This window comes from Rhea pennata, chromosome Z, assembly GCF_028389875.1.
Source record: "Rhea pennata isolate bPtePen1 chromosome Z, bPtePen1.pri, whole genome shotgun sequence".
In the NCBI taxonomy this organism is placed as follows: Eukaryota; Metazoa; Chordata; class Aves; order Rheiformes; family Rheidae; genus Rhea; species Rhea pennata.
In genome coordinates this window covers 69,801,798-69,926,305 of record NC_084702.1, presented here as the reverse complement: position 1 = coordinate 69,926,305, position 124,508 = coordinate 69,801,798, and the positions used below count along the sequence as shown (strand labels likewise).

General features: G+C 39.4%; 2 protein-coding genes and 1 non-coding gene across 4 annotated transcripts; 1 reads left to right on the top strand and 2 right to left on the bottom strand.

Annotated features, from left to right (window-relative positions):
• Positions 1-2,875: 2,875 nt before the first annotated feature.
• Positions 2,876-42,591, bottom strand: ZFR (zinc finger RNA binding protein). 2 transcript variants are annotated; one of them, XM_062599660.1, is made up of 20 exons: positions 42,507-42,591; positions 42,110-42,194; positions 28,611-28,893; positions 27,614-27,758; positions 26,624-26,842; positions 25,085-25,332; positions 23,339-23,530; positions 21,256-21,544; positions 20,134-20,327; positions 19,540-19,659; positions 18,326-18,471; positions 17,777-17,939; positions 15,860-16,065; positions 15,384-15,534; positions 13,794-13,935; positions 8,715-8,812; positions 7,800-7,895; positions 4,000-4,111; positions 3,797-3,894; positions 2,876-3,145 (listed from the first exon to the last, which is right to left on the bottom strand). In XM_062599660.1, the coding sequence occupies exons 1-20, from the start codon at positions 42,541-42,543 to the stop codon at positions 2,966-2,968; spliced, it is 3,204 nt and encodes a 1,067-aa protein (XP_062455644.1). In that variant the 5' UTR covers positions 42,544-42,591; the 3' UTR covers positions 2,876-2,965. The 2 variants fall into 2 exon arrangements, with proteins under 2 accessions (XP_062455644.1, XP_062455645.1); XM_062599661.1 differs by lacking the exons at positions 2,876-3,145; positions 3,797-3,894; positions 4,000-4,111; positions 8,715-8,812 and having other exon boundaries at positions 7,814-7,895.
• On the bottom strand, positions 31,307-31,443 carry LOC134154023 (small nucleolar RNA SNORA66). Its single transcript, XR_009961307.1, has one exon. It is a non-coding gene; the product is annotated as a small nucleolar RNA SNORA66 (small nucleolar RNA).
• A 6,756-nt stretch (positions 42,592-49,347) lies between the features above and the next one.
• On the top strand, positions 49,348-64,315 carry SUB1 (SUB1 regulator of transcription). The gene is made up of 5 exons (XM_062600206.1): positions 49,348-49,421; positions 51,306-51,378; positions 52,989-53,108; positions 58,341-58,449; positions 60,802-64,315. The coding sequence occupies exons 2-5, from the start codon at positions 51,307-51,309 to the stop codon at positions 60,879-60,881; spliced, it is 381 nt and encodes a 126-aa protein (XP_062456190.1). The 5' UTR covers positions 49,348-49,421; position 51,306; the 3' UTR covers positions 60,882-64,315.
• Positions 64,316-124,508: the final 60,193 nt, after the last annotated feature.

Sequence of the window (124,508 nt, the reverse complement as noted above, 5' to 3'; positions counted from 1 at the left end):
GAAATATTTAAGGTTGATTCGAACTCTCACGAAGTTGCTAGGTACAATAATTTTAAGCACTAGTAAAACTACTTCTTAGATGTGAAATAGGTCTAAAAACAGAACAAAACTCAAATGCACCCATCATGTTTGATAGCTACTATATGATTAACAATTCATGTATAATACACACCGTTCTATAACCAGGTACTGAGACTTTCATTTCTGGCAATGCCTCTAGGCTGGGACCTATGTGAAACCATACTGCTCATTAAGATCGCAGTGTGGATGTGTTTATATGTACAGATAGGACACATTTAAGAACTAGGCAGACAAGTCAAAGTTTGAAAAAGCTTCAAAGCAGCACAGCTCCCACTCTCAAGGGTTGTTCCTTCAAGGGGAGCATTGAGGGGAAAATTATTGCTCTGTACATTTCTCTTTTGTAGATTATGACTATGGTGTCTAGTATTTTGTGATCTACCACGTACGATGTTGCTAAATAAAAAAGGTAAATAACTGCTTTTATGTGAAATGCTAGCACTATCAAAACAGATAATATTAAAATGATTGTTTGCTTGAAATCTAGCCTTAGTTTTGCCCTCCTAAGCACATATTGCAATATTTAAAGTTAAAGCTAGTTCTGTACTTATTTTTTTTTCCATTCTTAACTTTACAGAAGTCAGAAGTTACCTAGTTAAAATAATCCATAAAAATGGGCAGGAAAAACAAAAGAAACTGCAAATTCACTCTCCACGACACAGCGCAACAACCATGGTCACAGCTTCATATTTAATGTGGAATCACTTTAAGTATACAATATTTCAAAAGATCCAGAAATTGGTTAAGAGATAGAAGCCAGTAGAACAAAAATACAGGAAATCCAAAATACATCTTTGACCTTTTTAATCCTAAAGTTTAGGGTTACATGTCTGAATAGACAAGTATGCTTTATGAGGAAAGGAACTTTGGTCTGGAGTTGAACTAGCCACATGAATAGCACCTGTAGCTTTCAAAATAAATAGTAATGGCTAACTATACATGATGACAGCAAGACATTTTCGTCTTTAAAAAAAAAAAGAAAAAAAGATTATGAGCAAATGCATGCATGGAAGCTAAGCATCAAGGCTGGACAACAGAAACTAGTGTAATCTTTTTTAAAGTAATTTCAAAGCATATGCTAATTACTGTACTTCTGACACTGAAGTTTTCTTAAACTTTTCTACAATGGGAAAGCTTTCCATTTCTTTACCAACCACTAATACCCATTCCTTTTAAAAAATGCATTCTGATGCTCAGAGAATACTGAATTAAGATATTTAAGATTTCCTCTATTTTCTAAAATATTGTATTTCTATTCCACAGGCCCTTGCTGTTAGCCATGAGTGTTGCAAAACAAAAATATCACCCAATAGTTATTTGTTAAACTGGTCAAAGACAAATTCGACCTCAAACTGGAACAAAAGATGTTTTTTAATAAATCGTATCAGAAAAAACAATTTTATGATGTCTGATACTCTCCTACAGCCATTGTTAAAGTAGTTATAGGAATGTTAGTCTATGTTAATCTGTGTGTTTTTATGGGTTTGCAACAACGCATAGTACACATCAAACAATGAGTGAACCGTCAGTTTCCAGGGTATAATGAATTTTAGTTGTTTAATAAATTTTAGTTTTTGAGTATTCCACTGTAGTGCTGTGACAACAAATCACATCTGTGTACCAGAGCATACATCAACAGTATGATGTAACTTTACTTACACCACTGCTATATTTAGCTTTTTGAAAGAGACATAAGCATACACTATGGCCACATGAAATAATTTTCTGGGTTTTTTCTTTGATAACCTTCACTTTGTCAGTAATACTTCACTTTTAAAATTTGTATTATTGAAAAAAAATCACAGAAATTTTATACAGGAATAGCTATAAGGAATAGCCTCACAGGCACTGATATGACAAACATTTATTTTAAGGGCTGAGAGGCATTAATATCACATCGACAAAGTTGACTGAAAAGAATAACCAACTTTGTCTAAATGGGAAATGCCCACTTCTGCTTGTATCTCGAGAAAAGAAATTCAGAAAGTTATTTTTTTGGCCTTGCTATGTCACAAAGTCAACCATACAAAGAACTACGCATTTAACCTAAAATGATAGTTTTAAAAGCCCTTCTATTAAAAACAAAAACATCATGCAAACTTTGATCAATTATGCAGCTGCTTTAAAACTGTTGCAAGACCATACTGTATATATTAGCTTTTATACTGCTAATGCATAACTAACAGCAAACTTGATTAGATTAACACAAATTTGTCTTAATTACACCGTTATATCACACTAAGGAGACAAATGCCACAAGATTGGCAAAACATTTAATTCTGAGCACTCAAATGGCAGGATAATTATATGTTGTAACCCCTTCACATTTAGAAAAAACATAATCCTGCAGTCTCACTTTACAAAAAAAAAAAAGTTCTGTAAAATATTAGTTGGGAGGGGAACAGTTTATACCACCTAACACAAAGTAACTTATACAGCTAGTGTCAAAGGCAAACAAAAATCCTTCTAAATAAAATGTCAAAATACATAGAGCAACAGAAGCACAAATGCTGCATTAAATACAGTCAAGATAAGACAACGCACTTGTTAATAATAATAAAAAAAAGGACAAAAGAAGAAGAAAAGTTACTAGGGTTAGCAACACATTTAAAGAAAAATGCAATGAGGGAAAAAACCTCAAACGTTCTTTTTTCCAATGACAACAGAATTTCCATTTGTAGTCTTTCCATCCATAATTTGTCTGATATAGCACATCCTTTAAAATGTTTCGAACCTTAAAGAAGAGGTAGGTTGTTCTCTTCCAAACCTAATTTCCCTAGGTGTTTTTGGATGTTTTAAACAGACATTATTATGAATGAAATAAAAGCAAGGCAACAAATGGACTTTTATCACCTTCAGTCTTAGCACTGACAACAAATATTTTTTTTTAGAAGTTATCATAATCTTTTTTGTCTTTTTTCCCCTCTGCTTCAAATCCATCAACCCCATCACTGTCCCGCCTCCTTTTACGATTATTATGGATGTTGAAACGTTGATTCATCTGTGGTAATGGATCCATTCCTAAAACCTTGTGTATCTGACGGAATGCAAGGAGTCTCAGTGCAAACTGGAAAAAACACAGAGAAAAAAAATTTCTATTAGAAATACAAATGTTAATTCTGAGAACTTTGTTAGGTATAAGATGGTATCATCTTTACCTGTCTTTTTTATCGACCCTCTACCTGCCCCCAAACTCAACATGTTAAACTGTGGATGTCATACAGTCAGTGCTTCAGTACAAAACTCCAGCATCTTAGCTTAAAAATGATGTATGTGAGTTTTAGCTGCTGGGCTCGCACTGAAGCACCCAAGGGTTGTCATTGTCACATTCCACTGACTACTACCTGTAACTAACCCTTAGCAAAAGGATCAAAAAAACAGTTAGGAGTGATAACATCTTAAATGTAACGTAATTAACATAATTCTAAATCTAATAATGTACTATTGTACATTAAGCATCTTTATGGGTCAGTCTAGATGGGAGTGCAGGGATCACTGCTCCAACTTTGGCAGGAGAATATGTTAATTTTAATGCAAAACAGAGTATTACTCTGCATCCTCTTCTGCGACATCTTGCTTGTCTAACTTAAGACAGACCACATGAAAGACTGGACTATATTCTTCTGAAAAAGGGGAAAAATCATGTTCACCACACAGTCCCATTTTTATTAAAAAAAAACTGCTGTCAATTTTAGTTACTTCATGAAATTTTTCTTACTTGTGCACTTGAAGTAATATCCTCTCGTTGTTGATCTGTCATTACAGCAAGTGTATCATAAGGATCTTTCTCACATGGGTCCAGAAGGCCAGGACCACCTACAATAGTTAGGGTAGTTAGTATCTCTTCCTTATTTTAATTAAGATTACATATTTTACATTAGTTAAGGCTCAATATATACGCACTGAACAATGGCAACTTGCCTTTAAGGATGATTCCTGAAGATATACACTCAAAAACTCTTCTCAGTGCATCCCCAGGACTCTGTGGTCCAGTAGCGCTGCTGATTGCTTTTTCCACTAGCAACTCCATAGCCTAGACCAATAAGAAGAAAATCCATCTATTTTAGAAGCCTGACTAAAACAAGTTTTGTATTAAACAACAGTAGCAGATGCTTCTTTTGATAAACATTAAACATCATAGAACAGTTAGAGTTAAAATGGAAAAAAAATTTTAGAAAGGTGAATACAGAGAAATTTAGTGCACAAATTAACAAGGAGTACTGTTACTGATATGCCTCTTTTCTACAAAACGTGAACATGCTTTGACAACTTGTGACGAAATCTATACAGCAGTAGCCCATACATGCAGGTTGACAGTGTGACAGCATTGTGAGATAGCATGAAACATGGTGGGTCATCTGAATCTGTCAGCCACATGAACAAACCGCAGCACATAGCATATCCAATGAAACTAACAAAATGCTACACGGAAGAATATTTTTTATAAATATATAAAAATTTCAAAGCATGGAAAATTTAGTGATCTCTTATTCTTCGAGCTAAATAAATTAATAGTGCTTCAGTTCAGCAAAACAAGTTCACTGCAAGTTTTTCCCAAACACAGGCTAATGCTACCAATACTTGGATGTTAAAACACATGTAGAAAACCTTGCCAATAAACAGATTCTCTAAAACTTACATATCATTTCATATTAATCAAAATGTTTCAATGATTAGTTTACTTTGAATATTCAATTTTCCGTATTTCCATTATTTTTATTAAATATTTGCTATTTTTTTCAAAAAACTATAAATGATATTTGCAATAGTAAAGAATAGTTTTCCTTAGCTTTTCCAGTATTAAAGTCATGTTTTAGTATCATCTCCTTGTTAAGTTTCATTTTCAAGCAGTTTCCCTGTTTCCCCTTCCTTTTCCCCCCCAAACATTACATTTCTTCAAATGTTGCTTTTTACTTTCATTTTCTAAGAGCATATGCCCATTCTGATGCATGCAAGTAATTGTAAGCAGTGTTAATTATGAGTCTTCATTAAGGATGCCCATTTAAATGGACCTCAAATGGAAAGAAAAACAAATGTTAATTTTCAGGGGTGGCATTTCCACACTCCCACTTTCATACTCAGGAACAAATGTTCAAGTTTCACAAAAGTAATTTAGTTATTTTCAAGCATTAAGCTGAATAAAGCATGAAAAAAGCATGGAAATACATCTCCTGTTTTTGTGTTTACTCAAATCTAATGTGTTGTATTAGGATCCAAAAGAAATAAAGTCCACAGTTTACTCCAAGGAAGACGTGAATTACAATGTGCATGAAAGACTGCATTTCAAGTTTGAAAATAATAACCTTGAATAATAGTTCCTTATTAAATACTTGACAAAATTTCTCTAAATTACATTTTTAAGTGTGTAAGGAAGCTGGTACTGTGTAGTTTTTGAGATACACAGCTAGGCCTGATACGCTGCTTCATGAGTCTCTTCCCTTCTGAGCTTGCCTTAGAGTAGGTAGTGTGAGGAATAGGAAAGGAGTGTCTTTTCTTATCCCTTTTTCTTCATTCAAATGGCTATCTGGTAAATCTCACTTCTTGAAAAATTATGCCTTATATAGCATGCATTTGAGCATGTATATTCTTATTTTCCAGAGGGCGTTCAACTCAGCAAGTAGGGTAGGGAGTTAGAAAATACTTGGTCTGACGTGTGGCAACCTAGGCTCTCGGAGTCTTGCTCTATTTGTTTTAGAGCCTAAAACGCAGAAAAGTCATCAGGATACTACAGAAAGGATGCTCTAAGGAATCAGGCAAACAAAACTGGCAAAATCTATATTGCTGCCTTTGACAGCATCTCTCAATACAACATCAAGAAATTACAGTGCTCATTAAGTTATTAAGATTTCTCGTAATCTTCTGATCTGTCTATTACAATATACTTGCAGTTAGTAATCAGACTTGCGGAACACTCGCAAGTACAACTGAAGTTAGTGGTAGTAGTAAAAACTCCATATATAAAAGGCAACACATTGTGAACGAATGAGTCAGTTGCTAGTGAGTATCCTCGAGTTTTACTCCTGTTCTACTCACTATTTGCCTTCAGTCTAGTCAGTCTCAGATTTGCAACTAGAAAATCACCTATTTTTCTCTCAGAAAACAACAGATCTGTCATGTCAATAGAGTATATCCATATTAGATTAATGAGTGGAATGGAAAAGAAGATTCGTATGTATACACACTATGTATGAATAAAAAGTGATTCTGTATTTCTTAGAGGCTTTGGGTGATATACAGTCTATTACGTACTAACAATAACTGCAGAGAAGTCCAAAAAGCCCAACAACGTTCTTCTCCTTGACCTTCCATATACAAACTTTACATAAAGCTTTATTGTTGTTTTTTACATGTAAGATCTGATGAAAATCAAGTTGTAAAGTAATAACTCTCACCACCACCTTCTGCAGTAAGATCAACTTGATGCTAAGCAATAAAGGAACATCAAGGATGAGCCTACCCTAATTCACCTGACCTATTCAGAGAAAGTACAGGAGTAAATTAAATAGACTGTGTCCTTCTTTGTGCTGCAGCCAGGCACTTTACTAGGACATTTATTTCTCTCTTGGGCTTGTAGCCATCCTCTAGCACCTGAAAGGCTGTAGTATGTTGCAGCAATTTTAAGAATGGTTTTCTAAAAGTGTGCTGGGTTTTTCCCTTTGGAAATTCACAACCATGAAATGAAGAGGGCACGTAAGTGCTTCTCCCTTCTGTTTAGTACACTGCATCTTTCAGGAAACTGGTATTGTATGTTATGCATGTTAACTATTTAGAAACCAGAAGTGTAACTGCTCTACATTTTTTCCAGAGGCAATCAATAGTGTTATCAGAAGCAATTTAATAAAATTCTCCACAAGCCTAATACACTTGTAAAACTTATTTCTCATTCAAACACCAACGACAAAGTATCTTAGCAATGTTAGTACTCTTCCTACCAAATCTAAGAAGTCTAAATTGGGAAGAAGCATGGTGCAATAGGATTGGGTTTGTGAAACAGAACAGTCAGTGCTGAGGACCTTACCCCCCATAGTGTGGTATTTCAGAGTTATTTCAGACCCTCTTTGCCTGGTTCCATGGACAGAATATTTACTTATCATCAGCAGCACAAAATGTGCTCCTGCAGAATATTTTTTAGTATAGTCAATGCAAAAAGAATGCTTTCAGAAAGCTCAGCTACAAGAATTACAAAAGGTAAATTGGAACAACTTGAATATCAGTTTCCAAGTGATGCAAATTAAAATACTTACGTGGAGACTAATACAGATTAGTATTGTGGTATTTCATCTTGCAGAAAGAACATCTCAATGACTGCAAGAATTACAGAGGCTTATTCTTTAAAGTAGCCTCTACGTCATCACAGAACTATCTAGGTATATTTCACACTTTAAAAAAAAAAAAGTTTCAGTAGAGTCCAAACAATTCAGAGGAGGTGGTTAGAAATAATTACATCCCTCTATGTAAAGGAAAAAGTGTTAAACTATAGAATAAGGATGCTGTCCACAAAGAATTCAAAATGAAAATTCCTTAAAAAAAAAAAAAAAGCAGCTTCAAATGACAAAACTTAGGAAAATTAAATGAAATTGTTAAAAGGAATCTAGATCACTTGTTGTATAAAGCCTATATTTTTTGAAAGAGTCTTCACTTGCAAACTGTAGCAACACTTTCCAACACTCTACTTGTAGTACTGTGTTTCAAAAAGGTGCATTCAAAAGAATATTACTCACCCAGCTTGGAAAATCAGACCAAGTTGGAACTCGTTGACAGAGGTCACGAAGAATACGTATGATAATCACGCAGGACTGCAGACCATTAGCTCTAGCCTTGAGAGCAATACAAAATCAAATTAATTAATCCCAGCACCTACAGCAAATAGGACTTGTTGAAAGACTAAAACACCACTGTTCAATGGAAGCTCAGATGCAAGATGGAAACAAATCATTCTACAACTTTATTCCATGAGCTGCCATTTACAGCAGTATTTTATACAGGGTTAGTAATTTAAGGTGGTAGAAGTCAAAGTGCACAGGTTATACAAGAATAACATTTCTTGATCCCCTGTACACTTTGACCTATGTTCACTTGTAACAATAAATACAGTATTTTTCTATATTAGAAATAAAAAGGATAAAGTAAAGGTCTAAAAAGTAGGTATAGAGACTGAAAGGTCAAGGAAATCTGTTTGGTTTCTTTATTGTGCCTTTGCCAGAATGCAAAGTCACTAAACCAAACAGTTGCTTCTCACCTTTCATTCCCTACACTTATTGCACTTAAAGAAATAGGAAAAAAAGTCTTAAATCTAAACACAAAGCTTTAAACACATATTCCATTACTTAAAGCAAAGTTACTCTGCAGCCTTATGGAATATATAACAAATATACAACATATGATCACCCCAAGCGATTCAAGCTTTCAACATCGCCTTCTCAATGACTGGAAAAAAAAATCATGTCAAATCAGCAATAACTGCATAGAGCAGTTCCTCCATACTCAACTTGCTACAATTAAATTTAGGGACCAGAAAAATATTAAGTATTATTAGCATGAACAACGCTGAGTGTTTTCACACAGTTAAACATTATATCGCAACTGAACTAATCTCTCATAAGGCTACAAGAAGAAAGTAAAATGATGTTCCGAACCTGGAACCACTTAGCGTGGCGTAGAGCAGCCAGAGCGTCAAGGCATTTTTGCCTGTCCAAGACGTCCGGTGGGTCTTTCACCATACCCGAGGTTACATCTAAAATGGATTGAATTGGCAAAATGCAGTGAGGAATGGGTGTTTGACCAGGTGAGCAAGACACTTCCTTAAAGTAGCTTCAGTGTCACACATGCCATTTAAAGCTTAAACCCTTGACCAACAAATGTAAGTGTTCTATAATATCCATTTAATTAAGATTAGGGCATCAACCCTGTATGAAGGTTAAGAGCATAATATACTTTAGCTCTCAGAATATTATCAAATGCATTGCAGATTATGCAACACTTAGTACTTCTTTATTTAAGCTAACACTGGAAAAATACATTTCCCCTAAAATTAAATACTGAAGGAAGGATGGTTGGACACAGTGCACCAGCACAGAGAACACAAGACAGAAGGAACACAAAAATCCACTTTAACCAAGTAGAAACATTCAAACTTAGTTTGTTGTGAATTTGAATGGTCACATGTTATTTAGGACCTAGTCCTAGAAAGATAACTAAGCATAAACAAATCTTAAAAGCGCTCAATGTTTAGTAATAGTGTTATTTCTGTAGTAATTTAATCTTAGAATGGAAATGATTTTGCTTTAAAACCTGACTAAAGGAATGTGAAATGCTCTTCATATTAAGAGTTCTATCACCTTATAGTGCTATATCTTTTAATTTGTGTAAATAAATTCCTCAACCCATGATGTGTGGTCCAACATTACTTAGGATGCAAAGACAGTTGTGAAAAGGGACTATTTTACTTCAGCATGAAAAAGAAAAGCAAAGAATAGTTTAAAAATAAAGCAGAATGTCTGAAAAAAAGAACATATACTAGATCTTGTACATTTAAATCTTCAAAAAAGGACTAAAGAAAGATACCAAGCTGACTGTTATGTTAAACTAAATGGAAGAGACCAAAAGCCCTTTTTGAAGTGGATTAATCAATGAAACAGGAACAACTGAACAACCTGAAACAGTATCTTCAGGTACTTAAAAATGTATTATAGGGATATTAATGATGAACTTCAAAAATTCTTTGATTTGTTTATGGTAAATGGCTGCTGTGACTAGGAACACAACGTATATCAGCAGTATAACTGGTGATGCATCAGACGAAGACAAGCAGAAAACCTCACGCAGTGACATTCACTTCACTGGAGTGGACTAATAAAGATAGTTTACTTCAGTTAAAATGCAAATTTAGATAAGTCAGAGAATCAGGTTTTATAGGAATATATTAAGACTCATGAAACATACCAACAAGGAGCAGCTTTTAAGGATGCTGCAGAGAAAAAGCTTGGAAATCACCTATTTATGAACAAATACAAAATAAAAATATTGAAGTAGGCTACTTTAGTATACCAAGAGTTAAAAAGCTATAACAAAGATGGTGCTGTTGGTGCTGTAATCTTGCAATGTAATGATTAATCTGAAGCACTCCATTCAGATTGGTGCTCTTTTTATTTTTTTTTCTTTTTAGTAATGATATTTTTATTGCTTGGCATAGGGTTAAAAAAGAGGAATATTTCAAAATATGAACCAAGCTGATAAGAATACATAAATAATTTCTTCTCATATAGATACTCAAATAATGGACTATCTGTTAAAGTGGAATGAAGAAAAACTGTACTAACAAAGCATTTACAGACAAAATGAAGACATTTAAAGTGGTATTTCATTCAAAAAAAACCCCAAACCTATACAAGAGCAGTGCCAGGCAAGATAGCTGATGAAACAAGTACAACGTGAATGTAAGAAACAAGGAATATATTTATAGAAAACCCACAGTAGGAATATAGTGGCAAAGTAAGATTGAGAAATTTAAAACAAAAAACATGAGTTTGTTGGACCTAGTAGCCTGATCAATTATTTATGTTCTTCTAAAAACTAATATGCAAATAGGTGACACTGTGCAATCTTTTAAGCACAATAATTTGCTACGTAGTTTGAGACTTCCATTATTTGACTTCTAGCTCTTCAAAACTTCAATTTGGAAAATAATTTTACTACAAAATAATTACATTTTAAGTGCACAGAAGACAAGCCTACTCAATGCTGGAAATGCAGATCTGAAATGTGCTATTAGTATTTGAAATTATATGAAAAACCTTGAAACTTAAAAATACTGTGAAAGTAGAAAGTTGCCAAGGCACCTTTTGCACTGAGAATAAATTGACTAAAAATTTATTACGGAAACTCTTCTAAAATTTAATCTGTGGATTTTTGCATCAGTTTCACATTTCAGGATTAACCCCTTAAAGACTATTTAACTAAAGCCAAACTCCTAACCTACTATCCCTCTTAAGTTAAAAGCTTAATTAATTTATAAAACTCAAGTGCAAATTCTTACCCTATATAACTTAATTTATTGCTAGCCTAAAAATAAGGGGTTAATCTTCAGTTAGACATGCTGTGTCCACACTACTTCTTCATTAAAAGTTAACAGGTATATCAATTTTGTTAAGTTTTATTATGTGAAATACATATTACCCAGTCAACTATTTCAAAACTAGTGTGAACACTGCTTAATTCTAGGAGAGAGACAAAGACGGAAAGAAAATAAACACAAAGTAACAGGAGATGCTAGGACTATGCATCCAAACCCCCTCCTTTGTAAAGCATGGCAGGTGTGACATTGAGCTTTAGAAAACCTTGGTCAAAAATCCTTCCGATGTCTTGGCAGCAACCCCTAACAGGAATCAAGTCCCTCTGCTAGAAGGCTTTGGACCGGGGCTGTTAGCTAAGGATAAAAAAAGACACACGCGCACACACATATATGTGTTTATAAATATACACATTGTGCTTGCTGAAGGAAGGATTCCACAGCAGGGGTTAGAACACTTTGAATATATCAGATTTGGGAAACTGTCAAACGCACAATACTGTAAGGAACAGTAGCTATGCGGTTAACAATTTTATTTTACATGGTATTTTTTAGCCTTTTATCACGTAATGGTATTATTATACATCAAACATGATTCTACTCCACGTGCAAGTCTCAGTCTCATCTTTGCTTAAACTGGTTCTTCCGGTAAAGCCTTCCTTATCACCTGAACTAGCTCCCCAAGCGAGCTAAAAAACTCCCAATCTTTAAACCATTGTAAGACACAGAGCATTAGAATCTGCAGTAAGAAAAAAACCCCACAAACCCATACTGTTACTCTGCAGCAAATAAGCAGCAACCTTCATAATAAAGTCTTATTTGCTGCAATAATTTGCAGTTCAGCCATCTATTTTCCTCTAGTTTCAAAAGTAAACTTTTATGCGCATCCATTTTTTACTGCTCAGTGTCTTGAAGAGAAATCTGATTTGATTTTGCTTGCCCGAAGGCAGTACTGCATTCAGCAGTGAATAAACTCAGAATGTATCATTTTAACTCAAGTGTGGGTCAGACAAAAATACAATTTGTTTCCTTCAGGAGGCTTATATTAAGGGATTGACTGTAGGCATTTAAAATTTATTTTTACTCCATGCTATAGAATTTCAGGCCAGGAACAATTTCATTGAAATTGAGCACTGCAACAGGAATCAATACTGCACTTTTGCTCAGTACATACAGAAATAAACATGATTCTTACAGGTAACTTCATTTAATGGTATATCTAATTTAATAAACAAAGCTATCAAGTTAAAGTGTTCCTTATGACTTTATGCAATATGCTAAGTCTGATTCAGCACAGACAAATCAAGGTCACGTTACACTCGTTTTTGTCAAAAAATAAGTAGAATTGGTTGGGTATGACAGTATATGCACAAAGCATTTATAGCTAGCAATGATACATGCAGCTTAAAAATCACGTACAGAGCATTCTTGAAGACTTTTGAAAAGTCATCCGAACTAGAAAACACATCTTGAAATTTTTTGATTACATAGGATGACTTTGGTAACACTGCGTGCTTATGATGCACTAGTCACAGCTATAGAATGTTTACTAATGCAATATAAAACCTCAAGTATTTTAGAGGACATGTAATGATGAGATGAAATAAATAAATAAAAAAAATCTGTGGCTTATATAAATATGTATATACACAAGCACATGTATACATATACACACACAATTTTTTTAACCTGCATATAAGAAGTGTTAAGATAGCCTCAGATTTCCTATTTGTAGGTTCATAGTCAAACAGCAGAACCCTGTTTGCCACGATCTTTCAACTACAAAAATACAGGATTAAAAGGAAACAAAAAGTTAATTTTATCTGACCCATAAACAAAAAGAACCAATGTACTGCAGACATTAATCATGCTTGTTGGCTTAAAAGCTTTTGGAGTTTTGAAAGTGTTACAGAACAGACCCTAAAGCAACACTGCTGGCACCAGAGAAATTGCGTACTTCAGGAATGTAAATCGATTTGTAAGCTCCACCTTCTGCTTCAGTTCAATGACAAAGTCATTTCTCATCGTACTATTCTGGGTTTGCCAGTTGGATAAAATACTGATTGTAATACCAGGAGCCTAAATATACTCAAAAAGCACTCTAGACTGAAGAGCAACCTCAGAGAGCTGGAAAAAATCACATCGTCTTTTAAAGTTAGAAGGACTGGTACCATCAAAAGTATTATACATGCACATTTTAAGTGGCACTGCCATTTGGAATGTGCAAGTGATAGTAATACTGATCCAGTGTAAACCCCAAAACCTGTGATTTAGTTTTCTAAAAACACAGTCTTTCTCTTAGGGCAAGGCTGCTCTAGAAAGCCAGCTTATAGCCACTTGCTGTAAAATATTTAGTTTTCCACATAATTTATAAGAGGGGGAAAAAATAGTCAAGTTTGTACCTTTTCCAGAAAGCTGAGGTTGGACATAAATGCAGAATTAAAAAAATATATACATATAAATGCATCACATAAGCATTTATTTGAATCAACTGTTCTCTGTTGAGACTGGCTGCTGAAAAACAAGGTTTCCATCAAATAAGTTGTGCCAGCATGTTGCCTTCCAGGACTTAATGCCATCTTAAGCAGAATAGATAAACGTATGAAAACAGGTAAAAAAGAAGCAACATCTTTAACAACTTCCCAACCTCCATCCCTCATGTTCTCCTCCCGAATGACTGGAGACGTCAGTGTGATAGTAACTTGCATTTTGGGTTCCACACATGAATTTAGAACTATTGCTGCTTCTGGTACTGCACACTTGATATCGTATTTCTCAGGACTTATTACCTAAATATTGAGAAACAAGTTTTTATTAGCGTTTGGTCAAGAACAGTATGGAAAAGAAAACTGTTTTCAATCTAGTCTTTCTAACAGAGAAATCGAAATGCAATATAAGTATATGAAGGAGACACTTCTGTATTCTAAGAAAAACTGTTTAAGTAATTAAAATATATATGAACTTGCATAGTTTCCAAATCATTAATGAAAATACATACTGAAAATACTTCATCAAGCATGCAAAAGGAAAAAAAATTACCCAGAAAGGAAATTCATATACAAACTAAATTAAATAACTAGAATCTTGACAGTGTTAAAATAAATACATAAAAGTACATTTAAAAAGCACTGGGCTGCAGTGATTCTTCTCTTTCCAACTCTCAATTACAGAGCATTGCTAAGTACATTCTATCCTTGATTACCACAACATGTTCCAACAAGAACAAAGGGCAAATTAAATATCAGAGTTTAGCGCAAGCATAACAAGGTCGTTATTCTGAGCTGCTTCTTACAACTAGATTTAATAGTTCCAAATACCCTTAAGAGAAAGCTGTAGGCTCCTCTGTCATCTCCTCAAACAGAGGAGGTGTCCTCCACAACTAGAGGGAGGAGCGACTTCTCCATTAAGCAAGACCAAGAAGTGCACTTTTGAAATTTTCTTCTGCTTTGGTACTTTGAACAAGAGTGAAACTAACATTATTTTCTAACTAATCTGTGTCTGCTAATATTTCTATCATGACTCTGATTTTGCCAAGCATTTTACCAGACTGTAACAAGACAGTGATGGTATGGCAAAACTTAATACAATGGTAGACAGCCTTTGTACAGTAGAGAGTGATGGAAAAAATAACTTTATTCTGTACTTTCATTTCTTGTGAAAACCTAACAAATGGTTTACATGAATTCAACTGAATCATCTAAGATTGCACATACGTTTTCCTTCTTTTCTTTTTTAAGATGTCATATCAAAAAAAGATTACAAGTCTTGCTTTGTTAACTTCATTGTGGAACTACAAACCACTGACACATACAAATTGGAAACAAGATTTAAGTAGAGACTGGCATTAACAGAATAGTGACTTTCAGTCAGTAAGTCTCCTGATACTGCTGCAATAATATACAAATTACCTTAGTCTCTGGTCATAACTATCTGGACCAAAAAAAGTACTGTCTGTGCTAATTTCTATTTCCAGATTAAAAAAAATCTATTGAATAGCAACTGATACTAAACCACTAGCATAAACACCTCCAAACTTGTGGACTTGATCTCTCTTACACACAACATACAAAGAGCAAAAAGCATCGCATGGTCACGAAATTTGGACAGAAGCACTAAGAAAATGAAAACAAAGCTTAAACTATGAAACAGAGTCAGCCATGCAAATGTGTTTGACTTCAGGACAGATTTTTATATATCTTTATAAAAAAACTGAATCCAAAATCTAAACTCTACTTACTGCAAGTTGTTTGGGAAGACTTTCTGCAATACGACTGAGCAATGTCTTTGAAGGCTTCTCAGCACATAACAAAACAAGATTGACATTTCGGTCTCCACGGAGCAGCAAACCTTTAGCCAAAACGCCTACCCGTAAAACTCCCTTCAAAGCTCTGTGAAGTGGATTACAGTTAGAAATTGCATTTAAAATAATATAAAAATTTTAAAAATAATTCTGAAGATAGAGAAGTGACATAAAACAGAGTATTCCACATACTCTTGAGGCCACGATGACATATGCCATATCAAGACTTAAAGGGAACAGAATCCCTGAAAGCACTGAGGATGATACAAGGAAAAATACAAGATGCCTTCAGAAACAAAAGATGGAAATTCTTTAAAATATATATATATATTTATATATATAAAAAAAAAATATATATAAATATATATATTATATATACACACACATATATACACATATACACACACACACACCTGTCTTTACTGCCATCTTTTTTATCATCTCCCTCTTTGCTCTTGTTTTTTTCATGGTCAGTCATGTTGTCAGAAACAAGTTTCAAAGCACGCTCAGTAATAGAAACAATTTTTTGGACTGCTTGAAGTTCCTCCTCTGTTGGATATATTGCTGCATGCTTGGTCATCACATAGCGGTCATCAGAGGAATCTGGGCGGCGTAGAGGCTAAATGGAGAAAAAGTGCATTTCTGAAATCCGTATTTACTTGGAAGATCGTAGAAGATACGTGACCCAAAACTCAACATTGTGGTTAAACAACAGATATTGAAAAAAACCAGATCATTTATACGTAACACAACACAAACTGAAGTGTCCTTAATAATTTAACACTAGTCACAAGCAATCACGTCTGAAGAATCATGAAGTGTGTCAAAAAGGATGAAGTCCCAGGATCAAAAGTGTGTTGCTCCCTGCTTCCCCCCAGCATAAATATCTATTATCTTTCTGTTTACTGGGAAATAGCTTATTCAATGATGCAAAATAAAGTATCCATACCCGCTTTCATAGAATCACAGAACAATTCAGGTAGAAAGGGACCTCAGGAGGTCTCTTTTCCAACCTTCCGTGTAAAGCAGGTCTGTGAGACCAGACCAAGTTGCTCAGGGCTTTATCTAGTCAGGTCTTGAAAAGCCTCCAAAGATGAAGGCTACACAACCTCTCTGCTGCAACCAGTATTCAATGTTTCTGTTGTTATGGTGAAAAAAGGCTTCCTTGTATTCAGTCTGAACCTCTTGCTTCAGTTTAAGCCAGCAATATCTCACCTTCTCGCCATTTAACACTATAAAAGAGTCCAACTCCAACTTTGTATCCCACTGGTTTCTGGTACGCTACTAGGATCCCTTGAAGACATCTCTTCTGAAGGCTGAACAAGCTCGGTTCCCTCAGCTTCTCTTTACATGGTATCTGCTCTTGACGATCCTGGTGGCCTGGTTTAAACCACTCCAATTTAAACAATGTCATTCTTGTATTGGGGAGCCCAAAACTGGATGCAGTATTTTAGAGCGGTACTCTAAGTACTATTACCTCCCTCCATCTACTGTTAATAGAGCCCAAGATGTTGTTAGCCTTCTTTGCTGTCATGGCACATCGCTGGCTCACATTGTCTGTCTTATTGTCCAGGAAGGTCCACAAGTTCTTTTCACATCTAGAGCTGCTCCCTAGCCTGTCAGTTCTCAGCCTGTATTGGTGCAGGGGGTTATTCCATCTCAGGTGCAGCAATTTGCATTCATCCTTGCTGAATTCTGTAAGGTTCCTGTTGGCCCATTCTTCTGGCCTTGCCTAGGTCCCTCTGGATAGCAGCCCTGCCACTGAGTGTATTGACTGCTCCCCCCAGTTTAGTGTTGACTGCAAGCTTGGTAAGCCTTCACTCCACTGCCTCTGTCAGCTCACTGAGAAGATGCCAAACATCTCTAAACAGCTCCTAGGACAGACACCTGTTGTAGTCCCCTTGTTACTGACCTCCAGGTAAAGTATGACCCACTATCCTGAGACTAATCACCCAGCCATTTTTACCCATCCAGTTGTCCACACTTAATGCACACGCAGTTAACTAAAAAGACCTAGTAGACAATTACACAGAACAACTTGTATTTCAGAAGAATCAATATTTGTTTTCAACACATCCTTTACTCCCCATCATATAAGCAGGCTTACAATGGAATACCAGCCCATCCATACAGTTTTACTAGCATATAACATTTTCATTTTTCCAAATAGTTTATTAAAGAATGCTTTAAGAAGCTAAAGAACAGCTTAAGCAGCACTGAATAAGTTATACTTCTTAACTATGCCTCCTGATAAATAAGCTTTTTTTTTTTCTTTTAGTTTTTTTTTTTTATTATTATTTTATTTTTAGTTTTCAAGTTAACAAACTCACAGCTGGCCCTTGGGGCTGAGGAGGCATTCCTGGTCTAACACCCAGCAGGCCTAGAGGTCCTGGAGGGCCATGAGGATATCCTCCATCTGGTATTCTGCGTCGGTCATCCCAGTGATGCTGCTCTTCCTCCATTCTCCTCCAGTACATGTCCTCCTCATATCGTCTGAAGAGTTAGAACAAAAGAGTTCTCTTTACACAACAGCTAAATATTTCCAATCATTCTAAATGCATTTTTGATGTTCTTCACCAACTCATTTCTAGCAGTCACTACCAAATAACAGCAAACTCCACAAGATAAGTCAAATGAATGGTTATTTTGAAAGCAAGACTATATTCATAGTAAAATAATTCTGGTAAGTCCACATTCCTCAGAGGGACTGAATACTAGCAAAGAAAAAAAAAAAGAGGAGTTGTAACAACTGGATTTAAAACAAGACAGTACAGAGTTCCTGCAACAGGCATTCAAAAGAACCAATCACAGAAGCAGAGTTGATTTAGGTAACCTGACTGCAGCTTTGTCTCATTTATTGATAAAACAGTATACATTACCTCATTTCCATCCTCCAGCGTTCTTCCTCTTCTCGCCTTCTCCAGTATTCTTCTTTCTGCATCTGTTTCCTCATTTTTTCTTCTTGAATTTTTCTTGCTCGAATACTGGGCTTTACTTCTACTTGTAAGTCTGGGTTTACTTTTTTCTAGTTCAGAAATATGAATGAATGAAATGTTTGCTTTCCTCTTCACATCATCTCACTGTTATAGAAGTTTTCTGACACACTTAAACACAACTAGTTTACAATAAAATTGAGGAGTGAAATGCAGTTTTAAAACTGCACTGAATGAGTAGCTGAAGAAAAAAAAATCCGTATCAATTATTTTAGAGTTAAGAAATAACAAATACAAAATATTTACAAATAGCATAAATGCCCTCTTCACCTATATCAGAACAAAGTAATTTAAAATAAAATGTTACACAAAATGTTAAGTAGTTTGCTGTTAATTCTATATTAGAAAGCCTACTCTATAGCCTGAACAAACATTTTAACTGCAAGGTACTTCCTGATGCCCTGTTCCTCAAGGGTCGCTTGTACATGGGCAAAAATATGAGTTACCGAATACATTTATTTGGCAATTTTCTCTCTTCTTTCATTCTTTTCACCATTATGCAAGCCTCCTGCATCTCCTGTGACCAGAGAAGATTCTTCCTATATAATCCTACAATGATCAAAATGCACACTGTATGTTGGTACAGCTGTCTCTCCAATTATGACTGATAAAACCAGCAACATGTGATTTTCAAATGTCTCCATAAAGGGCCCATGTGGTGTCTCCCCAAAACATTTGGCACCATTTCATACTATTCGTAATTCAGGTAAATGACACAGAAGAACTTACTATTATTTGCATATGCTGTTATTTAAGATGTTGCAAAGGTTGCCTAAGAACAATGTTCAAAATGTTCAATCAAAAAAATAAACCACAGTTTCCACAGACAGTATTACCTCTTTAAAGACTATACTCCTAAAAAACAAATCCAAAACAAAAAAACTAGAAAAAAAAATCCCCCAAAACAACAAAAAACACCCCCAAAATAGCAACGAAAAAAAAAAGGAAGTCAACCAGCAGGTAAATATATCTCTACCTTTTTTACATACTGTTCAGTCAGACTACCTTCTTTTGACCAATCTTTAAATACAATACAAGAGTATAATTAGTCAGCTGACATCTGGCAGTTTTCAGATACAAGCATTAGCATTTCTACTAACTTTATACTGCAGTCTGTGCCGCCTCCCTTTTAAATGCATCTCCTTGGCATTAGGATCATTAAAACTGCATTCACAAAGTTTGCAGTGAAAGCGGATCACCTTTCCTTCATCATTCCGTACCTGGAAAATAAAGGTGTAACAAATTCTTTTTTTAGTTTTCTTTTTAAAACTAAAGCTGACATACAAATAACTCTGAATAAAGTCTACTCATCTAAAAACATGCTAAAAACTTAATGCAGCAATTAGAAGAAGGCAGCTTTAAATTAGAACTTTCAATGCTGTCGGAGACCCATAGTGCTAGGTAATGGAGTTCGTCCTTTCCAAAGGACATACTGAATTACACCTAATGCAACCTGCAAATGATGAAAAGTTTACATCAGATTCTGATCCTTCAGACTTCATCCACATATCTCAAACTACCAAAAAAAGAAATCCAACTGAACTCAGAAGAAACACATTGAATATTAAGGAAAAAAAAAAAGTGCACACATGCACCAGTCTTTGAAGGGTCAACATCTTATTTCATATCCCTGATAAATAGAATTTCACTAAGTTTGTTAAAAATGTTAAAAATAGACATTTTCATATTAATACCTCCTCCACATAGTCATGGCCCACCGGCTGGACATCACTTTGCAAGGCAGCAAGAGTCGTGGGAGTCACTGGTTCAGATGCTGCGTCTGGTTTTACTTCCTGTGTTTGTACTGCAGCAACAGGAGTTGTTTTAACAGTTTCAGCTGATTTCATTTCTTCCAGTTTACTTCCTGTTGTCTGAAGCTTATTACCACCTACAAATCAAAGAGTTTAAATCGTTAATTTTCATTAAATGATGATATGACTGTACATAATGTGCATGCTGAAGACTAAGTGCAAGGATCAGTGATTTGGCTAAAGTGTTACTGTTCTTCTAAAACGAGGTACAATTTAAAAGTACTCAAATATATTTAAACTTCTCTTTTTTTAAAAAAAAGTTTTACTACATTCAAATTATTTAAACAGTTAATACTAGTTCTTGATTTTAGCAAGAAAAACTTTACTGCTTTATGCAATTTTGATTTTTACCATTCATTTTTGTGCTTTTTCAAAAGAGAACTGAAAGGGAACAACTCAGAAGAGATATTTTAAATAATCTTTGTTTCATTATAGTTTTTTTTGGAAGTGGATCCCAAAAGTACTTCAAAACCATGTAATGTTTGTATTAACAAAGGTACTATGTCCCCAATACTGTAAACGCATAGGTTTTTCCTTCAAGAGCATAACAGCTTATTTTGGAACAGCTGCTTCCCATCCCTAGATGTCTGTCATGCTCATTTCAAAAGTCATTTTCACAGTTGCAAGGATGTTCCAGCTGCCCAGTTAGCAACTGGCAATGTACTGCAGACTGCTTTAACAATCCAGGCTGTAAATTGAAATTAGAACCAAGTGGATTGTAAACTGCAGTACTGCAGCAGTTGCTACATAACAAAGAGATTCTCTTATGAAGGAGGGAGAAGCCTGCAGGAGAGGCTAGGTGGGGGGGGGAACAGGACAGAGAAAAACAGTTATGAAGCAAAGCTTGTATATACATTCTTATTTTCAGCTATTAGTAATTCTCTTAAACATAAGAGTTACTTCATGCATAAAGTTAGCTAAACACATTCGTATTTGCTGCACTAAGATCTTAAAAAGTTATAGAATAGGTTAGGTTTCAAAATAAAGACTGACTTCTGTACTTGCCAACAAAGTTTATTTTCGGTGTAGATATTTTCTTTACAGGTACATTAGCAGCAGCTGAAGACGTTTTGTTGTTGGACGCCGTGGTAAGTGGTGTGTTTGCTGTGGGAGTAAGAATTTTCACTGCAGAAGATGCAACAGAGGAGTTCACAGTACTGCTGGTAGTTGCTATATTTGAAGCAGAGGCAGTTGGTTTGGAAGCAGATGTGGATGTTGAGGAAGTAGCCTGGGTAACCACATTTGGTTCAGTTGAAGGAATGGGTTTGCCAAGTTTTGTGTGCAGTTTAACTACCTGTAAGAACAAAGAAAAATTCATAATAAGATCTCCCCAGGACAACCACAAAAAATTACCTTGTTATAAGTTATAGAAATGGTAACACAGAAATCAGATAGTTGTTTCTTTACAAAGAGAGATCAGACAGGGAAAAAGTGGACATGTAATACTTAGTCATCTGTAATATGTAAATAGTTAGATAATCTTTGACACCTATTTCAGATTACTTATTCTCATTACAAATTCAGATATTTATGCCAAAAGCTATGCAGATGAGAACAGAAAACCAATGAACTGATAAGTCAGCAAAACCCAAAGAAGGATTCTGCTCAAACCTGTTCCAATTGTTGCCTGGTTGCTTTCTTCTTTCCCTCTAAAAAGTAGTATGTGAAAGTACTTTGTTCCAAATATTGTTTGTAAACAGGAGTGATGTAATTAAAATTCAACAACACACTCTCATTTGAAAATTACATTTCAAGAATATTGACACTGAAAGAATTTGTAGGTTAGCTAGCAAAACTGAAAGGAGATTCCTCAAAGGGTGTTTTTTTTCTTTTTTTTAATAGCACATGAAGGAAGAGGCAAGAGGTGTATTTCAGAGCTTTTTAATACCCCATAAAAAGCACAAAAAATAAAAAGAAGCATACACGCTTATTCTTAAAAATAATAAGCAGAAGCCTTTTCAGAGCCTGCTTAGGATAGAAAAACATTTCATTTTTCTGACAGCTGACTGTCACCTAAAACACATATAGGCCCTTAAGAACAAAATATGCAAAATGAAATTAAAGATTGGGATAGGTAGGAAAGTAGCAGAAACAAAACAAAACAACCTCCCCCCCCCAAAAAAAATCCACCCAGATCTGCTAAATATGCGCTTACTGCAACACACATACGCAGTCATAATATGTACACAACTGTGTACATATTCTTAGATTTTTCTTTTTTTTAAGTTGTGTTTCCCACTGGACTACAGACTTATTAATGTCAGATAATACTCTGAATTTAAGTTTAAGCAAATCTTCAAAAGAACTCTCTTTCAGTAAAATCCACAAGATTCTTCCAAATGTACCAAATTAATAGAGTCCTTTGTGATTTCATTTTTATGCAGATGACAACCTAAGTCAGCAGGTATTAGCAACTATCTGTAGGGAAGAGAAAGCTATATTCCCATGTACTGGGATAATAAAGTACTATTGAAATTTACAAACAATGGTTTAGTAACACTCAAACGGATTTACTGGGCACTACCCAAAAAATTAATGGTTCAACTTATTTCTGGAAGAAAGAACACCAGATATGGTGCATAATTCAGTCTCTCCTGCCATGAAAGCAAGACGTGGCCAAAGTTCATTTGGTAATGCAATTGCAGAACATATCGTGTAATTGTTCTGTCCCTTGGCACTGACTCAGCCTAAAATGGTCCAAAGCACTCAACAGCTTCACAATACTGGACAAATAAGACAAACACCAAGAAAGCACTTGATAAGAGTTAAGGGGAACAACTATGCTACTGCACAGCCTTACCGGCTCTTGCCCTCATCTTATTTTACACTTACCTGCTACAACTTCCATATTTGCCTCAGTAAAGCCTCTTCTTACTGACAGTGCCCTGAATATTTTCCCCCTTTTTCCCAACAAGGCCCTCCTAATATTGAGTTTAAAGGTGAGTTTCAAACAAAAAGCAAAAGTAAACACTTCCAAACAAAATAATTTGAATTATATTGTTTCACTGAATTTTCTCTGCTCTGCAAAGAAAAAAAGAATACATATATATGACTGACTTGTATAACAAGAACAAAGAAAAGCACTTACTTTCTGATGCTTGGCTCCACGGATATGGGCAGCATAAGCATCTGCTCCTGTACAAGACACATCACAAAGCTCACAGCGCAACTGATTTTGAGTTCCACGAGCAGAAGCACTGCTGTTATTGGTATTCTGGGAAGCTTTTAATGCTGCTTCTTTCTTTTTGTGTTTCTGGCCTTCCAAGTGTTCTTTGTAAGTCTGTTTAAAATATGACAACACACATACACAGTAAGCCTTTGTACTGCTTGTCTATCAGCCATGTGAGTATATGTAATATAGCATATTGGATAAAAACACGCTTTGCATGAGAAATACTTCCTATACTGAACCTTTATTCTATATGTCATGCTCTTAAGTCATAAGCAGACCACTTGCTAGAGCAAAATAATTTCTTCTCCTGTATCAGAATTCCACTTACAAGTAATACAATATGGGATTTTCTCCTCTGTTTTGCCATTTCCTCAATCAAGTACTGGTCAACAAATACTACCATCAAAAAACTAATACAATCAGAAAACTGCATCTCAACTGCTATTTTCTGCATTGTGTTGAATTATTCTTGATTTTGATTTTTATCCAAACTGCAAGGCCAGAGTGATTAAGTATATCACCAAAAAAGAAAAAAAAAAATCAATTCAAAACCAGGTAGTGCATATATAAAGGTATGTTGAAATAGAGTTGAAATAGAAACGTAGTTGAGATTTGTCCCTGTACCAACAATGGCAATATAAAGAACAGAAAGAGTGGAAAGTAATGACAGTATTACCTAAAGAGAAATTTGGCCGAAGAATCATTCAAAAACACTAGGCATGAACTGATACCCACTTTTTACACACTTGTATCCACTGCAAAATTAAACTGAGATGGTGGAATACAGGGAAGAATAAAGCAAATAAATTTTCAGGGTTACCATTCACAAAATGTGTATCATAGAATCATAGACTCAGTAATGTTGGAAGGGACCTCTGGAGATCATCCAGTCCAAACCCCCTGCTCAGCAGGGTCACCGAGAGCATGGTAGACAGGGTTGCATCCAGGTGGGCCTTGAAGATCTCCAGAGAAGGAGACTCCACAACCTCTCTGGGCAACCTGGTCCAGGGCTCCATCACTCTCACAGGGAAGAAATTCCCCCTCACGTTCAGGCGGAATTTCCTGTGCTTCAGTTTCTGCCCATTGCCTCTTGCCCTGTCACATGGGACAACTGAAAAGAGTTTGTCCCTGTCCCCTTGACACCCTCCCTTCAGGTACTTGTACACACTGATAAGATCCCCGCTCAGTCTTCTCTTCCCCAGGCTGAAGAGGCCCAGCTCTCACAGCCGTTCCTCACAGGGCAGGTGCTCCAGCCCTCTGATCATCTTCACAGCCCTGCGCTGGACTCTCTCCAGTAGCTCCATGTCTCTCTTGTACTGGGGAGCCCAGAACTGGACACAGTACTCCAGATGTAGCTTTGAAAAATATCTCCTGATAGTAAGGAAGGTTACTATAATGAAACAGCAAATCAAATGCTAGAGCTAGAATATTTCTGGAGTCCAAAGCACAGCTGAAGCTGTTCTGTATGAGCTAAGTGGATGCATCTTGTCTTCTAATAGTAATTATTTCTATAATAGCACATATTTTCATTAACTATTTCTTTACTAAAAGTACAGAATCAGTTCTTTAAAAATTAATGAATAGTCTTAAAGGTGTTTTTGTTTTAGCAGAAGAAGAAATGATGATTAACATATATAGCAGAATATTACATAATACAAGTACCTGTGGTCCAGCACAGCTGATCTTACAAACATCACAGTAGTGGATCTGGGGCGGTTTGGGAGGTTGTTTTGGTTTCAGTTGCTTATTTTGGAATGGTGCCTTTTTAGTAAAGGTGGTCCCTGTCCAAGCAGCTGTTGCAGCAGCAGCAGCAGCTGCTGCTGCTGCTTGTTTCTGTTGCTGCTGCTGCTGCTGGTAATAGGACGATGCAGCTGAATATACGGCAGCTTCATAGCCAGAATAAGAGGTACCTCAAAGATCAAAATAAAATAGATGTTACATCACTATACATAACGTATCAATTACATAACAGACTAATGTCAAGCATGCTGCATAACAGAGTTGGGGGAGGGGCAGGATATAAACAATTTATCATGATCTTTTTACGCAGTCTGAATTTTTCTGTATGTTTCACAGTCCATAAACATATAGCATACCATTTGTATCTGGAATATACTTGATCTCAGACATATCTTTACAGGCATACAGTTACGCTGCTAGATATACCAAAGCTTCCCAACAAAATATGTGAAATTTCCTAGTATATCTGGTAAGGCCTAGTATGATGTTAACTAATTTTTAATAAAATATTTATCAAAGGCCATTTGAAGTAAACAAGCTTTTAGTTGTGCAAGTTTCAAACTGAAAAGGAAGACAGAGAAACCTCATGATGCAGGAAAAAGGGAAATAACCTTATATAAAAGAACTGATAGTGCTATTACATCCCACTCCACTGATTTAAATTGTTTTAGTGCAAAGAAGCTGCTTGCTCAGTACAACCTCGGTAGCACACCTTGCCTATGCACTCCTTGATTTCTATTATCAAAGTTGAATAAATCAAGGAAACTGGGCTTTCATACCTTTGAGCCAGTTTTCCCATAAACTTTCTACATCTACTGGTTCAACTATTTTAATCCTCTGATCAGGTTCTGTTTCAAGGAAGTCTTAAAATCCCTTTTTAAATAGAAAACAAAACAAGACAAAAAGTTCAAGGTAGCTGTAATATGCCAGTTGATAATCATCTGGCCATAAAGCTAACAAAAATATTTCATGTTTACTCAGGTTTTTAATTTCTGATAGTTGAAGGACTTTCTTGACACCCATTCTACTCCCATTTTGGGTCAAAGTAACCAAACTTGTTAGATTTATTGGAGCTAGTGGATTGCTCCTCTCTATCTTTGCAATTGCTGTTTGATGGCAGCGTGCTCCCTTCCAATTTCACCAGGTTATATTTGTCTCTCTTCAATTTTTCTACCTTCCATCTCTTCTCCAGATCCTCCCTGGAAATCGTGAAGCACTGTCCACGTCACAATGCCAATACTTTGTATATTCTCATGTGTGACAAAATAGGCACATAAAAAAATTGTAAACCTCTTCCACAGATATATCAAAATAGTCCACTAATATAATGATTTAAATAGCTGAATATTTCTCAATAGACTATTGATGGAACTGAACACAAACTACTACAATGCTGAAGATTTAAATCCTCTCCTATACCAACTGCAAAGATCCCAGCAACATAATATAAAAAATTCTTACCAGAGTAAGTAACCGCTGTTGTACTGTATGTTGCACTTTGAGTATAGGATGGAACAACAGTAGCTGCAGCTGCTACTGGCTGCACAGTAGAGGATACTGGATATATAGAAAATGTAGTTGTAGCTGGACTTGGAGTTGCAGGTTTTATAGCTGTCACTTGTCGTGTTTGCTGGGCTTGAGTATACTGAGTCGCCCCTTGGCTATATCCTGCTTTTGGAGCTAATTAAGATAGAAAATAAAAGTGTACAAACATACATATGTTTTAGTTGAATGAAGTGTGAATCATATTAAGTGGTACTTAATGACATGCCGGGAAATAAACACACAACAAATGAGGATTTTTCTTTTTAAAGTCGTGGTTATGTGTCCCGTAGCCATATATCATACTAACTTTTAATCACAGCACAGTTCGCACTAACAAGCCTCAGATTCACCCCCAGCCCTTTTTAAATTATCCAGTCACTTTCTCAGACGACTTGATCACTCAATGGCTTTAGTAAAGTACACTGTATATTTAAGTTTTTCTATTAAAACATCAATGTAAAAAACATATATAAAAATAAAATAAAGAAATATCTATGATTTACGCTCTGTAGCGCCCATGATACTGATAATTAAGAAACTACATACCTTAAATAATCACTGAGTTACCAAGAAAAAAAAAATCTAACCAAAATATTATCTGAACTGTCCACAGACTATTTCAACCTAGTTCAGCAAATTTTTCAGGCAAATTAACAAAGTCAAGTTGGCCTGGAAATACGTTCTGAGTGTATTTTACAATATTCCAAAACTCAGAGATAGGTACTTATGCAAATGTCTCACTAGTGTTCCAAGTCCAAGGTTTTCTACGTGTTGTCAAGGATTACATGACAAAATTGAGGAAAAAAAAATCTGGATAATGTGAAATATATAAAGACATGTTTGTAAAAGTATAAAAAAGCAGTATTCAGATTGCAGCATGACAGCAGTTTGAAGCATGTCACCCACCTGTTTGGTAGTACGATTCAGCTACTGAAGGCTGAGGCTGGGCGGCAGCAGCCACGGCTGCAGCAGTTGCTGTTGGCTGTTGATAGTACTGCTTGCTGTCATAAGCTACAGCTGGGGCAGTAGATCGAACATAAGAATAGGAATCCTAAAAATTCAAACAAAGATGTTTCACACTACGCTTATGTCATCCACCTCTTACACTGGCTCCACAACTGTGCAGAGGCAAGGAAACTCGGTTTAGCCTCTCAGTCCCATGGAAAGCTACTTGCTCTTTTTTTTTGGTTGGTTAGTTTTCCATTACATCATTACACAGAACTGACCCACCCAAACGCTGACAATAAATGCTGAATGCTAGATCCAAACAAAAGGGAAGTGTCAGCAAAGCTCACAGTGAGAATGAAAGAGAGGAACAGTTCCCTTTTGCAGAAGCCTGCAGTCGCACAAGGTCAGCCAGTGAGCTCACAAGTATGGGCAGTCACTGAAAAGGACAGCTCCTCTCCTAGTGTGAACTTCTACCCTCTTTTCTTTGATACTGTAATTCCTGTGACAGCCACTGCTCTGAAGAAGGAACTATTTCCATCTCTCACCAACAATTTTTATTCGAATAGGTTTTTCAGCTGAATCAGTTCTGTAACTCAGTTCACGGCATGCCACTTGTACACTTGGGCTAGCACAGAAGAGAAAGTACTACCGTTTCCAGCAGCAATTCACAAAACCACTGGGAGGTAAACTGCAGTTCCTTGCTTATTGTGTGAATGTCTAAATCTTAGATTCTGCAGTACTACTGCTAATAATCCTCTATATGGGCCATATAATGCTGCAGCCACTTCAAATCCTCTATAAATTTACGGTACTGAGTAACCTAAATTGTTCTCAGACTAATTCATGGAATAAAAAGAATATAAATATCAAACTACGTGACCCAACAAGCCTCCTTTTAACAAGATATAATTTAAAAATCATATGACACAAGTAATCCATTTAAAAACACACTTACCTGGTAATTCTGTGTAGTGACAGGAGGTGGTGGTGGTGGAGCTTCTTGTTGCCTCTGTGTATAACCATAATCTGTAGCTGTGTGCGCTGTAGGGTAGCCTCCATAGGCAGCAGCTGTTGCAGCAGCTGCAACAGCTACTGGAGCAGGCCTAGCTACTGCAACTGTAGCTGCTGCTGGAGCATAGGCTGCAGTAACTGTGTGTGCAGCGACTGGTGCCTGGTGGACAGTGTAGCTAGCAACTGTAGTTGGATGGGAATAGGCTACACCCGAAGCTGGCTGCTGGCTATATTGGAAAAGGACAGTAAGTAAATAATTAGATTGATTCAACATAGTAAGCTAATGCTTAAACATTTTGAAACCCCCAATTTAATTAACACTTATCAGTTCTATGAATATATCTGGAACAGATATCTATTTATGTATACACTTTATTGGCTTTTATTACCTCTCTACCACCCCCATTAAAAATGTTTTATCATTTTGAGGTGTCTGTGTATAAAGATATATCAAGGTTAGGAGAAGGTTCTCTTAAGTGATTTTTCTTTTCTTTCTTTCTTTCTTTCTTTCTTTCTTTTTTTTTTTTTTTTTTAAGTAATGGAACAAAAGTCTTTCACTTAAAATAACACAAAAGTCATGATGGGCAAGTTTTTAAGTGGTTCCATAATTCTTTAATAAAACTGACTTAACCTGTCAAATTAAGAAAAGCACTACCTTCTGTGAAAGCTCATTACTGACCTGCTGCACTTGCACGATGTTTTTGAATAAACCATTAAGGTAATGAGATTTTAGACTTCCACGAAAATTAGCTCACAACTCTTAGACTTAAGGCAGAGACACTTTAAAAAGATCTGGTAACAGGCTTTTCCTAGACTAGCATAAACTGGCCTCATTTACATATAAGCTCACTGCCCCAAAACATAAAGCATCAGAAAAAAACAGCCAGCCAGATCACGTAAGACTGCTACCACAGCCCTGGCAATCTTTCAGACACAAATTAAGGCTAACTTGATTCTGTAAAATTTGCAGGTATGACAGTAATATATGGATATTTACTAAGAATGAGTAAATATTAACACTGGAAGTAGAAAATGATGGCCTCCAAAGTTTTAATTATTCAAACAGAAAATAATATTTTTCTATTTTGATCTATAACCAGGCATTAGGCTCAAAAGCTGGGAAGAGTTCCTTTTTTTCCCCTGTTCACTGTTTTTGTTTAAAAATCAAAACAAAAAAATCACCACCACCCCTCCTATTTCATGGAAAAAAACCCACAGAAGAATGAAATTTCACTTGAAGCAAATATATTTGGGGCAGAATGGAACTGTAATACGTTTATCCTCAAAACCAAAAGGGATAAGAATTCAAAACATTTTTGCTAAAGACAACAATATTCTCTGACATAACCACCAGAAACAACAGTAACTTCTTAGTGCAGATAGTATGCTCATGAAAGATGTTTCTATGACTCTTCTACCATTATGTCTAGTATTTTCTGATTTTGTCATTGTAATTATAGGGAAAAAAATCAATTAACTTAATATATTAAAAAGCCATTCTAAGAGCAGAAATACACAGAAAAAAATTTATTACTATTGGATTTACATGCCTGTATTCCATCTTCCCTCCCATCTTAAGCCCTTGACATGTGATTTCTTAAGAGATCACTTGCATTCCATTCAAATTTAATTCAGATTCTTTGCACAGACTAACAGGACTCACGACGGTATTTTATTTTATTTTCAGCTTCTTAGCATAACAATGGAAAGAAAAGACCTAAAAAAACTTTGGTAGCTCCCAGGCTGCTTGAGACACTTTCTCCTACTTGACATACACAGGTTATTTCTCCATTTTGTCAATTTAAGGTAAAAAAAAAAAAATTAGACTCTACCAGAAAATTCAGGAAGAGTATTTTATGATGGTAAAAGTGGTCGATAACCCATTAGACTGTAATATCTACATACCTAACAGTATAAAAGCATAAAATATTCTCACAGTATCACAGACATCTACTAAAAAATATACTAAAGCAAGAGAGTGGGCAGCCTTCTAACTCAGATCACAGCCGAACTGATCTGATCATCCAGTACTATTAAAAAGGAAAAGTTCACTCATACTCCTCCCTCCTCCCATATACCAAGCCTGCCTATGCCATCCTTATCTGCCTCTCATGCTAATTCCAGTGCTTGTCAGGCTATTCTGTGCACTGATTTAACCCATTAATGTGGCAAAAAACTGTGAGGTTTTTTTTTTTTTTTGGGGGGTGGGGGGGAGAGAGGTGCTTCATTTTCTAACATGGTAAAAATGTTAGACACACTGGAGTTAAATTGGATCACAATGTTTCATGAGTGCCTGAATCAACATGAGGTACATGTGTATCTGACAGCAGAGAAAAAAAAAGGAGAGAAAAGGAGAGAAAGAAAGAATAGGGACATTGCCAGAAGGCATTAATTTGGCTCTTCAAGTTTCATGAAACCATGATAAAATGAGTATTACAAAATGTACTGCAGTGCTCACACACTGTGTGGTAGCAATATCAGTCAGTACATCAAAGCAAACGCTTGTTTTCAGAATGTGTGATTAAATATACAACAGTTTTCAGTACTTAGTATTGTAATAAGATTGTGATCATTATAACCAGGACTATAACAAGATTCTCTTACAGTTTCATTTCTTCTGAGCTATTTTGCATCAAACTTCCTTATCATGGTATAGAATTAACAGCCCCAGTCATTTGATTTCTAAGGCTAACATAATTCTATTACCATGTTTACTTTAGCAAACCTGTTCCCCTTGCTACTGCAACATCATGCAGAGCTAGTGATCGAGTTTGCAAGATTACATGAAAAATATTCTGAAGCTGACTGCTTCTTACTTTTTAGAATTGCTCATTATGTCACAGAAATACACAAAACAGTATTTTCTACATTTATGAGGTTCTTTCTTCTCCCCATGATCTCACTGGAAAACTTCCATCACTAAGACAACTAGACACTTCCATATAATTACTTTATATCAATACATTTTTGCACTAACTTTATTATTTAAGTTTTAAGTTATTATTATTTATTACTTAAGTTTTTAATCCTTGTTCTAGGTTTAGTGCCTCATTACATTTGCTGATACCAACTTATCTACACTCAGACTATTTTGTCAGGCTCCTTATTCCTCTTTCTTGTAGTCCATCTTTCTACCCATTCTAGTACTATCTACTCTTTTTTCGTGAACATGGATGGGAAGAATTATATGCACCTTTTCAGATGAAGTTTCAGGTGTGCTACCTGCCCCCCATAGACACTGCTTTCTCTCCAGTCTTGCTTCCTTAGAGCAGTCTTATTGCAAAGTCACCTCTGTTCTGACAATACTTCCTTTGCATCAAACATCTTGATAAAGGACTAAGGAAAATATTAAGAAAGACTCAAGACCAATCACTAGGTAATTCCATTGGTTAATTTTTCCCATCTTATAAACGCTCTTCTAACTATTAACCACCTCTAGCCAGCTCTGCAATTCTTCCACTGATCTGTACCTTAATTTTTTCCATACTGCACCACAAAGTATTTCAATTTAGTCCAGAAAAACAAAACTACAAAAGACTTAGGCACATGATCAAGTTATCAAAGCAACAATGAACTACAGTATGTCAGCTGAGCTATGTTAACAATCCATGTGCGTGTTCTTCATTACAACAAAGAAAGTAATTCAGTTTAGCTTAATCCCCCAACACAGCGGGCAAAAGTTAAACCAAATTACTCTGAATGTTCTATAGGCTAACAACATGCAAAGGATGATTACCGCAGCACAGTGGGCACAGATGAACTCATTGACCTGATAAAACTGATCACTTCTATTTGTAGGACAATTCTTCTTTTCCCCAAAAGAAATTCTCATATTCTTATTAGCAATCTTGGAGTTCAAGGAATTCCAGTTCTCTTCATGTGAAAGGCTGCTCAGTCCAACTGGCTTCACTAACTAGGCAGAGCTTAAAAATCACAGAGTAAGTTAGGTCGAAATGGGCCTTTGGAAGTCATCTAGTCTAATCCCATGCACAAAGCACAGTTAACTTCCAAGTTAGATTAGGTTTCTCAGGGTTTTGTCTAGTCAGGTTCTCAGTATCTCCAAAAATGATGATTCCACAGCCTCCCTACACACTCTTATTTCCATGTTTGAGCACTCTCACTGTGAAAACTTTTTCCCCTTCGTTCATTAAAGCTACAATTTCAAAGATAAAAGAACTCTAGATTAACATTTATTTGCTTAAAGTCAACCCAATGTGTGACCATTCAATTCAAGGTAACTTCATATTACAATTTTTACAGGGTTTTAACTGAATGCCAGAACAAAATTAAAATAAGCACCTTTTAAGACATCAACGGAGGGTCTCTGAAGCTTCAAACTGTATTCCTCTAGTAATAACTCCTCTGCCAGTGATTTTGATTCAAATACAACACATTTTATTCATGACACATCCACATCTTTTTTTTTTCTCTTTAGCCTACTATAATAGTAAGTGTTTCCTCACTACACTCTTATTTCTAACTTCTAGGAAAACCACACACTCTCCAATATTCATCTTTTTTTTTTTTTTCCTATTTCAGTGTACTTTCATTATGCCAGCCACAGTCAGTTCTACATGTTGCCATCAAGTGTTCTGCTCCAAGTATTGCAGATGTATGTTTTAGTCATATATCTTAGTCTAGCCTTCTTAGCTGATTTATTTAGTCTCTCCCTACCTGCCTAAACTGCTAACACGTACATCCCTATTTTCCCATATTCTTTGCTTCCTCCTCTCAAATAACACTGCCTCTCTTTAATTATTTTACATCCTGGTATATACCTAGCTTTCTTGTCTCTCACATCCTACCTAAGGAAGCTCATGGTCAAGAGAATTAATTCTTTATTCATAACTACTGTACTACAGTGCATGGGGAAAGTATTTTTTGCAAAATATGACTCATCTTTTGAAAAACACCTATACTAGCTTCTACTGATATTAGTGATAGAAGACACTAACTGAATCTTTCCGATGCATTAATATCAGAAAGAGTGCCGCATTTAATATTGCCATAGTATTGAACCTCCTAGATAAGACTGACTGCAGTGAGCTGTGATTGTGTGCATGTTTCTCCAAACATAATCTCCAGTCCCATGTCAACCTGGATTTTCTGTAGGGTAGAGGGATGTACTGGACCACCATAGCAAAAAGTAGCTTTGTCTTTGTTGTTTTCTGAGGTCTGAAACTCCTTTGACCACATAAAAGCAAACCTTCCCAGGACAGGTAGGTATTTTGCTCTGATACTTTACAGTCTGAACACAAGACTAAGACCACAGCTACTTTCACCATGCCAACATTCAATATTGTTGTGTGCATTCAAAATTGTGACTCTCATGAAGAAGCTATGAAGATCTCCCTGCCCAATTCTACACTGTAAGAACAGTGGTAGTGTTTTAGTATAGTGTAAACAACATCAAAGTATAATTCTAGATAGATCTTTAGCCTGGAGAATTCCAGCCTGAACATTTACACTTGTTAAGGTGCACTTTAAAAACAACAAAAAAATCTCCCATCCTAAAAACAAGCTCTCAAAACAGAAGGTGTCAGGTAACCTTATCTGGAAGTGAGCACTATTCCCTCATGCCCCCCCAACTAGTTATTAGAACTAGATTAATTTCATATTTCTGATGGAAATTTTTTACTTTCATTTTCAAAAATGAGAACATTCAAGAAGCAATTAAAAACCTCTTCTGAACTGCACAGAGATCTTTGCCAAGGAAACTGCAGCAGTGTTTTTATAGTCTCTGATAGATATGACTGTATTTTGAAATACTTTTGATGGACTCCAAAAATGAAAAGAGCTGGCAGAATGCTTAAAATTATTTTAAATAAGAAGTTGGCTAGGATGCAGAAGCTGCTGAACAACAGCAATTGTTGAAGCACCGGTGCCCACTTAGCAAATCTTTGTTCTTGATTTCCTAAAATACACAGGCTTGTCCAATTTAAATAGCTAAATAAAATAGATCTGTGGATGACTAACATTTTTTCACAAAATATGGCTCAGAAACAAACTTAAAATTATTAAATCCAGTATATTAGTTACTTTTCTATACTACCACTGAGAGAAGATCTGAATTTCCCACAACTTATCAGCCCAAGAATTACAGAGAATAAAGAACACTAATATTTGAGAAGTAAATAATCATTCTTCCTCTAGAGGTCTCCTGTTTTCCTCATTTCCAGCTGTTGGCATTTTCTAGTAACAAAGTGTTGAGACTTTCTTTGTAACAAACAAAAACTAAAAAAAAATAACTGAAGGCAGAAAGCTATTTCAAGTTAATATTAAAAGAATGCAAAACTGACATAATGCTATCTATTTGGCTGGGTATTAACTTCAGGTGATTTGAGATTTTAAGATATTTTATTTCTCATGGTTACCGTATTTGTGGAGTAGAACATGCATTAATAGACCCAGTAAAGTAGCTGTAACAATTATTACCACAGAAATCCACTTTCAGAAAAATGTCGTCTATTTTTATAAGGATACATAGCATGCAGAAGGTATTTATACAGCATCTAAATGTAGCATAACATATAAAGCTTTTTATAAAAAAATAATTTTCTGAAGAGTACTATTCTGATCTATAGCTAAGATCAGGACTAAAACCAATTTTGTCTCAATCCAAACTACCCGTTTCCTCAGAAATCACATCTCCTAAAATACATTTCTTCTAGGTTCTTTCATTCAAAGTAGCAAATTTTAAGATAGCTTAGCAAGGCATCTAAGCTGCACACAAGTGCACATTAATAATTTGTAACATGCACAAATATCTTGAACAGGAAAAAAAAAGACTAATAAAGTCTTATTGGCTGGGATCAAATTTTAAGAACATTTGCTCACTTTTGCATTATGGAAAATATATTTGTTAAGTGATAACTGCAGTATTTCTCAAACTTTCATAGTTCTCCCCAGTACAAGAGAGACATGGAGCTACTGGAAAGAGTCCAGCGCAGGGCTGTGAAGATGATCAGAGGGCTGGAGCATCTGCCCTGTGAGGAACGGCTGCAAGAGCTGGGTCTGTTCAGCCTGGGGAAGAGAAGACTGAGCGGGGATCTTATCAGTGTGTACAAGTACCTGAAGGGAGGGTGTCAAGGGGAAGGGGACAAACTCTTTTCAGTTGTCCCATGTGACAGGGCAAGAGGCAATGGGCAGAAACTGAAGCACAGGAAATTCCGCCTGAACGTGAGGGGGAATTTCTTCCCTGTGAGAGTGACGGAGCACTGGACCAGGTTGCCCAGAGAGGTTGTGGAGTCTCCTTCTCTGGAGATCTTCAAGGCCCACCTGGATGCAACCCTGTCTACCATGCTCTCGCTGACCCTGCTGAGCAGGGGGGTTGGACTGGATGATCTCCAGAGGTCCCTTCCAACCTTACTGATTCTATGATTCTATCGGTAGCAGAATAGCAAAGCTCTCAAAAATACAGATTTACAGTATTTCTTACTGGAATATTAAGATTTATACAAGTATGACCTAACTCTTCAAACCTGTAACAAGTGCTGACAATGTATCTTTTTAGAACTATACTGAAAATTATCAATTTCTATTATAATTTTGTGAACAGAACATTTTTCATAATGCAATTTACTGGGATACCAAAGGGAGATCTGAAGGCATATGCATGTACAATCCTCTCTTGTATCCTGTTAAAGAGCTCATATTTATAAATCATGTAGTTAACATATGCTATGGCCTAATTACACTTGGCCTGAAAAAGAAAACCCTTTGTAGTAATTTTAAGTTTCCCTTCCTCTTTCCTGTTTCTCAAAACTTCCTTGTGTCATTTCATTACAAACAAAAAAAATACTGATTGCAATTGGATATACTAGCAATTATTCATCTCAAAGATAAATATGCTCATATTTTCAATACATCCTTACTGTTTTTTAAATTTTCAAATTTATTCTCACTACTCGATTTAAATCTAATCAAATTTTGCAACATTTCCCTCACATGACACCTGTTGTACACCACAATACTAGCGTTTAAAGCAGTGGTGCTACACATGCTTTTTATCAACCTCTCTCTACTCAGTTACACACAATGGTCATCTCATTGTTTAATAAAAGCTATGTTTTGATACAGATAAGGGACAGCAGTATAGACAAAGTAGTTAATAGCCATATTCACAACGACTGCTCAAGACAAATGGTATGTAACATCTGCCTGAAAAAATTACTGATCATTTTCCTTGTTTAGAAAAATTCTAATTATAGAGACCTTGCCAATTTTAGCAAAGAACGTTCACTAGCATGGAAATACACTAGCTTGTATTCAATTCCTAAAACAATCTGTATTTCCTACCATAAGCCACTACTTAGCTTTTCTAGATACCAACAACACAACCACCCTTTACTTTGCCATTGTTCCATTTAAGTAACAGACAAAACTTCAAGCATAATTCAGTAGCACAGAGTTAAGCCTACAGGTATTGGTCTATTCTGAGGATGCAACTAAAGGTATTAAAGTCCTTTGTAACAGGAAAGTTTCCTCAAATGTTCGGTCCTTAAAGATGTGAGTCTGTTGCAAATTTCAATCAGTTTGCAGACTTCCCTCCCCTAAAAATGAGAGAGGCTACTCTGATCACTGAAGTACCTTTCCTCTCCAGTTACCACCTCCCCCTGGTTCCCTGTCATTAGTTCACTGCAACACTGGCATACAGCCCATGTTAACACACCCAGAGCTCCTTACTCCCTCTCTAATGTTGGCATCTCATTTGAGAGTGGCATCTCACTGGTTTGAAAATAAGTCCATCAAATTCTCTGCATAAATAGCAGTAGCTTATTGGAGTCTTCTTGTGTATATTAAGTAAGCTAGACTACCACGTTTAAGATGGCACTTAATGCTAGCACAGATTGAACAAAGGAGAAGCAGCATGATGCAGCTCCCTCTGAAGTCTCTTCTCTTAAAAATATGTACCTTTTTAAATAGGATGCAACTCAAGGTAACAGTGGCATAAGATTCATGGAAAGAAAGCATTTGGAGTTTCTACATTACGATATGGGTAGGTTTATCCTATGATGACACCATGAATAAATTAATTCCCCAAGCATTTCAGAGTGGGGTGTTTATAACACACCATCATAAGATGAATAAATATGTTATTCCTAACATAAGTTCAAGTCTAGTATTTCATCTTAACTTCAGAATAAGCAATAATGCCTTCTCAGTATTGTCCTTATCTTCTTGCTGTCCACCAGTGTAAGTCTGAATTATAGTTAGTGATACTTTAAACCTGAGCTAGTAGGCCTATGTGGATTATATTCCTAACATCTCAAAGGTTGAAGGCTTTTGGAATCATGATCCAGTCGAAGAACAGGTAACTGGGGCAGACACTGATAAGACTAAAGTAAAGCTAGTTAGAAGTACCAGCATATAAGAAAACAAAACACAAAAAGAACACCCAGCTTTCTTTCATTTGTACACCTACTCATCCACAGCATTTCACCTCCCCTTGCTGCTCTGTACCACAGTCTTGAATATGCTGTAACATCTTGCACTGCATTTGAATGCCAAACTAGCTATCATAGCAAGAGTTCACTTTCTCATGGCTGACTGAAGACTGCATCTTACCCTAAACTCATAAGCATTATGATCTGCTCTGGACCCAAATAGCTATAATTGCTTTCATCTGGAAAGGCTAGAAAGACTCTTGACACTGGATTAATATTCATGCTACTCAAGGGCACAAATACTGTAATTCAAAGTTACCAAATCAGTTCTAACTACCCAAGAATCTCCAATTTATGACCTGTCTCATTAGAAGTGACTAAGAAGAAATTCAAAGTTATTTTTATCTTCTTAACAGAAACCAAAACCTTAGCACAGGGTTAATTAAATGAGACCATCACATTTGTAGGCAAACAAAAACTCAATTCTCTGTTAAAACCTTTCTCAGTACATCCATCTCTCCACCAGCATCCCCACATTCCAATCAGTCAACATTAAAAAGAAAAAAAAAAAAAGAAAAAAAAGCATAGCTATACCTCTCCTCAGCAATGAATTACAAATACTAATGTTTTCTTTACACATGAAAGACTTTCCAAAATCAGGCTGTTCATTTCAAACTGAATACAGATCCACAGTGGCTCAGGTGGTCTATAGCATGCGTGCAGCCATCCACCCAAAGCAGACTGGTATGAGCAAATTCCACATTTATTTGGAAATCCTTAAAAATGGATTAATATAGCTATTTAACTAAGTAATAGACAAGTTTAACATTGCAAGCAAGTCTGTAACTCTACATCCTAATACTATCATTAGCAAAAAGCACAAATTGTAAAGGTAACACAATACTCAGAAATTGCCTTTATCAGTATTTGCATGAGCTAACATTTCTCTCATTAAATCATGATATTATTACTCTATAGTTCCCATAAACAATTTTGTATGAATGGGCAGCAGGAAATTTTATGCCATGGCAACACCAAAAGGAACTAAAACACTTCTAATTCATTATTTATAGATTTAAAGTGCATTTAGCTCTTTTGCTGCCTCTGAAACGTGCTGTATGAAAACTAGTATTTATGAACTAATAAAAGGGACATCTACTTCCCTCTCTTACTCACCTAGTCAGTTCATGGAACTACAGTGCTTACAGTATTACAATAGTAATACATTACCAACTCCTGCACACCGCACTGGTGAATTTCCCAAACCCAAGATCTAGCATTTGAGCAACTGCCAATCTGGCCTTTATACCCACTTCAAATCTCAGTATTTAATGTTAGGACTATACTCCTTGGAGAAATTTTAATTTACCCTTCATATGAAGAACATGTGAATGTTTAAATGGTCCACAATGGCCATAGGTAAACTAGATTCAGAGCAAGATGTAAAGTGATCTCTAATAACAACTTCATGGTCTTTTTAATTGTTAAGATGTTATTTCCATAAATCCAACAGTTCTAGTATGCGATGCCTTCACTGCTTTTACTGCAAATTAGAATATTGTCAGTTTGAGAAAACGAAATTCTCACAGGGTTTATACTGGCCTCTTATGAGTCCAGGATTAAATAGGAAAAGCACTACTACAAACTCCTTTTAAACCTCATTCAATTGGTAGGGCAGACTCTCCTCTTTGAAATCATTTCTCATAAACTATTTAGATTCTCTTCCTTCTGATAAGAAGCTATTTTCCTCTGCAAGACTTCAACTGAATATTTAACAGTTTCATACTTTGAGGTAGTCCAAGAAAGGCCTATATCCTAAAAAGAATCCCACACAGATTTTTGCACTCTATCTTAGACGTGCTGAAACCAACAGGTTTCTATATATAAGGGAGCACTGAATGAGATTCCTTTAATATTGCAACCTAAAGATCTGTCAGTTTTGCTACTTACTATAAAAACTAGAGCATTAGGACTTCTAGATGGCATACATCACAACTATAAAATCTTGTAGATATATGAGGCCCATGTACCTATTATTTAGGACATAAATATCCAGTGATGTGGACAAATTATCCTGTCTTCCTGGTTTCTATTCTTCACCAAGCCTGTTTTAAGAAAGGAATCTCCCTTTTACGCCATTCATTTTAACTGCGATTCTTAAAATTTTATCACAAGTGTGAGATGTTCCAAGTGGTTCCTGTATTTTTGGCTCAAAATATCAAGGTCTTCCATATTTTATGAAAGGAGTGCTTTAACAACGATTGCTGTGCCTCTTCACTGGAGATCCGGTAAATATACAAATCCTTTAGAGGACACAGAGTCTTTCACTAATGTATAAACAGAACAGTACCTTGCACTTGTGACAGGAAAGGAAAAACTTTTGATTAGTTTTTCTATTTTCTTAAGAACACAGTTAGGATTAACTATGAAAACAGGTTTGAACTTGAGCATTATTGCAATTTTAAGTTTTTATATAACATCTCAAAAGGAAATTTTGCATGAGTTGTTGTTTTACACGAGTTGTTCAGGTTCTTAAGTCTACAGACTTCCTAGATCCAAATTAAAAAGAAGAGTAACTAAAAAAATTTGTATCTCAGATGCAGACATATGGAATCCTGTAGTTTATCATCCCCCTAAAGATCTTTTTTCTTACAAAACCTGCCCCCACAGAAACAAAGAAAATGGTCTTTGCTGCATAGAATCTCTTCCATCCCCAGCAATGACCCAATTCCAAATTTCACTGTATTTGTCAAGTAAAACATAAACATACTGCCAGCACCTCATCTTAAACAAACTAGAAGATCTAGCTAAGTTTGATTTTCCACTTTAACTATTAAATATTGCAAGTAAATGAAAATCATGCACTTTAAGTCCATTTCAAGGAAAGAACGCAAACACAGTCTTGGGAGTCATTCCAAGACTTCTATAAAACTGTCTTCCTTAAGCTACTTAAGTTGGGCGATTTGATTGTGTAGTTAACAGCAGCATATATTTGCATTTGTTCGTTAATAAACTCTCATGCATTTGCTTTATTCTTCTGTTTTTTACATTAACCAAGATTTAGGAGTTAAGGATGGTCTTCATTACAGATTTATGAAACAAATAATACAGATTCAAATGTAAGCTTCAAGATGCTACTCCAATGCAAGTTTTCCTGGTGATACCTGTTTTTTTTGCCAAATGTAGTAATTTGTATTCACAAAAAGTAAGATAACAGATCGTACTCATTACTTTTTAACACCAATACACAATCTTTGACACACACAAGACGAAGGCAGTATATCTATACAAGATCTGTACACAGTTACAGGTCCCTAAACTCCGTTGTAAGACCTGCCCCAGTCTTAAATATCTAAGCTGGGAGTCTTTTTTTAAGAGGTGCTGGGCCTCAGCAGTACCTGATCTAGCTTCCTAGATAGAACATTAATTCCAACATCACTTCAGTGGAATGACAAAGTCCCCTGAATTTTCTGGTGCTTTTGCTTTCCCCGCATCCACACTATCTCCCAGAGGTTGTGTAGGTGTAATTTTAGCTTATGTTAACAAGGATTCCACCCTCCCACAGTGCCTGGAGTAGGGGCAAAGAAGGCTTGGGAAGCAAGCCCCATCTTCCCTGGGGCTGAAGAAAGGCTCGAGGGTGGGGGGGAGATGGTAACTCGCTGGTGATGCTGACTGCAAGTGGCCATTTTAATTTAAGGGCCTTGGGACCTGATGTTGCCGCTGATCCTCCTCCTCCATGGAGCCCAGCTCCACCTCCCTGCCTTCACACCACAGGAGGCACAGGGAGGCCCGTACCGGGAGGATAAGAAAACACTGGCGGGCGGGGCAGACGAGCAGAGGGTTCCCCGGCAGAGGCATCCCGGCGGAGCGGGATGCGGAAGAGGCCCCCACACGGGCCGGGGGCTGGGAAGGCCCGCAGGCGCTCACCCACCCAAGGGGGCGGGGAGATCCCGGTCAGAGACACGGGACCGGAGGTGCCGAAGGGGGGAGCGGGCTCCGAGGCCGGCCAGAGGGAGGGGCGGGGCAGGGCGGGGCGGGGAGGGGTCGCGGCCGTTACCTATACTGGGCAGCAGCCCCGCTATGGGTGAATCCAAAGTAGTTGCCGGTGGCCATTTTGGCATCTTCTCCCAGCCGGCTGGGCACTGTGGCGACGATAACCAAGAGGCGGCGGCGGCGGTCGAGGCCATGACAGGAGGCCCGGCAGGAGGAGGGGGGAGGAGGAGGCGGAGGAGAAGGAAAGAGGGGGAGGAAAAGACGGGGACAGACAGACAGAGCGCGCGAGCGCCAGGTCAGACAGGGCGCCGCAGGACCCCCCTGCCCGGCCCTGCCCTCGCCGCCCGCTCGCCTTCCCCCGCCCCGCGTGCGGGCCGCATCCCCTCCCCCCCTCCAACGGCGTCGCCTCAGGGCCGCCCCCTCCCCGCGCGCACACACACACGCGAAGCGCCGTTACTTACCATAGGTGAACGAAACTACCGGGCATATGGGAATCATGAGTCCGGGCTGGCAGCGACAGCGGCGGCTGAACTCTCAACTCTCACCCCCCCCCTCCCTCCTCCTCCTCCTCCTCACCGCCGCGCTCGCTCCCTTCCCCCCACCCACCCACCTACGGCGACAACGGCGGAGCGCTGCCAGGCCGGCGCCGTGCGCACGCGCGGGATGTGCGCGGGGCCGCCGGGAGTCGTAGTGCGGCCCGTGGCTGCGCCCCTCCCTCCGCCCGCAGAAGAGGGCGCTTGGGGCTGCGCGAGCCGCCGCTGCCCACCCGGCGCGCGTGCGCGCGTCTGCGGCGTGCGCGCATGCGCGGGATGTGCAAAGGCTCTCGGGAGAGGTAGTTTTCCCGTGCGGGGCCCAGGCCTGGAGCGGCGCGGCCCTGCGCGGGCTGCTCCTCCGCCGTGGTGCCCACCGCCGCCCATAGCCGTGCGCTTACACCGCAAACGCGCGGGAGGAGGTTGGCTGAGGCAGCCCAGGAGGAGAGGCCAGCTGGGTCACCACCACTGGTGCCTCTCCCCATGCCTACGCTGCACGCGTCGGTATTTACCGGCTGTCGCAGGCGAGCTTAGCGCACACAGCGGATACCGAGGCATCGCTCTTGCCCGAACACAGAGCTAGAAGGCAGCACACGCGGTCAGCACACACGTGCAGAGCTCACGCAAGGCCGAGGACTTGCATAAATTTGCAGCAGGTTTCTTGGATTCACCTGAACGCTTGGGCGTTACCACCACACCAGCACACGCGGAGAGCGATGTAACCACGGTCCAACTACAGCACGTGCACATCAAGGCTGACTTGCCCCCGAGACATTGCAGTTGCCACACATGCACCAATTAATTGTGCAGTGGCTCCTGCCTGCATAGTCTGCACGTGAGGTGAAGCCTGGCATGTATGTGCACGTACAGAGGACGTTTATCTAAAGTCCTTAAAATACATTCATCTTATTTGTGTACTCCATCAACACTATGATACGCACTTAAACTAATCCATACTCATAAAACACTTGCTTCTGGATTAATTCAAAAGTGGTATCAGAAGTACTTGCTTTTCAGCAAGTGCTTTTCGTAAATAAGTCACAACTATTCAAAAACATCTCTACTTGGGATCTTCAACAATTCTCATGAAAGCACAGCCCTCCCTTAATCCCAAAGTACAAGCAGTCTTCGTAGGCAGTAAGACTTCAACAAAGATATTTTTGTTTATAAAGCAAGTAAGAACAGGAAAGCTATTTCTCACTTGATCTTTACATTATTGCAGATACATATGACGTATGGTAGCTTAACATGCTGAACATCCTTGCCAGTTCGCTGAACATAACTGTGATTATTAGCTTCACGCAGGAACCACACAGTACTGCCCCTCTTTTCTTTTTTATCCTACTCAAGCACAATAGCAAAAGGAATCCGCACTGGCAAAGGACCAAACCTCTGTAACACATGGTGCATTTCTGGTCAACGTGATTTTTCTATGAAGAAAAGCAACTGCTGGGTAAAGACATTTCTTTGATATTGCTGTGAAAGATAAAATAAAGCACTAATCTTCAACCTACTACTTCCAAGGAGGACTCTAAACAAGTCTTTCACAGAAGAACTAACAGGTGCATGACCTATGTCACTAGATCCTCAAAGGGGCTCAGGACACATAAATGAGACATTTATTGCCCCCCACACCCTTGTTTTGATTAAAAAAGAAAAACCCTTCAGAATTAAAACACTGGATCGTGGTACTTTGACAAAACAGAAATTGAAGTTTTCTTTGTTCCAAAGCCTTTCAATATTTTTCAGTTATAAATCTTATCTACTGATAAATATACAACATGCAATACACATTAAAATATAAGAATATATAAATATATACACACACACACCACCATTCACAACCATTAGTGGTAAAACTATACCACTAAGGTTGTATTTTGGAAGTGGATAGACCTACAACCGCATATTTCTTCAGAACTGATGAGGTGAATTTGGAACATTTACCCTCTTTTAACCTTTAGCTCCAAAAGCTAAGAGAAAAAAAGCTTTCATATTCTCAGTCTGGATTTCCGTCTCAGGTTTTGTAACTTTTCAGCACAAGTCATTTCTAGGAGTCCTAGTTCAAGTAGTCCATTCTGTATTTTGTGATTTCAGCCCTGCGTATATCTGTGCATAACCTCCCATTTTGCAGCCTGACACAGCTGCAATTTTTGCAAAAATTTCAAATTACTGTTCCATTTGAATTTTGTATATTGGCTCTTCAGTGCATTTATCACTTTAAGGAGATTATAACATAACACTTTACAAGAAGTCACAATTATCAAGGATGATAGGAGAAAATATTCAAGATTTCCTTTTTGCTTGGACTCTCCCCCCCAAAACCCCAGCATTATTGTAGGTGAAGTTTTTCCCCGCAGCAGCTTCCTAATAAGAACCTGATGCTTCTTGGTGAGTTGGTGAACTATTACATAACATCTATTTATGTTACTATTAGCTAGCAGGATCAGGTTCATAGTCTACACTTAAAAAACCTCAGTGGGTTATAAAACAGGATTGCATCTCTGTATGACATGTGTATCAGTTTTGCTTCAAAATGAAACAGTAAAAAATTCAGATGGGTCCTTTAGGGCATTCTGAACTTCACTTATTTCTGTATCCTTAACAAGAATTAAAATGAATGGAGTGATAATGTGCAAAGCATGTGGGAGAAGGAGTTAGGCCAAAAAAAAAATTACTCAAACATTTAAAAGAACTTTTCATATAGGAAGAAGAAACCTCTCCATCTCTGTCCCTATTAAGATTACAGAAGAATAGCCAAGAATTACCAAAATGAAAACATACACCAGAACACAAAACTTCAGTTTGTGATTAAACAACTACTCCGCAGTTCAATACATCTAAAATTATCACAGACAAAAACCTGCAAGCTAACATTCAGAAAAACAGATCTTTGACCTTCATTTCATTCACGTGAAAGGAGATCTCCAATGTATGGTTAAAAGGAAGCAAGATTTAACATGAAGCATCATCCTTCCTACTATTTCACTTTAATGTCCAGGATGTAAGTCTCTGCAGCTGTACCACAGGACTGCAAGACAGCAGTTGAAATGCAATGAGTAAAACTCTAAATCTCTCCCACTCGCTCTAAAAGCCACGAAACCTGAGCAAATTTAGACATTTTTTGTGGCAGATGAGGGTAAGATTTCTTAGAGGCAACCTTGCAGATTATTTAAAAACCAGACTCTCAGCTGGACTCTGTTTGACCACCAGAGGGCAGGGCGGATGCAGCAGAAGATGAAAGCTTTCCTACGCAGTAAGCACAGGACACCCTAACAAAAGCTGCACATCTCTCCCTCAAAAGGTAATGCTTGGTGCTCCCTCTGTAAACGCTCTAGATTCAAGGAGCTTTTTTATATCAGCATAAGGACTCCAGTGCTATCTTCCCACCTGAAACGTATTTCAGATATCTATACAGTCATACAGAATTCAGTGCCTTATCAACCTTATTATTCGAAATTACTCTTTAACTAGTGAGGAAAAAGACCAGATGTTTTCAGGACAGGTATGAATGATTAAAAAAGAAATCATCACCTTTTAACAGCAGGGTTTTGAGATTGAATGGTGACCATATCCAAATACATTTTAATAAAATAAACAATTTATTAAATCGTATAGAAAAGTTACTGGTATTTATAATACCAAAGCGTGAAAGAAAAAAAAGAAAAAATGCCCCAATATTGAAGCATAATATAAAATTTTATAAGTGATAATGCAAACTCCAAATACACATAATACACACTTAGGAAACAAACTGGTTAGGGTAGAGAAGCAAAACTATACCCTTTCTTTCCTGACACTGTAGTAAAATTAGTATCTTTATTACAGGCCAAACTTCCCTTCCTCATCCAATTTCTTCCCTCACCTTTTATACTATTACCATTCTGAATGCTAAAACTTTATTGAAAAGAGCTGACCCTCCTTCCCCTCTCCAAATGTTTCATACCAGCTATACTATTTGTAACTAGAGGAGTCAAGAATTCCAGAGTTAATAATTGCTATATGATCAGAAGCATAAGCTTGCATTTTTCAGCATTTCAAGAGTTCAAATCTACATGCTAAAATTTCTCCCTGGAGAAAAAGCTAATGTTTTAACATTTTTCTCAGTCAAAGACATTTGCAATATGAAATGAGGTAATCAGGCAGTAACTAGAAGAATTTAAGTCCTTTTAAGGCAGCTACTGAAGGAAAGTGTCTGAGCAGGGAATAAACCCATTACAAAAATCTATTTTAAGAGTTCAGAAAATGAACTATACCCCCTGTGTAGAGAGATGACTCATTCAGAAGGTAACAGAATAAATTTACCTTGGGGGAAAAAATGAAAAAAAAAAAAAGACTCCTTCCCCACTTTTCTAAAGCCAGCATCTTTTCCTAGTATCTTTTTCTTCTTCATCTTTAAAATAAAATAACATGTATTAAGGGTAACTTACAGAAAAGCTCAGCTATTAAATTTAAACTACCAAAATAATTCTCAAAGCAACTCATCTTTACTGAAATAGATATTATCAAGTCCTCAGTTGCAGCAAATCCTCCCTTCCTCCAGCTGACCTGATATTCGGGAATTTGGCTATAAAAATAAACTTAGTGCTTGCTTTGGAGGAAATGCTGCAGGTGGGAGAAGTTAACCAATTAAGATCCAGCAGAAAAAGATTTTAGTCATTTTGATTTATTTAGAGGCTGAAGAATTGATTAAAAATACATAAATAACTGTTTATTTGTATGTGATGCCCTTAAAAGCTTAGTTTGTATACTAGGTGTCGACCTGTAAAAAAGCAAAGGAGAAGGAGATTACAAAGACCTAACAGCCTTTTCTATTCTAGTATGAAAAATAGTAAAGGCCTTAAAAAAAAAAAAAAAAAAAAAAAAACTATGTCAGAGTCTGAGAATATTTTTCTCTAATTAGTATTTCATATATGGAAACCATCTTTTGTTAATTTTCTTTATTGTTTGTGTTAGGTATGTGGTATTGTAAGATCACCCATTCATCTTCACAACTACATGTCTTCACAAGTTTGATATTTGCTTAGTGGTAATAAGTATTATATTTACATGCATGTGATTTACCATGCTCTAATTCTGTGTAAACAAACATCATCTTATTTTCCAAAGTTTTAAGAGTGTGGTAGCAGCTGTATATTTTGGTTTTGTTTTTTGTTTCCCTTTTGCAAGATACATAACAGCAATATGAAATAAGCAATATGTAAGACTTAGTTAAAAGGAGATACTTCTAATAGCTGGTATTCCTGTTTTCCTACTGCTAAATTAAAAAAAAAAGGGGGGGAGGAGGCAAATGGACAGATTGCCTGAACTCGTTGTGAAGACAGCACAGGCCTCATGGGTTTCTTGGAGACTTCTTCTGCCTCCCTTTATGGTTATAGAAAGTATCTTTTCAGAAACACTGCTCAGGACTTGCAGCCGTTAAGGCTGACTTTTGGAAATCAGCCCCACTTGGAACTGGAGGATATATATATATATATCCTGCTAGGCCAGGCTGATGAACAGCAATCTTTGGAATTTAGGAAGGACAAAACTTTTGATTTTAATTCCCATTAAGAAGTGTCTTGGAAGAGTAACAGTAGGAGGCGTCCTTGGAAGTGCCGAAGCTGATCGCCCAGTGCAGATCTGTCAGCAACAGATCTACCTGGAAGCTGCGCCTGGGCCTCGTCCGCTTCCTGTTTCCCAGAGTTTGTTCGTACCTTTAATGAAAAGCTCCCACGGGTGGGAGCAAAAGCACAGCTCTAGCAGTAGTAACACCGACAAAAGCACTGAAGTGAACCGACCCAGGGTGTCGGAAGCACACTCATCCCCCCTTGCTTGCGGCGCGACTGCAGGACTCCTCGGTGCAAACACTGACAGGCTGCGTTAAGAGCTGTAACGGCTAAAATGGTATTTTAACCTTATTAAATCTCATCATCTACTGAAGTAAAGTGCCGGCTCTAACTCGGCGATGCCTCCTGCCCCTCTCCTGCCTGTAACGCGGCAGGCGGTGCTGGCAGGGTTGCCTAACCGCGGCGTGTTTTGGCATTAACGCGCTACTGAGCCGGACAAGCCTGGAGAGCGGCAGGTTACGCGTGCTCGGGTTGTATTCCCGAGCTCCCTTGCCCCTCGGGCTTCCCGAAATTCAGATGTTCAGAGCAGCGGCTCAGGCTCCGCTTCGCGCACGGCCCGGGCCGGGCGCCGGGCCTGCCCTCGGCCTCCCCAGGTGAACGGGAAGCGGCGGGCGACGAGCCTCCTGCCTCCGGCGCCCCGCGGGGAGCGAGCGACGCCCCGCTCGCCCCCTTCCCCACCGCGCGCTGTAGAAAGGGGAACCGGCGCTTTCCTGAACGGCGCCTCGGGCGGCGGCCCCCGCGCTGCGGTTTCGCTATGCAAAGCGAAGGCCGCTGCGCCGTCGCGCAGCGTTTCCCCTTTGCGGGCACAGCCGCGCCGAGCAGATCGAGGAACTACTGCGGCACGGAAAGAAGGGGAGAATTACTTAAAATTTTACCACTTTTTTTTTTTTTTTTTTTTTAAAGAATTCCTGTTAGACTTCCAGGCCCCCTCGTGCCCTCCCGCTGTGCCCAGCTGCCAGGCAGGCGCTTCGCCTCGGGCCTCCCCTCTGAGGGAGCATCCGTGGGGCGGGGGGTGGGGGTGGCGCCAGCCCCACACGGCCGGTGGCGCCGGCTCTCCCCCAAGCCCGGGCTCTGCAGCGGCGCCTCGAGGGGGCGGGGGAGGCGGGAGCGAGTAACAAAGAGACGCGTCCCCTTTAAACGCCTCCCACCCACGTGGTGCGGGGCTAAGGGCGGGGATTCCGCCGTGCGTCATTTCCGCTTCTCTCGTGGTGCGGAGGAGCCGCGCGCCGAGCAGGACGTGAGTCCCGGGGTGCTCCCCTCGCGCCCCCAGCCTCCGCCATCTTCCCCGCCGCCCCCTTCCCCCCCCCCCCCCGCTCTCCCCCGAGGCCGCCCGCCCGCCACCGCGCCCCCCTCCCCCCCCCCCCCGGGACGGCGCGGAGCGAAGTCCTGCTGCGAGCCTCCGCTCGTCCCTCGAGCGCCTGCTGCACCCCCCGGGAGGGCTGCCCCGCCGCGCAGGGGGCCCGAGGCGGGAGGAGGAGCCGCGGCCGAGGAGAAGCTGCCATGTTGGGGGGGGGGGCGCAAAGAAAGAGGATTTGAGTGAGGGAGAAAATGGCGGCGGGGACTCGCCCGGCTCAGCTCCCCCCACGCCGGGATCTGACCCTGCCTGCTGGCGACCCCCGGCTCCGTCTTTGCTGCCTTTTTTCCTCCGCCGCCGGCGACCCGCTGCCCTCCCGCTGCCGCCCTGCGCCAGGAGTACCGGGGCGTCCTTGCCCGCGCCCCCTCCTCAGGCCCGCGCTCCTTTCCCCTGGGGGCAAAGCGAGCCATAGGGAAGAGAGGAGGAGGGGAGGAAAATGGCGGCTGGGATCCGCCTACCTGGTGTTCCCAACCCGTCCTAGCCTGTCTTCCTGCTGTCCTTTTTCTTCGTTCTCTGTCTGGCCCGTCTTATTCTGCCCTCGCTCTCCGGTACCTCCTCACGCTCTGCCTGCCGGCCTCTCCCGAGGGGCTCTTACCTACCCCCCACTTCCTTTCCGTCCAGTTTCTGCCCCCACTTTCCTCCATATTGTCACTCTGTAATCCTAAAGCGGATTGTGGGGCTCTCCCCTGCTAATGCTCCATGTATCAGTCTTTTTCTTGTCTGGCTCCTCTGTTTCTTGGCATCGCTATGCTTATTTTTGTGTTGTCCCATTCCAACTCTTCTGTCATGCAGCGTGGCCTGGGTGCCCTTCCTGTACCCTGTTTCATTCTCTGTGCTGCAGCTTCCCTCATTGTGCTTGAAGCTATTATGTTAGAACCTGCCCCAGTTTAGAATGATATTTATCTACTGCCATTGTTCAAACCTGGTCTTTTTCATTGTATGTGGTATTCCTTTTCCTCTCCTGTTCTTCTTCTGACATGCATTTCTTTACTCCTTTCACAGCCTTCCCTAGTTGGAACATATTTTACAAAAAGCGGTTCTTCTCTGTGGTGCTTATTTTTATGTTGAAAGGACAAACGAACTATTTGTTTGTCACAAAGAGTTTCTAGTAGCAGGCAAGATGTTCAACTGCTGTATCTAACCACATGTTTGCATAGCAGAGAGATGCAGAAGCACACCTGGCAGCATGCTTTCAAGGAAAGTTGAATGTCTGTCTAGTGACTCCTGTTTTAAAGTTACAGTGGAAAATTAATTGCAATGCTGTAGTTCATTGTATTCTAAGGTGTTTATTCAGACTTCTGTGTTATTGTTAGTAATTATAGCTTCATATATGATGATTCCCTGACTTATTTGCAAATCCAAATAAGCAAAATAACCCCAAAGATGTGGTAATAGTGTGCCCTCAATTTGTATTTATGAATGTAGAATTGAGAAGTCATGCTGAGAATAGTACTGTGCTGAGCTGTACGTTTTCCATAATGGTTTCTACCATACTGGGGTGGTGAAAACTGGTGAAAATTCTCTCTTTCTAAACAGTTCATAAACTAAAACTGTTTAAGGCAGTTGTAGCAAAAAACCACGAGGTATAAAAAAGATGATGTTTGGGATTGCATCCATAACGTGTATTGGAGCTTATATGAAAATGAAAAGCTGAGTCTGTAGGAGGGGTTTGAATAAGAGACTTTCCAGCTGGGTTTGAAGAGTGCTTTCTAACCATAATGGGATGTATTTCTTCTATAGTATTCTAATGTTATCTTTTTTTCCTAGAATGCCTAAGTCAAAGGAACTTGTGTCTTCAAGCTCATCTGCCAGTGATTCAGATAGCGAAGTTGACAAAAAGGTGAACATTGTATGCAATTGATGATTACTGTAGTAACTACCTTTTTTAAGTTTGGGTAAGGGAAGTAGGTGTGCGTTATGTCACAAAATGCATACCCTTTAATATGATTTATCAGACCTTTTAAAAACTAAGAATAGGGATTTGATAGATAAGAAAAAGTTCACTACACAGCAAAAAGCATCTTAAGTTTGTGTTTTGACACAGGATTCTGTGTCAGATTCTTCAGGATTTTCTGTATGGATATATCTAGCCACAAGCTTCCTACAATTCTTCACTTCTTTGTGGCAAGAGATGGAAGGGTTTTGTATAAACTGCCCCTGGTGGTAAGAATTTAGGCTAATTTTGAGGCCCCCTCATTTTGGTTTCTGTATTACTTGCCAAGCCCAAACCAAAAAACCTCCACCTGCCTTGTCATCCCTGTGCCACTTGCTTATCTTGTTTGCATGTTCTTTTCTCTGTTTCAGATTCTTTTGTTTACTGTAATATCATCTGTTAGTTTCTCACTTATAAGCCAACCAGAATGTCTTTAAGTTGATTAATGTATGCTGATAACTGTTTTTAAAAGCATAAATTGAGTGTTCTCAATTATTTTATAGGTATTTACATTGTGTTTTTATAGGTTACCAAACATGAACAAAAAAACCAAATACATCACTATTTATCTTAAGAAATACTATGTGGTACTGCAATCATCAGGTCTTTTATGTGGCATGTGAAGAGACTCAGTCTGTACCTTTATTGAACTTGTTGAAATGTTGCACTTGAAATGTGCAACTCAGTTGTACTTATCAAATTAGGCATTATGCCAAATCTTAATACAAAAGAAAATGATCAGATAATGCTTTTGGGTAGGCAAATATGTTCTCAAAGTTGTAGTTGAAACCGTCTTCTCCAATGGTCAGTAAGATTATTTTAATGGTAATCTGTATTTGTTGCAGCTGTTCCTTTATATGTCTCTAGCAAATGCAACTAATTTTTCATATCTGTGTGTCATTGGTTTCTGAGCAAGCCCAGCATGATTACTGTATAACTATTAGTAAAATCAGTAACTTTGTAGCATCTGCAAATAGAGTAATCTGATTCACAGGTGATATAATCTAGACAGTTTAAGAGTGTTTTTGTTCATGCTGTGGTCAGAGATTAGACTGTGATATAAAAACACGCTCCTCTGATGAAGGTGACTTCCAGATCCTTTCTTCGTTATTTCATCTGTTTTTCTTTTCTAGAAGAATTGCTAGCTGTTAAAATTTTTGTTGTACTCAGTGGAAAGGTGGCTGAAGCTTCTATCAGATTTTTTTTTATTTAGAAAATCTAAACTTGCAGTATTACCGTGCAAAAACAGTAGAGTTTGAAATGTATTTTTAATCCAATTCAACTCTCCTTACAGTCAAAGTATTATGGTAAACTTCACTGGGAACAGAATGAGGCTAATCTGGAGGATTATTTAAAAAAAATTCTACTTTAAGCATACAGTATTGGAGTTCTGCCTTTGTGAAAGGAAGTGAATGTATATTGCATGATAATAATTTGTAGCCTCTAACTTAAATTTATTTGTAACTAACAGAATGAGTTGTGGTTTAAACATTTCTTTTTTTTATTCTTGCTCCAAGGCAAAGCGGAAAAAGCAAGCAGCTCCGGAAAAGCCTGTAAAGAAACAAAAGACTGGTGAAAGTTCAAAAGGTGCAGCTTCTTCTAAGCAAAGCAGTAACAGAGATGAGAATATGTTTCAGGTAAAATTGACTGCTCTTTCAGAGCTTGGTTGAGGTAGCATGTTACATCCTATTCCTTATAAATCTTTTAGAGGCGGTCTGTATATCTTGATAGCGTAGTGTTTAGTCTCTTGAAGCCCTGGCCAAAGAGGATTACAGTGCTAGAGTGTAGATGAGATGCCTAGAAAAAGCAATGTCAGGTTTCAGTAAAGTAAAAGAATCTGAGTTGTGGCAACTGATCTAGCCTTTGCTCAAGGTAACTTTTTGGTTAATCATTTTGTCTGTAAATACAGCACTGATAACTATATAAAGTATTAAATCAGGACAATCTGTGCATGCAAATGTTTCTTAAATCAGACCTCTTGGAAGGAAAGTTCTCAGAAATCCAGGTACGCACTTTTCAATTCCTATTCAATGAGGTCAAGGGCGACTCTGCTCTTGTCTTCTAAGACAGCATCTTAGTTTAAGTTTTGCTTGTTCTTGTGTTTTATGATGCATGTTTTTCCTCTCACTGAACACCTGAGAAGGCTGAAATCTTAAATCATCCTTATTTTTAAGACAAGGAATGGGTGTATGTTTTTTTCAGTAGCAAGATACATTTGTGAATTCAGGGTATTATACTTCTTGGGGCTAGCTGAAGCAGTGTGTGCTGAAAACTGCAAGAGTCTGTAGCTCAATTTTTGGGGCAGTGTTTGGGAGTGGGTCAAGAGTTATTAAACATCTGCATCTTACTGGCTCAAAAGGAGCAGGAGAGACGAAAGGATTCTTAGATCCTTCCTTAGATTCTTCATTTTGTGGAAGGATATAGGCAAGATGGTGTTAACACTGGGTAGTAAAAAGAAATACTTTGGGGCTGTAGCTGTGGAGGTTAATGTAGCAAGTGTTTGAAAAGGGAGAAAGGGGCCTGTTTGATTCTGTAATACAGGGCAGTTGTTTTTGGTGCATCAGTCTCCACTTCTTGATGTATACTTGGAGGGAGGGCTTATGTTGAAGGCACTGGGCACTAATGTCTAGAATTCCTTATCAAAGGAAGGATGCAGTAATTTTAATTCAGCTGGGGCGTGCTTTGAACTGTGTAGGAAAAATGGGATAGTGTCTTACACTTGAGGTTAACTGCAGTTAGACTTCTGAAACCACATATAGACTTTCTGCTGTGTTCCTAATATGTTCCAAAATTCCAGCCTTGATAGAAAGAGTTAAAATTTTTGTCCTAGTCTCCAGTACATTTTTTTTATAAAATCGTAAGTATTTGTGTGTACTGGTTTCTTTCAAACTTTTTAATTTAAGATAATCTGCTAAGAACGGTTAGTAGCAGGCTCCTATTAGTCTGATAAGATTCTTCCAGTGTTGGGTATAATACTGAAAAACATGTTTGAGTATTGTCTTGACTTAAACCATCAGTATTCCTTAATCTATGCCTACCCTTTACTGAACAGCATATGTTTTTTTAAATTGATTGTTCTCACTGATGTGAAGCACTAAGCAGTTTTTATACTGTATCAACTTACGTGAGTTATCTATTAGATAACTGTTCAGTAGCATTCAGACCTGAGGATACTGTCCCTCCTTCCACTCTGCCTAGCAGAGCATACTGAAAGCTCTAGTTGTATGTTATTTTTTTTAAGGTACGGTTTGGTTTCTTCTGGGGCTATTTACAGCAGCTTCCTATTACGGTTTGGTAATACTAGAAACTCCTTCCTTTCTGCTTCTCTAGATTGTAAAGTGATCTCTGTACAAGTAACTTTGCAGTATGACTTACAAATGTGGTTTGAATTGATAGAAATCAGGCTTTATGTAAAGCATTCATAGGATGGTCAGCAGTTCTGTGACTTCAGTATGTGCAACAATGGTAGCGGAAGATGAGAAACTTAGTGGCTTAATCTTCCACAACATGACTTTCTTAAAGTATACAGCTTCTGTTAATGTAGAGTTCATTTTTCACAATGTATTCAGAACATCTAGCACTCAAGACTTATGATTTATTACTTTTGTCTGAAACTAATGGTATAATATTCCTAGAACTAAATGTGAAGAATAAAATGTAATTGGGAAATCCAGTGTAAGAGACCAAATATTTACTTATCTTTTATATATTTTTTTTTTTTAAAAAAAAACTCACAGGTAGCCTAGTTCACTTTGGAATTTGATAATAGTATTCCAGTGTAATTGGTAAAAGCAGTGGAAAATTTACCTTACTCCCACTTGTGGTGTATTACTAGAGGTCCTTGACAAGTATAATTCATGCTAATGTGGAAGGATTTAGTGTTAGATTTCTGTGTATAGCTTCAAGCCAACAAACTCTGCATCATGTGCTTTGGTTAGTTTGTCAAATTTTGTCATGTACCTATGCCTGATTTGGACAAGGTTTGTTAATGTTGTCTGGGTACAGCATTAATGACTGTTCAGAGTGGAGCCACATGATATGATGAAGTATTTGACAGAAATTTCTACTTTTTATAAAGAAGAAAATGGTGCCTGCTCTTTTTTCTTTTTTCAGAAGATACAAGGTTCATATGCTGTTTGACTTACGAGAAATAAATTCTTAATTTCAGTGTAAAGTCTCTAAAAGTCTGTCATAGGTTCCTGAAAGTGGATAAATAGGCCTGTGACACTCTCGAAGGGTCATTGTGAAATAATGAATAGTGTTGAACTGGTGACCACATAAGTTTCAGAATTAATGTGCTAAGCCAAGTTGACTTGATGCATGTTTCAGCTGTTCACAAGACTATTCTAGGAGTTTAAATTAGCTTATTGTGTTCCTTCTACCTATACATATTGTCATCAGCTAAGAGTAAGATGCTTCTTTGTTTCTACTTCCACAGAGTGCATAGACTTTAATCAAGGCAAACTAGAAATAGGAGGGAAAACTATGAAGAAGATGCTTGTTTAAACTCACACAGGAAGTCAGTTGCCTAGCTGTGAAAGGAACCTAGACACAGTTCAGTGAGTTTTATTCTTAGAAGTGGAAACCTGGAAATAATGTTTGCAATGTCCTTTAACTTATTATTTCAATAGTGTATCTTCAACATAAAGGGCTATGATATTTAATGAAGAACATATTAACTTGGCTATGAAGACTGTATGACAGTACATTGTTAGAATAAAGCAATATAACCCTTGAAACACTGTGATCATAGTGATACAAAGGTGTCTTAACACCAGTGAAGTTATTCTAGGAACATCAGCTGCTGTGTGAAAAGAATGGTTCAGAAATGATTCAGTGTCAGAATTAGAGACAACTGAACTTTAAGAAACATCAAATATAGTTAATCTAGATTTTGGTTGTCTTCTAGCTTTTAATGCTAATTTAAAACTATTTCAGAAATCTATTTAAAGCCTTTAGCAGTGACAGCTGTTTCGCTTAGTGTTCGGCTAAACATTCTAATGTGAGCATTCAGCTGAAATGTAGACAGAGATATAAAGCTTTATTTCAGGATTTTCGTATGGAAGTGTTTTTAGTTAAGTAAATGTACTGATTGAATAAATAATGTGCACTTCATATTCTTGCCCCTTGCTGCCTTGTAGTTAAGATAGGTAGTCTCATCCTTAATGTTCAAATCCTGAGCTCTTTGACGTTATTTGCATTGCTAATCTACATTGTATCACAATGTATTTGAACAAATTTGGAATTGTCAGCAGTGCACTGACATTCTTTGATAGACCTGAGAAGCAAGATTCTAGAGGAATGTATCACTAAAAGCTGTTTTTGAGGAAACCTAAAAATCACTGAAGCATTATAATGTAGAACCAAGAATGTTGTTTATGCAGTTCACTTAGGATATCCTTTGCCAGCAGTGCTGACAAATTTGGGCATGGTAGCAAGTTAAGTCTAAAAGAGCTCAGCTACTGTGACATCATACCTTATTTTGGAATGTTATGTTTGTAGTACTCTGAAAGTAATAAATCACAAAATACTATCTTAGAAGCTATGACCTCTTATTCTTTTTAAAGTATGCTTGGAAGCAGGGAAAACTAGTTCAGGCTTGTGATATCTGAAAATGACCCAACTGTTTAACTCAATTACAGAATAAATTCAGGATGATCTGTGTAAAGAAAAAAGTGACTTTAAGCTAACAAATCATGCTTGTTTGTTCTGTGAGGTAACAGCTTACTACTTAACCTCTGCAAGATTTTGGTTGGAGAGTTTTTCATGCTTTCTGGTCAGACTTACTGCTAGTAAGATGTTTGTCCTTTTATTAAATTATGTGAAAGTACAGAATGCATACATTAAGGCAATTGAAAGCTAAAACTAATGTTCTATCGGGAAGGAGTATTCTACATTAAAACTGGATACTTCAGAATATCTGTTCTTTTTTCAGAGACTGTACACAGAAGGTGTTGCTTTTCTTAAATGTATTTTACATGATTCAGTATGTTTTATCTAATTTTTGATTAGCAAATTCACATTAGACAATTAATGTGAATCCTTTGATATCAAAATTAGAAGCAACTTTAATAAGCCTAAATATGCATTGTATAGTTCCCTCTCCCTCCTCCAAAATTAAAAGGAAAGCCCTCAAAACTCATAGTTCAGGCACACTCTTATGCTACAGAAATTATGAAATTCTAAAGTGATGTTTTAACCAAGACAATTTAATTGTATGCTACATGCTGGTAAATTTAAAGGACCAGATGTTTTTGGACAGATGTGTTCTTGGACATCTGGTGTGGCAAAATTTTCTTGCACCCACTGTGCCAACAAAATGTCCTGAGGACTCATGACAAGGCATGGGACAGTTGGTGGCTTCCTTTCACTTCCACATGTATTTACTTGGGTGGGAGAGGAGACTCCAGAAATCATACTTCTCATAAGTGAAGATCTAATCTGATTTCCTTAGATATGGAATGGACTAAAGCTTTGATTTGGGAATAGAGCTGTTACAGCTTTCCCTCTGTTTACCACTGCTAGTGGTAAAAATTGTTAGAGGCAAAATTGTATTTCAGAAAAAGCAAATTAATGTCTTTTTAGAAGAAACTAGTTTGTTAGGCACTTAATTATTTGTATTCTATGCCTGCTGCTTTTGCAGAAAAGAATATTGAATTTTTAACAGATTTTTATGTCCTTCCTCCATTTATGTTGTCACTTCTTATTAGCCTATAAACTGCTTTGGATTAGGCGCTTGAACTAGTTGTTTTTCTGGTGTCTAAAATAAACGGCAGTATGCAATGTCACGTGTCCAAGTATAGTACTGTTTGGAAGTGAGTGCTGTATTATGTAAAATATCTAATAGATCTTTACATATGTTTTGACAGATTGGCAAAATGAGGTATGTCAGTGTTCGTGACTTTAAAGGGAAAGTCTTAATTGATATTAGAGAATATTGGATGGATCAAGAAGGTGAAATGAAGCCTGGCAGAAAAGGTATTTTTGTTTTTGCTTCATGTCATTTTATGTTAAAGTATTGTGTGTAGTTTATTGGAGAACTCAGTGTATCAGATTCTTATACTGTGTAACTAAATGTGTATTTTTAGAGTAATATCTTTTATTTTTTAAAATGAATCTTACCTATAGTTGATAACACACTCAGGTTAATGAAACTGTTTTACTTTTGATTTTCTTAGCTGTTTGCTTTACTATTTTTTTCAAAATAAATCTTTCATGGTTTATGGAAAGCAAAGCATTAGATAGAAGCAAATTTATTATAGGTAATAAACACACTCATCTCTCCCTTGCAATGAGCTTAGCACTCACCTATTTCATTTTTTACCTTCATTACAGTAAGACTTTATATTTCAAAATTAATTGAAGAAGTTCATTCCTTAATAGCCTTAAGACATTTAATTTCTTTAAAACAGCTGTGTTAACTTCTGTCCATCTTCTGATTAAAATAATTAAAACATCTAATGATGTGACTAACTTTGGAAAAAAAGTTTCAAGACTTTAGCTGAGGTGGAAATACCTTTCGTATTTGAGGTTTAGTACTGTAAATTCAGTCTGCAGAATAGTATAAGCAATTGTACCTTAACTGTTTTATTACCTCTTTCTAATGGCATGTTTTCACTGCAAAGTTTTCGGAATTTCTTTTGCCACTTGCAAAATGGAGGTGAGATGATAGTTGCAGTAGTGTAGTGCTTTCCTTAACACCACATTGGTTTTGTTAAAAAAAAAAAAAAAAAAATTTAACTTTTCGGATTTTTTTCATATTGCACCAAAGAAAGAGGTACGTGTGGAACATCTTGTTCTGGAACTTGAAGACACTTAATATAGTCTTATGTATATACACACTATGTATGTAAATATTATTTATATATCTTATATGTGTGTATATATAAAAACCTTATATTTGTTGTTATAGTCTTCTAGTGTGTCCAGCAGCAATAGTTAGGAGCAACACAATTAATAGATATTTGGAAAACTTGAAGTATTTTCAAAATTAAATAACCACTAATAATTGGTTTGGACAAACAGTTTTGATATCCACCTCAAAACACAGCAAGAAGTCCTTTAAGAGTAATCTTTCTTGTGAAATAACAGCAATGCATCCAGAATAAGAGTTTTTTTCTGTACAGTATCTGCACACACTATGTGCTGTTTCTTGAATGGGAAAGCACAATAAGATAAGACTTCATGGATAAATGAAATGATAGTGATGTGTAGAAGTGAATGAAGATCAATTGAAGCTATTTTGTTGGCTGGCAAGACTGTCCTGTGCCTATTTTCGTTTTTGGTATCTAATCTACAGATCAGCATTTCAATCAACTCTAATCCAAAGCTACATGATGTAGATGGAGGTGGTTATCAATGTGGCAAAGGGGTCTGAATTTTATGGTAAAATCAATAAAGTCTGAAACAGCATATGAATCTAATGTTTCATTTGTGCACATGTGAGCTGCTGCTTTAGCTATCCTAAAACAGTGTAAAAAGTTGAAGTTTGTAAAATACTTTGCTTAAGCTTCACATGATACAAGATTAAAGTTCAAGTTCTGTGTCCTCAGAATACAGATGAAAACTAGTGCCAGATTCTTTTAAACAGCTAGATCTAAATTCCATGCAGTTTATTTAGCGCCGTCATTGTGATGGTGCTCTGATAAAGCGATGATAGAAGAAACTAAGGTGGTGAGCCCCAAAAATGGAATTCAGTTTCTCCTGTTCAGCCTACAGAGACAGCAATGAAAAACCTTATCACTGCAGCAGGGTAATAGAGAAGAGCCTGGTTGGTATGAGGGATAGGCCAGTGAGTTTCTGTTAGTGTAGAGTTGGCACAGATTGTGGAGGAGGAGTGAAGGAAAGATGAAGGAAATAAGGGGTTAGACTGGAGCATGAGGAATTAGGAATTTAGAAGTAAAGAAGAGTGAGAAGAATGTTCATCAGATTCGTAATGAAGCTGGCTCAGGAAGAGCTGTGACTTTTAATTACCAAATGTCATGCTGTTATGGAAGTGAAATACCGTTCTTACCCTGACAGGAAGCAGTACAACAGCCCTGGGTGAGACATGGAAATTCAACTTTATTTCTGTTGACTATTTGTTGTGTTGTACTCATTGTCTTTGTAAGTTAAATTTGTGCAGTGGCAAACTAAGAATTAAAGATGAACTGTTCGAAGTGAGTGGTTAGGTTACTAACTACGTAGTTAAGTGAGATAGCTATTATACATTTAATAGTTGTGACATTTTTTGTGACAGGCTTTGAATATGAAATCAGTCTTACTATTAAGTTTTATGCAAGATCCTGAGCTTCAATTTTTCATAGTAAGTTTGTTTTTACTCTGTTTCAGGTATTTCTTTAAATCCAGAACAGTGGAACCAGCTGAAGGAACAGATTTCTGATATTGATGATGCAGTAAGAAAACTGTAAAGACAGAGCCATACAGAAATGTTTATCATTTTAGTTGTTTTAAGCAGTCTTTTTACATTGGCTTTTGTTTTCTAAAATATTGTTTTCCAAGCTATTGTATATTTGGATTGCAAAACAATTTGTAAGATGAATACTTTTTTTATGTGCATTAAAAGTGTATTCTGAGTGAGGCTATTTGTGTATACTTTACTAAAAGGAAAATGTGTTGCTTCCACCTCATGGTGTAAAATAAACAAATCAATAATATGTAAAGCATAGCTGTTTATGGCCTTTTGATTGAAGATGTTTGCAGAGAAGGCCACCTGATAGTTTTAATCTTTGTTTTAGTTTCAGTTTAGTTAACAGTTAATATGAATTGGTTTTCTGAGGAGATTCTTAATGTCTCCATTTACTTTTTTTTTCTTTTATTTCATATTCTTTGGTATTTCTCTAGAAGCTGTTTTCTTTAAGACTTGATACAAAAAGTGAATACCTGGTAAAACACACTTTTGTAGATAATTTTAAATACTGTATTTGCTAATTTACCCTATTTATTCAGATGTAAACAGTCCTGAGTATATAGACTTTTTTGCATTACTTGCATGAAGTATTATGGTAAACAGTAACACTTGAACACAAGCCACACACTACTTCCCATTTTTCTATAGCTTGCTTGACTTGGAAAATGCAGTTAGCCTTTATTCTTGGACACTAGGTTTTAGAAGGTGATGCATAAACTTTTACAGTAATACATATACCTCAGTGTAAGATAGAATTTAAAAGCTCCTAATTTGGTGGTTATTTGGGTAACCTTTCCAAACTTTGCATTGATTTAATTTTTGAACATGTACTGACTAGTTATTCTATAGGCAAGAACACTTAACCTGCCTTTGTAGGGCTTTTGTTCATGTTTGAAAGTATTGCATAAACAGTTGTTTCAATTAGGCTGTAAGACAAGTTGAACAGTTAAACGGGGTTAAAATTTTCAGCCAAAATGGCTGGCTAAAATGCTTCTGCCCTATCCTTACTGCCTGCTGAAACCTTTTAACTTCACTTGCTTTGTGTGGCTTACATGTGCATAATTGTTTCTTTTGTACAGAACATATTTGGCGCTTACAATGGAGCGCTGGTACATAGAGAATCATGGTTCTAGTGAACTTCACTTGTCTATCAGTATCCTATTCTGGTAAGAAAAGCTTCTCTTCAGCAGAAGCTATATTAGATTAAATGCTGTCCTACACTCAAGGTAATTTTGGTAGGTGTTCTGAGATGAATGAAAAAGGGAAAACACAATGTTTGAATAGTATTTGGAGAGAAGGGCAGTGCAGAAATTAAAGTGAAAGATCAAAGTTAGCTGACAATAACTGCAGTGAAAAAACTTGTTAGTGGAATTGGAAAGAGTTCATCTTCTGACTTAGTGCAGTTAATTGGAAGAAGAAGATAAAACAGCTTCATGAAAAATGACATTTCAAGACCATGTAGTGAATGTACAACCTATTGGTTCTGCTGTAATTTTCCCATTTGATGTTAAACTTGTATTTTTTAAATTTTATATAGATAAACTGGACTTGCTATTTGTTTAATTTTGGAATATCTTAATATAATTGTTTATATTGTAGACATGCATGGAAGTCCTGTTCTGCTAAGTGCCATACACAGACTGTTCAGGTGCTGCAGAGTTTATAATTCAATACAAGTGGTACATGAAGGGTGAGGAAAGGAGACTTCATCAAATTAAATATAATTGTTTAGTTTAACTGTTATGTCGGATATCTCCACCTGCTTTTTAACTTACCCACAGAGAAATTTCAAATAAAGTTAAAACTTGGTTTTGTATGACTCAGGAAAGCTGAGTTTTTTTAGGAACTGTTTGAGGGTGAATAAAAGGATGAAGAGATGTTTTGTGGTAGCCGCTCCATTTTTTGGGCATCTCTTTTCGAGTGAGTGACTCATAGGGATATTGGGACCAAATAGAATAAATACGTAGTCTGCTAAAATGTCACAGATGAGTGAATGAAAAGTTACTTCAGGTCACTATTAACAGTTCTAAGTATTTTTATTTGCAATATGTACATACGAAAATTTGTTTTGAAAGTTTGTAACCGATTTTCACTTGTTTTACCTTAAAACTTCCATGTCACTACTTAAAAGTGCATGATTGTGATAGAGGGAACATTGTCCTCACTTTAGATGACTGCGGTAGTAGATCATTGGATGACAGTTATGAATCAGTACAATATAATTTTGTTCAGGAGGGTGGAAAGTTAAACTCATTCTTTTTGGGAGAGTAAGTGACAGTTTTAATGTAGTGATTAGTTCTGTTGTGGAAACTGATGGTAGAGAGGTTCAAAGAAATAAGTATTTGTTGACAGAGAATTATTAGTTCTACCTATAGATAAATATCTTGCTAAAATCTAGTGGTGATGATTGCTAGAGCTGTTCATCCCATTTTCCTTGATACTTGATAAAGTTTGGGGCAGTTTGGTTTTACTTAGCTTGTGTGTTTAGAAATAGTCTTTCATATCCCAGCTATGTTTCTGTCAGTAGTATTGATAAAATGTCATGTATTTTATTTGAGCTAGTCTTTTTAACATCTGCAAGAATTTACAACAAAGTAAATAAACCAGTTTCCCAAATGAACTCAAAATGAGACATGCTGAACTGTGGAAGGAATTCAGTGAGCATCAAATGACAATCTGCTTGCTAAGAGTTTGACACATCTGATGTTATTTTTGATATGAATCACTTGTGATTTGCGTGTCACTTGCTTGTGATTTGTCATACAAGTACTGTCTATGGCTGTAGCTTTCTAATTTGAGAAGAAAACTCAATTTTTTTGAAGATTATTTTCTTGCAGACAAAATAGTAGTTAGGATGCGTACAGAAGTGTCCACAGAAGAAATTTGTGCATATGAAAAAATAAATGTGTAATATGAGAAAAATAAATATTGTTTCTTTTTCCTACTGAAGTGGCTATAGACAGATGCATTTGATTATTGATATTTATGCAGGGCGTGTTAGCAATATGTTTTATAAGTTAAACCTATTATGGAAATTAGGAGGGAGAAAAGGCATCACAGAGCTGCCAAAGTATTGTATGTGTTCTAAATCAAACTGTTACATACAATGTTGCTCTTATGTACAGACATCCATATTGAAATTAAACAAATGTAGGACCTTGCTATTTCTGTTAAAGGAAATGCCCCATTTACGTACTTTTTGTGATCTGTTAGCAAAAGAAAAAAAATGGTAATTGTAATTTTGGTAACTCAGATGTCATGTTGTTAACCATGTGGAATGTTGAATGTTTTGTTCTGGTGGTATCTTTTGCAGAGAGGCCACTGGAGATACGAATCCTCCAACTGTAATTATCTTAATGTTCAAATAAAAATAATCAAAAGATATATGTGTAATACCAGTTTGAACACCTGAAAATAAAGATTTGTGTTGGCATATTTTTATTTTTAATGGAAATTTCTATGCACTGAAACTTAATTGTTCTTAAGTTGTTGTGAAAACTGCTGTTTGTCAAAACTGTTGTAATTTTGAAATTTGAACACTTCATCTTACTTGTTCCAAGTTTGTGGGTGGAGGGTTTGATTGTGTAGCCCAGAAGGCTGGAAGTTTGTCCTTACAGAAGTGTAAATACAGGAATGGCAGGTACGACACTGTTTCAAACACCTAAGAAAGTGCATGGAAAGTAGTCACTAATGTTTTTTTGTTTTTAAGGGAAGACTATCTTTTTAGTGTGTGTTTTTTTTTTTTTTTAATATGACTATAAATTAACAATAAATTATAGGGGGAAACTTCTCACCTGTTTTATTGTTGGTCATAATTAGGTTAATGAGTTTTTTAGGAAAGATGCTTTCATGTGCTTGCTGTGAAGCAATCTGTAGGGAATGAATTGATTGTAGCCTTGAGCTGTACAGATTTTTTCTTATGACTGGTTTATCACTTTATATAGGCATAGAAACAAATACATGTGTGTCAAAGGGAAGAAATGCAGTCTAGGGTTGATGAAGGCTGCCTAGGCTCATTATGTTGTACTTGGTTCGGATTACTACCTTCTGCTTGCTGATAGGATTCATCTTCGGCTATAGCTCCAGTGACTTACAGAAGAGGAATCTGATGGGCAATGTTTTTTCTGCTGTGAATCGACCCTTTTGCCCCCTGCTTTCAGCTTAATATTCTTATGCAAAAGTGTGAAGATATTGTGAAGCATTGAGGCAAAGTATACTTAAACTAGTTGGATTACTCTTGCCAAATGGAGTCATTGGAGATGTATGTACTTCCCAGAGGAAATGGCTTTCTTCATAGTAGTTTTGATTATTGTCTATAGTGAAGTACTGGACAAATGATTTTTCCCCTCAAGTGAATATTAGCAACTTGGAAAATGCTAAAATGAGGCAATTCCTGTGGGGAAAACAATCTTCTGGGTATCTCCTTGTCATAAGTGAGTGTTTCTAATTGCAAACTCAGATGATTTGATTAATGGAAAGAAAACTTGGTTCCTTGGATAGCCTGAAAGAACATCCTAAGGTGCTGTAACACCATGTGGAAATGACTAGCACTTACAGTGCAAATAAAGACTACCCTCTTGTGTTCAAAGAAACCTTTGAACAACACTATATGTGAGAACAAGCATGCAGTAAATTAATCTGTTTTGCATGATCTGTGGGTTTTTAAGAGATTTGTCATTATATGTTTGCAGTCCTGTTTAAGAATTAGGAGAAGCAGTCCTTATTCCATCTGAGAGTTACTCATCTGGGATAGCTGTGGGGAAAGTGAGTATCTCTTCTCACTTTTTCTGGAACAGGATCTATTGTACTTCTGTTTTTCTATTAAACCACACTTTTTACAGGTTATGTCAACTTGTTTTATCTGTTAAATGTGTTTAGGAATGCTTAATTTTGTAGACTGTCTCTTTTCCCCACTCCTGCTATAAATGTGTTTATGCCATGATATTTTAATTTTGTGTCACTGGTTTGTGGAAAACTGAGTATTTTCAGTTCCTTCGTTAAAGGTTCACTAAAGGTTTTTGCAGCTCCTATTTGTTTTAATGTGCTGCAGGCAGTTTTTAAAATGAACTGGTAAGATTGGATACTTTTTTTTTTTTTACTAGATTTTATAAGATCCCTATGTTATCTTGATGGGACTGATTGGTATTTTGAGCTTAAAAGAAATAAAGGTTTGTCAAATCTTAAGAAATTGTAAGCTTGATACACCTTGTTTAAAAGGTGAGGAGAGGGAAACATGCAGCTAATATGAAATAAGTATTTTCTTAGCTTTTTCAGGATGTATTCCAGAAACTGTGTTTCTAATTTTGAAAGGGAAAAAGCTAACCCCAAAACTGTTTTAAAATGCTAAATTAAAAATTTGAACTGCTTTTGTTCAAACATGTGACCTTCTGCTGTACGGTATTTTTGAAAGTTAAATGATGAAATATTTTCTAGATAAACAGTGTTCAGGACTGCTAACTTAAGGCTAATTGATTCTGTAAAGGTATGATTTTTAAAGGCATTTTCACTTGTACTTTTGACACTTTGAAGCTTTTACCTAGAGTGAGTTCTATAAAGCTGCGGGATAACTTTGAAGCCTTGCAGAGAGTTGAAGGTTGCATCCTTGGTTGAAGGAAGAGGCCTGTTTGCCCCTTGGGCAAAGGGGTTATGTGCCTTGTGCAATGTGTTTGATCTGCTTTAAGTCAGTATTGCCTCAAATTCTTGGCATTAGCAGTATGCTGTGATGAAAGGCACAGCTGACTACTTTTTTTTTTTTTTTTTTTTGCATCTCTTCTTTTGAATCCAGATTTGGATGGATATTTAGCTTCTGTGTAATAAAATACTCTATTTTGCATATTTTTGTCTTCAGGAAGATTAAGATTAGCACATAGGAGATTTATAACTTTAATCAGGTAACTTCCTAGTTCTCTTTTGCATTGGGTTATATTTCTGCTTTTGATTGCTGTGTATAATTTTACAGGCAGCATTTTTTCATTTAGGGTGGGACTTACAGTGCAAGATTAGGTAAAACCATTCTGTTGCCAGATGGATCTTTCTGTTGTGGAACTCTTGAGTGCAAAGTGTATGTGAGGGTCCTATATAACAAAGTGCAATGAAAGAATTCAAATTGCCTCTCATATTAAAGATATACAAGATTTGAATAGAAAATCTTGTTCTGGTAAAGCTGTCTGACAGCCTGTTGGTAAATCTTCTAGGATGTATTTGATATTTCAAAGAGGTGAGATTTTTGAGATTTTTTTTCTGGGTAAACCTCAATAATTAGTGATTGCTATATTTTCTCTAATAAATACTCCTATAAATCTCTATAAAATAAGCAGCTATCGACTGCAAGTTTTGTTGACAATAATACATAATATTTCAGTAGACTAGTGCAGCATGTGTGTGTTGCAACAGTAAGTTTGTAGATGGTACTAAGTCTCTATATACTTGGATTTCTTGGATGTAAGAGTAAAAAGATCACTGCAGATTTTTGCAGGAGAACTGAAAATCTCCATGTGTGTGGCTCGTGATAAGTGTGTCATGGGGTTGGAATGCTAGATGTTTGCTTCAGTCCCCCCTTCTGAAGGCATTTCTGAACTTCCTAGATACTTTCTGTACTTTGGTTTTTAAGGGTCAGCCTCTTCCATGTTTTCTAGATTGATCATGTTATGAGAAGGATAAAGCCTGAAGTTAGCTCAGAGAATACTAGGCTATCATGGCAAATACTGTGTTTTTCACACAAGTATTCAAAACTCTGTGTTCGGTAGTGCTGGGTGCCAGGAGTACAGAGCCTTTGAGGCAGCTGCAGCATTTAGAAATGAAACATCTGCTACAAAGTTTTCCTTTGCTTCTACACATGAACCTTCAGCCAATGCTTTGACTTTGGGACAAGGATTTTAGCCATTGTTTTTAAAATAACAAAAGTTGAAACAGCTGCTGTCGTAGAAGACACCTCCTTACTGTGTTTCTGATGGGACAGGGGATATTAGAAAGCAATTATCTTCCGCTCTCAGGAAGAATGTTTCTGTATCAATTCTATCTTTATCAGTTGGTCAGTGTTGTGCTGATACATTTGTCTTGCTATGACTATTTTGAGCAGTATTTTAAAACCAGACAATGTTAATTTTTCAAGATATTTTAAATAACAAGTGTTCTTAGTTGCTTAAATTTTTTTAACTTGTAAGGAAGCTGCCAGAGCAATGAGACAAAAAGCAGCACAGATCACACAGGCCACATACTGCCCCTAATGCGTAGGGACTTAACTATTTCAGATACCACTGAGCATTTACTGCTGTGAAGTGTACGAAAATTTGAGAAATACTTTACAAAAAGTTGTGAAAATAGGTTGCTATGTGTGGGCTTTGTGGCTTGTCCTGTGACAAGGTGGGCTCTTTTCCTTATTATTCTGGTACTAATATACAGTGGTGTTTGTCACATGAAGTATGAATCCATCTCTGTACTAAATACATGTTTTCCTAAGTGATCAGCAGTGTTACTATGATGCTACCTTTTGCAATTTCCCCTAAAATATTTCACCCTTGTCAGCTTCTTACATTGCCAGTAATTATTCCTCCAGCATACCTGGGATATTGGTGCCAGCAGCAATGGTGCGTATGAAATCTTACTGTCTACTCTGGTACCTGTTATCTCCAGCAGTCCTTAGCACCTGGAAGAACAGCCTTTCTCCACTGAAGCCTGCTCTGAGAAGAGGCAAGGTACTGTTAAAAGGTACCCCAATAGTCTATTTGGGCTTCTGTCTTGGTAGGAAAAAGGCTGTAAGAGCAGCTGTACCAAATGTGCCTCTAGCCCAATAATTTGCTTTGAGGAACAGTGTACCCCTTGTCAGTAGGAAATGTCACAACTCCCTATTCTGGAAGGGTGACTGCCTTATCCTTGGTTTATCTGTCCTGCTCCTGCACCAGGTAGGAGAGCAATTTGGTGATGAAGACGATTTCATCCTATGTCCTAACAAACTTTGAGACTTTCAGATAGTCTTTGTACAACTCCCTGAAGAGACAGAATCATGTCACAGTTCAGTCAACATACTGTAAATGTATATATAGTTTTCAGTCTCATCTTCAAGGGCTTTTCACTTAAGTTATGCTGGAGACTGTGAATGTGCTGTACTAGGTAAACAAGGGGTTTGTTATTGTTTTTTAATCCATCATGAGGTAATTCAGTGTGGGAGTGGTACAAGGGCAGTGATGTCGATCTGTTAAAAGTATACCTATTTGGATTTTTCCAGGTTTTTGGCAGATCAGTTGAGCAGAGCTGTAATTCTGGACAGAGATCAGCTCAAGTGTCTTTGCAAAATATAGCTCTATTTCTTTTGAAGCTTAACAGAAGACTCCTTGTCCCAGTAAGGATGCTGGACAAGGCATTGATCTTTATATTGCTCTGGCCAGGTTTCAGGCTCTTATCTGGCTATCTTTTGAAGTGTCCTGAAGTCCCCTTTACTTCTTCTAGATGTACTCTCTTAATCTGTCTTTAGAGATCCATACTCTAACCTAGAAAGCTTTCTGCCCTCACAGGTGCAGCGATGCTCTAGTACAGAGCCAGCCACCAGCCGTACTCTGAGATGGTTCTGTTAGCTAAGCCCCTGTAGAAATTGGGCTGGGTTTAGTGTCTGATCTACCTTCAGTCTAGTTCATCGGATCTGACAGTGTTGGAGTACCTGCCTGGTATTTCTGGAAAAGGCTAAACCTCTCTTTAGCTCTCTTAACTCCAGTTGGCTACAGTCTTGACCCTCATCAGCTTTTAATCATCTTGCTTCCTAGTTTTATTTACTTCCTGGTAATTTCCATGTACAAAATGAGAAAACTAATATTTTTTTCTCTTCTTTACCCTTCCTATTTAATTCATAATCTCTGTAGAACTAGGATCCGTATTTGTTGTTTGAATAGTGCATGATGGGAGCAGCATGTCACTTCCAGCTGGAGCCTTTAGTAACTGAAGGTGGTGATGATAAATTAAGTTCACACTACAATAGCTTTAGGGACTAGGATGATGTCTGTGACTGGGCCCAGCCGCTAGATGTCAGCATTATTTCAAATATTATGAACTGAACGAACACTTGGCCATTCCTGCTTAAAATGTGCTGATGTGAAATTGAATTCTGACTGTGACTAGTGGGAATTTCATTGTATGTCTAGGCTAAAAGTAAGTAATTGATAGCTGTTTTTGTGGGTGTCTGTTATGCTAAAATAACAAGTAAAGTGTTTTAGATTACTGGGTTTAATATGCCTTGGTAACTATTACCAAGATACACAGACTTTGTGAAATTTTGCTAACAGTATACTGTGGTGATTCGTCCCAATAACTGCTCACATCTTAGTCTTCCTAAGATAGGCATTGTCACCTGCGAAAATAGCTCAGAACTAAGCAACATTTAATAGTAAGACTTTGGAAATCCAGTTGTGTGTGTAATCAGGTGTGGATTCATCAGAGTTGAAGGAGGCTTTAGCCACCTCATTAGTAGCTCCCTGCTGGCAAAATGCTTTTGCATCACTTTAGCCTGGTAGCGAAGCTGAATCACCTTTATGTTCAAATTAGGACTGCGTCTAAGGGGAGAGTTGGCTAAACCAATTTAATGGTTCACTAATTTGGAGAAGGTGCTGTCTGTTCCTCTCTCCATTCGATGGGTCAGTTTGGCAGAAAACTAACCCATCAGAAACAAGTGAATAGTTTTTCTTGAGAGAAATATTTTTGTCTCTGATTAGAGAAATGCCAGAGTCAGTGGCAAGGAAAGAGCAGGACAGGAAGGGAAGAAAAGGTAGAGGGGCAACTCTTTAACAAATATAAGATGTTACATTTTTGTTACCCAAGGGGAAAAATATTAACTTGTCTAGTATAAGCCTTGATTTCCAACCCCTCTTGATCCTTTTGCTGTTTATGGCTATTCCTTCCTATTTCTGCCTTGCCAAAGGTGTCAGAGCTCAGCAAGTGTCTTCTGCAGCTCTCTGCTCTGCACTAGGTTCTTGTCCTCTGTGGGACAGACTCATCCTGTTCCCCAAGTTATCTCTTATTCAAATCACTTTTGAAGACCTTTTCTCTATACTTCCTGCAGTAAGTGACTTGTAAAAGTGCAATTAGCTCTGTGTGTTTCTTACTGCCTCACACAATTTCTTCATTGCCTTTTGGTGTAGTTGTTGGGTTTGTATTGGCAGATCTCTGTATCCATCTTGATGTTAGGACTTTGAGAGGACTTAAAAGTTGGCTGGAGCAAATGGCAGAGAGCCTGAAATTAAACCCTTTAGGAGAAGGGGCTCTCTGAACTGACTAACATCGGTGATTAACACCTAATAGAGAATAACATGCTAATAGCTGATGTGAGATTCTGCTTTGTGTCAGTGCTGAAACCATCTCTGCTGATTTGCAAAGGATGTATAAATTCCCACTCTTTTTTGGTGGATTGTTGTGGTTGCCTGTTACACAGTTCATTATTTAAGGTGGTTTGTAACATTTTTATTTTATGTGGGGTTTCAAACACTACTGCTAGGTAAAATAGGGGTTCAGCAAAAGATCTGCCTATTAGCATTATTCACTCAGGATGGATCCTCTTGTTTCCTGGGGGAAGGAAAAGGAGTTGCCCCCTATGGCTTGTGAGTCTTTGTCTCAAGTGTATCTGAGATGAAGAGGTTTTGAAATATGATTGAATTCTATATTCCCTGGAGCCTTTGTATGTTTTGCAAAACAGTTATGTTTAGTAGAATCCAGTAAATACCAGACATATACTTTATTCTGAGTTGGGAATTTCATATCCTTCTGGAACAAAATACTTTATTTCCCACATGTTTTGACTACATTATATTGGCGCCGTTCATGTCACTCCACTTAAGATTGTGTCAGCATTCTCATTATAAACTGTTTTTCAGAGGTTACATCTTGGACATAGAAATTTGCTTCCACTTGGAAACTTGGTCTCAGCCCAGAATTACAAAAAATAAATACAAAATTTTCCATAAAATTTGCTGTTTTGGGAGAAGGGGGAAAAATCCCTTTGTTCTGGACAAAGGAAAAACATGCATTTATATGTTACAGTTTGACTAATTAAATGATGGAAAATTTAGAACCTGTCAATCTTTACTAAATTCTAATATTGAAACGTATTTGCTACATTTATAGGTTTACTAAGTAGAAAGAGAGAAATAGATCTGATTATGTAATGTAGTTCCTGCCCTTGGGGATCTGCAAGTGTAATCCCATCAGCATTTTTCCAAAGCAGGGAAGACTGAACATGTTGAAAACACCCCTCCACCCTTTGAACTTTGAATTCTATCAATTTGAAAGTGCTTCTCTCTATTGACTTTATTGCCTCTCTTATTACATGTCTCAACTTATAACATGTACCTTTTCCTGGGGTGCAGGAAGATGCTTTGACATAGGTGGAGAACTAAGGTGGAGTGTAACCCTGCTGTGTGTTTTTGTGGTAGGTTCCATGTGGGTAGGCTGCCTGGAAGGAGCAGGTGGACAGAAGAGAGGGGGATGCCCTAGTGGGACGCCCTTTTTTATGGCTGCTCATTCAGAACTCTGTAGACTTAGTCCCAGCATCTTTCTGGAGAACTGTAGTTGGCAGATCCTGTTTAGAGGGCTTCAAAGTATATCTTTCTGGTAGTGATAACTGGTTTACTGAAATTCCAGTTGTTCTTGGGTTTTGTAGGATGGATGACAGCTACAGAAGAATGAAAGCAGTACTTTGTTGCTTGAATTTTTTCAAAAAGCCCTGTCACAGTCCAATGAAAGCAAAATTCTGTTGATATGGAAGCTGAAGGTCTATCTCACCGTGAAAGTTTTTGTAAAAGCATCAGGAAACAGATTAGCTGTAAATACTGTGGGGAGGCCAGGTGAATGTTTTCTCTAACAGAAGCAGGAAGATGAGTGTGCTTTTGTTCCTGTTTTTTAACAATCTATTTCTGAATGTATTCTATAATATAATTTTTTTTAACAGAGAGGAATCTAGGGGTCCACTCTAACAATCTGTTAAGTTAATAGAGATGATGGCAAAGATGCGTGTATCGAGTTTCAGCAAACAGGTGGTCCAAGTAGTTAGCAGTTCTAGCAGGAGTAAGTGCTGAAGATACCTGGCCAAATACCTTTACTGACCAACAGATTTTAAGCTGAAAAAAAGTAACTATCTTGTCAGTGAAATATGAAAATTTAAAGCAGGTTCTCCCCACATGTAAACCCAGGATTTAGTCTTATGCTGAATATCTTTTAAAATTGCCAAAATGAAAAATATCCCATTCAAAAATGAAGTTAAACCTTATCCCAATGGAAAAGCAAGTGATGTGTCTTAAAAAAAAAAAAAAAAAAAAAAAAAAAAAAAAAAAAAGCTACAGACCCAAGAATGCAAACTAAAAATAAGCAGACCTGGGGAAAACAGTGTGTGAACATGCCTGCCTTCCACCTCAGAGGGCTGGATTTGTGCACAGTTCTGTAATTTGTTATGCCAAAACAGTTTCTTTGGATTAAAGCAAGATCTGGGATTAGATGGATAAATGGCAAATATTTTTTTCTGAGCTTCCAGTCCAGTAATACACCAGCAAATAGTTGTGTCCAGAAGGACTAGTCACAGACCTGGGTTTTCAGGGTCATAATGAGAAGAGGGATAGGGACTTCTGCCATAAGCAAGGATCAGTTATGTAGTTTTGTTCCTGTTGACAAGATGGTTTAATTAATGATGGCAAATGGTAGAGGTGATCCTTCCCCCTCTACTCAGCACTGGTGAGGCCACATCTAGAGTGCTGGGTCCAGTTCTGGGCTGCTCAACATGAGATGTGGACTGACTGGAGCAGTCCAGTGAAGGACCACAAAAATGATTAAATGATGCTCTAGTCAGAGCATCTCTGACACCAAGAGAGGCTGAGAGGAGCTGGGACTCTTCATCCTGGAGAAGGCTTAGGGAGATATTATCAATATTTGTAAATACCTTAATGAGGGGGGTGTGAAGAAGATAGAGGCAGACTCCTCTCAGTGGTGCCCAGTGACAGAATGAGAACCAACAGGCACAAACTAAAGTGCAGGAAATTCCATTTAGACATAAGTAGTTTTTTTACTTTAAGACTGATGAACACTGGAACAGATTGCCCAGAGAGGTTGTGGAGTCTCCATCCTCAGAGATGGTCACAGCTGGACCTGCTCTAGCTGACTCACCTTTGAGCAGGGGGGTCGGACTTGGTCATTGCCAGAGGTCAACATCCAACTTCATTCATTTTTTGTTCTGCCAAAATATAGACTTGCTGGAAAGCGTATGCAATGACCAAGGTCAGACATGCCCTTTATGAAAGATTTAACAAATCTAAATTTCTCCCAAATGTTTAGTTTCCAACAACATTTCTGTGAATCAAAACAAACTAGCCTGAATCTTGCCATCATAAGGAAGTGAAAACCAGTCTCCAACCACGGAGAATCAAGGATTTTCAGGGTCATACAGTTGGTTACATTTTGCAAGTTTGGCCTTGAAATAAAACAGTCAAAGTGAAGACTGATGTGCAAGGCTTAAGAGACATGTGACAGACCAACAGTCTTGATAGTTACACTACGACTAGTCTTTCTTCAAAAGTGTATTTTACAGCATTTAGTACAAGCAAGTTTGTTCTTAAGCTTAAAAACAATTCCATAGAAGGAAGTTTACAGAATTTGACCATAAACATGTCCCTGAAGAGTCAGATACTGTTTTGGGACTTGGATATCATAGCTCTGTTCTAATTCATGAAAACATCAGCTGTAATTCAGGTCTGGCTTCTTTCATGAGTGAAAGTTATGATGAGCTGAGGCTGATCCTGCTTGGGGGCAGACTGAGCTTTTAATAAGTGTAAAGAGGTGGCTGGTGACTAGGAAAAGAAACATTTGGTGAATAAAACATCCTGCCTACTGAATAAAAAGATGGAGATTGTGAAGTTCAGTGCAGAGAAAGCTGGGATAAGACAGCCTTGACTGATTGAGTTGAAGAGGAGAGATGGCTTAGGAGGAGAGATAACTAAGGTCTAGCTGCAGGGAAGAGAGGAGACAGAGATGAGAATGTGCTTAGTGTAGTCTCCTAGGCTTTGATTTTGCAAACTGATCTGTTTAAGCAAACTCTTACACCCCCGCAGAGCCCCGCTGAAGATAACAGGAGTTTGTGCAGGCTCACAGGCATCAGCTTGTAGAAACGGGGCCCCAAATCCTCGGGAAGCATTTACACCGCGTGCAAGTAATACAAGTAATGTTAGGAAATGCTACATCTCAGCACTTCTCAATTTTTGAATCAGAAGCAAAGCAGCAATTGAGGAAGATCTTGTTTTATGGGCCATCCAGGAAGGTAAGGTTGCGTGTATGATGTTGTGCTGTCAGTGCTTCCATTAAAACCCCCAGTGGAATTTACAGTTGGTATCATGCACCTCACCTCCAAATTCCTTTCAGTCTAGAGTTTGGCAGATGAGTTTTCAGCTTGGGAGGCTGATGTTTTCTGAAATGTGAGTACGATTGGTTTAGACACTTGGCTTTGCAGGGAATCTGGAAGGGGGAAAAAATACCAGCTGGTTTCTCATTTGCTTTAAAAAACAATATTTTATACTTGAAAAGCTGGAGAATATTGTTAAGGTTTGTCATTAAGCTAAACTAGACTCTCATTCTTTGCTGAGGACCATGTCAAGATATTTATGATATGTTTTAGAAATGCTGTGGAATTAACTACTCTGTAAACTGTATACCATATAATTGAATCACACTGAAATTTTAACCATTTATTTCAGTTAGAAGACCTTTGTATACATATTTATTGGGAGTGTGTTACCTACTGGAGCTTGGCTATTCTAAAGCACTTGCAACTCCAACTGCAACAGCCTAATGCGACAAGATAAGAACTGGGAGGTTTTTAATTACACTTTGAATGTTCCCTAGGGCAAGACTAGTATTTGAGGCACTGTAGTATCATCTTTGACAGCATAACTCAGGTTCAGGCAGGCAACCTAATCCTGAAGGATCTGAAACAGAGCAGGTATTACCACTGCCTCATTTGTGATCACCACTTTTCCACAGTTCCTATGGGAGATGTCAAACCTGCTGTTATAGCTGGAAAACATCTGATTTGTGCATAAGAGCATAAAACTTCTTTCAAAATTTGTTTAGTGCAAGTCCATAATTAGAGAGTTTTTTGTATGCAATCAGAAAAAAATTGCAAAGTAGTATTTTAAATATTTAGATTTCAAATCTTATGCCTGTCAACTCTCTCTACGTTTCATCCTGCATATATTAATGATTATGAACTGCATCTTTTATTTTAACTACAAAACATGTAGTTTGCTACTTGAGTTCAAAGGCAGATGCTCTGTGACATCTAGATGTGCTCCATGGAGTTCCTGCACCTGGGTGAGGCCCCTGGTAAGACTGTGACTCTTGTGTTTGGAGGGGAGTTGGCTGAGGAGGTTCATAAGTAAGATTTAGAAAAACCTGAAGATGGTGGATAGATAAAATGCAGGCTGCTGTTCAGTAAGTCCCACAATTCAGTAACCAGGTGGCACTAGGTGAAATTAGCCTGGGAGGGGTTTAAAACAGGAAGGATGGCACTTCTGGAGCCTACTGCCGCTGGAGGGGGTGGAAGCAGACAGCACCAGCAGGTTCAAGGGGATGAGCAGTCCTCCCCATAAAGGGATGTTAAAAGAACCAGGAAGGGATGTACTCACCAACATTTCCATTTCTGGGAGTCTACGAAGAAATAGTAGAAACTGGAAAGACTTATCAGGCCATGCCCTAGACAGCCCCCCCTCCCCTTTTCCATTGCTGGATGCAGAATACTGGGCTAAATGGACTTTTCATCTGTCCCAGGAGGCCAATTTCGTAATGGGCTCAGGGCTGTTAAAGGTCTCTTTTCATATCTTTGCTTGCTCTTCAGTAAAGCTGAGAAGGGAGGTCCATGTGTGTAAGAGCTGGTGGGTTGGGGCTCCTCAGCAACAGGACTGAAGTATTGCACTTCCATTTGGGTGGCATTCAAAGCATGAGTAGTGTAGAAATTTGGCTCACTGCATTAGCTTTTTTTAAGATGTAGATATATGGCTGGCAGTACTGATGCAAAACTTTTCAGATGCAATTCTATTGTGGTCAGTGTGATGGCAACAGAGATTAATTTGGCCCTGTGTATCTTTTCTTAGCTTATTGAAATATAATTCTAACCTATTTTCTTTCAGCTTTTAATAATATTTTCCTTATTTGTGGAAGATCTGCAAGTTAAGCAACATATGACTGATTACATATAAACTTGCTTAGCTAGAGAGCAATGTCTTAATTCATTCTTAAAAATAATATCAAAAAAGCATCAAAATCTCTCCTAAACACATAGATGGAATGATGTTCAGATGTATATCTGCTTTTCTGTAGCTTTCCTCATAGCCAGTTTTAGGTTAAATATCTTTGAACTAGTATGTCTTTTGCTCCTTTCATGCAGCCTCCTGTGCAGAACTGATCTGCAGGTGCAATAGAGTTTAACCACTGCCTAATTTGTGTGATTTCTCTTAGGAATTTTCTCAGTAAGTTTATCAGCTGTGTGATAACCCATGGTGATCTTCTGCATGTCCATTTCTAATACTGAGCAATCCCTTTCTTCAGTTACTTAAGATACCTAAATAAATAACTTAGCTTCTCAAGTGCTGCAATAAGCAAGGATTAAAGTAGAAAGTTCTGTCTGTAACTTTGTACAAATTTTGTAGTGATGCTTATAAACATGCAGACTGCATTTATATTGCCATCTTATCCAGATCATACAGAATGGATTGCTAATATTAAGATGCAGAGGACAATCCCTATGGGTGGGGTCAAGTTAGCATCAGCTCCAGAGAGGCAGAAACACCATTTCTGGGCCTCTATCCACATCCCGATTTAGGTAGCCATCATCCTTCAGGATCAGGAGTTTTGTCACACACAGTTCATCATTCATGGGTCTTTGCCCACTGTAGTTGTGTGGGTTTGCAAGACCATGGGTCAACTGTCTGCCCATGAGTGCCTGCTTGCTGGTATGGCTGGGATGAGGCCCTCAGCATTCAGGAAGCAGGGCATGAAGCGTGTGTATATATGTGTGCGTAGATATATGAAGGATGTATGTGTATATATGTGTGTGCGTATAAAATTTTGGTATGCCTCAGACAAACCAGTACCCTCTTTCTACCCTGTGATGAGGAGCATGATAAGGTAACTTGTGTCATTTGTGCTATCACCTATCCTCTGCTGCCATATTGTTTGTAAACAGGTTTTAATACTTACATCATTACTAAGAATCCAGCCAGATCTTTGACTCCTGCTAGGTAACTATCTAGCTTATCTTAAAGTCACTGAAAACTGGATGGAGTGAGCCACAGAAACAGCTTGACACCAGAACTGTTCTGCATGCCTTCAGCTCACAGCTGGTTCAGTGAGCAAAGTTGTGGTTTCCCAGCACACACACTCTTCAGTGTGTTTGCTCCTTTCAAGCGTTGTGTATGGCTGGACCCTTGATTGGTTTTGAGATGTCTCATCTCTCTGTCCCACTTCCTCCTGAAAGCTAACCCCATTTATCATCATTCCCTCTGTTTTCTAAAGGACAGAAAAATCCTCCTTCTGTGGCCAGAACATGGCTGTGTTTCATAGTCTGCGCTAGAACTCACTTGCCCTTTAATCAAATGCAGCTCAGGGTGGGCATCTAGATACAAAGTGGTGATAACTTGCTCCAATGGGTAAGATGACTGTCCTTCCCTATCAGAAAATATGCTTCCCTACCTGTTCCCTTTTGGAGCCCACAGCCAAGCTTCTCTCTTTTTTGCCTTTATTGCCTTTGTGGAGCTAAGTTTCACTGCCTTGCTTGGTGCTTCTCCCTTCGTCCTCTTGTGGACGTGTAACTTGTTCGTGCCATGTTTCTCATTAGAGGATACGGGCTTGCCTCAGAAAGCTTTGTGGTGCAGCCTCGGTGCAAGTGTGATAGCTTTTGTTAGCTAACACTTCTACCTACTGGTGGTAGAAACGGAGAGCAAAGCAAATTAGATTCCAGATGGACAGCGTCCTCAGGCCACCTCTGTGTCCTGGGGCTGGCTTGGGCCAGACACACTGCTGCCATGGCACGTGGAGGCACCAGCCACGTTTATTTTCTGGGGCTGTGGAGAATCTTTCCAAGTTTGCTCATAAGTGCAGCCACCTCCTGGGGCTGCAGCATGGGAGGGGGCTGTAGCAAAACCATTGACCAGTTCTGGCTTGCCCACAAAACTGCATAAGGAAAAAGGGGATGTGCCTAAGGCACCAACAGGAAGCAAAATGAGAGCTGTTAGCTCTCTGCCTTACTATAGTGGACCCTGAACTCAAATCTTGGACTATGTGCTCGTGTCCTAGTTAATAAGGAGGTCTGTCATCACTTAGTGAAATAAATGATGTCATTCTGCCCCCCAAATGCCTCAAATTGTAGAAGAATAGAAACACACAGAAACAAACAGAACAAAACAAGGGAGAGCAAGGGCCTGAGTTACGTGAAGCTCTCTGTGGCCAGCAGCTCTGTCTGCTGGCATGCTGCTGCTGTCACTGAGAGGTGGGATTGCAATTTGCCCAAGAGGAGGGAGTAGTGTGGGCCACGTGTACAGTCTACTGAGAAACAGTGGATGAAAGATACAAAAAAAAGGATCAGCCTGACAAGAGCAAGCCTGTAGAGATAGGAGAGATGTACAAAAATTCAGGCACAAAATCTAACATAACCAAGAAACCAATCCGGTAGATGAGGAAGAGATTTTCTGTTGAGGAAAAGGAAAGGAAGAATGCATTTTGGGGTATAATGGGTAGGAAATTGCCATGGCCTCTTGGAGCAAAGACATTTTCTGTCTTTTCGTGTTTATCATAGAAGAATTCAATGCTGAGGGAGAACTGCTCTTTTAGCAGCAGAGTTGCTTTTCCTAAATGATGAACTTGAAGCTAGAGGGAGAAAGAGAAATCATTTGGACTAAACAGTAATATCTTCCTTTCTATTAACAGTTTAAAAATTTTCTCTTCTGCCCTGAAATCAAGTTACCGGAAGCAAAAATAATTCCTTCTAGCACTATTTTATTTATATCTCTGTTTTTTAATTAGTTGATGTTAACCATCAGTCTTTAAATGCAAAGAATCAAGCACTCAACCAAAATACTAAGTAGCAAAATAAGCCTGCTGATTTCAAGCCTATTGATTTGGCTGGACCATAATCTTTACTAGCTAGTTATCCAAAAGTAGGGGCATCCACCCTCCGTGACACAAACTGAAAATCTAAGCACTAAGCCCTCTTGAATGGGCCAGCATGTACTTTTGATGAAGTATAGAGAGAATATCATTATCTATCTATATAGGTAGTTTAATAGGTGTAACGTCCATTATTCAAGCTTACTAATATTTAGTATAAATATAAAATGTATCTACTATAAATGGCTTTTGCTGGCTGCTCCCTACATTGGTTCTAAGGACCTTCACTGATTGCTTTTCTTCATTTCTGTGTCTTTCTACTGCATTCAGCAAACTACATCTCCATGTATGATGCTTTGCCTCCTTCCTTCTTACAAATGACTTCTCCATATCATCCTGCTCCTTCCCTTACCTATTTTGTCTCTACTGCGTTATCTTTGTTTTGTATCTTAATCTCCCTTCTCCTAGTTCACTACATGCAGTATTCCCTTTCCTGCCTTCATGACTTCTGTGTTCTCTGATCTTGTCTCTAGTGCTTGGGAGTGCCATTCCCAAAGCATTGCATATGCCATGCGGGATCTATAATGAGCTCCCAGATTACAGATTACACAGATGACCTATAAATTCAAAAAAAAAAAAAAAAAAAAAAGGGGGGGGGAGAGAGAGAGAGAGGAGGATGATGGTGTAGGAGACTCTCAGGCTCAACTCATCAGACTGAAGGAGCAGTTGTGTGATTGGTTTCACCTGATAGATTGGTTTCAGCTGTATGGATTTCTTTCTTGTGTGGAGTATGCAGATGTTTCCAGTCCCCACCTGGCTATCTGTGTAGCTGCAGAAGCCTTAGGCTGAAACACGGTGAGAACAAGGGGGACAAGAATGTGTCCCTGGATGTGGGCCGGAGAGTGGGATTGACTCTTTTAGCAAAGGTGTGGGCATTGCTTGGCTTAATCTGATGCTGAAACCATATCTAAAAGTTCAGTCTGTTTAAGAAATAGGAAAGAGGGGTAAAGTCCAACTTTTTCATAGTATATTTTGGATAGCTGGAGGAATAAAAGCCTTTAGAAATAACACTGTAACCTGAAAAACTAAATCTTTTGACTGTTTCTATCTGTCTGAAGTTCTATTGTCCCAGTAACAGTGGATATCTGGACATCTCACAAACTTATGTATTTATGCATGGGAAATTCCTAAAGGCAGAGAAATAATAGTATGCTTGCTTTTATTTGCTCTTCCGCACAGTTGGTTACTGACCTCCAGCACACCTTAGATGCGTGGGAACTCACTTGTGGGCTCAAGTGGAGATGAGAAAGAAAACAAGTTCTTTCAGTCAGAGATTACTTTGATGTAATTCTAGCCATGTAGCACCATCTACCCTTTTTTAAGGACCATCTTAGGTCAATGAGATATTTCACAGAGGCTAAAATGCTAATTTTCAACTCCCTTACCAAAGGACCTTAAAAGATTTTTGTGCTCAAACCCCAGTGGAGCTCATTGGGGATTGAGCATCTAATTCCTCAAGGATCTCTTGGAGATTCCAACCCCTATTTGCTATTACGTTTGGTAGAATAACTGATTCACATACAGATAGCTTTTGTTTTAACATGCTCAAATGTGCTACTTAAATTCATTCTTATTGCAAATGTCAGGAGTAATCCGAGGCAGCTGTTTATTAGTGTCTAAAATTTGTATCCCAGAAAAAGGATTTATCCTTCTACTTACTGCTCTGCAGAGAAATGCAATGATTTTTCTTATTTTTTTCCAAAGTAAAAATTAATAGTATCAGAGCTGCTTTTCCCATCACTAAGAATGAGTCTCCAATTGCCTGACTTCCTGTTGATGCTAGTGTTATTCCTTCAAATAAATCAGCAAACTCAGCATTCATGACTGCAGCACTGAATTCAGAATTAAATCCCACTACTCTCACTTGATTCCTCCCCAGCAAAATTACTCAAATACTGTACTGCTGCAGTAACAGCTCCTTGGTGATCAGAATTGTTTGTTCATCTTCTGACAACAGGTGTTATGTTACTTACTTTGAAAACAGGTCCTATTACAGGCCATTGTTTTACATAAATAAAGAAACCCGAATCTGCCACAGTTCCAGCGGGGAAGGCCAGAGCTGGTGTCTGATTAGCCATTCCAGTCAAACGTTCTTGAAACAAGAACTTGTTTTCTCAGTTGCTGCAGTCTTTAATGTAATCTCTCTGGGCCACATGGATCTCCAGAAGTCAGTGACTGATGGTGTCTCAATCGGGTTATTATTTTATTTTCTCTGGCCTTCAGTGCTGCTTTGGGCACAGTTAACCAGGCTCTTTAGAAGTGTGTCTTCAAGGGTACAAGGTTGCCTGAAACACTGCTCAAGTGGCTGTTAGCTTTCTTTAGCCAAGGTTACACTGAACTTTAACTCTGCCCGGACTATGTTAGTTTTTTTTTTCCAGTTGATAAGCCTCATGACTGATTTTTATTTTGAAATCTGAGATTTAATCAGAGGTTAAATATTTCCAAACAACTTTTCCCTTAATTTTTATTTGATAAAATGCTATGCTTTCTGAAAGAATGACAGTATTCTTGTTCTGACTTTGAAGTGGAGATAACCAATGTGATGCATGTCTCATTGCTTAGAGAATACTAGAATTAGAAAACGTGTCTGAGTAACTCTTCACTGGTAGGGGCTAGAACAGGAATCCTGAAAGACGTTCTCACTCTGATTTCTCTAGCAAACTGCCTACAGTAAATGTCTTCATTCTATCCATTTAATACATATTTCAAATATACAATAATTTTTTGATTTCTCAGCACTGTACTTGCTTTGATATGACCTACATATTTGAACTTGCAACAAAATCTATGTTGTTCCCATATTCAGGCTAACACTATTAAGAAAGTAGAATCAGCTTTTGATCACAGTTACTCTAACCGAAAAACAAAGTAATTTGAGTTGTCAGAAGAATGTAGTCACTGAACTCACTTCAGATTTATACCTCTATTGCTGAAATAATTTACTTGGCTCTCCTTAATCTCTAGCATTGCCATTGAAATTGGACTAGAGCTAATGCAGTGGAATTGCACTGCATTCTTGGGCAAGAAACCCAGGGAGGTTTATTTTCTAGACTTCCTCCTTTCATTCCTGTGCCCAGGCTTCAGGATCTTTCCTGGGTTCCCCTCCCTGGGAAACCAGGTTCTCAGGCTATGTCTGACCCAGAGAGTCTAGGTGTGCTTCTGCACTCTCACATACAGGAATGTGCCCTGGTCACATCCCAACTTGACATCAAAGTGAGACCCAAAATCATGGCCAAAAAGTAACTACAGTCTGCGCCAGCCAGATTTCCAGTCTCAATGACCAGGAGACCAAAAAATTAGGGTTTGCTGCAATGCACCATCAACTACTTTCTCCTACATAGACTACCTAAGCCAGCTTGAAGAAGGACAGATCGGATAGATAAGAATAGAAACGTAAGCACAGCTATTCAAGCCCACTGTAGACTGTTAGCTGCAGAGACAGGGTGAAAGCAATGCACATAACAGTCACAAGTTTTCAGATACCCCTGCAGGTGCGCTGACACAAAGCCATGTGAGATTTCAGAAACAAAGCAGTATACTTGCAGAGGAGCAAATGACTCTGTATCCCCTCAGCATCAGACTTGCAGGATAGAGCAAAGCAGAAACTGGACACCATGATGTGAGTGAGAGCATACAAACTAGCCAAGCACTATGGGCCAAAAAGTTCTGTAATCCAAGGAAGGGGCTGATGTGTAAAAATTTTTTCATGATTTTCTTTTATTATGGCATCCTCTGTAACTTTCTAATTCCCTGTTAAACTGCAGAGCCTATCACATAGCTGTTCCCAGGATGTCAGCAGCATCCAAGCTATGTCCTACGCTGTCCTGTGGGCTTATCAAAATCGGTAAAGTCATTTGTGATGGAAGCAAAGATCATTTTTACCCTAGTGAGCCAACTTGGGCATGTCTATAGTTGAAAATTCAGCAGGAGCACAGCCTGTACCAAAGTATGTGGGGGAAAAGTGGACCTGAACTCTGGATGCTGCAGCCGTGGCACTGTGCCCTGAGCAGCGAGGGCTGCCCTGCGACTGTTGACCCTCAAGCACACAGAGCAACACCATGACTGGTGGCCTTGATGTCACAGGTGTGTTTGGAACAATCTTGAAATCCCCCAATATCTCTAAACCTTGAAAATAAATTTCAAAATAGAGTTTGTGTGTGCACTCTGTGCACTGTATCGAACACAATTCTTTTCCTTTCCCTCCCTTCCCTTTGCTTCTCTCTTCTTTCTGCATGATGGTGAAGGGAGAAGGTTCCCCCTTATCTCTGCTAATTCAGCAAAAGAAAAAGCTACCCAAGTTTAAAAACCTCCTTCTGTAAGAACCCTTCTTGTAGGAAAGGGTTTCACAACTTTCTCACCATCTCTTGATTCTCCCTCTTTGGTGCCTCCTGCCAATGAGCAGGAGGAGTAGAAAGGGAGGAAGGCAGAAGACCCAGAGAAAGAGGAATGGGATTTGGGTGGAGAATCTGGGCACAAGAAGGTTCCCTAGGAACCAGAGGCTTCACAAACCTCTCTCTGCCCTCTCTTTTTGTGCATCAGCTAGTTCCTGCCATGTGCACTATGTGTAGGCAGCTGAAGGGTTTTCCGATGCTTGAAAGAGGAGAGACAGCCTGGCTTGAGTAACATCAGAAAAAATCAGTTTTAGTGGAGTGAGGCATCTGCTTTTCCCTGGTATTTATGGCTGCAGTGGAAGCTCCTGTCATCTCTCATTCGGCACCCGTGTCTCTTGCCTCTTCTCTATTGTTGTTGTTTCCAAGTGATGATTGATTTCATCTGTTTCCTAATGCAATCTGTGGGCTGGGGATCCTCCAGGTGCATGTGTCAGCTCAGAAAATGTCCATTAGCCAAGGAAACCCTCTGCCTGCGGACCGAGACACATCTGATTAAAACGTACTTTCCAAGAAATATATCACTATAGCATAAGCGGGAGTGCTTACGTTATAGTTTTTGCAGGAGGGCCTGTCATAGACAGATAGCAGTACATAGCCTATACAATGTGTTTATTACTGATGTGAAGGCGGCCAGAGGGAGAACCGAGTCCTGAATTCTGGCTACTGCAGTGGACACCGAGAATGCTTTTTAGCTACAAGTTAAGATTGGAGTCTTATAAGATGGTTCACGTGTCTAGGCATCTCCCTTAGTCTAAATTCAATCAGAGAATCTGAATTTTGATGGAGCTGGGGAGTTACACCAGCAAAACTGTCATCTATGTGGATATAATCATAGTTGCCTGCAATTATAGGTAATGCATCGCTCATCTTCCAGTGAAGGTTATATTATTATCTTCTGACTTGTGAGTTAAAGCATTTAGATTTGCAGTGAAAACCAACCTTTGATGAAACCTTTACTGAGTTATGCAGCAGTATAACCTTTTGCTCTGATGTGACTAATTGTCTCCTGAGCAAGATAACTTTGGCTTTCGGTAGTTCTCTAAATCCTGCAGCTCTATTCTGTGCTCACTGGCACCAGCGGACTGTCAGGACAGCTCCATGAAGCCCTGCAGCCAATCTGAACGCATGTAAGGGTGGTCAGCACCAGACTCTGAATGCCTTCGCATCAGCTCTGAGCATGTATCCAGGCTGGTAAAAGCCACAATGTCCCCTGAGGGTGATTTAGTAGCAATCCCATGATAGAACGTTTTCCACTCAGATTGGTTGTTAACAAAGTGGATCTGGGTTCTTGGATAAATCTGCCACTTTTGTACAGCCCGTACAGGTTTATACTACCTTTTGCTTTGTAATCTCATTTCCACCTCCCTTTGCTTGCCACTTTACATTAGTGGTCATTTCCAGCACCCAATAAAGAGTTTAATTACTCACCCAGGCCAAGCCCTTGCACTCCAGAAAAAACCCAGATGCAGAGCAGACTGAAGTTAAGTATGCTGCTAAATCATTTCACTATGTCCAGCTGTGCATCACTGTAAAGAGTGAATAAAAGGAGAGACTCTGGGAACTCCACTGATTTCAATCAACAGTTAAAACTCTTAACAACAAAATATAATGAGGTAGAAATGCTTTGTGCAAGTGAAACTCTTTTCCTTATAACCTTTGCCAAATGTCTTGTGCATAGATAAAAGAGGGAAAATCTGAGATTTAGATGATCTAGGAGATTTAGGAGATGAGGATCCATTGCCCTGAATTTTGTATAACGGTTTAAATCTTAAATGTTCGCTATAGTGTGTTGTAAAACACTGGAGAATGGTTGTGCTCTTGTTGTTTGGGAAACCAAATAATAAACAAACTAACCCAGCTGGATCCATCTAAGCGTTGCTCAATAACCTCCAGGAGATGCTTACTGTCTCAAAGGAGAAGGCACATTAGAGCCTGAGTTAGGCATTTGAATGTTTTTAAAAATGAGGACCAGAGTGCCTGATTACTTGGGTAATGTTTGGGCCCAGCCTCTCTGGAAGTCAGAGTCATACTAGCAAGAATTTCTAATTTATGTGTTTACTTATATACTGTCATGTACAGAGACGTGTGTTTGGATCAGGCCTGGCAGTGGAAACAAGCCTAGACGAGCTGCATCAGCAGGGCATTCCCGTCGCTGTAAAACTCCACGTTCAGAGCTAACCTGCTGATTTCACTGCGTCTGGGCTGGGAGACGACGGCTCCTGTACACTCATTGGCATCCTTCCGGAGTCTACGATTCACACTGGTAACACCAGTTTTCCTCCTGGATGAACAGTGTGTGGATCAGCCAGCACCCTGGTAGCTCTGTGTGACGGGGTTTATTGCCTTTTTCTTTACCAGCAGTGGAAGGCATTTCAGAGGAAATTACTATACATAATACATGGCAAAATATTTTTTCCCATTGCGCTGGAATGTATCTAGAGCACGGATACTACACTTAGGATTTTTTAAAAAGGGGGGAATAACAACATGGGTCTGTCTGCAGTGCAAGAAGAGAAAACAAAAAACACCATGAGAGGCGTCCTAAAGTATGCTTCCTGCGTGTGTTGAATACTTTAAAACACGATGCTTTTCCTTCCAAAAACAGTGAACCCACTGGCGTTACAATCCCTCATTTTTTTGCGTAGAGTGATGCATTCCAGTCTTCATAGGACACTTCACTTTGGCTGAGATGGCATTCAGCTGTGGTTACTATGACAAACAGAGAAGAACTGGCATGTGGCTTGCTTGGATGATTATGTAATCAAGATTTATGAGAAAAGTATCTATAAAAATGAGCCAGATACTGCCTTGCCATCTCTTGTGTATTTAGTGGTCCATGGTACTGAAAATAAACAATACTTATAAACATTTAATGGGTCATTTAAAAAATATACTGCAATTTACTTTGCGACTTTATAGGATATTTTTTAGCTTGTGTTCCTTTACAAAAAAAAAATCATTATTGATTATTCAGGTTCATCTGGTCTGGAAAATGAGATGAGAATACAAGAAAATATTTGATTAATATTATTTGTTATTGTATCCAGTTCTCCCAGTATGAAAAATATCCTATAATTCCCAGAACTGGTTAGAATAGCAAACCACTCTCCGTAGGGTAATTTTGAATCAAGCATCTTCTTCCATATACCAGTCATCTTTCAGAAGGAAGTGACAAAAATTGGGCATGCAGTGGGACATCAGGCATCAGTGATGTTTCTAGGAACAATTCATTATTCTATTAGTAATAATATTTTTATTTCTTTATGTCTGGAGACCTAGATGGTGGCCTGAGGGCCGGTTGTATGAGGCACATTCCTTACATGAAATAAAAGACACACTCTGGCTAAAGAATTTCAGTATAACAGAACAAAGGAGATAATACTCTTCAGGTATTACTCAAAGTGACCTAAAATTCAGTCAGGTTAGCTACCAGCAGAGGAAGAATGGCTCATTCCATTTTTTTTGCCTCTTACCAGTTGGCAACCTTTACTAGATAATTTCTGCTTTTTGTGTGTCCTTTGTGAAATTATCTCTGAAACCTTTAATGAAGAAGTGGAGATGTGGTTTTGAGCAGAGACTGTCAATTACTGGTTGATTCTAGATGTTTTGCTGCCCTTTTCTTGAGCACGGAGACATCATTGTCCTGACTCCTCATAGATAGCATGATTGGACAACATGCGTTGAAAACAGAGTGGGTCAATGTTTCACAGACAGTTACTTACATGGCTACAGTGAGTCCTGTATGCAATGGAAAACATTGCAGAAATGTTATATGGCATTTTTACAGTGAAAATACTGAAGGAAATTACAGACGCTTCATTCCCATAACATTTTGGGCATGTCCTTAGCCGTGTTGAGAACTGTACTAACACAGCTAGAAAGGCCAGTTTGACAGATTGTCTAACCCAACCGTTTATAGCACGAGATAATTCACTTTTATAATGATTTAGTGTCATTGGCCGTATCTCCTAGTTATTGATCCCAGCAATGTATTAACCTAATTGCTCTTGATGAGTGCTTGAGGTATCATAAAAGGACTCATGACTGATACACAGTGATAACTTCAGTATTTGTTTCTGTGACAGAACCAGATGTTTCATGATGCCAGGCTAGGTACCTTACACTTGAGCTCTGTGGTGACCTAGCTCCTGCCGTTGTCCGTGATAGATGGTCCCTCAAGGGAAGAACTGTAGGTGAAAGCAATTGAAAGTGCAGTGATTTCTGTGTGCATCTCTTCCACATGGAGAAGACCAGTGGGTAGAGCAAAGATGATTTAATTTTCTGCTATTTACTTGTGTTCATCTTGAAGTGTAGGCAAGGAAGCCATCACTGCTGTAATCAGTAGGTAACAACCTGATCTCCTGGCAATGGGTAGAGTGACTGTCATTGAGTAAATCAAAACCACCTACGTGGAACAGAATAAAACAGAAAAGGAGAAGAAAACATCCTTGGAAAAATGCACAAAGTAATGTAACAGCTGGGGGAAAATGAAACAGATCCTTAAGTAAGCAAAAACATTACCCGCCTCAAGCAAAAGTCTGGAAAAACTATAAAAAATTGACCAGAACAAAGAACCTATAAACTCTCTGGATGCATGAACATCGTCAGCTCTGCACCAGGCCTTGCAGTCTCCAGGCCTGCTGCAAGGCACTGCTAGATCTTATTAAGAGAGAATGCTTATCACTGCCTGTTTTTGCATAGCTGTGTGTGCTATGCAGTTTGCATCTTGTTTTTCCCTTGGCTGCTGACTACTGCTCAACTGCCCCCCTACCTGCATTTACCACTTTGGCAATGGCATGTCTGCGTTTTGAAGGTTCCTGGTCCAAGTATTTGAAAGATTGCCAAGATGCCATCTGAAATCATTGCTCTTGCTCAGAAAGAGATGCAGTAATAGTGAATGACAGCTAAAGACTTATTTTCAGCAGTAAAACATAGATATGATCCCAGCCTGAAAACAGAACTTTATTATTAGTGAGTGCCCGTGACTAACACATGCCAGACATTTTGTAGACAAACAAGAAATGATAAACTTTGTTGCTTGATTAGGTAGAGAAGCAGACAACTACAAGGGGAGGGCAATGGCAGCAGGTCTTTTCAGTGAAAAGTTAGCAAAGATCTTAATGCAGCAAGATTGGAGTGACTTTTTAAAAGCTACATGGAAAAGGGTACAGAGATAGTGGCTGAAGCAACAGATAAAGGAGTATGGAAAGATGAGGAAGCCTTTGGAGACAGGAGTGTTTGGGACGGCTTCAGGGCAGGAAGGAGAGGTAAGTCAGGAGGTCAAGTGTTACACATGTAAGAAGGATGAGACTAGTCATAAATATGAGCAGAGAGCAGATGGTCAGCTCTTTCAGTTTTGGTTCTGTAAATTTGGGAGGTGAACGCATTTTCTAAATGTGGACAGATACAGTGGTGACAGCTACGCTAACAGGATTCACTGTTCACACTTAAACTCTTCTGCAAGTGTTCTGCCATTTAGAGTCACATCTTATGGGAGTCTTGATCAGACTTGAATTTAGCCTAAGCTAAATATTGATTGGAATACTAAATATAGATGAATACTGGTTGGCAGTTCTTGTCCATGGCCTTCTCAAATGGAAACAAAGTGTCTTCTATGAAACAGTGGTCTTATGTGATTCACTTATTTACTTATCTCCACCCTTAAAAATATATTTTGGATGCCTCTCTTTTAACCTGACTTCAATTTTCATGAACACACGTCTGATAGCTTTGGAGACAATATTGGTATGTTCTGTACATAATTTTTACTAGCTTCTTTTTTTTTTTTTTTTTTTTCCTTTGGCATGAACTTGAAAGAATTGTTAGAAGATGATGCCTGCTGGAAACATTTATCCATTTCATTTTAAGAATGTGAGTAATTGTGTAGTGTATGTCATGCATATTAAATGTTTCACTATGAAAACAAATTTTACTCATTATTGCTTCTTATGACATTCCAATGTGTTCTCTAAGAACATGCTTAGCCCAGTTCTGGAATTAGGATGCAGGACCAATCCAATACTCTGTACAAATCTCAGTGATTTTAAGATTAGGTTTTGATAAAAAGCATTCCACCACCTCTCCAGCCTGAGCCAACAACAAAATAATTATGTAGTGGCAGGAAGAAACACTGCCCGTTGGAATTTTCAAATCGCGTGATATAGTGATGGAAGAACATTATTAACATTATTCCCTGGCAAAGTGGTTATTAATGTAAGGTGCAGCATAAGTCAATGGAAGATCATGTTGCTGTTAGACTTGTGGAGCTACAAATTTTTACAGAACTTCTTTTTATCATTGAAATCTTAGGTCTTTTTAGTCCTTGTGCAGGTCTGTCTCTGAGCATGAACTGATGTGCTTCTAAGACTGTCTGAAGTTAAAGTTTGGAGGTCCTAAATGCAGATTCCCTGGGGTCAGGGAAAGAGACTTTGCATGGCAGAAGAGTAAAGAGGGTGGGCAGTGAGAGAGTGACAAGCTGAAAGCTCTCACTGCCACTTCAGAGATTTTGGAGGCTGGATAACCAGGTAGTCAAAAAAACCTTGCCACAAACTCCTGAGCTAGAAACATGTACAGGCAGATGAACCTGGTTCACTGATGCATAAATGTGCCAGGCCCCAGCAGAGCAATAGCTTTACTATGAGGGAGGCTGAGCCTAGACCCTGAATGGCAGAGTTTACAACGTGTGCTGCACTTCCTAATTTTATTGCCATTTCACACTTCATTTCCTGGCAGCTGAGATGTCTATAATGGTCCTTAATGCAGTATTTTTTTTTTAATAGTTCTTAGTTGTAACTACATCAGTGTGTGAGTCCCTGGGGAAAAAACAAAGAGGTTGGAAGCTCAATTAGAAGCTTTAATAAAGTTTCAATCCCTTATAATCCCATGAAAGCGATGGAAAATGCATCAGGCCACAAGCTACAAGAGTATGCAGCATCCCCACTCCCTGTGTGCTGCAGCAATGTGCTGGAAGCGCCAGGATACTTCTTGCCAGCAGTTTTGGAAGGACAGATATGTTCTCGCTTTATGTTCCATGAAACAATTCCTAGAATGGCTCGGGGAACCTTAGCAGGCAAAGCACAAAGACTGGAGAGGCATGGCCCAGCAGACTGAGCGGCCAGGCTGGGGAAGTGCCATGCCAGAGGGGTGAAACCTGCTGGAGATATCAGCTGTGGCTCCACAAGGCAGATGTCACCAGCAGATTTGGAGAACGACCAAGCACTTGCCCTGCAGTGAGGATCTGCCTTCTTCTAGAGCCCCACCACTTGATGTAAGAAAATAGCTAAAGAAATCAGTCCATCCTAGGCCTTTAATGGGAAAGCTGAGGTCCAGGCATGAATTCATAGTTGAAGGAACCCATACCTCTCAAGAGTAAATTGAAGATTTCTTGCAGCTTAGTTCATTCCTGTTCTACCTTCCATGTATCTCAAAGAGCGGGGTGTTATTGAGTGTGATGCTAGTGATAATTATTGACTTTCCACTTTCAAAGGAACTTTTCTCCATTACTTTTGTTTTGCATCGGTTATATTTTATATTTCTATAGATTCAGGTAAGCACAGCCAATAGGTGTCTAAAATGAAAGGGGAAAGCAAAACAGATTCGTCAGCTATTGCAAGTAGATTGCAAAAGCATGAGAATAATATGTTAACAGTACAATAAATTGCCTAAATTCAGGGTTGTCTGATATCAAATACTGCTCCCAAATCCAGCAGACATCAGCTATGTGTGAAAAACTCCTATTTCAGTTAATGGCAGATCTTCCATTAGCTTTAATGGGAGCTGAACTTAGCTGTGTGAATGTGTAATCCTGGCTCTGTGTCTGCTCATTTCAGCAAGGGTTTGGTGAATGTTGATTTTGGAAAGTAACCTGAATTGAAGTTAGAGGTCTGATGTCCCTGTCTCCATCTAACTGCGGAAGAATTATTAATAGCTGTCAGTGCAGATGGTTGCTGCTTGGGATTGTTGCTTGAAATAACCTATGTCTGGCTAATAATTGCCACAAGGTATGTATGTTTTATCCTGTTCTTGCAATGTTTTTTACTGAGTGTTAAGCTTATTCCTCTGTCATTCCTTTGCCAAAATCCTGTTTAGTGTCCAACACTAACAAGTGGCTTTAAAGGCTCATGAAAAGGGTCATAAACATGATTTCCACTTGTGGAATTACTTCTTGTTAGAAACAAAACAAAACCCTTTGCATAAAACCTTCCTACTTCCCATGCCCAGCTGGCACTGGGAGTGTAACTCTGCACTCACCCATGCATTGGTAAAACCTTTTGTAAATCTTTATTTTTTTAATGAAGTCACTCATGGGTTTTGCACCCTGTCTTCATCCAAAAATAGCATGAACCTTACCTGACCATATAATGTAAGTAATATTTCTTTCTATTCTAGAGTTGATAATGGCAGATCTGGAACTGTATACAGACAATAAGGACAGTGAGCAACCACCTTTAATCTGTGCAGGTCCAGGTAAAAGACCATTAAGTGCACTATTTAAAACCTTACCCCCCACACACCATCTAATTTTCTCCTGAGTCAGGGAGGATGCTGTGTTTATTACATTTTAGCTTCTTCCTTCTCCTTGGGATGAAATGGTGTTTTGTATCTATCCAATAAGAGCAAGAAATATGTTCTTAGTGCAGTAGTCAAGCTATAGCCCATCCTGCTGGTTTTAAGTGCACCTGCTAAAGACAAATTCTTGTTTTTCTCTTACTTCCTGTATCCTGCTTGCATTCATGTTCAGATGATTTCTTCAAACGCTCAGATTGCTTTTCTGACTGCAGTTCCCTGCTTGATACTGACAGGCTCCACCAGGGCAAGCAGGCCTAGGGTAGACCATACAGACTCCTCTCAAAAGGCACCAAACAACCTGCTCAGCTTCTCCTGGTGGAGTCCTCCTGTCGTGCCTTTCTGGGCTGTGTGGCCTTGGTGGTGTTTCACACTCCCCTCCTGCCTGTTTCACTCTGTCCTTGATCATCCATCCCAACTTCATGCTACTCTGCTTGGACCTTTTCTTTTTCAAAAACAAGATGATGATGAGTACCCTTGTCTGCATGTTGGGTACTCATCTCCAGTAAATTTAACTGACCTTTTGAAAAATTTGCCCCGAAATACAGCAGGCATATCCTGATGATGCAGGGAGCCTAGCTGAAGACTTGCAGCTAAATCTTCCTGCTTGGTCAGCTCTATACTCTAGGGTTAGTTTACTTCTCTTATTAGAGACATGACAGTGTAATGAGTGCCAGCTCAAGATCTTATTAATGATCACCTAGGTTATGACATTTTTGGAATGTTGGTTCCAAGAATTTAAGATCAGTGTGTGGTGGTTTCTATTACAGGAGGTGCAAGCTCCTGAACACCGAGCTATTGAAGTAAGACAGCCATGTTGTTGGTATTACCTAGGGTGTCATAGACAAAAAGCATGGATGAAGGATGAGCAGATCTTGACAGTGTGAAGATCAGAGGTGGCAGTGAGGTGATATTCTGAAGATATGCATAGCACATAGGTTGCTTTTCTGCAGTGCAAAGCACTCTGTAGGCTGAAAACTGCTCGAGCAGTTCTCTCCTGAGGTCCTGCCCAGAGGGACTAACTGAGTCTCCAGAAAAGGAAACCAGCTTGAAATCCTGTGGACTGTAATATTCTCCCTCAGTCGCCTCGGGCCTTAGCTCCTTCCACATCCTGAATGCATCTTATCCATATCCCAAGTCTGTGAGGTCAATACGAGTATTTCTTTCTCGCACCTACCTCCGGGAAAACATTTGGATGAATGTTATTAATCCCCTTGGTGCCCTGCATGTCTAGGAGATGTCTACAAAACAGCACGCAAGCAGACCTTGGAATGAACATAACGAGGCAGGTCTGATCCAAATAACAACGGAAGCCTGTCACACACCTAAATAAACAGGCGAACACGCCAATGAACACATTCATTTGCAGGGTGATGTTAGTGGCAGCATGCTGCTGCCTGGATTTTCAGGCTGAATGCTTTTTAAAACACAAATGAAATGAGTTGTTCTACTGGGCTCAGCTACCAGACTCTGGTTTTATGCAGAAAAATGCAGAAGAGCTGCGGCATTTCTGTAGATCATCTGTAAGCTCTCTAAGCACTTGACAAACACTAACTTTTGTCCCTTCTGCAGTCAGGTGCTGGGTAATTTCCTGCTCTAGAGATGAGGAAAGCACAGATGCACTGGCTGCTCTGTAAACAGAGCAAAACAGAAAAAAGCCGTCCTGAAGGACATGGAGAATAGGAGCCAGAGCCGGGAACAAGAAGACAGGGGCTCTGCAGCAGCAGGTCACAGGCTGTAGGGCCTCAAGCATGCTACTTAGGTGCGTATTTCTGACGGTGTCTTGTAACACACACTGCTTTGAGTTGGAGACTTTCAAAACAGAAGGCAGCAGAGAAAACATAGCCCTAAGTGATACTTGCATTAGAGGTGCCTGCAGTTCAGCTGAAGAATAAGGAGTTCACTCCAACCTCACCAAGACTTGCTTGGGAGAGTGTTGGAAGGAAATCACACGCTGATCCAAAGCGATAAAGGAGCCCAGTGATGGCCTTCAGGAGGGTGACCTGGACGTGTCCTGGATGATCAGCCACTTCATTTCAGCTATATAAGTGTGGAGCCAATTACAGTGAGACGGATCTGGGAAAGCCATAATGTGGGATTCATGATGCGACAACTCTTAAAAACATCGTTGAAATTAATCAAATTAAAACCTATCTCTTTAAATGTAAAAATCTAATATCTTTCGTATCATCTTGAGAGTAGCTCTATTCTGCAGCTGTACATTGAATTAAGGGCTTTGTCTATAATAACTCAATCTATGTCCCTCGTCGGTCAGATATACCACCTGCATATTAAACATAAATTTCCTGTTGTGGCTTTTTGCTTCCAGCCTTATTGTCCTTCAATTTTCTCTTCTGGACTATATTTGCTAGCTACTTGGTCCAAATACTTGGATAGACTCTTAATCCTTTTATATCTGACTAGAGATTTGCTGAGTCTAAATAGCAAAACCGGAACCTTTACTTTTGCATTTGTGCTATTTAGTTCCACAAGTAAAGTGGTCAGGACTTCCGAGTGACTCTGTACTACCCTTTGGTGCTCTTATTTCATCTCCACATCCTCCCTTTTAATCCGAATAATCCAGCTAACACTGACTTTAACCTTTGCTCTTGAAAGACATCAGGCAGCCTTATGTATGTGACACCTACAAATCTCCAGGCGGACCTTTGAACCACATATCCTGGCATGTCCTTAAAGACTTTGCATTTTGTTCAGCCTAGGCAACATGGCTACAGGACCTATGCTTTTAAAAATACCCCATTTGCAAGGGCTAAGCCCTTATCATAATTTCTAAGTGTTTCTGTGCAATTTAAATCAAAATAAATCTTTCACTTCTCACTATAGTCATGCTACTAGGAAAACAAGTTTGTTTAGTTGGCCATTAATAACTTTAATAGGGGCCATGAAATCAGGAATTTATGCAATTTTGATGCTCTTTCAGCATCTTCCATTTCAAGAGCACCACATGTTCCCTGGTTGGAGTAAGGAAACTTTCTGTATTAGTTGCACTTAGCTAAAGCGTGTGCAAGTAGGAAAGAAGCCCATGTCACCTGAACCCTCTGCTCTTACACAGTGCTACTTTATTTAGAAATTTTGATGAAGGATTCCTTTAATTTAGTTACGTTTTCTTTAATATTAAGTTTTCCTTTACTATCCTACCTGCTTAGAAAGAGTCATGGGTCCTCTTTTCTCTGCTGCGTGCAAATGTAACTGCATAGAATCAATGCCCCAGAAATCAAGCTTTAGGCACCTTGGCACATTATTTTACAGTTCTTTCCTGATCCCTCTGCCCATGTCCCTCTAACTTGTGACTCACGTTCCCTGTACGAAAGCAGCAAGGGAATATCTTGATGCCCTCTTTCTTGTATTGTCCTTTCTATAGGGTTCCTTCTGCCCGCGCGAGGTTCCTGCATATCTCTTATTCCCAGCCGTGCCCCTGTCCGTTTGCTATTCTGCCTGAAGTTAATGATCCCTTTGAGCTTTAGACCCCGGCAGTCAGGATTTCCTGGTGCTGGCTGCAGCAACAAATTCCTGACGCTGCAGCGCTCGGTGTGAGAATAGGGGAAATCAACGACTTCTGAGAGATAAATTATTGCTTTTTGTTTACTTTGGCTTTTGTTTGTAAGCCACGCAACACGCTGCAGGTTTCTTTAACTCTTCCACCACCGGCTTTCCGTGCGAGGCGAAAGGTGCTCACCTCCCCTCGCCCTGCCTGTTCCTCCGTCTTTATTTGACGCTTGTTAAAGCTGCTGTTAATCCGCCTGCAGGATACCGGTGCCTCCACGGGACTGTCAGTCTCGTGTCCGAGCATGCATGCGAGACCAAATCTGCGCAGCCGCTTGCACCGTGCATCCGTCCGATATCTTAAACGGGAGAAAGCGGCAGGGAGAGGGCTGCGGCGGAGCGCGGCTGCCCGGTGCGTCGAGCCCGCGTCCCTCCGAGCCGCCGAGCAACCCGAGTCCCACGTGAATCGTGAGCGCTTATGTATTTTTTTTTTCCTCTCTCTGCAAATCTCTTATCTGGACAAACATTTCCTGGCCTGCCCCAGTTCTCATACTGCCCAGGAGGTCTAACACAATTCGGACCGAACAGACTACCGAACACGGAGATTTATGATTTTTTGCGAATGAGGCTGCAGGTTGTTTTTGTTCCTATTAAACAATGGAAATATGGAAAAACAAATGGTGCTGTTAAAATAATCACAGAATCCATGTGATGCGGGGGACAGAACTGAAGTTCACCGCTACTTCACATGTATGTGCAGGACCCAGACCCCTGTATATAGCTGTGTTACGAATGTGACAAAAAATCAAATGTAAAAGGTTTACCTATCAAATACCTGGATTACTGCTGCGTTACTTAGACTTTAATCTAAGGTTCTGAACAGTGAGTTCCTTCAAATAGGTACTAGCTTTTTGTTTTGCTTCGTTGTTATAGCTTTCTTATGTTATATCTATATCTGTATCTGTATCTATATCTATATCTATATCTATCTTTAAACTCACTCTGTTGCAACTGGTTTTGCCATCTTCCTTCCTCCAAAATTCCCAATGCCTAAGGATAAGGATAAGGGGGAGCTGAGGATTCCTTCCTGACTAAGTAGCTTTCTTTAATTTTGAACAGTTGAGAAATACTGACTTAGACTATCCCAATTTTTAAGAGAGAACTTGCATGCTGTGATTTTCTGTTTTAAATTTTCTTTTGGTGCATAAAAACCCCACAGGACTGTCCCACATTTTGGAAAAATGAGGCCATCTTGTGCAGTACGGCAATAATATTTTTCATGTACAATTAAAGGAAAGCTGGGCCAAGCTTTGAAGGTTCATTTAATGCCTGTAATTCCCCTCGCTTTGCTTCCATGGCTGTCTGTGACTGTGAGTACAGGTTTGAGCTGCTTGTTCTTTCTAGCTGTTTTACAGACACCTTCAGAAGTCTTATGGATTGCTCGGTGCAGGGAGTAGCAGCTGGGATCTGCATCATGTCTAGCAAGATTTTTAGCTGATGATTTGTGGCTGGGCTTTGCTGGTCCCTGACGGAGCTTGCAGTGAGGAGTAACTGTGGTACCTGGCCTTTTGGGCAGAGGGATACCAGAAGCAGTTCCAGGAAAAGGGACCCTGTAATATTTCACTGGCTCAATTCTGATTAATGCAGTAGTGTTTTTGTTGTTACACCTTAAGGCTGAACCACTTAAGAGCTTTGTTGCTTAAGAGATACTGTCATCCCAAATCATGCCAAGGACCCTTTAATAATTCACTATTTAATATTCTCTATTTCCACATGTGACCTGACTAGAAAGCAAACCTTACCATATTGACTCGGGAAAAGATCACACCTCCGAAGGGCTCCGTTTTGGTTCTGAATCTACCTACCTCCGTGTCATGCAAATGTGTTTTCACTTCAGTTTTTTGATTGAGAGTGGAAGCAGACAGCAGTGAAGCTGAGGCTGTGAACAGAGCTCTGAGAAATGGAATTCAATAGCATTAATTTAGGTGGGAAAATTGTATCTTTATTTCTTTTTCATGTCTGGTAGAGAAGTCATAAGTGGTGGTTTACCCATCTCCTTTTTATATATATAAAGTGAATGATCCGTTGCAATAGTTTTGCACCAAACTGGTGAAAACTGCAGCAAGCTCGACTGAATGTTGACTATTTTTCTGAGTATAGGTACACATTTCTGACAAAATACACACTACAAATCTGTACACACACCAGGTTATCGACTGGCCTGTTACAGGACTTTTACCGTGTTTGTGAAGAACCACAACGCCAGGCTTTTGAACATACCTGTAACACGGGGGAGATAGCGTCCTATGTATACAGCACATAGACATATCTGCAAAAAGTTTCTGAGCTGCTTATACAGAGTTGTGCGTGAAAGCTGAATCAACATTATTATTAGACCTCTTTTCAGATGAATTTTCTATGACACATAGAAATTTACGCCAGGAGTCAGATTAGGTGCTTAATTTGCAATTATTTAAGAAAGTAAGGTCTTTAATTTACCATGTGTATTCTCAAAGAGATAAAGACTTTCAAAGTAAGTTTTTAGTGCTGTTTTTAATGCTAAGATTGAAAAGGATATTAGGACCTAGATTCATACATACATAGCCATAGGACTCTGAGGGAGTGCTCACGGGGATTGGAGGAAGACAGCTGTCTTCAGGACGCAGTCTTGGTCTCGGTTAGGCAGAGCCTTTCTCTCATCCCACCTCTCTCTGATGACTGTGTGGGGAGCCTGGGTTGCTCCTAATTTGGGAAGGATGAACCTGATCCTTCAGTGTCTCTATGACTAGTAAGTTCATCAAAGCGGCTGGCCTGGGTCAGACCAAGGTTTCATCCAGCTCAGTATCCTGTCTCCAGCAGTGGCTGTAAGTGATAGACAGGGAAGAGCAAAGCCAGAAAAAGCAAACATGATGCTTCCCCAGAGCAGTTTCGTAACCTCTGTCTTCAGCTCAGGAATTTCTTCAGCTGGACCTCTTCACTGTGTATTTAGTAACCTCCAATGGATTTCTCTTCCACATACTTGTCTGGTGTGCCTTTGAGCCCAGCTACATGTTCACATGTGTCACAACATCTGCTGGCAATGAGGTCTCAGGGGGCATCAAGCACTACCTTCGTGTCAGTGTTTAAATCTCGTTGATGGAAGCCTCATCTGATGTCTTTAAGTCTAGTCACCTAAAGAGATGGCAAACATAGGCAGTCCCTCTTTGGCCTTTCCATCCCAGAAGAAGCTGGAGAAGCATCAAACAGTAATTGTTGTCAGTGCCCTGTGTGCACCAAGGGGCTTGGCAGCCTCGTTCCCTATCTCCTGGGGCTTTTGCTGCCTGGGCTCAAACCCAGCTCCCTTCTGGTTGCTGCGGCTGAGCCTGGCTGCCATGCCCAACCTGCCCTGCTCACCTGCCCTGAGCCCTTTGGGGCTTGGGTGGCTGGTGTGGTCACTGCCTGGCTGGCCCCATCGTCAGCTTTGGTTCTTGACTCGCGGTCCCTTACAGGGCAGCTCTCCCTGGCTGCTCCTGGACACCTGCTTTCTGGCCTCACCAGTGCACAATCAGCTAGTAAAATCATTTTGGATGCTAAACAAATCTGCATATTATAGCAATGTCTCGTAGTAATATCCTCCCCCTCCCCTCACCAATTCCACTGTACAAGACCTTCAATTCAACCACTGAAGTTTCAGCATAGCAGAGGGAATTATGATGATTATAAGGAAGTGTGAGAAAAGAGCCCAGATCTGTGGATCTGTTAAAGTCTACAGTAACATTATTATGCTATTTTACTAGTTCTCACTATGGAAATCAAGGACATCAAGGTGGCAATCTTATTGTCTACAAAAAAAATATATACAAAGCAATTATGTTTTCCAAAAAACGTGTTTTGAAATGCTGTGGAAAGCTGTATTTCCTTACAGTTCTGATGAAATACTTAGTACCTGAGTTTATGGAGTTCTTTTACAGTTATTAGATAAAGGACATAATTCTTTTTTGATCCTTTTACAAGTTCTTGTCTGAGCTATAAAGTGCAGTGAAAGCACGAGATCTATTTGTTAGCTTGAAATGGTCTAACCTGCTAGCTCATTCGAGGCCCTTGTTACAAATCCTCTGGCCCTGTTATGGGTTGCTAGGCAGAAGGGAAATAATGTCATTTGTTAAACAAAGCAGACAAAGTCTTTCTTTGTAGACTTTGCACATTCTCTCAGTGATGTGAAATCCACATTAACAATCAGCTCCCAGTGAAAAGGTCTCAACTGAACATTAGCAAAAAAATTATGAGGTTTGTGCAGCATCTGAGGGAAAAAAAAAAAAAAAAAAAAAAAAAGCTGTTTCCCAAGCACTTCACCTGGATCCTTAAACTGGTCAACCAGTTATGTTGCCAAGGTGTTCAGAAGAGAAGAAACAGGGAGGTGACTCAGGTTGTGTGTAGATAGGACACCCGCAGGCAGCTGGTGGAGAGGGTGACGTGGACCTGGCCATGCTGCAAGGAAGATTCAGTTCCAGAACAATTGTCCTCATTTTGTAGGTAAGCAGGCAGCTGGCTATGGAAACTCAACATGTGTCTACACCGAGCTTAGCAGAAACTGCTGCGTAGTGAGATCCAGCCTAGCTTTATGTCAGCTACTTTGGATATTGGTGGCCCTCCAGCCGTAGCAACAGGCTGTAGACAGGCTGAAAGCCTTGTTAAACTACACCACGCGCTCTGCCTACACCACGCTCTCCCACTGGGACTCTGGCTGCCTAATTCAAAGATTGACTAGGAATTTTCTGAGCACCCTATAATCACTGCCACTTAGATAAACCTTCAGCTTGGCACAGTGATGGAGCGCCCTAGGGGCTGGTGAGATAGCTTTGTAGAGGAAAAGCAGTCCTGCGTGAAATGATCTCTGCTAGCTACCAATGTGCTTAAAAGTAGTCTGCAGGTTTGAAGACAGCTAGTTACGATAATGCCATCCCACTGGTGAAACTTTCTGGGAGGGGAAGACGCACATCCGGCTAGAAGGTCCTGCAGCTCTGTTACTGAATTACACCACTGTGTTCTAATTTCCACAATTAACTAATTTCATTGGATTAATTTCTTCTTCCATTTCTCTCAGTTTTGAGTCTTGCAGGTATTTTCTGAATAATTTAATTTTTTTTTCATTGAGGTTTGGTCAAGGGGAAATCTTATCTGCCCTATGGTAGCATCCCTATGCCTTGTAAACCCCACTTTCCACTGGCTGCCCTCTGTTTTCTTCTGCTTGCAGTCTTGTAACTACATGATCTGATGAAGTATCTTCTCTTCATCTAGAACTATAATTTCATGAAAAATGATTTATTTAATGTGGAAATTAAAATGACAAATTTAACTAGGGCCTTACCACTATGTTGGCTCCCTCATTTATGAGAAAAATCCCCAATTAGCTGAATTAAATTATCACTCAGCACCTCTGTGATAGAATTTCTTTCCTTCGTGTGTCACTTCTACAAATATGACATTTTTCCTGAAAAGTACTTGTTCTTCCACTGTGAGCGTGAAAACTCGCCTGGACTTTGGTTTTAATGGGAGGGGCCACTGTGCATGCACGTGTCTCTCTGTACACATCTACCCACTGTCACTGAAAGCGCGCTGGTGGGGTGAGCGGGGCCAAGGCTTTGTAGATCTGCTCAGTCATGCTGGGGAGTACATTTCAAGCCCATATCCATTTCAAAAGGAAGGTAAAGTTTCAAAGGCATCAGGTTTCTTCTAGCCTCAACCAGTTAGATGGAAATTTCTCACCAGATAAATAACTAACAGGACTAGGATACAAAATAAGCTATACTAGGTGCAAACATATTCTAAAAAGCACAATTAGATAAAGGCAGCTCAATCTCCGTACTCTTAGGAAGGAAAGCAAAGAGTTCGTTGGGCTGTTTAAGGGCTTCTTTCCTTGATGCTCTCACTAGGCGTTACTGACAATGAGCAGAATCCAATATAAGCCCAGAGAAATGAAATTGTGTGTGACATTGGGGTCTCCTCCATGTAGGCGACTCTGTGCAGCAGTCTCCAGGGGTGAGGGAAGGAGGGAGGAGCTCCCTGCCCACTGCTCCCAGTTGCACCTATGGGCTTCGCGCTTCTGCTGAAACAGGTCTCCTGGGAGTGGTAGAGGGAGAGGAAACTGCAGAAAATACTTTCTTACAAACTATCCCACAGCCCCTCTTGCCTTTAAGCCTCAGAGTAAAATTTCTGCTTGTTTTCTTCTCGTCTTCTTACACTTCTGCCTTGTGAGCTGCCTCTCCTTGCAGAAGCTTTGCCTTTTCCTTGCTCACACTTCTTTGGAGGGGAAGCAGCTCTTCACCTTTGAAGGGAATGATTGCAGAATAGAGACACTGGACTTCCTGTTAACTTGCATATTTAAAGCATTCATATCTAAACTTTAAGAAGGGAAAGAATGTGCCTCTACTAAGACTTCATCATGCCTGGATATATTTGACTTGAGGCTCTGTTGTGAACAGCGGTTATTTGCTATGTGCTGACAGTTTTTTTATAAATGACACTGTTATGTATAGGGAATGTTGCATTTCTCTGTCTAACAGCTTAAGCCATACCAGGCTCAAGTAGATAGTGGGATGGAATTTGAATAAATCCATGGTATTTACCTACATGCCTTTTTAACACCTACTCAGCAGCATAATCCCCCATGAATTTTTAAAGACATTGTTTCAGTATCAAGCATTAGAGACTAACTAGGCAACCTGAACCCCTGTTACTGGCTTTCTTTCGGTGATTTCTTTTCTAAGAAAGTGTTGAGACTTTCATTTTATTTCATCTTTTAAAACTTCCCTGTATTAACATTTTATTTTCAGTATCTGTTGTTGAGTTAGGGGATACTTTTAAAGAAAAATCATTTCGATTTAAATTTTGTGTGATATAGAGTCCACCTCATTAACATAACCACTTTGGTGGATAACTGTGTTCCTTATTAAGCTTTTTCCCCAATTTCAATAGAATTTGGTCTAGTGCCTGTTTTCAGTAGCTATTTCATTTTGTTTCAACTAGATTGCGCTCTGCCAAATACCTACTCTCCGTGTTAACACTTGCAGCTGTAGATTGCGCGGTAGTTTCCCCAGACCTTCTCTTTAACAGACTGTGCAGATTGTTCTCCCTTTGTCTGGTCATTTTACAGTGATTTTTTTTTCACTGAATTTCTTTCTCTATTTTTTTTTCCTAGCCATCATCTTTCTGAGGCTGCAGGCAGCACAGCTGCACATTGCTGATAGGAGTCTTAAATAGGTCAGTATAATGCCCTTATTCTAGGTTATACATCCAATAATGAAGTTAATCCCTTTGGCCTCAGCTTTGGATGAGGATGGGTGACCTTTCCATTGGCTGAAAGCGGCTTCCCCTGTTGCTTTGAGTTATTTCTTGCAAAAGAGTCCCCATTTTATTTGCATATATAAATATGTATGTATAGGTGTAGGTATATGCATATGTGTATCATTAGTTAGCCTGCTGTCCTTAGGAAACACTTGATTTGCATATGTAGGAGTGGAATTAATCCCATGGCAATTTGTTCACCTTAAATTATCATCACAAAACTGTTCCCTGTTCCCCAACACACACATCAAAGTGATTTCCCGAAGGCTTGGTGGTGTACCATCTTTTGCGTTTCAACCTGTTGGTGTTACAGTTTACTACTTCACTACACTGGGTAGAAAGTACATCTGCAGAGTACCCTCATCTCTAGCCTGTAGATGCATTTCCGTAGCCAGAATAGATGAATCCTCTGGCAGATGGACTGCAGATCGCTTAACAACGTTGCTGTACAGTTATCTTACACTGCATGCATAAAATGGCCAGTGACCTTGCTCTCTGATATGATTACTGCTGGGAGAATTTTCCTCTCAAATTCTTTAATCTCTGCAAGTTTTAAAATTGAGCAGCATTTTTAAAATAAAAACTGTAGTTCAAAGCAGAGTATTCAAGCAGCTTTCACACATTAACTTAATTTGTGGGGTCAGTGGCTGCTTCTTCTCATTATGGCAGTGCTATGATGTGTGGATGCAGTCCAGGTCTGGCCAGATCTCACTTTTCCTTAAGGTAGTCACAGTGCTGTGTTTTATTCTTTGCAAGTGACTCTAACTTCCCTTGAAGTGCAAAAAAAGGCTCAAATACTACTGCTACCTCTTCCTAGAGGGGATGTACGTACATGCATCCCTGTCTTTCCTTTCAGCACACCCAGCTGGCAACAAAGGAGCAGGATCAGCCTAATTCTGATCACCTTTTTTATCCCCTGTTGGCATCAGCAGGGGAATGTTATAGTGTGTGCACAAGGCAGATGACCACTGGGTACTGACCAGTTCCTGGGTCATCGAAGGGACAACCTGGTCATCAGAGTCAACCACTCACCAGAGGAGAAACAAATAACAAAATCGAGTTGAAAATAGGAAGACAGAGCAGGTATGAGCAGTCACTGCTGACTTCTTGGCCCCATCCCATGGGTCACAGTAAGGTTCACCTCCACCACACTTGAGATTTATACTTTTATATGTCTCTGCTTCTTCTCACAGGCAATGCCAGGAAAGCAGCTTTTTCTGGGGACATTTCTGAGAACTGCAAGAAACTTTTGCAGTTGAAATGCACCTCAGGAGACTGGGTGCTGTGTGCAAGGTGAAAATGTGATGAGTAGTGTGATATACCTGCTGCACTTACTCTTCCGCAAAGCAATACTGACCACATTTCTCGGCAGAGGCAGAAGGCTGCAGAGATAAACCCAGCACATCTATGAACACAGTAAATATAGGCCACCCTCACAGCTGCAGATGCTAAAGACCTGAAGTACGTGCTCAAAAGAGAAGACAATCAGCCTTGTGGGAAAACCCTTTGGATGGAAAGTTTCAAGATAGCTGACTGCATGTCTTCTACACAGGGCAAAACCAAAGACTGGCCTCCAAAACCAGGGGATGCAGGAGTGGAATGAGGGCCAGGCTTTTCTCTCGTTTCTGATGGAGGAACTTTGAGCTGATGTGGAAGTCATCTGATCTGCCTGACATTTTAGAGAGTAATTGCTGGCTTAGACTTTACAAGTTGTTAATAATTTAGTTTAGAAGAAGGTGCTGCAGTAGCAAGGCTTTGTGGGTGCAAAGAGAGAGCTGGGTTTGAAAGGAGAAAGGTGGCTGCCAAGGGTAGAGTTTTTCTGCATGCCATTGAAGAAGAGCAAACTGGATTGAAGAGGGGAAAATAAAAGTAGTCCTTCTCAACCTGCAACCACTTCCCAGATGACAACTCACTTTGAATCTTTTTAGGATCTGGAAAAATTATGATCCATTTTAAATCAAAATAAATTATTTTGGTTTCCAAGCTGATCTCAGTATTTTCTAGTCAGCAGAGGAAATACTGAAAATCTTGTAAGAGATCCTGTTCTCATAAAATGCCCAGCCCAATTTTGTAAATTTAGGCGGTTTTGGCTAGGCCAGATAAGCTTTGGAGAAGCATCTGAATATTCACTCAAGCTGAACCCACACTCCAGACTGTGGTGTGAGCAGTTTCCTGCACTTCTGAGCTTTTGATTCTTTGAAATATTTTACTGACTCTAGAAGAATGAGGACAGTGAGAAAAAACTGTTGCCCCTTTGTAGTGAGTCCTCTGGGTAAAGAGAAGGCCAGATGGTTGCCCAAAAGTTGATGGATAGAATAAATTCAGCATGGTTAATGTCCCCTAGCAGTGGCATGCAAATAAGTAACCATGAAAGCCTCCAAGGTCCAGAGATCTCTTGGGAAATAATAGTTTACAAAGGCTGCTTTGGTGGTGATGGTTTAAGGTAAAATTTGCCTGTAATTACTGGCACTCTTGCATATACAAGACATCTGTCCTCTATTCAGCCTAGGTACTTATATAGTTCTCATCGTACTGATACTTGAGCACCTTCCAAGCAGTCAAAAATAACTGAGAAATAAATATAAGGAAAAGGTGTTTTCTCAGCCTGGTAAATATGCAACAGTTTCCCAGGCTGATTTTGACCTTGTGCCAGTATGGTTGAAAGCAGGACTGCGTATTTCTGTGTCTCTCTGAATCAATGTTTTGCCCAATTGCCATTTCTGCCTCTGACTTACCCGGTTGGCTGTCATGTCAAAAGGCTCTCTGGTGTCTGGGCCGATAAGAAATACGTGTCAAGTCGCTCTGTAATTCTCAGAACCTCCTAAGCTTATTTTGGACCTACTCAATGCAGAGCAACATTTCCCATCTGGGAACTATTAGCATATGCTAAGCAGTCGTTAACGTATGCTAATGATGTCTGGAGGTTTTCAAAGAAATCTTGAGTGACCAAAGCATACAGAATGGCTGCACAGGAACTTCTGAGTCAGCCTATACCTCTCGGCAAGAGATTTGAGACTCCAAGCCAGACTCCTCAAATAATGCCCAATGGCTTCACAGAGAAGCTTGCTCCCTTTGGGAAGGTCTGTCAGGACATAAAGCAACTCTCTTCTGACTGACTGGCTCTGGATCTGGACCATAAATCAGGCTACTGGTCTAGGCAGCCGCTGCAAGAGAGCTGAAGAAAAATAGGGCAAGCTTTTCTCACAGGTAGCAAATGGCTGAAAGGATTATTGAAGTCCAGGGGGCTGTAGAGAGGTAGCAGAATTTGAGTGAGATCACTTCTCAAGATAGGAGTCTTGTGCCCTTTCACTGAGGCACAGAAATCTCATGGACGCTCAAGCAGTGAGAGTCTTCTTCGTATGATTGCTGCAACACTGAAATGCCAGGCTTTCCCTTTGATATACAGCTGTTTTTTAATATCAAACATGAACTGTGCTATCAGCATTCATGTATTAACAAGGTGTTGATCTTGCCATAATCCTAGACTTTATAAATCTGAGGCATCTGGTTTTCTTTAGTCCCCCCCCCCCCGCCAGTCAAAATCTCACGCTTAGAAACTGTGTGCCTATGGTAAGGCCATCGCAATACATGTTTAAGAAATACAGTAAAAATAAGTTCAGGCAAATACATTTTCAAGTCTGTAATGCTTTTGCGTCAGCCACTTGGTCAAAAGTTCTCTTCCAAAAATATTAGACAATATTTTCAAATGGTTTTTAATTTGCAGGAACTTAGACATTTTCCAGTGGAAATGCAAACAATGAATGTAAATCTAATAATATGGAAACAGAGTTGCTTCTTTCATGTACCTTTCTAGGCATTCCTGGAAATAAGATGTGAAGAAAATGCTATAGAGAGAATGGTAGTTTCCCAGGTTCAATCCCCTCTTCCACACTAATCAGCTTTTTCTCCAGTTCAACTTAGCCATCTAGAAGATACAGTCTAGCCTTGCTTCCTTTGCTGAGCAGCTTTTGCCTCCAATCCTTCATCTCCAGATAACTAGATCCAGCACTGGATTCCAACTTCTATTGCTATCCATGCTTACTGCTGTTCTGTGTTTTGAACCACAGGTTAGTATCTAAGCACAAGTCAGTTCCTAAGGACATGCCAACAGTGCCAAGAAAAGTACATACTAATAAAAAAGACAATATTGCAAGTGTAATACCTGATTTTGATATCTCACCAACAAGCAACTAAGGAAATACCAGAATTAAAATTATTTCTGGAATTTTAATTCTGTCCTTTGCTATACAAGTGCCATTTTTACTATGTCTTGACACTCAAGCTCTTCCTTAAACCAGGAATTATTGATTTTCTAATGCGCTTTTCTTCATGGCACCTTATTTTCATAGCCAGGCTCTCAGTCATAACTGATAACGAAGTCACTTTTACAGCATCGTTCTGAAGTGAAGGGAATGAGCCCTTTTCTGCTGTGTGGTGATTAAGAGCAATATAAGGAACACATGAGGTGAGGTCATGCATTTCACACGTATTAGCTGTGGCACATGAAGATGCTAGGCTCTGAGACATGTTCCAGAAAACCATATTCACAAGTGAGAAAAGGCTCTCTGACCTCTTTCATTCCCCTTTTGCTTTATTTCACCCAGCTTCCACAACCATCATGCTCTTCTGCCTCATCATCCCATTGCCCTTTTCTCCATCCCTCTACTGTTGTCTGAGCGTCCTTCTGTGACACCTAATAGTCATAGCCTTCCCTCTTCTCTCGGCTGTTTCCTTACCAGGCAGTCCTAATGCTACTCTCTCTCTCTGCTTCTTTGGTGACTCTCTTTCTCACCCATACTCTGGCAATCTGCTGGACTGATGGCTCCTGTCCATACCAGCTTCCAAATGTTGTCCCCCCTTGGCTTCTTGTTCTACATGTGTGTGCCATCTCCAAGTCCCTGTTCCTTCTCCTTGTTTTGTCAGGAGGATTCCCGAGTCTTCTCCTCCCTCATCACTATCCACACATCTGACTCTCATCCCTTCTGCATTTGAATCCAGGAATTTTCTCCTCCACATTGTCTCAGCTCAGTGAATATCTCTGACAGTGCAAAAGGGATAGACTCCTGGCTCTTCTTTCAGGTTCCTGGCCCTGATGTAAGCTGTGGAAGTCTACAGCTGAAACTGCAAGGAAAGTGACCTTAGGTTGAAACCTGCTCAGAGAAGATGAAATCTTTAGGAGTTCAATTTCTAAAATAAAAGGAATCTTTTACATATTCATTGAGCATGTGCAAATTCAGTTTTTCAAAGACTTATAACTTAGCCAAATTTGGGCAGATTTTCAGAATGGCAAAAGGCATATCTCTGATGAAAGGAAACCCCCTGACAAGTTCTTGCTCCAAGAAAGAGGGGTGCCAGAACTTTTCAAAGAAAAGGTCATAATTGCTTTTTAACTTGGACAAAACAATGGATTTTTTCTTGCTCTCATTATTGGAAACGGCTGAGTTTGTGGACATTTTCCAAAAATTTCAGCCTGAGGCAGATACCTGGCATGGAAAATTTCATTCCAAATGGTTATAGTTTGGCAATGTTATAAGCAGTTGAAAACAGGGTTTTCAATGCAAGGGATCCAACTTTCACTGTAATGTGAAAGGTCAAGCTGCAAACCCTGCACCCAGCCTCAACCCAACACCTTGCTTTGCCACCCAGAATGAACTCTTTGCAAACAAAGCAATGACGTGCACTCAGGGTAGGGCCTTTTGGGGGGCTCCTGTTCTGGCCAGAAGCAAATTACTGAGATCAATAGCCAAGAAATGCAGTAAGGTGTAATACAGATGGGCTTCATAGTCCTTTTTGATCTCATTATCTGTGAGTATGAGCCAGTCTGTGGCATTCAATACTCTGTCACAGACAGCGCAGTTTACAGTGCTCTTTTCTCAGTTCTGCTTGTCTGCATTTATGTGCATTCATCCTCTTCAGATAAACGTGGGTCTCAGTTTACTGACAAATTTGTTAGCAACATCTTATTCCGTATTGTATTGTCCTGGCTTTTAAAAAGTTCGAGTTGGTTTGTCATTGCCATTGCTCATTCATACGTTTCCTTCTTGTATCTCAGCGCCACCGTCTCCTTCTCATTGAGTTCCAAAGGGAAGAGTCCATTGACACTGACTCTCCCCAGGCAAAGGTAGAGCAGGTGGACAGTGATGTTGGGTATTTCTCAAGGATAGCCTATTAACCTTCTCACAAAAGTTAGTGTCTCCTTTCCCACATGCCAAGTGCAGTCCCTGCCTGTTTGGCTGCATTTCATACACCATAGGGTACATAGGGTCATTAGCTATATTCTGCAGGCATATTCTGATTCCTGGAGAAGGCAAAGGAATCGTGAGTGCCTAATGAGTTCCAACTGAGTTACAGGTACTTCGCATTTGCTGTAAATGAGTTAGAATGTAGTACCTCTCCTCATGACCAGAGCACTGGCAGCTCAGAATACCTTAGGTATGGGCCATGACAGAATTTAAGACAACCCCTGCTGCTGCTGAGACCTATCTGAGGTCACTGTGTGCTAGTTTGTTCACCAAGTAGGTACACTGTTATCACAGAGCACTGCTGCATTGGATCCCCTTGGAAAGATGTGAGTCCTTCACAAGAAGCCCAGCATAGTGGATGTTACAGCAGGGCACTTTGCCTGTGTAATACTAGCTGTGTTTGCACAGGTGTTGGGTGGCTTTAGTGCTGAGCCTGGATGATGCAAGTGTACAGATCTTCTGTGGCTTATGGAGTTTGCTAAGAGGTGAACGCTTTCAAAACGAAATCCTCCTTAGAATTACTGAAATCCTTGTAAACATGCTTCATCTGCATTAAAAGACTTGCTTAGCGCCTAAAATATTTCACATATTCTTTTTGAATAGTGGTAGAAAAATATCAAAAGCTCTATAGTAATGTCTTATTGTCAAATTCTTGGGACATCAGACAGAGGACAAAAGCACAACATTGCAGTCATGCTCTCTGTAGAGTCTAGGACTACCTGGATTGTCTGAGGAATGGGCCTGGCCATCTGTTTTTCTAAAGGTGCTAGAAGCTACCACACAGGAGCATTGTGTCTTTTTTGTGAAATAAATGATTATATTTATTACTGGGAAGGCCAAAGGTCGAAAGGAGGGGAAAACTGGCTGAAAGTGTGCAGGCACGCAGGTAGCATTTCCAGTACTGGCGGAAAGAGCAGAACAAAGGCAACCAGAGCAGCTTCAAGGCTTTTGACACTGTCTCCCATAACATCCTCCTGGAGAAGTTCAGGAAGCGTGGGTTAGACAAGTGGACAGTGAGGTGGATTGAGAACTGGCTGAAAGGCAGAGCTCAGAGGGTCGTCTTCAGTGGCGTGGAGTCTAGTTGGAGGCCTGTGGCTAGTGGTGTCCCCCAGGGCTCAGTACTGGGTCCCATCCTGTTCAACTTCTTCATCAGTGACCTGGATGAGGGGACAGAGTGCCTCCTCTGCAAGTTTGCGGATGATACCAAGCTGGGAGGAGTGGCTGATACACCAGAGGGCTGTGCTGCCATTCACAGAGACCTGGACAGGCTGGAGAGCTGGGCAGAGAGGAACCTCCTGAGGTTCAACAGGGGCAAGTGCAGGGTCCTGCACCTAGGGAAAAATAACCCTGTGCACCAGAACAAGGTGGGGACTGACCTGCTGGAGAGCAGCTCTGCAGAGAAGGACCTGGGAGTGCTGGCGGATGAGAAGTTGACCATGAGCCAGCAATGTGCCCTTATGGCCAGGAAGGCCAACGGTCTCCTGGGGTGCATTGGGAAGACTGTTGCCAGCAGGTCGAGGGAGGTGATCCTGCCTCTCTACTCAGCCCTGGGGAGGCCTCGTCTGGAGTACTGTGTCCAGTTCTGGGCTCCCCAGTACAAGAGAGACATGGAGCTACTGGAGAGAGTCCAGCGCAGGGCTGTGAAGACGATCAGAGGGCTGGAGCACCTGCCCTATGAGGAACGGCTGCGAGAGCTGGGCCTGTTCAGCCTGGGGAAGAGAAGACTGAGCGGGGATCTTATCAATGTGTACAAGTACCTGAAGGGAGGGTGTCAAGGAGACGGGGACAAACTCTTTTCAGTTGTCCTGTGTGACAGGACAAGAGGCAATAGGCAAAAACTGAAGCACAGGAAGTTCTGCCTGAACGTGAGGGGGAATTTCTGCCTTGGGAGAGTGACAGAGGCCTGGACCAGGTTGCCCAGAGAGGTTGTGAAGTCTCGTTCTCTGGAGATCTTCAAGGCCCGTCTGGATGCAACGCTGTCTAACATGCTGTAGGTGACCCTTCTTGAGCAGGGAGGTTGGACTAGATGATCTCCAGAGGTCCCTTCCAACCTTACTGATTCTATGATTCTAAAGAGTAATAGGCAAACAGGATGAATAAAAGAACAATGGCTCAAAAGTATAATAAAACACAACTGATGCAGAAGCACCAGCCTTTTATCTTGTGCCTTGAGTAAAACCAAACCTGTTTTCCTGAGGAAGAAATAATAACTAGAATTGTTTTAGTTAGGGCTGAACAGCGTGACGGTACTACCAACGAGGAGCAGTGCCTGGAGGCAGTGCAGCAGCTAGATGGCACCGCTGGCTGGACTATCTCTGTTCGCCTTTCAGCTCGGGCAAGGCTTGATGAAAACTTTCAGCTCAGCTTGCCCAGCTATTGTATTTGCTAAAGGCTATGACTCTGGATTAATGGTAAAATGATAAATTTTAGAATCCAGAAACTTTAGAATTTTTTTCTTAAAACCGAAAGATCCAAATGTCCTGAAAACTTACTGAAAGGCCCGTGTTTCCCATCCTTGCTGAGCAACTTCAGTGCTCTCTGGACCACAAGTATTTTCCAGGAGAGCTGTAAAAATATTAAAAGAAGTATTGCTGCTGTGGAAAACAAACTTTCTCCCTGTGGTGCTATGAGGACAAGAATTTGTTTTTCCCCCTCTGTCTGAGGGAAGTGAACAGTATCCCACCGTTCTTTCTGCATCTCTATTTAGCTGTCACTATATCAGTAGTAGAACCATAGAAACAAATTGCTAACTCAACAGGTGATGCTGTCAGCCATGCATGCAGAAGTCCTGCACTGGTCTACTGAAGCGGGCATGGTCATCCTCGTTGTACTGTGTAGGGAGTGTTATTGATGACAAACTGATTACTGTTTTCCATCCAGGCACTATTTTTATCTCTGTGTCTTACCTATGAGGTGATGTGCCTCTGTACCGTGCTTTGCTCCAGCCTGGTTCCCTTCACCTGGGGCTGACCTTCCAGGGCAGCTCTTGCTTCTTGGTCCCTCCAAGCAGCAGTGATACCAGGGAAATGGTATCCGAGATTGTTAGCTGGAAAGGCAGAGGATCCCACATTTGCCCATAGTTTGTAGACCCACTGTTTTGAGTGGAGGAAAAATTTAAGGCGACCTGATATATCCACAACTGCAGAAAACCTGCAATTAAACTGGTAGGCAAGGTGAAGTCAGAAATAGCAAAGGTGAAGAATCTGGAAAAACGAGACTAAAACTATATTCCTGTTTTCCAGCCTAAACAACAGGCCTGATAGCTGGCAAAGGCACTGCTTCGGAGGAGACAAAGCAAGCTGCACAAGAAAGGGATCAGGCTGGCATCTTCTGGCTTCTGCCTGGGCGCTGCATGGGCCTGCATGGACTCCCTGCAGGATGGGGAGCCAGGAGCTGAATGTGTTTACTTCTGCTAACTGTGCCGGTTTGAGTGTTTTTTTCTCTCTCAGAAGTGGAGAGAAGGTGGGACAGCAGCAGGATGGAACTACACAAGGAAGTCCTCAAAAAATAAAGCTTGACTTTACCTTTTAGGATATAGTTTTTTCAGTTCTAACGTAAGAAATTTGAGCAGTAGTACAAGTCTGAGCAATATCCCAGAGCTGTCTGCTGGGATGGCCCACCACGACTTTTGGAAAAAGGAGCAAGAAATTAATTAAGGGCTGAACTGAAAAATGAAACCAAAAGTTTTGAGTCAGTGTGTTAAGTATCGTGAAGAATATAGTATTTTCCTTCTCTCCCACAACTCCACCCCTCCAAAACAGCCCTGGGGTACAAGCTACATGTACTGCTTAGAGAAATGTTGAGGGGTCCCATCCTACTACTTATCATGCACTTGTCCAAAATGCAAACCCACCTCTCAGAGATAGGGCCAGGATCGTTAGACAAGTGATAATACAGCTGAGCTCCAACTGAGGAAGAATCTGAATGCAATCTGGTCTGATATCAAACAAATAACGATTTCTCATTATTCAAAGGTTTTCTTGGCAATGATAGAATGAAAATATCCTTCCTCCCTCGTCCCCCCAAACTGTTTGTGACTAAACCCAAAATCATCCACCCCAGCCTGCAGCAGAAAGATCACTGCTCCACTTGCTGCAACATGGGCAGCACGTCTTGAAAAGCTCAGCTCTGCTCATGGTGCTCAGCGAACATCCTTGGCGACTTTGCCATCACTCCCTTGCTTTTCCCTGTAGTATCCAGACAAAGTTTCTGCACATTTCCCTTCTAGCTTAGAAATGTCTCTCCCTAAGTCTCTGCAGTTTCCTGCAGCCCGACCTCCTTCCTCCTGGTCTATCCTTTGATTCAACCATTCTTTCCCAGAAAGCTAAAAAACTCTCCTTCATAGACTAAAAAATCCTTCAGTCTAGCTTACCAACCGTTCTTGATCCTTTTTAGAAATAAATGCAGATCCGTGGTTCAACAGTGAGCCCTTTTGCAATCCTGCCTGTGGTTGCAGCCCCAGCAGTCCAAGCACCTATATGTCCCATGCCCCTTCCCAGGTGCCACCCCACGGCCTCCCGTCCGACACAGCCCCCGGGGAGTGACATGTGCCATTTTATGAACCTTAGTGACGTCCTTAGCTCAGACCGAGATCCTGTGGTTTGAGCAGGAAAACAAAACACCCGTTTCTTACCAGAAATACTGTGTGTCATGCTCTTATTACACGTTTAAATTATAGGAAACTTTTATCATTTTCAGTCGGTGGAGAAAAAAAAATGTTCATTTTTAAATACCCCAAAGATGTGCTTCAGGCAGTTCTGCGTGAGGATATGAATAAGCACTTTTTGGAAAGAAGTGAGTAAAGACTCTTTCCTCATATTGCAACCTGTATCATTGCTTCAGCTTGCTGTGTGAAACTCCTGTTCCTGCAAATCAAGCTCTTGCAGTGCTAATCTCTTACATAGAGATACTTAAAGCCTGGATTCCTCACTTTCTTAACTAGACCGGAGAGACATTGCGAACGAGTCCCGTTGAAGAGGGGAACTCCCCGAGGCTGGCTGAGGCTCAAGCGTTTACTACAAGGGGGGAAGAGCGTGCATCTGTGTCACGGTGGGGGCAGCGAGGGCTGCGGCCAGGCGCAGCTCTGCGTGCCTCCGACATCGCAGCTCTGCCTCGTACCAAGGAGGCAACGCTCCCAGTACAGCAAGGGGATGGCACAAACTTGCTGTGGCAGCCCCGGGGCGCTCTGAACTCCAAGATGTGTTATTGTTCTGCAACAGTCGTTGAAATAAATCCAAATATATTATGAGAAGTGATGTTGCATCAGTTTAAACAAATTGCTTTTAGGGTAAATGTTCGTTTTTGCATTTACAGCGGTGGTTGGGAAAGCGTGTTTGTGAGTGTGGGTTTTCTTTTTTTTAATGTGGTCCAGAGTGAAAAATAACTTTTTTTTTGGCTATTGAATGAAAAAGCTGTTGGTATCAGGGGATAATTGTTTCCAATCTTTGTAGGTCAGGGTTAACGTTGAGTAATTCTTAGCCAGGCTAGTTAATGCCTATGATATGCAAAGAATTTCTGTTTCCAAACCAATACAAGCCAAAGGTTCTCCTGAACAGCATCATAATAACTGTGACGTCTCTCAGAGAAGAAAAGCAATAAGCACACATGTGGACTCTATCAGTTGAATATCCTTGCCTTTCAGTATGCCTTTTTTTTTTTTTTTTTTTTTACACTGGCAAACTTAATCAGAAGGTCAGAACAAAGGTAAATTTTGCCCTTGTCCTATCAATCTCAGCAGAGATTTGCCCATTTTGAAAATGTGTCAACAAAACTTTGTAAAATTTTTCTTGGGCATTGACCAAAATCTTTGTTTATTGCTTTCTGAGTCTGATCAGCCTGAGAGAAAGCCCACAGACATTTAACTTAAAGCTTTGCTTTGCTGTGTTATTCCTACAGCTCCATGAATTGTTATTTTTTTTATAGATAATCCATTAATCTTTGTTGTTTGTTCAAATAATGCTTTGCCTCACAATTCTTTTTTGAGTTATCATCAGTGCTGTTCCTGTTAAAAAAAAATCCAACAAAACTGAGCTTTCCCCCATCTGAGCAGTATTTAACCCCCTTCACTGAGATGCTCGCCTTTCCCCCATCTCCTTAAACCACATCACAGGGCCAAAGCTCTGCAAAGGGGCTGAGAGTACGCATTTGCACGATCTTTTGTACAATAAGGGAGAAAACATTGCTGGGAGGTAGCGGAGGGAAGTGCATAGATTTCTGTGCACCTCTGAGAAGCCAGGCACTAAGGCACTATGTGAACCTGCTGGGGAGATGTTTTCCTCACCAGACAACAGTGGATAAAGCCCCATGGAAAGGGAAAGTGGAAAGTGCACTTTTTTTTGGTATTTCTACTATAAATGAAGCTCAAGTAACAAAATTCAGATACCTTTATAAGCAAATGTTTTAAATTCCCTAGGAAAGAATGGTGGGATGCGCTTCACTATGTACCTATCCACAGCACCTTTTGAACCATAAACATTTTGAACCATAAAGGTTTGCGTGGAGGTAATTGCAGCCCTCCTTGATCTCTGTGGAAGAGGAGAGGAACGAGTAAGCACATTTCTCTGCCTGATGCTGGGGTTGAACAGGTTGCAAAAGGAATGGGAAAGCAAAGGGGTATTAGTCATAGCTCCACGGGTAACTTGTTCACTGCAGAGGCAGCTTTTGCTGAGGCTTTGGTCATTTGCTCCAGAGCAGTTTATATCAGCTGGATTTGTTGCCAAAGAAGCAGTATGAGTCACAGTGGATTTCCCTTTTTCCTCTTTCAGGGAATTAAAATTGCCCTCTCTTTTCACTGTGGAGCACTTTCACACCATGCGTGTTCCTGTCCAGGAACAACGGTGCAGCTCCAGACACGTTGCACAGTGCTGGTGCCTGTAAGGGCAGCAGAACAGAGGAAGGAGGTGCTGGGGCACGAGCACAGGAGCATGGTTTAAATGTTTTTAAATTGGGCAGTTAAGGCAGATGTGTTTCTCTTGGAGAGTAATTCCCAGAGGAGACAGATGCTGCAGGCAGCTGGGAGATTTCTAGGAATCACACAGAAATATCAAAAATACTGCATAAGAAAATGGTGTTAAGCATGTCCCTGGAGATAAGAAGGACATTTCCATTCAAATCACCAAGTTTTTTGAAAGAAAAAAAAAAGGATTATTTGTGCAAATTATGCATCACATGCTAGAAGGATCAAATTCACTGGGCCAGGAATTCCTCCTCTACTTTTCTCCTCTGCTTCTCTGCTCAAGGACAACATGACTTTCTTTTTTCTTTGGGACTAAGCTATAAGCTCCTAATTAAAGCAGAACTTATTGTGGTGTTTGTATTATGTCACTGTATATTATGAAACCTTTCTCTTTAAAATAAGAGCAGCTCCAAACTGTCATCTAAATAGGCACCAGATTGTTGGCAAAGGTTTATTTTATGTTCTCCAAATTTATTTTGAATGCTTAGGTTCGTGATTTTGTTTACTTACAATGAAATGCATTTCAGCTATTTTGCAGTAGTCAGACTTCTGCCCAAAGGCTATAGTATAGTCTTCTTTTAAGGCTTGGAGTAAATTAGCCTGTGAAGTAAATTAGCTTCCTTTAAAGACCACGCTGTTGGTTGCTTTCCTCCTGGAAGGTCATCTTCTTTTAAAGGATGGTGTGGTTTGGGCACTGTGGATATATAAAAACTCTGATTGTGTAATGTGATGATCCTGCCCCTTCGTTCCTATCTGGGCCTGCTGTGGTACCTCCAAGTCTTGCTCGCATCCCACGTTGTTTCAAACACTCGTGGCAATGAGGAGGAGCCTGCCCACTTCTGGCTAGCATAGCTGAGATATCCTCCAGGGAGCACCTAGCTAAAGAGGGGTTCCCAGCCCAAAATGTTGTGCAGTCACTGTTGGACAGGCTCCTGGTTTGCTGCTCTGTCCCTCCTTTCCAGTAGGCATGCCACAGACCACTGCAGCACTCTTCTTGTTTGACCTGGGGCAGTTCAGGCTTTTTTGCACTGAGTCTCTTTTCAGTATTTTTGATTGTCAGTCTTGTTTTTGAAACTAAATTATTGCCTATCTTCCTACATATAATTCTGGACAATGTGCAGTTCTGGACTAGGTGTGAGCACAAACGCTTCTTTGGTGTCACTTTCTGTTTGCAGTCCTGCTTTAAAGCCCACCTTTGATAGGTCTTATTTCTGTATGGGGTTCACTATCTGTCACATTCCTGCTGGCCACTCTATGCTGAGTTAACTGAGAACTACCAAAAAGAAGTTAAGTTCTTTGAGATGTATTGTCAGAAATAACGGTATATTTTGGCTGTCCTCTATCTTACTGATGGTGATAGTTACCATGATGTGGGGCGGCACCTTTCAGCTCAGACTGTCTGCTTTTCTGTGACGTGTGAACCAGGATTTATTTTGTATTGCATCTCCTGGGATACTCAGAAATAAACTTCCATGTGTGCTCAGAACCACTTCAGTCTCAGCTGGTTGACTGTGAAGCCCTGTCATTTCTACAGGCTAGTAAATGAGCAGCTAGATACTACTTAGATCTCTCACCCATTAGGCAAGATCTGAGTCTCTAAGAGAATATTTTGCAGGAAAAAAAGTTGATGGTACACATCTTTTATATATTGTCAGCCTGAATGTGGTACTGGCTCTGAATGAAATGACTACAGTGAAAGAAAGGAGTGCAAAATCTAGCATAAAGCATTGACTTGAGTACTTTTTACATGAAGTATCCAAAGAGAGTTGTACTGTGAACGTCTGCTGCTCCTTGGAAGATGCTGGCCTCAGAACTAAAGAGATGCCCTGCTTTCCACTCTCCTTCACATAGAAAACATTTCACAGTAAGTAGCGGGGGAGTACCACAATATGCAGCAAATAAACCGTGTTCCCAGTGCTGATCCCACCTCTCTCTGGTGCAAGGAGAAAAATGATTTGAAAAGACTTAGACCTTAGGCTTTATATTCTTGGTGACATGACAGAAGCAAAATCCAGAAGGAATGGAAAAGAATTAATGAGGTGCTCTGGGGTCAGTCAGTCCCACGCTGTTATATTACTGATGCTTGAGTGGGTTAGGACAGAGTTTAGAGGGGAATAGAGGAGTTCAGAAATGTCTGCACTGGAAGGACAGTGGATGGGATTGTAGAGAGAGATTGACACTGATCTCTTGGCACAAGAGGGGCCTCTCCATTAGCATTTTAGTGTGGAAGAATACTTTTCAAGCAAATTTCCTAGTTGTGGCCACTCACAGTTCTTTGGTTGGCTTTTTGGATGAGTCTTGGAGTCTATGACCTGGGTTCCTTTCAAGTGACACGGAGCTGCATCTAGTGAGCTCTAAGCACGAGTGGGAATTCGGTGCTTGGGAGCACGCAGGCTTGAGAGTGACTCAAGGCTGACCCTGCCAGGACAGCACTCCTGCAGGTTGTTGTCTCTGTGGGAGAGATGTGGTTGGGCTAGAAATTCAAACAGGGGATGGAACCTGTTGTATGGTTATGGCTTGAGTTCTTAACAAAGATTTTTACTGTTTGATGCTGTGTAAGCTGTTGCTTTATTGACCCTATTTGCAGGGGCTAATGGCTATTTAAAGGGTCTTTTCATTATGCATTACTGTTTTTTCGCTATCTAGCCATGGCCTGGAGAAGGTGAATCAGGGGAGAGCTTTTTATAGACACTGGTTTGGCAGGCTGCAGTCTCATAATGAACGTGTCTATACTGTCTTTGTTATTTATTTATTTTAACCCGAAAAGTGCCAGGAAGCTTTGTATTTTCCTTTTATTATTATTATTATTATTATTATTATTATTATTTCTGCGTATTTTTAACATTGAGGAGAAAGGGAACCTGAGCTTTTGCTACAAATAGTGAACTCATAAACCTTTCAGAAGACTGCTACCTGAGAAGAGAGATTTTAATCTGTTTCAAACCTTGTCAAGGACTGAATATGAACAGGAGATAACAAAAAAAAACTTGGGAGGAAGGAGCTGCAAGAGTGTCAGGAATTCCTATAGGTTCCATCAAGAGTGGAGAAACTTCGCTAAGTATCTGGTAGCAGGAGCTTGTTCACTTCTCCTGTACAACATGAAAGCTTTCTCTTTCCATGAAGAGGCTATTCACCTGCATTAACTGCTGAAAAAAGTATACACAGTCTGAAGAGGGCCATGGTCACTCTACATGTGAAAAAAACAGTGTTTTTACATATAAGCAGAGAAAGTGTATCTGCTGTGTTTTTATAATACATTTATGCTAGCATGGAGGGCGCTGATGTTCACTGTGTCAAGAAAGCCCTTTTAAGACTTCAGATTATCTCCAATATACTTAACAGAAACTTCCTTATAGCTTCTCAAAGGAGGCTCATAAAACTTTATGTGACAGCTTCACATATGGAAAAGTTAGAGAAGCCACCCCAAATACATTGTGCTTTTCTGTTTGTACATTCTTCCACTGAGGATTCCCCTAGGAAGATTCATTGCTTAATTTTGGCAGAGAGGATTAATTTTATATCCTTTTAGTTGTTCCTCTGAGTAACAATGATAGAAAAGCATGATTTTCATTAAAATTATTCCATCCCAGTTCTCACACTTGATCACGTGTTTCTGATCTTTTGCAACATGCTTTACCAATTTCTTTGCAATTCCTTGTTTAGAATACAGTGACTCTGGGAACAATTAAAAAAAATCTGAAATTGAGCACTTAAACTCAAGTTCAGGCCTAACTTTTACTTAATTTGAAGGGAGGAGTGCTACCTATGACTCAGTTTCATGGCATATTTTGCACAGTGAGTTAGAGCTGATGGGGATTAATTCATCAGCCTCATAATATTTTGGGGTTATATATGAGGAAGAGGGGGCTACGTTCTGTACTTAGGAAAGAATCTGACATGATATGTAGAAGCCATCTCACCAATACTGCACCTAGAATTATGTGTATGCACATTTTCAGCACGTTTTTCTTCAGTTTCAAAGGAGGACTCAGCCTCTCCCAGGATTGCATGCTGCTTTTTGATAGCCAGTCATAGCCGTGCGGGCACATGTGGAGCACCAGCAGCAACCAGTGCAGTCCCATTGCCGCACTTCAGTGTCACGGCTACATCCTCTCTGCCAGCGCCTTGTTCATGCCGGGATGTCCTTGCTTGGTTTAACCAGAAAATATTTTATTCCAAGAACATTGACCTTTATTTCCACTGGCTTTGCTGAACTACAGCCATTATGTTCTGTAAGTTGCATCCTCTGTTGTTTCTGCATGTTATTCAGAAAATCTGTTTAGCAAATAATTGTTCGCAGGGGAATGACCAACCATTGATCATTTGTTTGATGCCAAAACCAGTATCTTAATGCAATCCAAGAGCTGCTTTAATGCTTCCAGAGAGGATATGGCAAATGGAACTATCATGTGTGTAATTATATATGTATGTATAATCATGTATGTAATTATGTTGCAAATGCTAGAACTGTGCATTGACATAAAGTATTTATGACTCTCTCAGGAAGGCTGATATCATGGATTTATTGTTACTGCTGACAGTAAACAAATCCTGAAATTTAGTATTGGGGAGTATTTTCTTATTTTCGCACAAATCAGCAAATTTAGTGCCACGCTTATAGCTTATGCATTTGCTAAGGACTTAAAAGAAGAAAATATATATAGGAGATTTCCTAAAAAATTACTCAGACTTTTAATTAGACATGCATACACTGAGAGTTTTTTCTCATTCTGAAAAGGAAACCTCTGAAAAGAGAAGAAGAGTTATATAGTTCCTCTAAAGATTGAAAATTACAATTACTCTTTGAAAGAAAGCTAAAAACTCTGAAAGAATGCAGAGCAAACATTTTTACAGCTTTTAACTGTGTGATATTTTTGCTGGATAAGAGTTATTATGTAGCTTCTGATACAAACGAACATATCAAAATATCTGTTTGCGTCACTCCTGAGAGAAGCAATTGTGGAAGGTGCTGTTAGTTAGAAACTATACTCATTTGCATTACATGTTCAAAAATTTCTAGGCAGATAGACTTTTCAAACAGAATTTTCAGTGTGTAGGGTATTATTTTTATAGTTATGATACTTAAAAATGATCATGAGACTTGTTTAACAAAGTAAAAATACAGTCTTCCTGCATTTTAAGGGAAGACAGAAGAAATTATCAGATATAAGAAGACGACTGCATCTAAGCAAGAACTACTAAGGCAGGTTGTCTCCCATGCTCCAGTTTGTTAGTCTTCAGGATTGCAAGAAGAGCTGGAATAAAAGTAAGTGGACTTTGCAAGAGCTTGAGCTTGGCTCAAGCACCTGGCCTTGCTTGAAACCAAAGTTTCTTCCTGGGCAGAATTTGGAGCAGGGACTGAATTCTGTGGCTGCAGGATATGCTTCTCTGGAAAGTCCTCTGAAATCAAGAACTCTTGAGCTCCAACTCTTAAGTAAAATATCACAATTATAAAAACTTCTGGGAAAGAATCAACTTTTCTGAAGATCAGAGTGGCAGGACCTCTTCTTCTCCAACAGCTTCTCTACTCTTCTTCTAAACAGTCTCAGACAGACCCCCTCAGAGAGCTAGCCTATGGATGGAGACTACCCAGCTGGCTCAGTGCTGGAGAAACCAGAACAAGCAATGCTTTTTGTTGCAGATTCCACAAGCAATCCCCCGAATTTCAAGAGTAATAAATACGCATTCTTGATGGCAAAAATATGTTTTTCTGAATACTGAAAAAATGAAAATTCCAGTCTCTGTTCAGCAGAACCAGCCTGTGTAACCAACAAATGCAGTGTGCACAACACTATCTTGGTCTCATTCTGCAATGTTATTGTAATGGTCTGTTTGGATGGAGTTATTTTAATCCAGTGTTTACAATTTATTGATGTTCAGTTACACCTGTAAAGAGGAGAACTCCATAGCCTTGAGCAGTAATTGTTATATGACATTATGTTTTTAATCCCAGCATTAGTTGTAGGACAGGATTTCTTGGCAGAGCACTGAGAGGCATTGCTAGTTGCTTGACAGGGTGTTGTGTTGAGATTTTAAGCAATTACCATTGTATCTAATTATGCGTTTGAGTCTTTTCTTTAGTCTAAGAGATCTGAATATGAAATTAAACATTAGTTTCCTTTAATTGCATTGAATCTTACTTGAAATAGCATGTAGTTCTTTGGCATATTTCATAATCACATTTACTTTTGGTTTTAAGTATATTACAGTAATGATAATTGATTTCATGATTAGTGTACTTCAGTTGAGTAATAAATATCTCATTTCAAAATTTCATGTTCCAAGTAACTGTTTACTATTAACTCTCATTGTTAAAGGCACTCTGATATTGCTGATGGATACTTATTGCCAAAATACGGATGCTATAAATGTAGATAGTGTTTTCAACTCATATTATTCATTTGCTTCCCCTTGTTAGACGGCACAATTGAATTCTTCACTTTTCACTGATCTGGTTTGAATCAGTAAATGCTGTCTAGTATAAGTAAATTAGCAAGTCATTTGGCAGTGCCCAGATGTGTGAAGGAGCTAAGCGGGAATGTGAATTTAGCTTCAGAATAATTATTGGTAGTTCTATTGTTTATTCATGTTTTCCTTGAACTAGTCCAGTAACAATTGTTAAATTTAATATAATTTTTACTGGTTATAAACTTTTAAAATTTGAGTTGACATTTTGGAAATTATGTGATGCTTAGCAACTCTGAAACATTCTCTTGCCCTTAGAGATACAATGCTCCAGTGTAGATTTTACTTTAAAGAGCTCACAGTAATATGATACAAATCTATGCCTGGGTGAAAAACTTTCTTAGGAAATCCTGAATGATTTGTCTACGTATCTGCCCCTCCTTAGCAATGCCTTTGCATCTGCATGCAAGCAAGCAGGCCGGAATTGAATTTTCGGTCAGCAAGTGTTCCTTATTCATCTTCATATTGCTAACGTCTCTCTCTGGGACCCACATCTGCTCAGTTCCCTAATGCTCCCCACGTTCTCTAAATCTGCTTGCAAAGTCACGAGAACAAATCTGACTTTCCAGAGCCCTCCCTGGGTAGCACTTGCATAATAAATGGCTTGAAACAGATCCATATGGGCTGATACATGGCTGTGGATTGAAAACAGCACTGTCCTTCCGTGATGGGGATCAGACTGTTAGCTGCCATTAGTAACTCTGCTCCTGTGATGTGGCATTTCTTGCATGCCCCTAGACAGACCTACCGCAGAAAAATGATTTTATTTAAAAACAGTTCAACTGCAGGTAAGTATTTTGAGTTGCATTAGTGCTGCAATAATTTGTTTGCATTAGTGGGCTAAAATCTTTGATATTACCTCTACTATTTCATTCCTCCGGGAATGTCCCACAACCCAGGCCTTTGCTTAGATGGTGCTATGTGTATGAGGTAAAGGAACAAAAAGCCCCTAACGACAAATGCTCTCGTTGGAAAGGCAAAGGTACGTTCTGTCAGTTGTCTCGGCG

What these genes read in the sequence shown, in the direction of transcription:
- SUB1 (XM_062600206.1), top strand. Translation starts at nt 51,307, where the DNA reads ATGCCTAAGTCAAAGGAACTTGTGTCTTCAAGCTCATCTGCCAGTGAT. An exon ending in GAGATGAGAATATGTTTCAG is followed by an intron (nt 53,109 to 58,340) that starts GTAAAATTGACT and finishes ATGTTTTGACAG; the next exon opens with ATTGGCAAAATGAGGTATGT. An exon ending in AATGAAGCCTGGCAGAAAAG is followed by an intron (nt 58,450 to 60,801) that starts GTATTTTTGTTT and finishes ACTCTGTTTCAG; the next exon opens with GTATTTCTTTAAATCCAGAA.
- ZFR (XM_062599660.1), bottom strand. Translation starts at nt 42,543, where the DNA reads ATGATTCCCATATGCCCGGTAGTTTCGTTCACCTATG. An exon ending in GGTAGTTTCGTTCACCTATG is followed by an intron (nt 42,195 to 42,506) that starts GTAAGTAACGGC and finishes TCGTCGCCACAG; the next exon opens with TGCCCAGCCGGCTGGGAGAA. An exon ending in GGGGCTGCTGCCCAGTATAG is followed by an intron (nt 28,894 to 42,109) that starts GTAACGGCCGCG and finishes TTTCCAATATAG; the next exon opens with CCAGCAGCCAGCTTCGGGTG.